The following is a 144,179-nucleotide window of genomic DNA, read 5'->3' on the forward strand; positions in this document are numbered from 1 at the left end:
TTCCCATAGTAACACACTTACAGACCATAGAAACATATAGAACAGCATACTGATCTAGACAAGAGAAATAATGAAATAAAAGAAGACGTGGCTGTCTGATTCACATGGTCACTGGTGTAAATATGCACTGTGTCAGCGTCCCTATACCTATTTAATGTCATTTAAAGACGGAAATGCCACAACGTCCTCTGAGAAGAGCCGTGCGTGTTTAGAGAATGCAAAATGATTCCCAAAGCATGTTGAGATGTTATTCATTTGCTCTCTTGTGCCATGAGACGTCATGGTTTTGAACCCGCCATCTCAAGGGTGCATCGCACAAAGGAACAAAAGATAAACCTCAAGTTCCCCAAGAAACGAATACTTCTTTAGCAATCATCAATGCTTCTTTTCAAGGTAAGCTTCTTCAAGTTACCTTGAATTTAGAGAGAAAAAACTGCACCATATTGTTGTGAGTCAGTTGATTTGGACAGTCACTGGGTGAAATAGAAATGTCTGGATTGTATTTCACACCAAATGTAAAAGAAGGGTATTCTGATTACAGTAGCACACAAAATATCATTCTCACTACTATAAGGTCAGATTTATTAAACAGGGCAAATTAGCGTGAGAGCACAATCCGTGAGAGCACAAAAGTTCTGCGTGTGATTTACTAATGCCGCTAACAATCCATCAAGAGGACGCAACTAACCGTCTGGTTTAAGACATGCTTTTTTTGGGGTGGTAAATAATGGCGCAAACACCAGTAAATTAATGAGCGTAAATCTTAGTAAATCACCTTGCCCGATTCATTGAAAAACTCTCCTCCCATAAATGTTGAGTCTGAAAGGGAAACTCCTAAATTGCATATGCAATAAGATCAGCCTCAAAAATAACCCTGTCCGCGCCCTTTCAGCGCTAATTTCAGTGTCTTTAGTAAATCCTGACAGTAGTTTAACTCAACTCGCCATAAGAGTTTTCCTAGCCCTCCACCTTCCCCAGCACCACTTGCATTGATCTGCTCCTACTGGTTCTCCCTACTGGTAACGCGGTTACTCCAACTAGCCACTTTGGCAGGTTGAATTTTATATATAATATATATAAATTTTTCAATTGTAGTTAATCATTTGTAATAATAATAATAATAATAATTTGTTACATGTATATACCGCTTTTCTAGGCACTCAAAGTGCTTTACACATAGAAGGGGGGAATCTCCTCAACCACCACCAATGTGCAGCATCCACATGGATTATGCGACGGCAGCCATATTGCGCCAGAACGCTCACCACACACCAGCTGATTGGTGGAGAGGAGACAGAGTGATGAAGCCAATGGGGATGAATAGGAGGCCAGGATGGACAGGGGCCAATGGGCAAATTTGGACAGGATGCCGGGGTTACACCCCTACTCTTTATCGAAGGACATCCTAGGATTTTTAATGACCACAGAGAGTCAGGACCTCGGTTTAACGTCTCATCTGAAGGACGGTGCTTGTTCCAGTATAGTGTCTCCATCACTATACTGGGGCGTTAGGACCCACACAGACCACAGGGTGAGCACCCCCTGCTGGCCTCACTAACACCTCTCCCAGCAGCAACCTAGTTTTCCCAGTTGGTCTCCCATCCAGGTACTGACCAGGCTCAGCCCTGCTTAGCTTCAGTGGTAAACCAGTCTTGGGCTACAGGGTGATATGGCTGCTGGTTAAATTAATAGATAAATAGGTAAACCCTTAAAGACAGAGACAGCCGCCCGCGGCTAAAAATAACTATCGTTCTAAAATGTTTAATAACTTTTAAACCGCTAATCCAATCTGTATGCTGTAAAATGCACCGTAAAGAGGAGAATCTCAGCTTTTTAGAAGCATTTCTCGCGATTGATCATTCAAAGGCTCCGTAGTGAGTGTGGATGCGTCATCAAAATCTTCAGCATCGATTCGTCAAGGAAACATATGTGGGTTGTTCCCTTGAGGCAAACAAAAAACAATTGTTGATCATTAGCAACCCCCCCACCCCAACCCCTAACATTTTTGCTGACGTTTTTCTTAAAATTCTATTAATTTAATCCATTCTCAGACTAAATAAATGTAAAATTGGGACTTCAAATGAGCTAGATGGAAACGCCAGGTTCTCCTGTTTAAAATGATATATGACACTTGATGCTAACTGCTAGAATGGGTGAGAAAAACAAAGAAAAGTAGAGGCGCCCCAAAAATGTTCTAGGTCTTTAAGGGTTAAGGCATCTGGAAAAATATAGATTTTGAGATACATATCGATATACTGAAATGCTTCCAAATACTCATTTACTGCATAATAGATACACGATACCAGCTGCACTTTCCTGCTTTCTCATCTCCCTGACAGCGAGTGATACACAAACCCGCCTCCCCTCACTCGTTTCATTTGCTTCAGATGAATATTGTTGGTGTTACAGGGCTTGAATTTCGATGTGGGATTGCGCGTATTGCGCATAATTTTATTGATTTTCACAGATTTTGTGCTCACACCCAAAGTGCGCTTATAAAGCCGCCTCTCAGTGCTAAATTTAGTTATTTTTTGCTGCTTATTGCGCTTAAACACACACAAAATAATGTCAAAATGCCCGTCTTGGCGAGTATTCACGTAAACACAGTCAATAATGTTTTAAGTGAATGTAAACAGTTGAGAAAGAAAACGCATGTGTAACTTTATAATGGATCTGTGTGTCCGGTCTTAAAGTGACAGCAGAAAATTATGCCAGATAATATAAAAATATCTATATGGCAGTTTTTCCCCATGGTATCGATGTCAAAATTGTGGCCAGTGAAAATCCTGAGCGGCTAGTAACTTGCCAAAGTGGCTGGTGAGCAAAAAAGTTAATTTCAAGTTAATGTATGCACAAAATATCTAAATATAATATTATTTTCATTATGGTAATGATAATTTGGGGGTCATAATAATAATAATAATAATAATGCAAAAAATCTTAGTGATCCAAAAATAAGGCCTTGTTTCCTTTATGCAAAATATTAATTCATCTTTCCTTTTGATAAAATCCAACAGAATAATATTACAATAACGTGAGGCAAGGAGCAAGAAGGCAGTTTTAAAGTTTTAAACAAACTGCATGAACTGCAATTAGTCAATGGTCTTACTTTTTTTCTCTCTGTTGAGTTGTTGGGAAATTAACAAATGGAAAGCAAAGGAAATAGCTTCTATCACATTAATAACTTCATTTCTTATTCAGTGATTGCTCATTTCCCTCTGATGCCTTTACACAAAGGCACAGGGACTAATTCCCGGCATCCTTCTATGATAGCAGTAAAGATCACAGCACAGAGCGGCGGCTTAATTACTCCAGCAACAGATACTCATCTCTACTAATGCTAAAGACGCAGTGCTGAAAATGTCCTATTACTGAAATCCAGACACTGAAGTCTCAACAGTACAGAAGCCGGAGCTGGTTCCACAGTTAATTCTGGCCATCAGGCTTAGTGAAATCTCAAAATGCTGGCTTACTCTCTTTTAATCCTGTCTTTTTTTCTCACCCAGCTCAATGTCAGAGCAGTCACATCCCATAATAAGCTACTTTACACATATAGATACTGTAGAATTATTGCCATGGAAACTGTATATGTGATGAACCTCGGCGCACGAGAGAATCTGCAGGCTGTCAGGAAACCTATAGGCCATATATATGGCGAATTCAGGGTAAGTGGGACACTTTTTCCAAGTCATCTCAATGGCAAAAAGTGTCCCACAATTTTTTTTTTTGTGAACGATGACCTGAACATGTTCTTTGTGAGATTCCCCCGACAATGCTCACAGAAACCCCCTGATTTTGTGCATCTCGAGCACATCACAGCTTGACATTTGTTTTTCTGATGGGCGGCAATGATTGATTCTCAGTACTCCGCTCTCTGAGTGTGTGACGGAGGCCTTGGACGGGCCATCGGATACATGAAGACAACAGGTGTTGCCATGGAGACTACATACTGCAAACATTCCTAACATATTCACAGAGTAATCTGTGCAAAGACTCATGCATGCTTATGTTATAAAAACAAAATAAAATAAAATGCCCCGTGCCATAATAGCACTAAAAACACCCAATATCATTGTACTCACCCACAACAGCCAAGTTGTGTTCAGATCCGCATGCAATCTGCAAAAAAACAAAAGGTACATTTGTGAGAAAACACCCATTACATCCCAGTCCAAACACAATAATCACTGACAGATGACCAACAGACCTCGGTTTGACTCACGTCTCACACACACTGTAGAATCACTCTCTCTCTCTCTGTGCATGTAATGGGATGCCTGAATCGAACATTCCCTGCTGGGAAGCGGGTACGAGGACTCGGGGTGAGGAGGGGTGATTACACAAACACAAACACACAACCGGCCCCGATGCTGGAGTCATATGTCCGTTACCATGACGACCAGTGAGGATGTGAGTGGGTGACCGGGCGTTTCTGGTTGGTTTATTAATGTTAGGTGATCAGAGCTCGTTATTTAGAGGAAATGGGCTGCTGGTGGATAAAAACACATCGCTAATGCTGTCTGCCAGAGCTGGGAGGATGCTGTCCACACAAACACGCTCGGATTAGTGGAAATTATACCAGTGCATTATGGGAAATGGCAGCAGAGCTGCTGGGCCTGAAAGAATCTTGAAACCTCTCTTGTTTAATGGCCGATAAAATAGTCACTTAACAGCTGTTTACATAAGGGAACACATTAAGAATCATTTATAATTAATTTTGAATATAATATATATATTTTAATGTATTTATTAATTGAGAATAATTTGTTAAATGTATTAAAGTATTTTTATATTATATATTGTATCGTATTAGAATACATCCATTTATTTATTAATTTACAGAATATTATGTAAATTGAGCATTATATTAATTTCAGTATTGATTTAAATGGATATACATACAATTAGAAACAAATTTAGAATAAACAGATATATTTCTTTATAAATGTTGAATAATATATAGAATATTTCCATTTGTATTTGTTTATTTAAAATGATTTCTTAAATATTTTATGTATTTCTCTTTTTATGTATTATATATATTTTTAATATGTATTATATTTAAAATTGTCTCTATTTTTGCTTTTATTGCCATTTTTATTTCTTGTGCATCTGTTTTGTGTTTATTTTATATTATTTATGATTATTTAAAAATATATATGTAAAGCACTCATTGAATATAATATGAACTAATGTGTTATTAAAAAAGATATATATATTTTTTTTAATAATTGTTTAAATGGACATAAATATAGTAAGAAACAAAACAACTACACTGTAAAAAAAAATCAGGTCTCCAATTCAAAATGTTCTAGTGACTGATCACATCTAAATTTTTTTAGTTGGCCAAATTCAATTTCTGTGAATTGATGCAATTTAATTCACAGAAATTCAATTTGGCCAACTAAAAAATTTAGATGTGATCAGTCACTAGAACATTTTCAATTGGAGACCTGATTTTTTTTTTTACAGTGTATCTGTATTCATTTAGAATTATCTATGAAAATTTAACTATGCATTATTATATATATATAATACTTAGAATAAGTTACAGAACATTTCTTGAATTAAATTAAAGTAATATTGCTTCAAATGGATATATATATATATATATGCTACACACACACAGTTATAAACAAAATATCTGAATGAGTAGATGATATGCTTGTACAAACCATACAAAATATGTGATGGTGATGTAATGGTCATTTAAACACATAATGAATATCACAGGAATCAAATTGCAATGATGACTGCTATGGGAACAATTTAGTTTTGATGCACTAGGACATTCTGCTCGCATCCGCTGTGGACTTTGTGTCAACTAATATTGATAGTACAAAGCAAGGTCTTTTGCAGATACAAACAAAAGCAGGAGTCTCCTGTCAGACTCCACAACGATGATCTGTCCTGATCTGTCCGTTTCCCTCGCCATCACCAACAAAACAACCCCACATCCACCCAGCAGTCCCCAGCTGACCCCACACCACACAAAAACAACACACAGCCAGTCAAAACAGCTTTTGGACAGAGGACAGGGACTGTCCAATCCATTGAGGACTGCTGTCAGATCAGTAGCGAGGAATGCTACGACATGCAGACTAAACACAGTCTTGCATAGCTAGGCTTATGACTATCAGCATAAATCGGTATGATCTGGCAGAGACTACTACAGACTGTAAATCGACTATCAACACCCTCTTAGACACAATTCAACCATCTGACTGACATGTGAAACAACCAACCAAAAGCACAATTATTGCAATTCAAAGCATCTTAATACTATGAAATAATACAATATATTTTTTATAAATAATGAACAAAGAATATTAAGCAAAAACAATGATATACATATAAATACAAATAGTATAAATTAAATGAAGTAACATAATTTGTGCTTAGAATGACATGAAGATAAATAAATAATTTTTTTAATAATTTTTAATAACAATATTAGTGATAATTCATTCATAATTTACATTTCTGTCAAAACCATTCCTTCAAATGAACTTTCACCAATCTGCTTGAGAAACAAAAAACCTGCCATTATTATACCTCTCTCTCTCTCTCTCTCTCTCTCTCTCTCTCTCTCTCTCTCTCATATATATATACGCACACACACACACACACACACACCACTGTATTTAATTAATTAATTTAATTTAATTAATAATTAATTAATACCATATATAATACATTTATATTATTTATAATTAATACAACATTTAAAGTAAAATATAAAGTAAATGCAATTTGTTATTACATTTTGTTCAATTTTAAAATACATAAACACACACGCACATATATGCACAATTAATATTATGTAATATATAATTAACTATATATTTAATTTATTTAATACCATATATACATAATTTATATAATTATTTAATATTTATAATTAATATTATAAAATATAAAGTCAAATATGAAAATAAAATAAATACAAGTTCTATGTATTTAATTAATAATTACCTATTATATACTGTGTATATACACTGCAGTTCAAAAGTTTTTGAGCTGTAAGATTTTTGATGTTTTTAGAAGTCTCTTCTGCTCACCAAGGCTGCATTTATTTTATTAAAAATACAACAAAACTGTAATATTGTGAAATATTATTAAAACGTAAAATAACTGTTTTCTATTTGAATATATTTTAAAATGTAATTTATTCCTGTGATCAAAGCTGAATATCATCATTACTCCAGACTTCAGTGTCACATGACCCTTCAGAAATCATTCTAATATGATTTGCTGCTCATCAAAATCTTATAATAACATTATAAAATGAATAATAAAATATATTGTATATAATTGATATTTTCTAAATATCGGATATTGAACACTGAGATCCTAGTCAGTGCCTACAGCTGTTTATTTAGATACAGTTGTTCCCATGTGCCTTTGATAATGAAGTGCAGAACGAGGCGTCCCACAGCAGACATGTTCAGGCGCTGTGATGAAGCCTCAGGTACAGCACTGCACTGTGGGAGCTCCGACACAGACAGCGAGACTCCAGCGCTCTGGGCGTATGTGTGAAACAGACCGTCGGCTGCACTTTCATGTGTGAACAAACTCATTTTAAGAAATTACACTACCCATTACTGGGAGTTCAGCTCCGTATCCAGGAAGGAACACAGTCATTTTTAGAGCACAGTATTATGTTTCATCTACTGATAGGAAATCTTACAGTCTGGAGCTAGTGAAGATGCCAACTTCCCCATGATTGGCCAACATGCTTTTAGGGGGTGGGAACAATTGATTTGAAGTCTAAACAGCAGCTTCTCCTGACGATAGATTGAGGTCGAAATGAAGCTAAACGATCGATCTGTGCAAGAAACTGAAGATTATTACCTCGCGCTCCCGACTGCTGTGAACGCGCAGGACCATTTGCCAAGGCTGAGGTAATTGTAAATAGTGTTCAGTTTCTTGCACAGACCGATCATTTCACTTCATAAGACCTCAATGTATCATCACGAGCCACAGGTATTAATTTTGTTTTGCCTGTATATGATTTTTTAATTCTCAAAGTGACGGTAGCAGCTGACTTGTATTATATGAATCACCAAGGGCAACAGTTTCAACTAAAAAGCTTCAATACCGAAGAAAAAAAGACACCTACATGCATCTTGGATAAACGGAGGGTGAGTAAATTAACAGCAAATTTTCATTTTTGGGTGAACTATCCCTTTAAGTGCATCATCCAGGTATTGAAAGTGTACTTTGTTACACTACTCGCACTATTTAAACTACACAACATCATAGAATAGTGCATAAGTACATGAATTGGAACGCACCTTGAGACTACTAAGATTCAAAAAGGACATAAAAGTAACATAAAAGTCACACATTTGACTCATACAATACACTCACCTAAAGGATTATTAGGAACACCATACTAATACTGTGTTTGACCCCCTTTCGCCTTCAGAACTGCCTTAATTCTACGTGGCATTGATTCAACAAGGTGCTGAAAGCATTCTTTAAAAATGTTGGCATATATTGATAGGATAGCATCTTGCAGTTGATGGAGATTTGTGGGATGCACATCCAGGGCACGAAGCTCCCGTTCCACCACATCCCAAAGATGCTCTATTGGGTTGAGATCTGGTGACTGTGGGGGCCATTTTAGTACAGTGAACTCATTGTCATGTTCAAGAAACCATTTTGAAATGATTCGAGCTTTGTGACATGGTGCATTATCCTGCTGGAAGTAGCCATCAGAGGATGGGTACATGGTGGTCATAAAGGGATGGACATGGTCAGAAACAATGCTCAGGTAGGCCGTGGCATTTAAACGATGCCCAATTGGCACTAAGGGGCCTAAAGTGTGCCAAGAAAACATCCCCCACACCATTACACCACCACCACCAGCCTGCACAGTGGTAACAAGGCATGATGGATCCATGTTCTCATTCTGTTTACGCCAAATTCTGACTCTACCATCTGAATGTCTCAACAGAAATCGAGACTCATCAGACCAGGCAACATTTTTCCAGTCTTCAACTGTCCAACTTTGGTGAGCTCGTGCAAATTGTAGCCTCTTTTTCCTATTTGTAGTGGAGATGAGTAGTACCCGGTGGGGTCTTCTGCTGTTGTAGCCCATCCGCCTCAAGGTTGTGCGTGTTGTGGCTTCACAAATGCTTTGCTGCATACCTCGGTTGTAACGAGTGGTTATTTCAGTCAAAGTTGCTCTTCTATCAGCTTGAATCAGTCGGCCCATTCTCCTCTGACCTCTAGCATTTTTGCCCACAGGACTGCCGCATACTGGATGTTTTTCCCTTTTCACACCATTCTTTGTAAACCCTAGAAATGGTTGTGCGTGAAAATCCCAGTAACTGATCAGACCGGCCCGTCTGGCACCAACAACCATGCCACACTCAAAATTGCTTATATCACCTTTCTTTCCCATTCTGACATTCAGTTTGGAGTTCAGGAGATTGTCTTGACCAGGACCACACCCCTAAATGCATTGAAGCAACTGCCATGTGATTGGTTGATTAGATAATTGCATTAATGAGAAATTGAACAGGTGTTCCTAATAATCCTTTAGGTGAGTGTACACTCTAAAAAAAAAGGCTCGTAATCATAGGGGAACCTTTTTTAGTGCTATATAGCACCAATTTTGGTGCTTCAGTGGTTCTTCAGAGGTGCTATATAGCACCTTAGTCAAAGAACCGGTGAAGAACCTCTGAAGAACCGCTGAAGAACCTCTGAAGCACCAAAATTGGTGCTATATAGCACTAAAAAAGGTTCCCCTATGATTATGAGCCAAGAACCATTTTTGGTGCAATATAGAACCTTTTTTTTTTTAGAGTGTATATTCCACTATAATATAAGGCTAGCCTGGATGCCAGCTGAATTTAGCCCCGCCCACAACATTTGAGGCTGGGAAGTTCGGTCTGGACTTAATCTGTTGTGGAGCAACTATGCTGGAACCAGAGCTGTTCGGACCAATCAAATTGTCTTTGCTTTGGTAAATCATAATTATGACATGATTCATAATCATAATCATAATTATTGGATAAAAATCTAAATTATGACGTACTAAGTAAAGGGTGAGTAAATTAACAGCAAATTTCCCTTTAAGTGCATCATCCGGGTATTTAAAGTGTACTTTTACACTTTTACACGTACTAAGTAAAGATTCAAAAAGGAAAAAAAAGCAGCATTAAAGTATCATAAAACTTGCCCGTATTGCCCGATACAATACACCAATCAAGACATGGACCCGTCAAGACATGGACTCCACTAGAACCCTGAAAGTGTGTTGTGGTATCTGGAACCAAGATGTTTGTTTTGACTGCACAGGCCAGCCTTCGCTCCCCATGTAAAATCAGTGTCCCGGTGCTCTTTGGGTAGGGACAATCCGACTCACTAAAGGTATCAAGCCAAGGCACTTGGGTTTATGAAAAGTATAAAAATCCTTTATTTAATTGTGGCTTAAGCATTTAAAAGCAATTAGAAACTTGTTTTTAAACTAGACTCCCTGATGAAGGCTTGCCATTGGCTTGTGGGCTGACATTGGTGTGTGTGTGGGTTTCTACTTGTTTTTAAATGCTTAAGTCATAATGAAATAAAAGCTTTTTATACTTTTCATAAATCCGAGTGCCTTGGCTTGACACTTTTGATAGATACTGACCACTGCAGACCGGGAACACCCCATAAGAGCTGCAGTTTTGGAGATGCTCTGACCCAGTCGTCTAGCCATCACAATTTGGCCCTCGTCAAACTCGCTCAAATCCTTACTCTTGCCCATTTTTCCTGCTTCTAACACATCGACTTTGAGGACAAAATGTTCACTTGCTGCCTAATATATCCCACCCACTAACAAGTGCCGTGATGAAGAGATAATCAGTGTTATTCACTTCACCTGGTCATAATGTTATGCCAGATCAGTGTATATTCCACTAAAATTTAAGGTATCATTAATTAAAAATGTTAATATCAGTCCTAGCTCTCTTTAGACTGTTCATTCGAGTTCATTGGCTAAGCAGCGATGTCCAATTTGTCATTAAATCGCTCTTTTGAGTCAGATATTTTTAAGATCCGGTTAACGAAAGTGGTCTAACTGATTTATTCACAAATCGAACTGATTCATATCTCGGGTTCAACTCCTTGCATGAATGAGCAGCTTACAGGAATGTATCAGTAAATAATGACCTTATTTTAGTATTATATATATTTTATAGTTTAAATTTTAGTGAAGTTTAGAACGACACAAGGGCGAGTCAATGACATCAGAACTGTTCCTTTAAGCCTCAGGCAAGGTCTTTCCGTCAACCACAATTCAGCTCTTAAAACTTTATATTCCGTTAGTCACTGAAGGCTAAATGTGTCCCCAGACCCTTCTACACTTCCTCCCTCCCTCCTGAGGTGTTATAGAGGATATCGTCCTCGTTTCCTTCATCAACATACGCCGTGCGGACGGGTCGCCGGTGCCAGGACATTGTAGCATAAGCAACTTTTGAGGATTAAAAATGACATGAGGCCCATCGACCTGGCAGAGAGTAGCGAGAGTGCAAAACAAAGTCACGCAAGGAGATCTGACATAGAGAAATATGTTTAGCAGCCATGACAGTGTCTAGACCGTGTTCTGGACAACGTGTCCCTCTTGTGCACCAACTTGAACTTGACAAAAACAATGCAAAAAGACGTAAATGCCAAATGTCTCGTTTCACTCGCATCTGAAGGATGTTCTTTCATTTCAAGGTTCGGTGACTCACCAAACACGTAAAACCTGAGATTGAGTATAAAACACGGTGTCATTGAGTCTTCTCTTCCATAAGTATGCGCACAGATGCTGCATTCTCTAAGGTATAAGTGATGACCTTCAATTCAAATCAACACGGTGTCTCTGGGCAGGATGCGAGAAAGAATTGTGGGAGTGGACAGTGTTTTCACCCCCTACTGGAAGACATTACATACTGCATTCTCTTGCCTATGAGTTAAGAACATTTGTTTGGAAGCTCATTTCCACAGCATAAGAAAAAAAAAATCATGCTTTGGTAACTCATAATTATGACATGATTCATTACAATAATTATTATATTAAAAAGTAAAAATTATTACATACCAAGTCAAAATTATGACATCAATATTTGATCATAATTTAAATTTTTTAAGACTCAGGAATTTTTTAATATCATAATGAATCAAAATTGATTTATATCATTTACATTTTTTATCTCGCAGTTTCGATTTATAATATAACTTAGTATATCATAACTTAAACTCTCATAATTTTGACATTTTTAATCTCATAATTATTTATTTTTAATCTCGTAATATTATTTAGTATATCATAATTTTGATTAATCTCATTATTTAAATTTTTATCATAATTTTGACCATCATAATATTGACTTTCTCATAATTTAGATTTTTGTTATTTCATAACTTTAATTTATCTCATAATTATGATTTAGTTTGCCATCATTTTGACATTTCTAATCTCATAATTATTTATTTTTAATCTCGTAATATTATTTAGTATATCATAATTTTGATTAATCTCATTATTTAAATTTTTATAATAATTTTGACCATCATAATATTGACTTTCTCATAATTTAGATTTTTGTTTTCTCATAACTTTAATTTATCTCATTATTATGATTTAGTTTATCATCATTTTGACATTTTTTATCATAATTACATTTTTTTAATCTTGTAATATGACTTAGTATATCATAATATTGACTTTATCTCAAAATTTTGACATCTCATAATTTCAATTTTTAATTTCATAATTGTCTCAATTAAATTTTTTTTATCTCATTATGTGACGTAGCATATCATAAATTTGATCTCAAATATTACAATATCAAAATCTCAATATGACAGTGTATCATAATTTTGATCTCATAATTTCAACTTTTTAATCATAATTATGATTTATTAAGTCATCATTTTGACTTTTTAAATCATATAATTTCAATTTTTATTTAATAATTAGGACTTTTTATCTAATAATATCAATTTATGTCATCATTTTAATTATTCATCTTAAAATTATGAGTTACCAAAGCATGACTCTTTATGTGACTTTTTAAATGGGCTTCCATATTTATTTGATAAGTATTACTATTTATTGAATGTTGATATATTTGATCATACTGTATTTATTGCCATTTCACGATAAGTGATTTTACCTCAGTTAACAGGGTTTTAGTCAATTTACTTCGATATATCCATGGTAAAATCACTACTAAACAGTTTATGGCTACTTTTAGAGTATATGAATACTTTGACCACAGTATATGGCTGATATCATACCTGTGTTGCTCCAAATAAAGCTTTAACCTCGATGGGGCGGCTTGTGGTTTGGCCAGAAACATCAGGCTCTTTTTCCGTACCCTGATTGGTCCGTCCTAGCTGTCCGTAATTGGATCTGCCCCATGTGAAGACCCGGCCACTCTCTGCAAATAGATATTACATCGTAAACAGTATCACCAGAAAAAAGCAATAATAAAGATTTGTGTGAGATTGTGTGTAGTATGACTCACCTGTTTTTGCGACAAGGTGCGTCCAGCCGCTGTGAACATCGGTCACTCTCTCGCCCCGCAGCAGAGATCGATCCAAAGCCACAGGAAGGGGCAGGAAGAGACTCTCGCTGACCAGCTGACCATGTTTATTGCTGCCCCAGAGGAACACGTCACCTTTGACTGTAGACATGTGGGATTTAAACTGTACAATCTTTTGTCTCCATCCTGACCAATCAGAAGATCTGATTTGTTTGATAAATACTCACCTGTCAAACAAATGCAGTGGGTGGAGCCTGCAACTACCTTCTGTGGGGTCACATGATCTAACCCTGCAGATCAGAAAGTGCTATAAATAACTGCTAAATTAAATATATCATTTAACAGATATTAATGAGGTAAACTAATAAATAGGATTAAGATGCATTTCGTAAGATTTAATATATATTGTGTATTTTGTGTAGTGAGTTGATTTAGCTTTAAGAGCAACTGTGTGTGTGTGTGTGTGTGTGTGTGTGTGTGTGAATGTTACCCGGGACGAGGCAGGGCTCCTTAGAGGATAGATGCGCAGGAACAGGTTGGGGACTCAACATTCTCTTAGCGTGACTCGACAGGCCAGTTCCCCACTGATAAACACAACCTGATGCTTTAGACACACACACACACACACACACACACACACACACACACACACACACACACACACACACACACACACACACACACACACACACACACACACACACACACACACACACACACACACACACACACACACACACACACACACACACACACACACACACACACACACACACACACACACACACACACACACACACACACACACACACAATTAAATGTCAGTTATACTGTTAAAATATATTTAATATCTAATTTAAATTTTTTTTATAATTGTTTGTTTTATATATTTAAAATGCTATTAAAATATATGTCATATGTAATTAGAATTTTTCAATGTTTAATATTCAAAACAAATATACATATATACCAACCAAGACGAATAATTGATTATCATGATATTTAAATGAATTATAATTATAAAATTATATGAAATATACAATTATTTAATCCATTTGATATAAAACTTTCAATATTTAAATCAAATATACATATTAACATTATAATCATTACAAAAAATATCTTATTAAATATAAAGTATTAAACAAATGTATATTTCTTGTACATATTCATATGGAATACCTGTATATATAATTAAATAGTATTAAAATATTAAATTAAAATATTGCAATATATTTTAGAATTATTCAATATATACATTTATATTTTTTTTCTTCCAATATTTAAAACAAATAATAATATTAAATTATAATTCATATAAAATGTTTAATATATTTAAAATAATAATATTAAAAATATTTAATATGTAATTAGAATTTTAAATGTAAATGTAAAATAAAATGCAATCCATTTAAATGTAATATTCAAAACAAATATAGGCCTACATATTTGTTTTAAGTACTGAACAAATTAAAATGCTTAATTTTATATTTAATATTCTAATTATATATTAATTACACTTTAATATTATTGTTTGTTTTAAATGTTGAAAAAAAACTAATATAAAATACATTTTATTATACATTTAATATTACAATTGAATATTTAATTATATGTACAGGTATGTAAAATATAAAATATGTTAAATTATTTGCATGAATATGTATATATTTATATTTGCTTTAAATCTTGGTATATCATATATTTGCTCTAAAAAATAGGTAAAAATCTATTTATATTAAATAAATAATAAAATTATACTATTAAATTTAAAATTATTTCTTATATTTAATATAAAAATCTATATTGATTTTCAGAATTTAAAATAAATGTACATATATACTCATTTAAAGACATATTATAACATTTAAATTATAATAATTAGAAAAAGATCATGTTAATTATAAAATGTAACCTAAAACTAATTTATAGATTTTATATTTATTATATATAGTCACAAGTAATACCTGTACTTGCTAATGCGTGTCTGAGCCCAGCAGCCACACTAGTTACAGGTTCATTCAGTGTCTGCAAGCAGAACATAAGCATAACTTTACTACAATCCTCACACACACACAAACTATTATGCAAGCAAGAGTCTCATTATGGTCTCCCACCTTCACGTGTAAAGGTTCTGCTGAGTGTGATATCCTTGGTGAGACACCAAGCTGTCCAAAAGCATTAGAGCCGCACACCAAGACCTGAGCGTCACCTGACAGACACAGATCAGATGTCAGTTATTCAGCACTGAATCTAGTCTAAGCGCACTTGATCTAATCAAACTCTAGACAGAACCACTCAAATAAAAAATATAATCGATGTCTGCAATATCCCCAAGCGCTTTTATTTTTCAATCGCTGGTCTCGTGACACTGAGACCAGAATATTTGATGCCACTCACCTGTCAGGATAATAGAGAAGTCCCAACCACAGGACACCTGCTGAACTCTTCTGCACCCAGACAAAGGGCAGGGTTGAAAGGTTATGACCTCTGAAGTGTGACTGAGCCCTAACTGACCTTTGTGGTTGTGTCCACACATCAGCAGGTCACCTGAGTCTGGGTGGAGAAATGTTGTTGTCATACTTCAACGTGTCCACTAGAGCGCGGCATTGATCCATAAATAAAGGTAAGCAAATACAGAAATAGTTTGAGGATTATTTGACTAATTCAAACGACGTGTCCTTTCAGATTGCTAGCATTAATATCCATTATTTTTAATAGTGTTATAGGCCAGCTAACCAGTGATGACAGCCGAGTGACCGCCTCCTCCGGTTATCCAGCGGACCTGCTCTGGCTGCAGTCCGGCGTCTGCACGCCGCGGCCCGGCTCGGTCTTCCGCGTGCCCCTGTCCCAGCTGCCCGTAGCTGTTGGCTCCCTGCGACACGAAATCACTCTTTATTGATCAGGAAGCGTTGTTTTTGTAGGCTGTAATTATTTGAGACTGCTTATGATAATTTATACTGTTACAAAATCTTAAAAACGTATTCTCGTGGATATGAGGAGTGTAGACTGGCACCATTACTGCACGTTTTGTGTAATGAGAAGTAGGCTAAATAAAGCTCACCCAGGTGTAAAGTACACATTCTGACAGCTGAGCTCCTTCCATCAGATTTAGACGCGAATTGATGACATCGCCTTAAAATCATGAAACGTCACAGGTTTCCTGAAATATTAGTGGGTAGAACGCAAATAATATGCATTCCAAAGTGGGCGGGGCTTAGCGGCTCGGGCGTTGCTTCTCATTATATTAAATACAAGACACACATTTTATTAAAATATTCTACTTAATATTAAATACAAGACACACATTTTATTAAAATATTCTAATTAATATTAAATACAAGACACACATTTTATTAAAATATTCTACTTAATATTAAATACAAGACACACATTTTATTAAAATATTCTAATTAATATTAAATACAAGACACACATTTTATAAAATATTCTACTTAATATTAAATACAAGACACACATTTTATTAAAATATTCTACTTGATATTAAATGCAAGACACATTTTATTAAAATATTCTACTTAATATTAAATACAAGACACATTTTATTAAAATATTCTACTTAATATTAAATGCAAGACACGCATTTTATTAAAATATTCTACTTAATATTAAATGCAAGACACACATTTTATTAAAATATTCTACTTAATATTAAATGCAAGACACATTTTATTAAAATATTCTACCTGATATTAAAATATATTTGTATCTATATTTGTTGAAACAAATGGTAATACTATTATATACATAATAGCTACAAATAACTATATATTATTATATTTATATTAAAAAATTTAATTACAATAGTAAATTAATTTATTACTTATCTATATTTGTTCAAACAAATTATAATACTATTATATGCATAATATATAGCTATTAAGACAAATACTATATATTGATATTTTAATAATAATAATCACAATAATGAATTAATTTATTATTAATTAATTGTATTATATAAAAATATAATAATGTTCTATATTTGATATAAAAAAAACTAAATTCATGGTCAATATTTAAAACAAATATACACATATGCCTACTAAGAAAAATAATTCAATATTGTCATGTTTAAATTAAAATAATTTATGAGATTAATATAATATGATTCTTTATAAAATTATGCTACTTTAAAATACATATTTCATATGCATATTAAGACATAATTATGCAATTTTAATTCTAAAACAATTTTTAAAAATACTTTATATTTATTTAATATATTCACATGTAAAATACAAGTCACAAACAATTAACAGAAAGGATGGTATTATTCAAAGGCAAGGAAATTAAGTACAATAATATAACAGAAGATCATAGACCATAAGAGAGTGCTAAAATGACATACTGTATAAAAACGAGATAATAACAGTGAACTGGGGAAGAGAACATATCTTACATGAATACCTTTAAAGAAATAAAATAAAAATAAAAACATGCAGTATACAAAAATAATTAATAAAAGGTCATAAATAAAAGCATATAACAATAACTTTGTGCATATATATTAATCTTGAAAATCTTTGTGGATAAAATCCAGTAAGCCATACAGTAAAAACATAGTGCAGACATAGTGGTCACGTGGTATCCGTTACTTTACTAGCTAGAAAGAAGAAACAGTACACTATTTTTACAGTAAAAAACAATGATTTATTTTGTATTATAAGCATATGAATAATAATCTTTAGCAATACATTTCTCTATACTTTAAACTTTTACTGATACTGACACGCTTCATTCTGAGTTTTGAATGACTTACATAGACGCTAAGCATTCTTGAAATTAATTTGTAAAAAATATTCTTTCATGTCCAATGCGACATTTACAGGCATTTTTAATAAACAAAGATTAACCTTCCAGGTCCCACTCCATGTAGACATCCATTTTAAATCAAGAGACATCATCTGTCAATAACACAGAGTGCATATTGAATATTTCTTAGACTATATAAGCAAATCAGTATACTAAAATATCTATCAGAGAGTATCTCTTAATAAATAAACATAAGGTGCCAATTTGAAATCAGCAGACATCAACTTTGCACAACAGACTAACGGTCAAATCATGTGTAGCCTGAATTTACCCATAACCTTTGTGGTCACCTTGCATAAATACCACCCTATCAAGCAGAAATCTCACATAAAATACAAGAAGTCCACTTGCAAGCATTTCGTCGAGCCACGTATTTAATCAAACAAGAGCCAAACCAATAATATAAATAGACACATGAGGATTTGACTTTGTTTGGTGGGTACATGACATATTAATCATGCCATACATTATTAGGAGAGTGATGTACTGTGACAAAACAAGTGAACTTGTGACTGGTACATGGCTGGGAAATGTCGTTTTTCAGACTCCTAACTGTTTGTTTAGCCTGCTTAGTGCATCTCCAATGATGTCCAACTCGTGTCTTAGTTCCTCCACCACGTTGTTGATGCTGGCCGTGTCCTTCAGGACGTCTACGCTCTGCGTGTACGGGTTGTAGCGTACCGAGAATGGCCGCTTGATGGTCTTTGCGAACTCTCTAAAAGATCAAATGCGCAGGGTTATGCACATTTATTGACCAAATTATTGTGCTAAATACTCGAATGATTGCCCACGCACCTCATTTTGACTTTTGCTTCCTCAAAGGTGTCCGAAATAAAATAGACATCCTGGAAGGTGGTGATGATACACTCCTGTTTGCTTGTCACGATGGGGTCAAAGGGCAATATCCTGGCGTTTCCTGACAGTGCATGCTGGAAGAAAAGGATATAGATCATCTCTCTATAAGGTGAAGATCATGCGCTTTACATCCAGCAGAGAACGCTTGGGTGTTTCATTACCTTCAGCTCGCTGATGGAGGACAGCAGACCGGCCCCATAAGCTCTCAGCTTCCCTTCCTGCTTACAGAGGCCAAACTCCACGGTGAAGAAATAACACTGAAACATAATATGGCAGTGATAATTACACATTTTGCATTATTAAATAAGTGTTCGTAGTATATTCACATCAAAACACCCCTCACCAAAAGGTCAAGGCCTGTTACTTACAGTAGCAAGTTTCTGTATGGAGTCATCCGATGCCCCCAGTGACGCGAGACCAATCTCCTGACTGAACTGAGCAAAGCTGGGCTCGGCCAAAAGAGGGACGTGTCCAAGCAGCTCGTGACATGTGTCTCTAAAACAGACAGACATATTCAACTATACTGTATTTCACGAGTTCACACTTACAAATAATCCGATTGTTTAAAGGGTTAGTTCACCCAAAAATGAAAATTCTGTCATTAACACGTCAGACCTCCGTTCGTCTTCGGAACACAAATGAAGATATTTTAGTTGTAATCTGATGGCTCTGAAAGGCCTCCATTGGCACAATGCACGGTTCACTCTCAAGACCCTTATAAGGTACTAAAGACGTCGTTACAAAATCTCACTACAGTGGTTCTAAAATAACTTTATGAATCGGCGAGAATAGTTTTTGTGCGCAAAAAACCCCTAAATATGACTTATATAGTGATGACGATTTCAAAACACGGCCTCATGAAGCTTCGAAGCGTTATGAATCAGTGAGTCGAATGAGCAGTTTGGATCGCCAAATTTCAGCAGTTTGGCGGTTTGACACGCGATCCGAATCATGATTCGACTCACTGATTCATAACGCTTCGAAGCTTCATGAGGCCGTGTTTTGAAATCGTCATCACTATATAAGTCGTTATTTAGGGTTTATTGCGCACAAAAACTATTCTCGCCGATTCATAAAGTTATTGTAGAACCACTGTAGTGAGATGGACTTTGTAACGACGTCTTTAGTACCTTTTAAGGGTCTTGAGAGTGAACCGTGCATTGTGCCAATGGAGGCCTTTCTGAGCCATCAGATTTCAACTAAAATATCTTCATTTCTGTTCCGAAGATTCTGTTCATGGACATGAGGGTAAGTAATTAATGACAGAATTTTCATTTTTGGGTGAACTAACCCTTTAATATATATAGTCAGAGTAAAGTAGTATGCGCGCTAGTTTTTGGCGTGCTGTCCGAGGAGAGGGCTCCGAGCTTGGTATTTTGGCCCGAACCCAGAGTACTCCCCCGTATTTCTGGTTTAGGACGGGGTGATGGAGGGATGCTGAAAACTGACGAGGAACATAGGTGAGTCGACTGCGTATATTTATATACAGTAGGCCTCCATTCATACTGATTGGGTAGACATGTGGATTACTGATTGCTGACTGCTGGTTGAAATGACGTGATGATCGGATCGTGTTCCTCCCAAACTTTATTAATAAAACATCATATATATGGTCACACTGTAGACCATATATAGGGTCCAATTCTCAATATCAACTAACTATGACCTTTGCCTCAAAAAACAGTAAACACCTTATTACTGCTTATTAATAGTTAGTAATGTAGTTGTTAAGTTTAGGTATTGGGTAGGAATAAAGGGATAGTTCACCCAAAAATGAAATTTAGCCCATGATTTACTCATCCTCAAGTCATCCTAGGTGTATATGACATTCTTCTTTCAGACGAATAAATCAGAGTTATATTACAAAAGTCCAGGCTAATCCAAGCTTTATAATAGCAGTAATAGTTGCTCTGTTTTTGAAGTCCATAAAAAATGCATCTGTCCGTCAAATAATGTGCTCCACGCGGCTCCAGGGTGTTAATAAAGGCCTTCTGAAGCGAATCGACGCTTTTGTGTAAGAAAAATATCCATTTTTAAAGCTTTATAAAGTAAAGTTTCGGCCGACCACCTTCCGTGTTCAATTTATGGAACATTTTTTGAAAGTTCCTCTGCCGATAGAAAGACTAACACGACCAGGTACGCTCGTCATGAAGTCACGTACGCATCTTGAGTTTCACTTTCAACTTTCAACACTTTTCCACGGAAGGCGATCGGCTGGAACTTTACTTGATAAAGTTTTAAATATGGATATTTTTCTTACACAAACACATCGATTCGCTTCAGAAGGCCTTTATTAACACCCCGGAGCTGTGTGGACCACGTTATTCGATGGACAGATGCATTTTTTATGGACTTCAAAAACAGAGCAACTATTACTGCAATTATAATGCTTGGATTAGCCTGGACTTTTGTAATATAACTCTGATTATATTTGTCTGAAAGAAGAATGTCATATACACCTAGGATGACTTGAGGGTGAGTAAATCATGGGCTAATTTTCAGTTTTTTTTTGGATTAACTATCCCTTTAAGGGATGGGTAGAATGTGGTCATGTGTAACAGACGTAGGCCAATACATTTGGTGCCATGACCCGGGAAGGGAGTCAGGTTTAGGGGAGTGAGTGTAACATAAGCCAGTAAGAGCTGTGCGTGTAAACCTCACTCCCTTGGCCTCAAGAGGCGCTAGCAACTGACGCTAGAGGCTGTGGTTTTAGCGTCCTTGTTAGCGCACGCAAAATTTATGGGAGGAGAATGAATCATGCAAGATGATTTACTAAGGTTTGTGCTCGTCAATTTACTGGTGTTTGCTCCATTATTTACCGCCCCAAAAAAGTATGTCTTAAACCAGATGCTAACTGGTAGATTGCGTTGGTCATTATGGAAATGTCATTATGATCCAGCTGCGTTTGTGTTCTTTAGTCAGTAGATCACGCACAGAACTTTCCACTCCCATCGGTGCTTTTTTGGAATTGCGCTCCCACGCTAATTTGCCCTGTTTAATAAATCTGGCCCTTGGTGCCATGAGGAGTGAGGTTTAAGGGCGTGAGTGTAACGTAGGCCTGTAATGGTGCATTCACACCGGACTGGAATGAATCGCTTCGCACAAGTTATTTACATGTTAAGTCAATGCAAAGACGCGAATAGACATTCTGCGGCGCGATTCACGCGAATGAGGCGGTGCGAATGACGCGATTCGCACAAATGGTTGTTGAAAAATCTGAACTTTGGCGGATATTCGTGCCACGTTTGCTCTAGTAGTGATAACAATGAGGAGAAAATCATATGGTTATCACTGTTATAACATTAAATGACATGAAACACAACCCAGTCTCTTTTTGTTAAATGCAAGTTTATGTATGATCAATAATACAAAAGTATAAGTAAAAGGTATAAATTAAAAGGTATAAACTATAAATTAAATAAAGCAAACAATTCAGTCAAACATTCAAAGTCAATGCTAGTCGGCTACAACGGTAACGTAAAGTTAAATAGCCTAAAAATAAAAAAGTAATGAAACTTCACTTTGCCCTCAGCCTAAACGATTTGCCAGGGAACGAATTATAGATCCATGAGACCAAAGATCGCCTGTTACATATATACAAGACGAATTATAGCTCGAGATACCACAGAGACATCAGAGCCAGCGGCAAATGTCTGAAGGACTAGCTGAGGAAAGGCTGCTCTCGCCGGGGTTAACAAGCGCGGAGCGCCGCTGATCCACTGGAGCTCACAACTCCAAAAACGGCAGATAAAATGTTCAAATAGGCGCTCTTTTTATAAATAAACCACAGATTTGAGCTTTAAACAACTACATTATCGCCTGAAAAAGTCTTAAAACTACGTTTTGTCACACATTAACAGTAGTATTTTTATAAAAAAGATGTCAAGTGTGAACCCATGTCAGCCATTTCTCAATGAGACAAGCCTGGCAGAAGCCCCTCCCATGACGCGAATTCGCGTCTCTTGTGAAGTGAATGTCAGGAGCGAATGAAGCGAGTAAACTCAAAATGTTCAAGCGTCCAACTACGCGCAAATAGCGCGATTCATTCGCGTCATTCACGTACGGTGTGAATGCACCATAAAAAGCTGTGTGTGTAAACCTCACTCCCCTGGCCTCAAGAGGCACGCGAACGACTGGTGCTAGAAGCCGTGGTCCGCTTACATTTGGTGCCGTGACCCGGATGGGAGTGAGGTTTAGGGGGGTGAGTGTAACAGATGTAGGCCGGTAAGAGCTGTGTGTGTAAACCTCACTCCCCTGGCCTTAAGAGGCACGCTAGCGACTGGCGCAAGAGGTCATGGTCTTTAACGCCCTTGTTAGTGCCTGTCACCCATGCCGGAGACCACGGTTTAAATCCCGCTCGGAGCAGGTCAAGTAGGATCGGTTACACATGCAGAATAAGGCATTCATATGTGCTTTATAAGTACTAATAAACAGCCAATATCCTAGTAATATGCCCTGCATGTATATAATTAATTTGCTAATATTTGATTGTACTCACGGCTCGGGTGTGTAGAGGGGGTCTGAGCTGTGTCGGACATATTGAGTGCAGTGAAACACACGGAAGGCAAGACCAGCCAGAAAGTCTCGTGGGGAGAGATACCCAGCCACAGGCCTGATGGTGAAGCCAGTACGCTCTGAAACATTTAATCAAGCAATGTTATAGAAATAGTAGGCTATAAATCCTGAACAAACTCAGCATGATGAACTGACATCCCTTTCTCTCACCTTTGAGGAAGCGCGACACATCCTCCAGCTGTGGGATGTTGTCCTCACGGAAGTCACAGAATTTGGTGAGCAAGGGCAGGTTCTTCAGGTACTCGCGGCAGGCGTGTGTGGGGTAGAGCTTATTCAGCTCCCTGAACACAACTCCCCATGTTTTCACCTCCTCCTCTGTGAACTCAATACGGGGAATGGGATCTCCACTGATGGAAGAGGAGACAAAACTTCCATTAGACTTCATGAGGAAACATTAGTATCTAATACAAATATATAGATAGATAATATTAATATTAAGTGTCAAAAGACATTTGGGATTGCAGAGTCATATATATTAAATTTATATAAATTAAATATATAATGTATATATTTAATGTGTGTGTGTGTGTGTGTATATATATATATATATATATATATATATATATATATATATACATATACACACACACATAAATATACATCACACAAATATACCATATATACTGCATATATATATATACACACACACACACACACACACACACACACATACGTCTGTCAAATCGATTAATCGCGATTAATTGCATCCAAAATAAAAGTTTGTGTTTACATATTATACTGTATGTTTTATAATATATAATTATTATGTATATATAAATACACACACGGATGTATATATTTAAGAATTTTTATTTATTTATTTAGCACATATATATATATATATACTGAGTGTGTGTATATATATATATATATATATATATATATATCGCATTTAACATAAAAGTAAATGTGTGAGTATGTATATATATACACACACACACGTACGTACATACATATACTGTGTGTGTGTGTGTGTATATATATATATATATATATATATATATATATATATATATATATATATACTGTATATTAGTGCTGTCAAATCGATTAATCACGATTAATTGCATCCAAAATAAAAGTTTGTGTTTACATAATGTGTTATAATATATAATATATCATTATTATGTATATATAAATACAAACACGTGGATGTATATATTTAAGAATTTTTATTTATTTATTTAGCACTAATATATATACTGAGTGTGTGTATATATATATATCGCATTTTACAAAAGTAAATGAGTGAGTATGTATATATATATATATATATATATATATATATATATATATATATATATATATATATATATATATATATATATATTATTAGATGTGATTAATTGTGATTAATCGATTAGACAGCACTATATAAATATAATAGGACATATATAATATGCATATACATTTGATATTAAAGTATATTTTAAGAAGTTACAGAAAACTCACTGTTTGTAGCTCATAGCCAAGTCTGCAAAGTACTTTCTCCTTTTTCGATAGACATTGTCCTTGAATCCCTGTTGAAACAGAAGCAAAACAGTAAGCGACGTGATTACATCATACTGATGACATCATTCAGATGAAAGTTGCCAAGCTAACCGGGTGATCCGCGTCCAGGTCTGATCCATACATCAGCACTCGATTCGCACACTTATCCAGATCGGAAATCTTCTTCGGGAACCACGGCACATTCTCCATCTCTGCAAAAAAAAATTAAGAGTACTTTTTATAGTAGGCATATAAAAAAAAAAAAAAAAAAAAGTCACATAAATGTCATCATTAATTATTCATGTACCGCTTTCTTCCGGCAGGCGGTTGTCAGGCGCGTCCATCTCGAGCACGTTCACGTGTTTCCTCAGCAGCTGGATGATCTCGTGCAGCTGCTCGCGGTTGCTGTCGCAGTCGACTAAGATTTCAAACTCCGAGTTGCGCCTTTTGGATTTCCTGGACTCAATGTGCACAAGGTTGACGTGGTTTTCCTGTTGATTTCAAAACGATAGTTAATTGCACTTCAGCATAACGTGTTTAATCAAATAAAGGAACTCAAGAAGATCCCAACAAAATCAATCTGCGCATCACCTGGAAAAGTTTTAGTGCCTTGACAAGCCCACCAACTTCATTTTTCAGAGAGAACACAACAGCAGCCCGACCCCTCTCTGTAGACGCAGTTTTGTTGTCTTTATTCTCGTCGATCTTTGGAAAAGCAGATTTGTTCATCTGTAAAACACGTGCACAAAATCAGATCAGGTAGAAATGGTCATCAAAATCATTTATTGCTTCACACGACTTGACATCAACAACACCCGCTCATTTTAAATCCACACCTGAGTCATGTGCTCACGGCTGGTCAGTCAGATCATGTGGATTAAAGAAAGAGTGTCGTAAACAACATTTAATCGCTTGAGGGCACACATACAACTTTCTTTGAATTCATTCAGGTATTTGAGCATTCCTATTAAGAGTGCAAACACTGTAAAATAATTTAATACATTTTTCCCATTCATTTTACTTATCAAAATATAGGATATTATCAGCAATGAAATTCAAAGTGGTCAAAAACTGCCATTAACTTATCACTGCATAATGACACTATTTAAAGGCAACAAATAAACATGGGGTTTTCATTTTATTCTTTTTTTACAGTGTATAATTTTATACATTTTATTATTATTATTATTTTTTTTTTGCTTTTTGTCTGCACCTGACAAGAGCATCGCGACGCGACAAAAGCAAACAGAACCCATTATAATAAGTGTTGCTGTCTACACTAGATAGGGCGCGACGCCACACCTAAAAGTAAACAGCTGTTGCGTTACTTCAGACGAAGAACAAACTGAAATTTCAACGGTCGCTTTGTCACATCCAGTGTAGACACGGTTTATTAAAGCCCAGTTCACACCAAGATTGATAACTATAAAGATAACTATATTAGTTACTACATCCACACCAGCGGATGATGTCGTTCTGTTCAAGCCGCGGTCACACTAGACTTCTACAAAGTCTATACTACAGTGGTTCAGTGACTAAACAAACAAAAAAGACAAATAGGGTGAATTCAGGGTGATTGGGACACTTTTCCCAAGTAATCTCAAAGGCAAAAAGTGTCCCAATCACCCTGAATTCACCTTCATTAAAACTAACGGCTAAAAACAAAGGCTTATTTCCTCAAAATATACACGTATGAATAGCCGACTAAATTTAGCTAAAAGAAGTAACGTTAGCAGAATAATTAAGTAATATTCTTTATGGTAAGATTTGTCAAAGGAGAAACCCCCAAATAAAATGTTTAAAGCACAGTTGAAAGGCAAGCGGACACTGCAACGGTCGTGATATGACGTCTCGCTCTGAAGCGTTTTCTTTTTATAAACATGAATTAAATATATAACAAATAGTAACACTCAAAATGTAAAATAGTACACTCAAAATGTAAAATAGTACACTCAAAATGTAAAAAAAACAACAACAACAACAACAACAAAAACATATCCTTCTTTCATGACCGCCAACAGGTCACGCCATGACATATCGATCTTCTACTGGTCACACGTCTTCACGTGATGCGAATTCGCAGGTCAGAGTTCACCAAACTTGAACTTTGGAAGCGAAATGCGAAGCTGTTTGGCGGTCTGACATCCGCACGCGTTTGAATCTTTTTTTACGGTCTGTGAATGAAAGTCAGTGGAACGAAAAGAGCAGCGTGACTCTGTGCGCGTGCTTGTAAGCTCGAGCTCTTAAAGCAGGGTGGATTCTGATTGGCTGTCAATGTTTTTATCGTTCACCGGCTGGATAAAATCGCTCTGAAAGTGATTCGTTTCTCTGTGCCGTGTGAACTCTGCTTTTCTTTCATATTAGAACTACATCTTTATCGTTATGTTTCATAGTTATCCTCCTTGGTGTGAACGGGACGTTACTCGGTCAACTGAGGGGTTTGTTTTTAATCCTACACTACAACAGTCCAGCTGGAAACAGGTCATCCGATTAAAGGTGCCGGTTCCTGCGTCAGTTCAGCACCGCGGACAGCGCCCGTCATCATGGCCTGCTTAACACCGCACGAGCCCTTCCCCAAGGTTGCAGACTTGGGATTAGGTTCAAGAAATCATAACGACAATTATGATAAGTGATACGTAAAAAAATATATGATGTAAGTGAAGTAGCCTACAATGGAGCGCCAACACCAGTCCGAGTGTCAACCGAACCCTCAATGTGCGTCAATCAAGATATGATGAAAGAAGGATCCAGAAACACCAAAAAGTAGGAAAACTTAATTTTATTTACTCGAGGTCATGAAGTACACGCATACACATTTTATTTGATTATTTATTTAGTTTGTTTCACATGTCATTTAAACACATTTAATTAAATGTAATGCCATGAGAGAGCAACTGTTATAATTACTAATGGTAAATTAATAGTATTAAACATGCATTGCTTTTTATTTAATACTAAGCCATATTAAGTTGTGTTATATGAGAATTATGCATTTAATTTAATATAATATCAATATATTTTCACATAATTATAATTTCATTGAATTGTATTTTTTTTTTAAATGCCAAAAAAGCAGTTTGAAGCGACCCCAAAGCTTGTCGTCTACTGACCATGTTTCTTTTATCACGCATGTGGCAGAGTAATCGTCCCTGTCCTCGTCTTCCCGACAGCAGGATCCCAGACAGCATTAGTGCATTGACCGTGGCAGGGCTTAGAGTCCTGCGATTCACCGTCTCGCTTCAGCAAAGACAGGCCAGTGTCTGTCGTCTTAAAACAATCTCATTTGGAGAGCGGGGAAGCCTATTATTAGCGCCCTCTTGTTTTAATCTAACACTGGGATTAGGCTGCAATTAATCACTCTTCCACGCACATCTCTGTTAAGAGCACTTCATTAGATTCGGTGCACGGAGGGTTGGGACATATCATTGATAGCAGCATCAAGCGAGGGTGTGTTGGACACTTGGACAGTACCGGTCACCTTCAGTTTCCTCTTCCTAGAAATCTAAATTTGGCTTCATAAGACTTAAATAATAAAAAAAATGTTTGCATAGAAACTCCAGTTTGAGAACTTAAATTCGCACCTAAGTAGATACTGCAAATTTGCCAAATGATAGATGTGATGGGGGGAAAGCGCTTACCTCATTGTTAAGTTGCTTCTCTTCCAAAGTCAGACCCAGGTTCATGGAGTCAAAAGATCTTCCTCTGCGGGGTCCCTCGCTTTTAGTTGAGTACATGCTGGTGTTTCTTATTATTTAAACAAGCTTGTCACTGACTCTTATGGGCTACGATTGTTGTACTCCAACCAGACTGTGCGATTTGCTATTTATGAGGAGCTGAAAGGGGGGAGGAGGGGTGGGGAGTTAATCTCCCTCCTGACAGCAAATGGAAAATGAGCAGCTTCTCACGTCATGGGGATATTCATACGAGAGATGTACCTTTTCATATTCTCTTTGACGTTCTGCACACACACAAAAAAGATGTGTGTGTGTGTGAGGAGAGCCGCTTCACTGGCAGGAGTTAGGAACATAAAACACCAAAAAGTCTTTCCTGAAATCTATCTGCAAATGAAAAACCAATAATGGACTAACCCAGCAATTGGGTTGTTTTAACCCAGCGGTTGGGTTAAATGTTTGCTTAAAACATCCCAATTGCATTTCTTAGAGTGTATACTTTTAACACCAGTCAACATGCTTTTCCAGAGATTATTCTTATACACTAACTCCAGATGCAACTGGTTCATATTCGTCACCATTTTTTAAAGTCTTGTTTTTGTTCAGCTGACTTAATTCTACACTCTAAAAAATGCTGGGTTAAAAATAACCCAAGTTGGGTTGAAAATGGACTAACCCAGCAATTGGGTTGTTTTAACCCAGTGGTTGGGTTAAATGTTTGCTTAAAACAACCCAATTGCTGGGTTAGTCCATTTTCAACCCAACTTGGGTTATTTTTTAGAGTGTATTATTTGGTGCTCCATATAATATTTGATATTGTTCATCCAAACAAAAATCCAATAAGCATTCCAGCAAAAATTACCATTCAAAAGTTTGGGGTTGGTAAGATATTTTATTTGAATGTTTTTTGAAAGAAGTCTCTCATGCTCACTAAGGCTGCATTTATTTAATCAGAAATACAGGAAGGAACACTAATATTGTAAAATATTATTACAGTATAAAATAACTATTTTCTAATTTAAATATGTTTTAAATGTAATGTATTCCTGTGATGCAAAGCTGAATTTCCAGCATCATTACTCCAGTCTTCAGTGATCTTCAGAAATCATTCTGATTTGCTGATTTAGCGCTCAAGAAACATTTATTAAACTGTAAAATCCTTATTGTCACTTTCAATCAATTTAATGCATTCTTGCTGAATACAACTATTAATTTCTTTAAAAAAAATCCTACTGACTCCAAACTTTTGAACAGTAGTGTACAATTAAAATTATTTGCTGGAAAACCAATGAATTAACATAAAGCCCTTTTGTTTTCTATATTGCAAACAACTAAATACTGTGACATTGTAACCACTTCATGAATGAGGGGCTCACGGGACGGGACTCCACGGGACTCCTTTTGGCGGATTAGACTTCTTTAAGACTGATTTACATTAAGTCAGTCACAAACAAATTTTGATTGGTCTGAAAAGTGAGTTGTGAGTAGTTTCTTAACATAGTGGCTGTGTTTATGCAACTGTCCTGTAGATCTACAGGATGTTTTTCTTCTCCTTGTCCCACCTCAGTGTACATGTGAGCTTTGTGCCACACCCAGGGGTCATGGTTAAATTACGGTAAAAGCCCTCAAGAGGATGATCTCTCCATCCAGGGCAGCAGATTTCATTAGGTTTGCTGGATGTTTTGATTTACTTAATACCAATTTGTCCAACTGGATTGCGCACCTTTTGGGCTTTGAGGTCTAAATTGCCCAGCCTTCCTCTGGGGGCTTGGGTCACATGTGACATGACGCACAAGCCTTCATCGGGTGGACTTTAAGTCAAGGTTCTCGTGACAGGGTCACATACTTTACACAAACCTGAGATAGTGGTGAGCAATTTTATAGTTCTGATCAAATATTTTAGTCTAAATGAATTTAAGATGTACAAAATTGCAAACAATGATATAAATATTGTCAAACCAACATTGTGATGTGCGTTCACACTAGGCTTTGTGTATGTGAAATAACTCTGGTTTCTGCGACAAATGTGGGCTATGTGATATGATGTCATGCTCTAGGACTTGTTTTTAATTAATTATGAATAGGAAATAATAACATTTATTTTTTTGTAAATCATAATATATTACATTTATACATGTAAATAAAATAAGTATAAAATGTACACATTTTGAAGCAAGTTAAAATATTTCACAATATTACTGTTTTTACTGAATTTTTGATTAAATAAACGCAGCTTAGGTGAGCATGAGAAACTTTTAAAGACTTAAAAAAATTACCCCAAACCTTCCAATAGTGATGGATGGATGGGACAATAGAGATGGATGGATGACAGAGCAATAGAGATGGTTGGTTGGATGGATTGATAGAGATAGATGGATGGATGATTGATAGAGATAGATGGATGGATGGATGAATGGATGGAACCATAGAGATGGATGTATGGATGGATGATGGAATGATAGAGATGGATGGAACCATAGAGATGGATGGATGGATGGATGGAACAATAGAGATGGATGGATGACAGAGCAATAGAGATGGTTGGTTGGATGGATTGATAGAGATAGATGGATGGATGGATGGATGATTGATAGAGATAGATGGATGGATGAATGGATGGAACCATAGAGATGGATGTATGGATGGATGATGGAACGATAGAGATGGATGGATGGAATGATAGGGATAGGTGGATGGAACTGTAGAGATGGATGGATGGATGATGGACCGATATAGATGGATGGGTGGATGGATGGATGGAATGATAGGGATAGGTGGATAGAACCATAGAGATGGATGGATGATGGAATGATAGAGATGGATGGAATGATAGGGATGGATGGATGGATGGAATGATAGATATAAATGGATGGATGCATGGAACGATATAGATGGATGGTTGGATGGATGATGGAACAATAGAGATGAATGGATGGATGAGACCATAGAGATGGATGGATGGAATGATAGAGATGGATGGATGGATGGATGGTATGATAGAGATAGATGGATGGATGGAATGATAGAGATAGTTGGATGGATAGAATCATAGAGATGGATGGATGGAGGGATGGAATGATAGAGATAGATGGATGGATGGAACCATAGAGATGGGTGGATGACAGAGCAAGAGAGATGGTTGTATGGATTGATAGATGGATGGATGGAACCGTATGTATGGATGATGGAACAATAGAGATGGATGGATGGAACAATAGGGATAGGTGGATAGAACTATAGAGATGGATGGATGGATGGATGGATGGATGATGGAACGATAGAGATGGATGGATGGAATGATAGAGATAAATGGATGGATGCATGGGATGATAGAGATGGATGGATGGAATGATAGAGATAAATGGATGGATGCATGGGATGATAGAGATATATGGATGGATGGGATGATAGAGATGGATGAATGGATGGAATGATAGAGATGGATGGATGGAATGATAGAGATAAATGGATGGATGCATGGGATGATAGAGATAGATGGATGGATGGAATGGTAGATATATGGATGGATGGATGCATGGGATGATAGAGATAGATGGATGGATGGAATGGTAGATATATGGATGGATGGATGCATGGGATGATAGAGATAGATGGATGGATGGAATGGTAGATATATGGATGGATGGATGCATGGGATGATAGAGATAGATGGATGGATGGAATGGTAGATATATGGATGGATGGATGCATGGGATGATAGAGATGGATGGATGGATGGAATGATAGATATATGGATGGATGGATGGATGGATAGTGTAACCGCACCTTCACACAAACATGTTTCTTTACATGTGTAAGTTAAAAATAATGATTACATAAATCACTCAGCGTTCTTACATCCAGAAGCTGAAGTGTCACATGTCAGAGTTTGAGGTGTAGACGGTGTGTAAACTGAGGGAAGCCCACCTGGCGGAAGGCAAACAAACTCCTATCATCAGCCCAGGGGCTGGAGCGGGTCGGGGAGGGAGCCGAGGGCCGCTGGCAGATCAAAGCCCGAGTTCCAGAGATGCTGTGCTGTCACGGCTGATGCTTACAATGTCAGAGCCCCAGGAGCCTTTGAACATCTTTTAGTCTGTTCGCTTTGACATTAGGGCAGATGAGTCAGAAAAGTGAACATTAGGCAACATAAAAGGGAACCTTTGTACTGTACACTTGCTTTTTTATTGGACACAAACTGCATTTCTGGTTCTAAAGTTATACAACCAAGTCATAAGGCTCTTCGCAATCTCAAATCCTTGTTTCAGTTCTCAATCCATAGTCAGGTGTAACAGCCACCCCCACCCAATGCATGAGAACATTAGGAAAGATCCCGTCTGATCAGGGCACGGTGTGGGACTCAAACATATGGAGAACTCATATAGGCTGAAACGGGACAGAAGATGTTCTGTCTGGGCTTATTGGTTTGGAGTAGATTAGTTAGATGAAGTGAATTCATGTATGAACTGATATTTAAACATGATGAGTCAGTCTCTCGCTCACTCACTCACTCTCCCCACACAAAGCGAGCTCAGTGTTAATTAAAGGAAGCGTTGGCTTACATTATGCAGCCTCAGGTTCTTTTGTGCTGTTTGTTCTGAAGAGGCTCTTAGCAGCAATGGAGAGCGAAGGCTCAACGGTACGCACTCATCTCATTACAGATCACTCAGAAACAACCATATACATGTAAGGAATAATTGATGATGGGCTGTTGAATTATTAGAAAATAATGCACACCCCGAGGTTTAACATTACCACCTGGGATGTGCTTTATTTTCCAATTATTCAAGGAGTCAATTATTCCACTTATACTATGGTTATCACACCTCAAAACATTGTTTAGATGATTTATTTTGATAGAGATGGATGGATGGATAGAATGATAGAGATAAATGGATAGATGGATGGGATGATAGATATAAATGGATTGATGGATGGGATGATAGAGATAAATGGATGGATTGATGGATAGAATGATAGAGATAGATGGATAGATGGATGGATGGAATGATAAAGATAAATGGATGGATGAATGGGATGATAGAGATAGATGGATGGATGGATGGATGGATGGGATGATAGAGATAAATGGATGGAATGATAAAGATAAATGGATGGATGGATGGGATGATAGAGATAGATGGATGGATGGATGGGATGATAGAGATAGATGGATGGATGGATGGGATGAAAGAGATAGATGGATGGATGGGATGATAGAGATAGATGGATGGATGGATGGGATGAAAGAGATAGATGGATGGATGGGATGATAGAGATAGATGGATGGATGGGATGAGATAGATGGATGGATGGATGATAGAGATAAATGGATGGAAGCATAGATGGATGGATGGATGGATGGATAGAATGATAGAGATAGATGGATGGATAGATAGAAATGGATGGATGGAATGATAGCGATAAATCGATGGATAGATAGAAATGGATGGATGGAATGATAGAGATAGATGGATGGATGGAATGATAAAGATAAATGGATCGATGCATGGATGGATGGATTGATAGAGATGGATGGATGGATGGGATGATAGCGATGGATGGATGGATGATAGAGAAAGATGGATGGATGGATGGGATGATAGACATAAATAGATAGATGGATGGGATGATAGAGATAAATGGATGGATGCATGGATGGATGGATAGAATGATATAGATAGATGGATGGATGCATGGATGGATAGAATGATAGAGATAGATGGATGGATGCATGGATGGATGTATAGAATGATAGAGAGATGGATGGATAGATAGAAATGGATGGATGGATGGAAATATAGAGATAGATGGATGGATGGAATGATAAGGATAAATGGATGGATGGATGGGATGATAGAGATAGATGGATGGATGGATGGATGGGATGATAGAGATAGATGGATGGATGGGATGATAGAGATAGATGGATGGATGGATGGGATGATAGAGATAGATGGATGGATGGATGGGATGATAGAGATAGATTGATGGATAGGATGATAGAGATAGATGAATGGATGGATGGAATGATAAGGATAAATGGATGGATGGATGGAATGCTGGAGATAGATGGATGGGATGATAGAGATAGATGGATGGATGGATTGGATGATAGAGATAGATGGATGGATGGGATGATAGAGATAGATGAATGGATGGATGGGATGATAGAGATAGATGGATGGATGGATTGGATGATAGAGATAGATGGATGGATGGGATGATAGAGATAGATGAATGGATGGATGGGATGATAGAGATAGATGGATGGATGGGATGATAGAGATAGATGAATGGATGGATGGAATGATAGGCCACTTTCTTCCACTGCTCTGTGGTCCAGTTCTGATGCTGTTGGCACTTTTGGCGATGGACAGGGGTCAGTATGTTCCCCCTGACTGGTCTGTGGCTATGCAGCCCCGTACGCAATAAACTGCGATGCTCTGTGTATTCTGACACCTTTCTATCAGAACCAGCATTAACTTCTAGAGCAATCTGAGCTACAGTAGCTCGTCTGTTTGATTGGACCACACGGGCCAGCCATCACTCCCCACAGCCATGAACCTGACACCGGGTTACAAGACTTAAAGGATCTGCTGCTAACATCTTGGTGCCAGTTACCGCAGCACACCTTCAGGGGTCTAGTGGAGTCCGTGCCTCGATGGGTCAGGGCTGTTTTGGCAGCAAAAGTGGCCATAATGTTATGCTTGATCGATATGCAGGGAAGGCAATTTCGGAGAGGCTTGCAATAGCAAGCTAGCTTTGAGACACGAGAGATGGTGTTCAATTACCTCATGTCTCAAAGCACATAACATTTCAATAATAACAAATGTAAACAACTTCTATTAACTATTCTAGATGTTTTTATATTTGGGAGTTGTGTATTACTAAATTATGCATTTACAATGTTTGCAGAAAATGAATTTCCTTGAAGAGGCAGATCATTAAAATACCAGTGTGTCAGAGAGAGAGAGAGAGGAGCTTGAGGCAAGGGAAAGTGTGTGAGTACTCTTAGCAGGTGGCACAGAGAACATGCCCATCCTAGACAGACCCCGCACTGATAACCTGGCCCAATTCTGTTCAATTCAATCAAGGGATTTACACTCACATAGTGTGATACCGGAGCTTGGCGATCCGCCTTAATCTTAATTATGATACCAACTCTACAGTGCACTTGAGGACACAAAGTAAACCAGTTACACACACAAACACATTACTGGAGTGTGACGACCAGTGGATTTCCCCTCACATTTCGTTTGTATTCTTAAAAAGGGGGTTTTGCAGTGATGCTATTGAAGAACCATAGTTGGTTCTCTAAAAAAGAATCTTTCAGTGAACAGTTCTTTAACCCCTTGCCTGTCACCCCCATTTTGGCAAGTGGGGCATTTTGACATACCCAAAATAAAAAGACTGCTAGCTACTCATAAGTCTTTCTGAATAGACGAATAACCAAGAAAGCCAACACTTGAGAGTTTACAGCTGAAGACTCAGAATTACTCAGACTGTTATTAATATAGAGATATATAGGCTCAAACATAAAAAAATAAATATTAATAATATATTTTTAAATGTATAAAATACTATGATAATGTAGTATAACAACTTCTAACCACAACTAAAGTGAAACCACAAGTGTGGTCATGCTTCATTTCAAATCTGAAGATGATATCTCTAAAATTATGCATTCTACGAATAATATTGTAAGACCTTGTCTGGGGAGTTTTTACAGAAGGTTGATGCTAATCAAATATGTTATTGCCCTGTAAAACACCAATTTGCAGTCTTTTGTCTAATGTCTGGCAAGGTGAACTTGCTCTATTTTTCTCAACTGTACGTTTCACACTTCTGGCGGTATGAGACTTAATCCTCATTATTCTTTTATCGTTATTCTTGTGTTTGTATTCAGCCATTATAGCCTTTATTCTGGCGATGGCTTGCCCATTAGTGATGCGCGGGTCGTCTCATAACCCGCGGGCCCCGCGGGTAACCTGCGGGTCGGGTTGGGGCGGGTTAAGAAATCTTCACTTATTTGCGGGGCGGGTCATTAAAAACAAAATAAAAAAATCTATGTATGTTGCCTGCAATTCCCTATAGCCTATATAAAATATTTGGGAGTATCTATTTTCATATTTTATTAGGTTTTTTTGATAAGGTTACAATATGAAAGCCGTAGCAACGTAACTTGCATGATGTCCCCAAGCCTTTGGCATCACGCGGCACGTCATGACAGCTGCGCGCCGAGCAGCTCCCACCACCGGCAGCCACGACAACAAAAACGGAGAGATAAAAGTGAAGATGGAAGACGAGGTGCTGGAGTCTAGCCGAAATAGATTAAACCCTGGTACAGTGGACGCCATTCTTTTTTTGCACAGCGAATGTAAACACGCTATGAACATTTCTGTGTGCTAAATAAAACAAAAGTTTAGTGGTTATGTAGCGTAGGCTATAAACTGCCTATACAAATCTGAAATAAAAAATGGTTAAGCCTTCAAGATCCAAACGCTACTTTGGTGAAAATTAAAGGTTGAAAATCTTTATCATTATCTTGTTATTAATATGACCTGATTTATGATTAATGGTCGCGGATGCGGGGCGGGGCGGGGCGGGTTTTAAAATTGATACACTGGTGCGGTGCGGGCTGGGGCGGGCCAAATAATTTCATAAAAGCAGGACCCGCGGGTTGGAAAAAAAGCCGACCCGCGCATCACTATTGCCCATTAACAACACTTTACAGTAATCCACACGTTATCTATAGTCTAGAAAACAAACAAAATAAAGCATATCCTTGGAACCGCATGTGAATTCTTGTAACAAAATAGATTGTGAAATAGATAAAGCTCCTGGCACAACAGGTGCATTAGAGCTACAGTTAGCATCAAGCTACATAACACAATTTAAAAGATTAAAATTACACTTTCACTCAAAATGTCACTTTAGACCACCATCGAGTGTTTGTATTAGCTTCCTGTCGCAATATAATGGGGAATTCATTCATATGATGATGTAAAAACATGTTATATTTAGCATTTTATATGGAGCTAATCGCTACAGCTGCTTAGCATTTATAATGTAAACATCCATTATTGATAAAAAAATAGCCAAAATCATCTGAAAATTACACAAAAAAACGTATGGCATAGTTATCGTGTGTTTATTAGCTTATTTCCCGTGAAGAAATGTAGAATTGTTTCGTTCTTCATTGAACACAGGACAAGGAAGTAAACAGAGGACAGCGTCATGCAGGAGGGCAGTTTTGAGTCACGTAAGATGGTTGACTTTGATATTTAAAACTTTATCAAGTAAACTTTCGGCCGACCGCCTTCCCTGTTCAATTTATGGAAAAATTGTTGAAAGTTCCTCTGCTGATCGAAAGACTAACGCGACCAGGTAGGCCCGTCATGACGTCACGTACGCATCTTGAGTTTCACTTTCAACATTCAACACTTTTCCACAGAAGGCGGTGGGCCGAAAGTTTACTTGATAAAGTTTTAAATATGAATATTTTTCTTACACAAACGCATTGATTCGCTTCAGAAGGCCTTTATTAACACCCCGGAGCCGCGTGGAGCAGTTATTTGACGGACAGATGCACTTTTTATGGACTTAAAAAACAGAGCAACTATGAATCCAATTCTAATGCTTGGATTAGCCTGGACTATTGTAATATAACTCCGATTTTATTCGTCTGAAAGAAGAATGTCATACACACCTAGGATGACTTGAGGGTGAGTAAATAATGGGCTTATTTTCATTTTTGGGTGAACTATCCCTTTAAGTGTGTGATGTTTTCACGAGCAGTGAATGTTGAACAAAAGTAATCCGTCGGCGATCCTTGACACTAAAGGGGTTAAAAAACCTTTTTCCACTATAAAAGTATTCTGTGTAATGAATGTGAAAGGTTCTTCATGGAACCATATAATTCTCACAAACAACTTTTTTTGACTTGGACTATTAAGCAACGACCCTGAAGCGTTTCTATCAAGAACTGGACGCACAGCATCTGTTCTATGCGAAAAGCTGCTTTGCATTATAAATGAGTTCAGCAGGCCGCTGTATGCCATCAACTATAACAACATGAGTTTGAATTGTAAAGCAACAATATTCAGGACATAATAAGGCATACATTTTACTGGTAGTGCGCATCACCTTCAGCATCAAATAATATTCCAATGACAAACAAAATTGTGTACTCAAGCAAGTTATATTTATATGTATGTTGACTCGTTTGTGCGTCATTGGTGTGGGAAGAGGATCTTTTTAAGAGCTCCACCTCTGACAGAACAAACACAAAACATATGCTATCGGCTGGCACAAGTTGTACATACAGTGCACTCGTACAAATACGCACACGCCCGCAAACAGCACAGCAAATCCAGTATGAGCTTGTTGTCATTTAAATGGCTGTCAGGTTCTGGCTGAGAAATCACTCAGCTCTGACATTTCAAAGGCCAAGAGGGTCGCTAGTTCACCAGACCCTGTTTCCGTTCTTGCGGATGGGCTGTCATTACTGATAGACATCAAAATGTTCCTGAATGCTTCCTAACACTGAAAAGACACTTCCTTCTTTACACTTCTTATCCTGTCAGGTACAAGATAAACAAGCTTAAACGCAAACAAAGAAAGAAATGGGGGGGCATTAGTTCACTTCAAACATGACAGTTGTGTCATTATTTACTTACCGTCATGTTGTTCAAAACCTGTTATTCGTCGGTGGAACTCAAAAGAAGAATTGGACCACTGCTCTTTTTCCCCTACACAAAAGGCAGTTTATATAAGAGTTTGATTTTATAAATATTAATATAATATATTAGTAAAAAGTAGTATCATTGTTCCCAATAATATGCACAAATATATTATATAATAAATATATTTAATTACAATATATATATATATATATATATATATATATATATATATATATATATATATATATATATATATATATATATATATATATATATATATATATATATATATGTATATATGTATATATATATATATATATATATATATATATATATATATATATATATATATATATATATATATATATATATATATATATATATATATATATAAATACGTTTTTTTTGTTGTCAAATCAACTTAGAAGTTTTTGTGGTTCAGATAACAATGTTTTGAGTTTCCAAAACCAATCTTCATTGTATTAACTAAAAATTTTTATTTCAATGAACTCAATTTTAAGGCAACCAGGTTACTTTAAGTTGAACTGATCTTTTTTTTTGTTTTTGTTTTTTACAATTTGTCTGTGTATATACACATACACAATAATACAAAAAATAATAATACGGATACAAATAATAAAAAGACCTTTTAAAATATAAAAGTGGTCCCTATATATATATATATATATATATATATATATATATATATATATATATATATATATATATATATATATATATATATATATATATATATATATATATATATATATATATATATATACGTATATTTCTTATATTTTTTCTAAAAATGAATATTTATTCACTCAATACTGTTAGCAGCTCCTCCCCTTTTTTAAAAAAGCCAATAGCGCTTCGTTATTATCACAGTTTTTGACTAGAGCCTTTCTGTTTGGTAAAGCCACAGTTTGAATGCTTATATCTCCTAAATGCGAATTTTGTCATTGTTTTGGAACATATACCAGCTAACCGTAAGGCTAACATAATCATACTAAAAGCTTCAATTTTGATTTCAGGGGGCCTTTAAAAGCATGCTAATTTCACTGAATCCATCCAAAAACAATGTAAAAACTTCAGTTATGTAATAATGGTGTTCAGTAAAGGACACTATTATGAACAACCTGATTCCTAAATTTCTTAATTCTCCTCCCTCCTTTTAATATTAAACATGTATCACCAATGTTCTTATATCATGTAGTTCTTATTTATCATGTAGATAAATTGAAAAAAGAATAATACACCTGACGGAGTAAAATACTGATGGGGTCAAATATACAGTATATGTAAATATTACAGCATTAGAAGAATTCCCCATATGCAAAAAACATTACATCACATTATACAGTATTTTTTAGAGTACTTGTTAACCATCATTCATAAAACATGGCGGAGTTAACGTCTGACGGAGTTGAGAAATTTAAAAAAAATTTCCACCTTAACCACGTGTTCTACAGAGGAGAAATTTCGTTTTTTCCCTCAGTTGTAGATCAAAATGGCATCAATATTGTTTGTTTAAAATATTTAAAAAATCTATGACGTACAGGACTATGTGTCCTACTGTGAGATCCACAATGAGCAGGAAATAGTGAATGCTCCTCAGAGTTAAAGCTGCCCATGACACTGCCTGATTTATTCAGAATTATAAAAAATCCTGATGGAGTTGACGCAAAGTGAGGACACAACTTTTATAGATATTTTTGAATGGAAATATAATTCAATATTTACTTTTTGTATTGTTTGATATCTTAAAGATCTTCGCCTTTTAATGTAACTGTGTTTTTTTTTATTTGTTGCATTTTTAAACACTTTGTTTGGTAGTTTTACATTGTGACCTCATGCTGAGGACAGGTTAAATTACATGTGTATCTAATTATAGTGACTGCTTTTAAAATAATACTAAAGAATATACACACTATCTATCTAATATATATATATATAGTGAAATAAATATTATAAAATAAAATATAAATGATTAAAAAACTAAAAGAGAGTTGGTTTAATTGAGTGTGTTTTAACCAAATAGTTATTACTCGGTCTTCAAGACATAATTTCTTAATCTGAATGCAAAAACAATTGACATCATTTAATTTCGTTTTCTGTTCTTCACACATAAATGGCTCAAATTATTTGGAATCTTTAATACGAGTTGACGATGGACTACAGTTATGATACGTTTAAATTGTTTTGTATTTCTTTTTTTAGTTTGAAGGCTGTGGTTGCTAAACTGTCCTTGTATGGAAAGATAGAAAAACTTTCCTCCATCACATAGATTTGGAACGACACGAGGTTGTGTAAATAATAACAGAATGCATCTTTAAGCAGTTGGGACCGACCATCACGTATGAGATGGCATCAGAGTTATTCTGGGAAATCCAGCGTGAACCGAAAGAAAGTTTCATTGTGTTGCTGTTGACAGGGGAGATAAACAGCAGCTGAAGGAGGCTCTGATGAGAGGCCGCCTCACGGCCTTTAATGAGCTCTGACTGCACAAGCAGCTGGGCGAACGAGTGAAAAAAGAGACGTACGTGCCAGAGTGCACAATGGCGACGTGTGGTCGCGTGTCACGTGACTACTAACTACTCCAAAGACCTTATTCATGTTTAATGACATGCATTGTCGAGTTCCTACCCGATCCAGTCTATTCATCAAATGGAATTTCTGAGGTAATCAATCGTAAAGATGCCACAGAATTTATATGAACCGTAATAAAGCGGCTACCACTATATAACGACAATGAGTCAGACAAAACTTTTAGGCCACACTTAAAGCTAACAACACCCACAGTAAATGTGAAAAAATATATAGAACTGGAACTGATTCATTAAGTGGATAGTAAAAAGAGGTTCCATACCAAAATGTGTGTAGGTGGTTGGAGAACTGGGGGCTTATGACAGCTGCCGAAAAGGAATGTTTTCAGATACACGCTTTGATGAAAGATTGCTAAGACAAAAATGTTTCCAGTGGAGTTACATGTGCCAATGAAGCAATACATTTGGATGTCTTGTTCACAGTAAAAAAGTCTACAATTAAATACAAATGTACACTACCATTCAAAAGTTCGGGGTCAGGAAGATTTTTTATGTATTTGAAGGATGTCTCATGCTCACCAAGGATGCATTTATTCGATCAAAAATGATGAAATATAATGACAATTTAAAATAACTATAATAATTTATTCCTGTGATGGCAACGCTGAATTTTCAATCTTCTAATATGCCGATTTGCTGCTAAAGAAACATTTCTTATTGTTATCAATGATAAAAACGGTTGTGCTGCTTAATATTTTTGTCGAAACCATGATGGTTCGATTTTTGATGTATAGAAAGTTTAAAAGAACAGTATTTATTTGAAATGGAAATCTTTTGTAACATTATAAATGTCTTTACTGTCACTTTGGATCAATTTAATGCATCCAAGTTGATTAAAAAAACAACAACTTTTGAGCGGTACTGTATGAATAAAATATCAATTAGCCATGATAAGTCACGCTAACATGGCTGGGAGCCTCAGACCAACTGCAACAATGAGCAATTAAAGACATATTGGGATCATTTCAGGCAAAATGGCTGAAAAATCATAAATACAGTCACTAGTAATTTGATTGAATGATTTATCACTTTCGACCAATAGGTGGCGCTGTGACCAAATTATGTGGTGTGGTTGGAGTAACTTGGTAACAATGACACATGCAAAGTTATGCAAAACGGTGGAGGAGATGTTGGAAAAAGTAGGTTTTTAAAAAAAAATCTAAATGGCGGACAGGAAGTTTGGCCGACTATAGCAAAATTTATATCCATGTTCTCAGCATGACCCAAGGAATCTACTAAGACCAGTTTCATTACAATAGGCTAATTTATTTTAAACGCTATTACATTTTTTGGGGGGAAATTTCATTATAACTTTATGTGCATCATGCACATCAATAGTCTATCGACACGAAATCCATAACTTTTTGTCAGCATGGTCTGAAGATGATACGATTAAATTTCTGTGAAAATCGGATCATCGGTATAAGAGGAGTTCGAAAAAGTAGATGACCCAAGGAATCTATTAAGACCAGTTTCATAACAATAAACTAATTGAATCAAAAGTTATTAGCATTTTTGGAAATTTCATTATAACTTTATGTGCATCATGCACATCAATAGTCTATCAACAAGAAATCCATAACTTTTTGTCAGCATGGTCTGAAGATGATACGATTAAATTTCTGTGAAAATCATTTTTGATTTTAGCATTTTTGGAAATTTAATTATAACTTTTGAACACAAGGTGGCACTGCCCCAAAACTTTGAGTACCTTCAGGGCATGGTACAAGTTCTGTAATGATATGGCAATGAGTTTGTAAAATGTAGCATTTTCCGACAAAATTCCAAATGGAAAACGCCCCAAAATGGCTGGTATGGGAAAATTACGCTTTGTTCGACTCCGCACCGAATCTAAAGAGACCAGAGAATTTTTTCATATCTCCTGAACACTAGATGGCACTGCACCAAAACTATGCAGGTGCTCTCAAGTCCTGCTTATCATAACACAAACCAAGTTTGGTCAGAATACGCTATAGTGCTGGAGAGATAAACCCTTACGTTCATTTTGGTGTGCTCTTCGTCGAATTCGTTTGCGCGTTATTCGAGTGTGCTTTGGCAAATTAAAGGCACAATATGTAGTTTTTCGCCACTAGAGGTCGCCTATTCAAAACAAAGGCGTAGCTTGATGACGCTGAGAGGACCGAGTGTTGTGGGAGCGCAACGTGGCCGCTGGAGCGACTGCTAAAGAGAGACGTGTGACACAGCTGGAGAGCAGCAGAGCTTTTATTATACCACAGTCGCCGCTTATGTGCATGTGGGGTAACGCATCGCTGTTTTATCATATTAGATACATTTGAGTGTGTTGAAAATGATGTTATAACGTTACTCTGTGCTCGGCGGCTGCCATAAGACACTTGTTGCACACTGAATATCATATTAATAAATGCTTGACGCTTGTGTTGCTAAATGGCATGCAATTCATTTTGAAATATAGGCTATTGTATGACGGAGAAAATGCTGTATTACTGTACAATAATTAGTTTTCCGTCTATGAATGTACATTTGATATCTATGGATTATGTGTACGTGTCTAACCAAACATACCTTAGCACGCTGTCACAGGCTGGAGAATCCTTTATTTGTGGTGTTCTTGGTTCATTACTGTCTTGATGTGTGTTGTTCACTCTCTTGACTCGAAGGGCGCCGGCGCCCGCACGTGTGTACGGTTCGCGGTTATATTCATCGATCGGGCAGGCCAAGTAACGTCAATAAAAATATATAATTCCAATCAATTGCGGGTGGATGAGAAATGAATCTGTGTTTGTTTGATAAAGACATTTTGCGAGCCCTGGCTGTGGGTTGGGCAATTCATTCTGGTTGCCTTTTGCCACACGCCGTCACTGACGGGGGAGCAGAAGCTCATTAAATATGCAAATCTTATCCAATCCTAGCCGTGGGCGTTTACTTCCAAGTCTTCAGTGCGGCACGCCCATCAAAACCGACCGTGCCCTGAGAGAGCCTCAAAACCAGGGCAGAAAATAGCCTATTACTTATTCATTATGACGTTTTTGAATGTAAAAAACACGCAAACGCAATAAGTTTACCTCAGACAACAGTATAAAAAAAGCCAGTTCATGACCCCTTTAATTAAAAAAATATTTTAAGTCGAATTACATAACTTTTTGTCGGCATGGTCTAAAGATGATCTGGTTAAATTTGTGAAAATTGGAGCAATGGCCTAGGAAGTTAGAAAAAGGGTTTTGGACCCCATTTACACCTGTATTTAGCATCGTCCACTTCAGATCCAATTGACGAAAAAGCATCTAAATACCAAGTGTAAACAGGGCCTTACATTCACACATACTAACAGACGAGTTAGTGCACAATGTGGAAGAGTGTTCACCATTTTATGTAATTTTGCACGTCATCAAAGCAGGAGTTCTGGGCATCAGCCAGTGAGAAAATGATTGACAGCTGCCAATCATCTGTTACGCTTTCACTTCTACACGAACAGCACTGCTTCCGTCTCAACCAGCCCCCCGTCAACTCGTATTAGTCTAGCGTTCACTCATACACGCAGCGTTCTGGATCTAACCAACACAAGTGCTTCCTCAGCCTGAGGTTTATCTGTCAGATCAGCCTCAGGTAAAGCTAAAAACAGACACGTCAATCAAAAGTCCTTGTATAGCAGAGCGTCTAGCCTTTTTAGGCAGAGCAAGATTTCCTCAAAAATTTAAATTAGCCCCCGTCTGCTTTCCATTCAGCCCATGTCGAGATCCCAGCTGAGTGTCTGCCCGTGTCTCTCTCAGGTCCTCCTCCTACACGCCACATTTCCATAAGAATGCAGCGCGCTCTGCATATCAATCCAAACTCTTAATTAAAGAGCTGCTATATTCCTGCTGGCGTCACATACGCGGGAAGTGCGCAGTAGTCCCTTTCTCCCCGTTCTGATGGCGCAGGCTATTTGGAAAGCAAATGAGGGAGGCGATCACAACCCAAACGTGGTGCGCACGTTTGAGGGGCACCTGATGGGGCTTTTGAGCAGCGAACATCAGTGAACACTCCAGTGTACGAAGCCGAGCGTGCGTAAAAAAAACGTCACGTTCGCAATCATGTGCTGGAAGTTACAACCCCAAATCAGAAAAAGTTGGGACAGTATGGAAAACGCAAAAAAAAAAAAAAAAAAAAAGTGATTTCTAAATTTACTTTGACTTGTATTTCATTGCAGACAAAATGAACACAAAATATTTCATGTTTTGTCTGGTCAACTTCATGTCATTTGTAAATATGCATCCTTTCCTGTCATCCAGACCTGCAACACATTTCAAAAAAAGTTGGGACAGGAGCAATTTAGGGCTAGTAATGAGGTAAAATGGTTAAATAATAATGTGATTTGAAACAGGTGATGTCAACAGGTGATTGTAATTATGATTTGGTGCAAAAGCAGCATCCAAGAAAGGTCTAATCCTTTAGGAGCAAAGATGGGCCGAGGATCGCCAGTTTGCCAACAAATACGTGAGAAAATTATTGAAATGTTTAAAAACAATGTTCCTCAAAGAAAGATAGGAAGAGATTTGGATATTTCACATTCAACAGTGCATAACATAATTAAAAGATTCAAGGAATCTGGAGGAATTTCAGTGCGTAAAGGACAAGGGCGCAAGCCTAAGCTAAACAACCGTTATCTCCGATCCCTCAGGCGGCACTGCATCAAGAATCGTCATTCATCTATAAGCGATATCACCACATGGGCTCAGGACTACTTTGGCAAACCTTTGTCAAGTACACCAACACGTAGTTACATCCACAAATGCCAGTTAGAACTGTACTGTGCCAAAAGGAAGCCTATGTTAACAGTGTCCAGAAGCGCCGTCGACTTCTCTGGGCTCAGAGGCATCTGGGATGGACCATCACACGGAAACGTGGAAACGTGTACTGTGGTCAGATGAATCAGTATTTCAGGTATTTTTGGGGAGGAATGGACGCTGTGTGCTCCGGACCAAAGAAGAAAAGGATCATCCAGACTGTTACCAGCAACAAGTCCAAAAGCCAGGGTCTGTCATGGTATGGGGTTGTGTCAGTGCCCTTGGCAAAGGTAACTTGCACTTAGAGATTTTGGAGCATAATATGCTGCCTTCAAGAAGACATCTTTTCCAGGGACGTCCATGCATATTTCAACAAGACAATGCAAAACCACATTCTGCACACAATACAAAGTCCTGGCTGCGGAGGAAGAGGGTACGGGTACTTGACTGGCCTGCCTGCAGTCCCGACCTGTCTCCAATAGAGAATGTGTGGCGCATTTTGAAGCGCAAAATGCGACAACGAAGACCCCGTACTGTTGCCCACTTTAAGACTTGTTTGCAGGAAGAATGGGACACAATTACACCTGAAACACTTCATCACTTGGTGTCTTCAGTCCCTAAACGTCTTTTAAGTGTTGTGAAAAGGAATGGCAACATTACAAAGTGGTAAATGCTTTACTGTCCCAACTTTTTTTTAAATATGTTGCAGGTCTGAATGACCGGAAAGGATGCATATTTACAAAATTACATGAAGTTGACCAGACAAAACATGAAATATTTTTTGTTCATATTGTCTGCAATGAAATACAAGTCAAAGTAAATTTAGAAATCACTTCTTTTTTTTTTTTTTTTTGCGTTTTCCATACGGTCCCAACTTTTTCTGATTTGGGGTTGTATTTTTAAAAGTTTTGAGTGACCTTTCGGTAATGTGTGAAATCTTTAAGTGTGAAGCATAATTGAAATTAAATGTAATTTTTGTGCACGTGGGGAGCGGGAATAAAATAAAAATGATTACTTTAGGAGAAGTACAAAACAGGTTATGTTTACTAAATAGAGATGTCTGTGTATACAAGCAGAACATTAATATACACAATTTAAACATTTTAAAGGCATAGCGTTTACTATGAAAGCTATTTTTTCGTATCTAAACCAAGGGCGAGTCAGTTCACAAGGAGATAAGAAACTCATCTCCAGTCTTTTGGGTCTGAGAACTTGGAGCTAAAGAACACTTTGGATTTGTCCAGCCGAGTTCAGCTTGACGCATTGGATGAAATGGAAAAGTCCTTTTTTATAATGTCTGCCAGTTTGGGCTCCACCTCTGACAACAAGCCAACCAGGTGCTGGACCTGTAGAATGAGAAGAACTGTGATTAATCAGAGCCTGTAGGGAGCAGTGGAAAGGACAAACAAGAAAAATGAAAGAGAAGAACGTACAGCTGTTATATGTTGAGGTACAAGGGTGCCAACAGCAGACACACAGCTTCTCTCTGTCAGATGCCCTTCCTTGACTACCAACGATAACAGATCCTGAAAATTAAAGGGAATTTTTTACTATTTAAATATTTTTATTTATATAATATAATGTCATTTTAGAATGTACTTCATACTTTTATAATACAGAATAATATAATGTAGTATATGCTGTTACATTAGAATTTAATAATTTAATATTTTGTAAACTTGATAGCTTTAACTTTATTTTTTGAATTGACTTTACAATATACACCGATCAGGCATAACATTATGACAGGTGAAGTGAATAACACTGATTATCTCTTCATAATATAATACATAAAACATACCCTAAAATAGAATGTAATAATTTCTTATTATTCTGTAAACTTAAATTTTGTATCTTTAATTTTTTTTTTAAACTTTATATTTTTTTATAATAAATATAATGTAATATAGTAACATAGAATAATATTTTTAAATTATATTTTTATTATATGATATAGTATATGATAAGATTATATAATATTTTAGCAATTTATTAATATTTTGTAAACTGGATAGCTGGCAATTTCACCTTAGTCAGTTCCATAAGGCTGACTGAGAGGAACTCAGCAGTGGTTTCGACTAAAGCTTTGAGCTGTACATCTTCTACTTGCTTCTCTTCTTCGTTCTGTCTCTCTTCTGATTCAGAGTTTCCAGCTGTCCGGCTCTGATGGTATTCAGCGTTGAACTGCAGAATGCGAATAAGACTTCCTAATAATTCTGCACCTGTAATGAATAAACATACATTGAACCCGAAACAGCGATATAAGAGCAAACCTTAAACAACAATGCCTCCCATAAATTTGAATTTGTGTTATTTAGTCAGGGTGTGTTTCGTACTGATATCCATTTGCAGACTGGAGTGTAACGCAGACAGCAGGGCAAGCGCCGGGGCCAGGAGAGCTTTCTGCTCCTGCAGGATGAGAGGAGGGTCGTCCGCTTGACAGAAATCCTCACATACGATCTTGCACACAAATGTCCACACCGCACGACCACACGCTCCATCTGATACTGTAGACAAAGGAAATATCTGAAAACATTGCTACATATTTCATTCGCCTTTTACATGGGCAGTCAAAAAATAGAAAAGCATTCATTTTTATCAATTTTATTACATTATATAATTTTTTTTAGCCTGGATGCCAGCTGAATTTAGCCCCGCCCACAACATTTGAGTTCGGGAAGTTCGGTCTGAACTTGATCCGTTGTGGAGCAACTATGCTGGAACCAGAGCTGTTCGGACCAATCAAATTGTCAGGGTGGGCTTTATACGATGATGGACAGATGATCAACAGTAACGTAATCATCCACGTCACCAAAGAGCACTTGGGTTGAATTCGTTCTAATCCTAAACGGAGAACTTGTTCGTATATGCATTCACCTTTACTATTTCTCTCAGAAATGATGATCGTGTTGGTAAGTACTCCATGTATCCTTAAATAATTTTTTACAACTCCAGCAAATATCGTTTAAACTAATCTTCGTCTTCTTCCAGCGTGCGTGCCGTTGAGTTCTGTTGACAACTATGTGTCGCTCCGTTGCTCTGATTGGTTGTAGGTCTATCCAATTGAGGTCTTTCCTGGTTCAGTTGAAACACACCCCATAATCACAGCCCAATGGAGCAGCATCAGCCTCATATTCTGACTAGAATTGAGTATGACAACGTCAGGCTATAATTTTTTATTAATCATGTTTAATTTCATACATTTTTTTAAGAAATTAAAACTTTCGGACACAGCCTAGTAATCCTAAAGACCTCTGATTAAGGTTGGATCAAAACTCTGAAGGAAAGTGGACCTTGAGAGCCAGAATTGAGAACTTTGCCCTAGACAATATCTGGGGTCGTAACATTTATTGGGGGCTCGTCCGGGATTTGAACCCGGGACCTTATGCATAGAAGAATCATACCCCTAGACCAAAACTAGCATATTAGAATGATTTCTGAAGGATCATGTGACACTGAAGACTGGAGTAATGATGCTGAAAATTCAGCTTTAACATCACAGGAATAGGTTACATTTTAAAATATATTCAAATAGAAATCAGTTATTTAAAATTGTAATATTTCAAATAGTACTGCTTTTACTGTATTTTTTATTAAACAAATTGAGCCTTAAAGGATTAGTTCACAATTTACTCACCCCCATCTCATCCAAGATGTTCATGTCTTTCTTTCTTCATTCGAAAATAAATTACGTTTTTTGAGGAAAACATTCCAGGATTTTTCTTCATATAATGGACTTCAATGGCAACCAACGGGTTGAAGGTCCAAATCAATGCAGTTTCAAAGGGCTTCAAAGGGGTCTACACGATCCCAGCCGAGGAATAGGGTCTTATCTAGCGAATTACCCTATTTCTCATCTTGGATCATACAGAGCCTCTGAAGCCCTTTGAAACTGCATTGATTTGGACCTTCAACCCGTTGGTTGCCATTGAAGTCCATTATATGGAGAAAAATCCTGGAATGTTTTACTAAAAAAAACTGACTTTCTTTTCGAATGAAGAAAGAAAGACACGAACATCTTGGATGAGATGGGGGTGAGTAAATTATCAGGAAATTTTCATTTTGGAGTGAACTAATCTTTTAAGGGCTATCAGAGAAGAAACATCTGAATTTATCTAAAATAAATACATGAACATCTGTATGATTATGTTATTGTCCCTAACAAAATATACATGCTGAATACAAATGAGTGTGTGGGTCTCACCCAGAGCCTGCATGCCCTCTTCTACTGTAGTCAGAAGCTGGAGCGAATGAAGATACACTTCAAGAGCCTCTGGACTCTCTGACCTACAACACAACAATTTGAATATCCCTAAATTCAAATTTCAAAATGAATACTGATGTGAATCAAGGTAGATCATCGTCTCTTAATCTAGCAGACAGGTTGGTAAACACCTCAGACAGACAGACAGACAGACAGACAGACGAGCAGAAGGTCTCATCACCTTAATTAATGTCTCACCTAAGCTGCGTGGCCGCCTCAAGCAGAGAGGACGCAATGTCCTGCTGTTTGTCCTTGTGTGGGTCACTCTCGCTGGGTGGGGCGGACACCCAACTCTTCATTATCTCCTCATCCTCATCAAAGAGCTTATCCACCAGCTCCCCAACCTTGACCAGCAAATCCACTGCAGAGAGACATTTGGACTTTGGTGTCACAATACTTAAGAGGTACACTATTTTTGATAAACTATTAGCTAATATTTAATTAAACTTGCATTAAAGGTTTTCAAGCACATCAAATATCTGTATTTTTGTCGGAAACCTGCAAACTTAATATAAAATATTACATTTAATATAACATTAAATTATGTTTATTGGTAAAAACAAGAAAAATATACATAAAAAAACGTAAGAAAGTTAATAATAATTTTAAATGTTTATTTAATGTTTATTTTTGACCACAAAAAAACGAATAAAATGAAAATAGATAAATGTGAAAAAGATAATACTACAAATAATAAAAATAAACATCAGATATCTATATTTAAAAATTTGGTTTTTATTTTGATATAAACTAATATTCAATTAATTTAATAAATTTTATGTTACATTTAAAATATTAAATTATGATTAAAACTAACTTTATTATATTTTATATGTTAAATATGAACATTTCAAAAAATGTATATATTTAGCTATTTTAAGTTATAGTAAAAAAACGAATCAAACAATTCCCTTTAATTTATAGAAAATATAAATTCATCAGCAACAACTACAAGCCAACATTCAGTCCCAAACAAGCTAGTGAAAAAAGTTAATACAAATTATAATAAATTATAATAATCTAATGTAAAAAACTAACAAAATAAAAACACACAAGAAAAATTTAAGTTAAAAATAACGTTAATAAAAAAACCTAATACATTTTTTTAATAATAATAATTATTATTATAAATGTTTATTGCTAATAAAACAAAACAAAAATCACAAGAAAATGTAAATAAATAAAGTTAATAATGATTTTAAATGTTTAATTAATGTTTATTGCTAAAAACAACACACACAATTTTTAATAAATAAATAATAATAATATTTTTTACATGTTTTAATGTTTATTTCTAATAAGCACCAAATTGAGCAGCAAATCAGCACATTCAAATTCTTTTTTAAAGGATCATGTGACACTCCAGTCTAGTAGTGGCTGCTGAACATTCATGAATAAATACAGTAAACTTTTTAAATTACATAAACAAACATAAATGTTTATTGCTAAAAACAAAACACACACACAAGAAAATGAAAATAAATATGAATACATTAATACGAATTAAAGTCGTTTTTTATTTCTTAAGAGTTTCAGGCACTTTATTGCCCTATTCATTGAAAGTAGCATTAGCAACATCTTTAAACATCACTGACCATTCGTGGAGCTGCTCATGATGAAACACAGACTGCCACACGCCGCGGGCTGCTGCCGTATCCTCTCTAGCCACAGAGGGGCGACATCAGGCTGAGACAAGCATGTTAGCAGGAGCCTAAGAAAGCCACACACACACACCGGCATTCAGAGAAAGTCAAATGTGTCATATATTGAGAAATAGTTTTGTAACAGGGCTTCATCAGAACTGACCTGCAAGTTTCCAAGAGTGTAGGTGGGTCATTGTCTCCGAGCAGCAGAAGTAACACAGCGCTGAGATATCCAGAGAACATGTCCGTTTAATTTAACAGAATTAATAGTACTGTATTTATAAAAGTATTGAATTAATCTGAAGAGAAACAGAAAAGGAGAAAGATGCTCTGTGTGTGTCCATCTCACCCCAAGTCAGAGTTCTGGCTGAGAAAGACACATGTGTCATGGAAACAGGCCATATTACCCAGAATACCGACACAGATTTCCTGTAACGTAACAAATGTATGAAGTCATAAGCAAGCAGCAAGGGAAATATGACATTTAATTCAGCCTTTCGAGCAACATGTAGGGAAGTTACAGTTGTGTAATGACTTACAGTGAGCCGCGGACTGCGCGACTTTGCGATCACACCCAGCAAAATGTCTGGAGCCTTGAACTCTTGAAGAAAGACCGCCACGTCCTGGAGAGAAAAAGCATGTAATGTGTGTATATGGATGATGATGATGGCCATGGAGGAGGGTGCTGAATGCAGTGCGTTTACCTTATCCATAGCCATGTCCCATACTTTACATAAGTCCTCTTCCAGATCATCCGTCAGTTCCATGGAAGAATCACTCGGTCCACTTTCTTGATCTGTCACCATCTGTAAATAATATACACATGTACATATTAAGAAAGAAATGGAGGAGCTGATGTCTTTTGCATTTTATGATATATATATATATGTGCTTTGGTTTTATTTTACATATAAAATAAAGAATAAAATGTATTTATATATTAAATTAAACATAAAAGGGGCTCAAATTATATTTAAATGTAATTAAAAATATAACCACAAAACATAAAACTAAAAAATACATAAAAAGCTACTTTTAAAGCAGCACTAGGTAGTTTTTGCTCTCGGGGTCCCCCTACAGTTGGGAATCTGCAAATTTGAAAAATCGATTTGCATTATAGCTTGAGGCAAGACAAATAAACCAATATCACAGACATGTTAGGTATCCTAAAATATTATTTTGTACGTCTTATCATATGTATTTACTTGCAAGAATGTAGCCCCTCCTCCTTCAGCTCACGCCCGCGAGCAAACGCTGGCCCAATGTTGATCCTCGTCCTGCCTTCAATCCGATCACTTTCTCGTTTCCTCTTTTTGCTTACCTCCGACAAAACCTTTACTTTCTTATTTTCCTGTGCTGCTTTGGCCATGACTATCACATTCGGCAAACAAATGATAGTTTGGCTCGCACGTCCGAATTTAAGGAAGTGGGGATGGTGGTGGAAGTGACGTATATGCTGTAAAGCAGTCGAATTTTGTAGTTCTTTTTTTTCTCGGGTTACTACCCGAAACCTGAAGTTTAAAAATACGATTAAAAACGATACAGACCCCGTCAGGCTATGGCAGACGTGTCATTCAACCTATTGTAAGTCGATGTATCATCACAAGAGGTTTGAAAATATATTATAAAGGTTGAAAAGTTACCTAGTGCTGCTTTAATGAAATACCAAAGACCTTGGCTTACCCACACACACACGCGCACTAACGGATGCACGTGCACACACACGCGTTAATTTTTTAGAATGAAGTCTCATGCTCATCAAGCCTGCATTTATATGATCAAAAATACAGAAAAAAATGTATATTGTGAAATATTATTACAATTTAAAATAATGGTTTTATATTTTAATTTATGCTTTAAAATATCATTTATTTCTATGATGCAAAGCTGAATTTTCAGCAGCATTACTCCAGTCTTCAATGTCACTTGATCGCTCAGAAATCATACTAATATGATGATTTATTATTATTGTTGGAAACAGTTGTGCTGCTTAATATTTTTTATAACCTGTGATACTTTTTTCAGGATTATTTGATGAATAAAAAGTTTAAAAGAACAGCATTTATTTAAAATAGAAATATTTTGTAACAATATACACTACTGCTCAAAAGTTTGGCGTCAATAATTTGAACGAAATTTGAAATGTGTTAAATTGATTTAAAAAAGTGAGAGTAAAGATTTATATTGTTAGAAAAGGTTTATATTTTAAATGCTGTTCTTTTTTACTTTTAATTAAAATATTAAGCAGCACAACAGTTTCCAACATTGATAATAAATCAGCATATTAGTATGATTTCTGAAGGATCATGTGACACTGAAGACTGGAGTAATGATGCTGAAAATTCAGCTTATTTTATTTTAAAAGTATATTAAAATAGAAAACCATTATTTTAAATTGCAATAACATTTCACAATATTACTGCTGTTTTTTTTTTTTTTTTTGATCAAATAAATGCTGCCTTGATTAGCATAAAAGACTAAAAATAGTAATGATACCAAACTTTTGACTAGTATTTAATAAAAATATATATATTTTAAACAAAAAAAATTGGAGGTCAATGACACACAAGTCTAGCATACATGGGATACCTGAATAAGGCGGGTCAGGGTGCTGAAGAGCCAGTGTTTGCTGTACACCGTCTCCCCGATGGCGTCCGCCTCCTCACCGGCCTCAGTCTCATCTTCCTCAGGTGGAGGCGAAGGGTTGCGGTCCAACTCTGGCGAACCTGTGGCTGAGGATCCACAACTGTCTCCGTCCTCCTGAGAGCATCTGTCACTGGGCTCTGATGAACAAATCAGTATATGACATAAATGCATGAACAAACCTCGAAGGGATGATGAGGTTAAAAACGCATGCATGCATATGCATAACCATCAGATAGTCATGTTCATATTCATAGGAGAAAAAAACAAACAGGTCAAAATAAATGTATGCACAAACCTCCAATGCATACCAAATGCATGCAAAACTAACTGTAGATGACTACATGTATGCATTCACTTATCGTGCATGACATAAATGCATGGATAACTCGATATCATAAAGCAAATGCGTACATGTTTACTGTAAATAACGCGTCAATAATCCTTTAACACGCGAGTCCACCACGCTTCAGCAAAATATGTGACATTCGTGCTTACAACAGTTGTGTATGTTTGCTCGAAAAGTTTTGCCGGTTTATTTTTGTAAAGATACACGTTAAACAACGTGGCAAATATTGATTTATTTAAATAAACATTGACTGCAGAGAGTAGCAACACTAGCTTAATAAGACGCACGCATCCGGGACTTACCCATTAATAATGACTTTACACAACCACAACGCTAAAAAGCTAAGAAATATCAATGCGAAAAATGAATTTTAAGCTTCATGGCTTGCTTAACGTTTTGAATAAGCGCACAAAAGTGAATACTTCCGCTCACAACTCCACAGAGCATGATGGGAAGGAATGGAGGAAATAAAAGTGGGTAGAGTGGCATTTGCACGAAAATGACAGAGAACTAAAAGAGTTTACTCTTAAATATACATTTTAAATTTAATGGCTTTTAAAGTGTTTCAGTGTAATTATTCAGCTGAAAATGACTGTCCAGAAACGGAACAGAAGCACTGTCAGATGGGTTACTTATCTGGTTAGGATGAGATGGGGCTTTAGATTGTTTTTAGTCGGAATTCAACTTGTATATCAGTCACCAGGCCTCTGCATTAATATATTTAAACGATTAAGTTACACTTTTTTGTTGTAAAAATGTCTATTTGGAGCTAAAAATTAGATTTGAATGCAGGTCAATGACGGTTTCTGAGCCTCCGTGCGCCCCCTGCTGGAAGAATTCTTGTTGGCTCTTTGTAAAGGTCTATGCTATTTATGTACAGCACTTTGGTCCATTATGGTTTTGAAAGGTCAGAGTTGAGTTTAACACACATTATTTTTTTGAAAATAGGCTCATTTTCCAACTCCCGTGGAGTTAAACAGTTGAGTTTTACCGTTTTCGAATCCATTCAGCCGATCTCCGGGTCTGGCGGTAGCACTTTTAGCATAGCTTAGCATAGATCATTGAATCTGATTAGACCATTAGCATCTCGCTCAAATTACCAAAGAGTTTCAATATTTTTCCTATTTAAAACTTGCCTCTTCTGTAATTACATTGTGTACTAAGACAGAAAATGAAAAGTAGTTATTTTCTAGACCAATATGGCTAGGAACTATGCTCTCATTCCTGCGCAATAATCAAGGAACTTTGCTGCTGTAACGTTACCATGAGTGCAGTGGCGCAATGATATTATGCAGCACCTAGAAAATTGCAACTTTTCATTTTCCGTTCCATCTACACGACAGAAGGGTCAAGTTTTAAATAGGAAAAATATCAAAAATCTTTGGTCATTTTTTGCGCGAGATGCGAAAACTGTAAAACTCTAGGGGAGTTGGAAAATGATATTTTCAATTTGATATTTTCAATTGATATTTTCAATCCTATTTTCAAAAAAAGTGGAATAGAAAAACAATTTACACAAGACAATGTTTTATCCGTTTAGTCTACCTCATTCTCCAAATCAGCAGCTAAATGGTTTATTATTCATGTGCAGGTTTTAGTGTTGAATGTTATTTTTTACTAATCCTCGCCATACATGTACAGAGAAGCTGTTAACACCATGCCATAAATATAAAACTGCATTTTGCGGAAGAACATTGTGTATTGGTTATGCTTCTGTTTTGCATGACTGTGCGGATTAAATGGTTATCACGGTGATGGTTTTTGATGTTCTGTCCTCAACACTAAAATTTTCAACTAAACATCGAAATAAATCTAATTAATAAACTAAATTAACCATTTAAACTAAATTACTGATCGAATTATTGATCTAAAGCCCACACTGTCACTGTATGATAATTGAAATGAACTGATGACATCAGCGTTTTTTCCAGAATGGCTATACAGCTGAATAAAATTATGCTGCATTATTTTCCTGTTTAACACTGTAAAGCTGCTTTGAAACAATCTACATTGTTAAAAGCGCTATATAAATAAAGTTGACTTGACTTGACTCGACTTGACTGGAGGGAACAACCCGCAAACACATAGGAGCAATCGTGTAGTGATTATTATTTTCACCACCAGATGGCGCTGCGAGCTACGCTGACTCTACTTGGTCGCGTGCGCTCTGCTTTTACTTCATGAAGAACGTACGAGAACATGGAGGAGAGCCATTATCGTCAAATATCAAAAGAAACATCGTTATCGCTTTCAAGGTAGTAACATACTAACTCTTCATGTTAAATTAAAGTAATACTGTTTGTATGTGCTTTATTACATGGCTTCAACAGTTGTTTGCACAATATTAAACGTCCCCAAAAGTTCTGCAGTCACATTAAGTAATTTCCACACATCTTAACTAAAAAAAAAAACTAAACAGAGATATAACTTACTATAAAAAACTAAACAATTGCACTTGCAACAATACATTTCCTGAATACACATGTATACAAATTTAATTCACACTAATTTACCTCGAGACATTTCATCAAACACCGTTCAGAGACAGAGGAACTGCCGCCCTCTAACACACACACACACACACACGCACGCACGCACACACACACACACACACACACACACACACACACACACACACATGTAGTGTTTTCATCTTTTATGGGGACTTTCCATAGGCGTAATGGTTTTTATACCGTACATACCGTATATTCTATCCCCCTACACTGCCCCTGCCCCTAAACCTAACCCTCACAGGAGACATTCTGCAATTTTACATTTTCAAAAAACATCACTTAGTCTGATTTATAAGATGTTTTCCTCATGGGGACCTAAAAATGTCCCCACAAGGATGAGGATTTCGGATATTGCTATCTTTGTGGGGACATTTTGTCCCCATAACGTGATGATTACCAGTCCACACACACACACACACACACACACACACACACACACACACACACACACACACACACACACACACACACACACACACACACACACACACACACACACACACACACACACACACACATATGTGGTTTATGGGGACTCCATAGGCGTAATGGTTTTTATACTGTACAAACTGTATATTCTATCCGCCTATACTAACCCTATCTCTAAACCTACCCATTACAGGAAACATTCTACATTTTTAATAAAACATTGTTTAGTTTGTTTTTAAAGCTATTTGGTTTTATGGGGACAAAAGAAGTGTCCTCATAAACCATGTTTACGTTGTAATACCCATGTCATTATACACATTTGTGTCATCATAAACCACATATTCCTGAACACACACACACACACACACACACACACACACACACACACACACACACACACACACACACACACACACACACACACACACACACACACACACACACACACACACACAACCACTGGACTTTTGTAATACCAGGTCAGCGTTTTCCCCTGTGACATATGAAGGCTGGCAGACCCTCCCTGCAGGGTGGGGAGAGAAAGGTGAATGAGAAATTATACAAAAGGGGATATGAAAAAGAAATCCAACAGTACTGAAGCTCTACCTGTAGACCTCTCTCACCTCCACATCATGGAGTGGAGAACATCTGCAGTCTGCGTACTACTTCTACTTCTTCTACTTCATCAAAATCCTACTTTGAAATGGTTCGTCTTTTAATTAGTGTATTTAATGGTTCTTCTTTTATGTACAATCAGTATACTAAGATTTTCAATATTTGAAATGTTATATGTATTAGAATTTGAGTATAAACATCACTTACTAATTAATAAAAAATACTCTAATTTATCAAAAAATGTGAGTAAAATTTGTCACATTTCTTTGAATTGCAAAACTTCCATGACATGTACTTCCAGTAACCATGTCAACAGTGTCTGCAGCATGTGGGGAAACGTCCACTTCAAGACATTCGATGGGGATGTTTATCAGTTCCCAGGCATGTGCGAGTATAACCTGGTGTCTGACTGCCAAAGCCTCATTCGGCAGTTCTCGGTTCACGTGAAGAGAACAGAAAACACCAACGGCCCGAAGATCAGCAGGGTGTCAGTTAGTATCAATGACATCGCCGTTGAGATGACCGAGAAACAAGTCATGATCAATGGAGAAAGGTAAGAATCTGGGGGACCCAACTGCTGTTTATTTGCTCCCACATCTTTAAAAGGGTTTAAATGTGTTCTGGTCAGTTTTTCATTTGAATCTTCTCTCATATTCAGAGTAACACTGCCCATGCATGTCTCAGGGATCCTTGTGGAAGAAAACACAATTTACACCAGGCTCTATTCCAAAATGGGCATCACAGTCACATGGAACAAAGAGGATGCAGACATGGTAAGAGAAAAGGCTATAGTGGCTCATCATGAGCTCAAAACAACTAATTTTTCATTGAGTTTTCATATGGATAATATCAGTTGATTTAAGTTTCACAAACCTAAAATACACCAAACTTGCTTCATTTCCAGATGGACAACAGTTGAGTTAGATGTTGATCTGCTCAGATGGAGATGTCATTCAGTGAAATGATTCGTCAGACTGATTCAAATCTGTAACTTGAGTGTATTTTGAACCATTCATACACTGCCTACGCTGAATATTTTTAATTCATTAAAAAGAGCCTGCTTAAAAGTATTATTTGTTTGTGAATTGGACCACACTGCTAGTGCTAGTTCTAAAAAGAACTGTTTTGTTCCGCATTAGTTGTGTAAAAATGTAACATCAATGTCCGGTGGTAAAACCATAGATATTCCCTGTCAGTACATGGGGGTCTGTTTTGAAAGCGCGTGGGAAAACGGCAACCGGAATGATTCGCTCACAGGGCTTGCAAAAGGTCTTTATCAAACAAACATAATGACTTATCTCTCATCCACCCGCGATTGATTGGAATGTTATTTTTTTATTACTTGGCCCGCCCGATCTGTGAATATAACCGCGAACCGTACACACAGACACACGTGCGTGCCCTTCAAATATCAAGTCAAGTCAAGTCAAGTCAAGTCAACTTTATTTATATAGCGCTTTTAACAATGTAGATTGTTTCAAAGCAGCTTTACAGTGTTAAACAGGAAAATAATGCAGCATAATTTTAATCAGCTGTATAGCTATTCTGGAAACATTTCAAGTATCATACAGTGACAGTGTGGGCGTTAGATCAATAATTCGATCAGTAATTTAGTTTAAATGGTTAATTTAGTTTAAATTTTTCAACTAAACATCGAAATAAATCTAAATAATAATGTCCCCAACTGAGCACGCCAAGCCAGAGGCAACAGTGGCAAGGAAACCAAAACCCCATTAGGTGACCTAATGGAGAAAAATAAACCTTGGGAGAAACCAGGCTCAGTCGGGGTGCCAGTTCTCCTCTGGCCAATTAACAAACAGCGTATTATTATTATTATTCTGGAAGCTTTACAGCTCGGAGGTCATAATAGATCAGAATATTCGAGGGACCGGGGGCAACATGCTGGAGACGGGTTTATTGAGGATGATGTTGAATAAATAATTATTAAAGTGCAATATTCGAATGATCGGAGGCAACACGCTGGAGACGGGTTTATTGAGGATGACATATCGATTTAAGTATTATTTAATTGTAATATTCGAACAATCTGAGTCAACACGCCGGAGACGGGTTTATTGAGATGCCGTGTCGATGTGGCAGTTGCAGGGGGCGTCTAATCACGGTCTCTCAGACACTTCGGGGGCCTGTGTTGGTCTTCTCTGGGCGCAGGTCCACCATCTGAACTGGATACGGCCTGGATCCGGCTGACTGCAGTAAACCTCGGGATAAAACAGAGAGACTATCATTAGCGTAGATGCCATTCTTCTGATGATGTCACGAGTACATCAGGTGTTATGGGAAGTGTTCCCGGTTCCGGCTGACCTAGTTAATGCAGCCTAACAATCATTTCATTGAAAAAGTGATTTTATGTGTATGCCACAGTAAAGAGATGTGTTTTTAGTCTAGATTTAAACTGACAGAGTGTGTCTGCTTCCCGAACAATGTTAGGAAGACTGTTCCAGAGTTTAGGTGCTAAATAGGAAAAGGATCGACCGCCTGCAGTTGATTTGGATATTCTCGGTATGATCAACTGGCCAGAGTTTTGAGACCGCAGTAGACGTGATGGAGTATAATATGTTAAGAGCTCGCTCAAGTATTGGGGAGCTAGACCATTTAGTGCTTTGTAAGTAATAAGTAAGATTTTAAAATGTATGCAATGTTTAATAGGCAGCCAGTGCAGTGTTGACAGAACTGGGCTAATATGGTCATACTTCCTGGTTCTAGTAAGAACTCGAGCTGCTGCGTTTTGGACCAGCTGGAGTTTATTTATTAAGCGAGCAGGGCAACCACCCAGTAGAGCATTACAATAATCTAACCTTGACGTCATGAACGCATGAACTAACTGTTCAGCATTTTGCATTGAGAGCATGTGCCGTAATTTAGATATATTTTTAAGATGGTAGAAAGCAGTTTTACAGATGCTAGAAACGTGGCTTTCAAACGAAAGCTTGGTATCAAAGAGCACACCCAGGTTCCTCACTGACGACGAGGACTTGACAGAACAGCCATCAAGTGTTAGACAGTATTCTAGGTTACTACTTGTGGAGCTTTTTTGTCCAATAATTAAAAATTCATTTTTTTCTGAATTGAGTTGCAAGAAATTACCGGTCATCCAATGTTTTATATCAGCTATGCATTCCGTTAATCTTGTGAATTGGTAAGTTTCTTCAGGGCGTGAAGAAATATAGAGCTGAGTATCTTCAGCATAACAATGAAAACTAACGCCATGCTTCCTAATGATATCTCCCAGTGGTAGCATGTACAGAGTGAAGAGTAGCGGTCCTAGCACTGAGCCTTGTGGTACTCCATACTGAACTTGCGATCGGTGTGACATATCTTCATTTACTACTACAAACTGATAACGGTCGCATAGGTATGATTTAAACCATGATAATGCAATTCCACTAATACCTACATAATTTTCGAGTCTATTCAAAGGAATGTTGTGGTCGATAGTATCAAATGCAGCGCTAAGATCGAGTAACACTAATAGAGAAATACAGCCACGATCGGATGATAAGAGTAAATCATTTGTAACTCTGATGAGAGCAGTCTCAGTGCTATGATACGGTCTAAATCCTGACTGGAAATCCTCACAGATACCATTTCTTTCTAAAAAGGAACATAATTGTGAAGACACTGCCTTTTCAAGTATTTTTGACAGAAAGGGTAGATTTGAGATTGGTCTATAATTGACTAAATCTGTAGGATCAAGTTGCGGTTTTTTAATAAGTGGTTTAATAATAGCCAACTTAAAAGTTTGAGACAAGAATCAAGAATCAATAGAATCAATAAAAGATCAAGTCAAGAGAGTGAACAACGCACATCAAGAAAGGAATGTTATTCCACTATTTAAGATAGCCCATCGGCAGGCCAGGCTTACGTTTTGGTTGCCCGTCTGGAAAGCACATAGCCCCAGGACGTTGGGCTTTGCCCTGGCCCATAACGTTACAAGTCCAGGTCTGATCACGAATGAACCAATAACACCTCAAATAAAGCCTGTGACAGCGTGCTAAGCTATGTTCAGTTAGACACGTACACATAATCAATACGATCTGTAACAATGCAATACTATCACATATAAAAACATGTTTTACTCACATAAGTGTGTTGCACCATTCCTGTCGGATCCAATATAGAAGGCACAGCATCGTGTTTTAAGCTCAATATGACTGCAAATCCAGTCTCGACCTGTGTGTTGTTTACAAACGATTCCGCGGTGAAATGAAGCGAACAAACGCGCAATGTTTTACGCACGAGAGCAGGAAACAAATTCAACCACACATTCCTAATATTATAATCCGAAGGAAGCTTATGCAGCGACTGTGTTCTTCCACAACCAGGCACAGCGCAATATATTACTCTCTTCGGCATGTTTATTGCTCGGTAGTGCAATCAGTTTAGCTTCACAAATCGGTGGGTGGGGCTATAGAATCAGGCGTACATATTTATCTGTTGAGGCGGTGCTTCACCACACAATGACGCCAAGGGTCGACATATTCTGAGATTGATCGTTTGACTAACAAGGGAGTTTTCAGCTCCGAAACTTACAGGATATTCTTATATCACGATGAACTTTCATATCAAAGGCTCAAGGGAAAGTTGATTTCTCAATTCATCATCCCTTTAAAGGCTCTATGCCGCAAACTTTACATACTTCTACATACTACTTTTGAAAATCCAGTGTTTAGTTGATCTTGATAAGCTCTCATTGTCAGTTGTCAGTAAACATGACAGCATTCTTTTTCCATGAGGGGCTTTGGCATAACAGCATCTTTGTTTCCAGGCGGACCATTAAGGAACGCAACACACACGTCTCCCGAAAATCCTGTAGAATTCAACCAGATGACGACTTCGAAACTCCTAAAGTGTTTCCACTTTAGTGTGCCATATGCATCAGACCTTTTTTTACAGTCTATGCATCAGACGTTCAGCCAATGATCCGTCCAGAGACTCCAGACCAATGTTCCCTCTAAGCTGCGCACGTGTGCGGCCGCGCAGAAAGAATAAAATGCAGCGTAGACGGCAGACGCAAAATGAGGGAAGAATCCATTTGATTGTAGTTTAAATGAGAAATAATTGCAGTGCTCTGTTCAACCGCTATAGAGTTAGTATCGCTACAGTGTTAGAACCGGTGAAGGCGGTTTACAGGTTTCATAGAGAGAATTATGTCACGTGTGAGCAGCAGTGAGTCGTGTTTGCGGTCCAAATCTCAATATGGGAGGCGACGTGAAAACGTGGAGGAAATAATGATGGGCACAGCACGGTAACAGAACAGACATTAACAGTTACACACCCACCACAAGTGTAGCGTGCAAACTCTAAACACCAAAGTAACACACGTCAGTTTAAATGTGTGTGTTTTGGGTTTCAGGGATGTTTAGATAAAAGAGTTCACATGTTCCCTTGAACATATTTAGCTATTAGATCTATTTTTTTTTTTAAATATCTACTTTTTTTTAAACAAATTGAAGCATTTAAACTGATATAATATATAAATTTAATTAGTTTGTATATTATATTATAGGCTGTTAATAATTATATTATATTGTAGTCTAAGCCTAATAAAGAATTGATCTCACAAGGGGATTGTTTATGGGATCCATGCCAATAAAAAAAAAAAAAAATGATGTTAAAAAAATTAAAAAGAAAATCTTGGAAATTCATAAGAAATAAACAAACATTTAAGTTTGATGGTTTAATGCTGCTTGTCGCCAATAAAAACAATCTCAGTGTAACTGCTTAATTTTTTTTTCATATTATATTAAGAATTTAACTGTTTTGGGGGAGATTTTTAATAGTATTTCTTGGTAAAGAAAACAGCAATGTAAAAAAAAACATCTCAGTCAAATTAAAATGTGCTTAATTTAGGGACTTCTGAATTAACTTAGTATATCACTAAGTTACATCAAGGGTTAAATACAATAGAAATGGCACATTCAAGTTAAAAGTTATAACTGCATGATGAAACCTCTTTTTGTGTGTGTTTATGTATGCTGTACAGGTCTGGTATAAATAATGTTTTTGCTCAGGTGACCAAAATGTCCGCCCAATAGAGAAAAGTTTTGATCAGCGAGAAAAGAAATTAGAGGGAACATTGCTCCAGACAGTTGACAGTATTAGCCATTGACTTCCATAGTTGGAGAAAAATAAACTACTATGGAAGTCAATGGCTACCGTCAACTGTCTGGTTACCAACATTTTGTTTAAAATATCTTCTTTTGTGTTCAACAGAAGAAAGAAACTCATACAGGTTTGGAACAACGAGTAAATTATGACATTTTCATTTTTGGGTGAACAGCCCTTTAAGATCCCAAAGCACATAAAACTTTGAGTGCACAATTAACCTTGCTGAAATGATCTAATGGTCCTATTTTGATTAGCCATGTGACAGTTTGTCCGCTAATACAAATTAATAGGTGTACAAATACTTTTTGTCATTACAGTAACAAAACAATTTTTGCTCTTTTAGTAAATAACAATAGTCTTCAGTACTGACAGGTCAGGAATGTAATTTGTTGGCATGTTGACTCTGTTTATCAGTAAATTAAAGACATTAATCATGAAAACAATTATTTATTTGTAACATATCAGGTCTGACAGGATTTCTTTAATGAATGCATCCTACAAGTCTGAAATTACAATTGCTCTCTAACAAACATGAACAGGTTGTCTTTTGGGTGGTGGACCACTTTGTGTATATGGTTGAATACTGTCTCTGTGTAAATACATTTAATGTAATATTTGTTACTGCCTTGAGACATCCAAGGTCTCTGGTAATAACACGCATCTCTTAAATACTGTTTCTTTGCACGCAATGCTTTGCAAACAATTCAATAGAAAAGCATTAGGACCATAGAGTGACGTAGGCCTGGGATCTCAGTTATAAATTACATATATGATCAAGTTTAGTAAATGGATTTGATTAAAAGTTACAAATAGTGTTGTAGGACTCAAGACTGGCCTTGGTCTCAAGACCTTTCTTTTTTGATTGTGCACTGTCTGATTGATTTGTTTCGATCATTGTGGTTGGATGTAAAACTTCCTGCTTCAAATGCAGTCAGTAACTTATTTCTAATTTCTAATCTCTTTTGTTACTGAGTATTGTGTCAAAAAATGTGTAGTTGTAATTGTACCAATTCAGATGCATCTTCTGTGCCGCCTCTGCAGTGCAAAGATGAATTTTGTTAAAGATTTAATTTAATTGGTAACAGCTGTATATAGTGTCTTGTTATTAGGGGTTCAAGCGCTTAGCCTAATAATCACTATATAGAGGAGTCTGATTGTCAATAGCTAGCAAAAAAAAGTTTGGTTCACGGTCCCTAAGGGCCGCCAAAACATTTAGGGAGCCTAAAAGGAGCCACTTTTACTGAACTCGCTAATTTGTGAACGGAATGAGATATTTTCACCAAACTCAACACACCTATGTAAGAGCTCATTCTGTGGTTGCGGGAAAAAGGACACAGTGACTAGTCACTTGGTGGCACTATGACAGGGGGAAAAAAACAGGAAAATGGCTATAACTACTTCACCGTTAGTCCGATTGACTTGAAAATTGGCGTGCAGTATCTTTGTCCAAGGTGCCATGGTTGTCTCTGTGGACAATGATGTATCTCAAAAAATGTGTCCGCCATCCGCCAATGAAGTTTGAGCAGCTATAAGACAAGGTTAACGGAGGCCGCGTAATGGATTGTGTATCTTGCAATTTTGCGCACACACCCACGACATTCATACCGCATGGTAGAACTCCTCATTCTGAACAACTTTGCCGCCGTCCATCGAATCGTTCATTAAATTTCCACATTTATGTAAATAATTTTTATGAATTAGTCCAAGGTTTTTCACTCAGTCTGAATAAAACTAATGCAGTACAATTCACTACAACTCTAAATCAATAATTATCAAAACAATTTTGAACTTTTGCATTTGGATGGGTATAATAGACCCTTTTCACATTTCCGGGTTTCTCAGAGCGGAAGTCGTCATAGTTGGGTTAACTTTTATAGCGGTGAATGAGAGTATACATTAAATATATTTTTTTTTGTGTCCCCATTTGCTCAAATAGCAAAAGAAAAACTCCACAATAGTGATTTCAGAACTTTCAAAAATAGGGAAAAAATAGAGTGAGATTGATAATGGCAGTCAAAAGAGAAAAATATGTAAATTTTTACCATCACTTACATAGACGCTGTATTAGAAACACCCTCACAGCAGCGGTAACTTGTTTTTTGTAATTTGATGCAAAAGTGATATAATACAAAGTATTATTGTTAGAAATGTATGTACATAAAAAAAAAAATGAAAATACAAAAAACGTTGCAGGATTTACGATATTGATGACTGTTAAAATGTGTCATCACAGTCTGTGAAAAGGATCTATAGACTAGTTTATAGAATGGGTGTGGCCATGTGCATAAAACAGCCTATAACTTCTAATCGAAATCTCGGAACTTCACGAAAAAAGGTGAGCACATGTGACATATGGTTCTGAAGAAGCATGCAATGGAGATTGGACCATAGGTAGTGCTATAGCTGTTAAAAAGCTTTAAAAACTATATATTTCCTTTATGATAACTTACTTGAATTGGCTGTAAATGGCCTTTTACTTCTATGATTTAAGTGGTCACATGCGTTCTAAATAAAACATAATATCTTTTTATGCATATGCACTTAAAGGCCTTAAACCGTTTGAACCCCGATAATTGCTGCGCGCAGCTATATTTCTAATTGTATTTATTGATCAAATATAAGATTTCTCAGGCAGTAAATGTAGATTTTTTAAATGAATTTGATGAGTGCTGGTCTTGTCATGTTTTGGTCTCAACCCCTCAAAGTCTTGGTCTTGGTTTAGGTGGTCTTGACTACAACACTGGTGTCCAACCAATATTTTTCAAAGCAGGAAATTCTGTATTTCTATGTGTGCGCCATTGGAAATGGCATTTAAGGTCATACATTATTGCTGATGCACTGTTTTAGACCAGTGCATGCTGACTTTATTTATTGTTAGACAACAGTTAGTTCCAGTCCTCTAATTTGATTGGCTGAACAGCATTGCAAGAGTCCAGCAGCGCTGGGGCATTTTTGTATCAAGATTCAAGATTCAAGATTCAAGAGTTTTATTTGTCACATACACAGTTATATACACAATATACAACTGGCAGTGAAATGTAAACAGGTCCGCTCCATGGACAGTGCAAATAACAAATAACAGTTACAATAGAATTGAAATAGAAATAGAATAAAATTAGAATAAAAAGTATTAACATACGTAGAATTATAAATAAATCAAGTAAAAGATAAAAATAGGAAATAAGATAAAAATAAAAATATAAAAATAAAAATATAAAAATATAAAATAAGTGGATGTGATTAGTGAGATAAACTGTAGACTTAAAAATAAGTGGTTAACATAAAATATATATATATAAATATATAAAGAAGTATATGGATCATTTCGCTTGCCTGTTTTTGTGGTGTTCCAGGCAGGATGCCAGTTTGTACGTTGTTCTGTGACATGCAATGGTTAATCCTGCTTTCGGCTTTATTTGGAACTATTTTCATTTGTGAAAGTCTTTACATTGTGTGTGAAAAAATACACAAAATAACTGTTGTTGTGTCATGTACTGTAAATGTAAATGCAAATAGACTGTGCAACTTTTCTAGAAAACTTGCATTCACATCCTTGTTTGGTTTGAGATTAATTCATGGAGTTCTCTGTGACAAAGTGAGTATCACCACCCAGGTTTGCATCTCAAACAAAGCTATAGGACCTTAAATATTTATTTGAGGGGTTCCACCTTCCGATCACAAACTACATTCTTCCAAAGAAAGCTAAAACTCACTATAAAAGGACAAGTGCTGACAGACAGCTCACTTTAGCTCTTGAGGATGGATGTTGTCTCTATGGGGACTGTGAGGATGTCCCAGATGTGGATGCTGAGATGGGTCATCCTACTGGTCGGGCTGCAGTCCATACAAGCAGGTTAGCTGACTCTAATCAATTTTATTCTCATTTTACAATGCACAATGTTAAATATGTATCTGTCTTTTAAGGTTTTATGGAAGATTATGCAGAAGCCATAACAGATTCAATGGACCAAACAGTAACTGGTAAATATTTCATTTCGTCATTTCATGTGTAATGTATTATATGCACTAAATAGAGGAATTTTTATGTACATTTTTAATTAAGTAATTGTAGTAGGGGAAATTAACGCATTAATTTCTGTTAATTAATTCATGGAGTTCTCTGTGACAAAGTGAGTATCACCACGCAGGTTTGCATCTCAAACAAAGCTATAGGACCTTAAATATTTATTTGAGGGGTTCCACCTTCCGATCACAAACTACATTCTTCCAAAGAAAGCTAAAACTCACTATAAAAGGACAAGTGCTGACAGACAGCTCAAAGTCAATTTTATTGTCATTTTACAATGCACAATGTTAAATATGTATCTGTCTTTTAAGGTTTTATGGAAGATTATGCAGAAGCCATAACAGATTCAATGGACCAAACAGTAACTGGTAAATATTTCATTTCGTCATTTCATGTGTAATGTATTATATGCACTAAATAGAGGAATTTTTATGTACATTTTTAATTAAGTAATTGTAGTAGGGGAAATTAACGCATTAATTTCTGTTAATTAATTCATGGAGTTAACGCATTAATTTCTGTTATCAAGAGAGACAATAAAAGAATATAAAAAAGTTACAAAACATCAAACAAATATTTAAAATATACTTCCTTTATGTTCATTCCACATTCATTTGATTCAATGTGTGTGTAAATAATAATAAAAATAATAATACATTTTATTTATGGGCGACTTTTAAGACAATCAAGGACACCTTACAAGTACAATAAAATACATAAGCAATATATTAAAAAACAATATAAAACTAAACGAACAAAAAAAGTTCTAAAAAGATGGGTTTTAAGAGAGGAAGGTGGTAGTGTTGAGTTATATAAGACAAATAGCTGGGTGTCATCAGCATAACAATGGAAATGTATATAGAATTTATGATAATATTATCTATAGGCATAAGTAATAATAATAGAAGAGGGCCCAAAACTGAGCCTTGAGGCACACTAGTATTAATCTGAGAGGTCCGTGATCTAAAACTTTCAGTTTTAACAAACTGAGTTTGACCTGATAGGTAGGATCTAAACCAGGAAAAGGGACTACCAGTGATTCCAAAATATACAATATTTATAAAGTTATAATTTATTAATTTCAACCAACATAATTAATCAAATAATTATTTTAGCCCCAGTACTGATTGCATTGATTTTACAATTAATTAAAATGATAAAATGTGTGTGTGTACAATTCAAACAGCTTAATGATGTTTCTCCGTGTCTTCTATTTTTAGCGTTCCCTGACCTGAGAATCGTAACTGAAGGTACAGTATGCAGTCCTTCTTCTTTTTTTCAAAATCACTGAAACGTCCTTTTCATTGTCGGTTTAGTATTCAGTATAGATCACACATTTATAAACTTTCTCTCCTGCTTCAGTTGAACCAAATCCTGATCATCAGTCCATGATCTGCAGCACATGGGGAAATTTCCACTTCAAAACATTTGATGGTTATTTCTTTCAAGTGCCAGACACGTGTGACTACATTCTGGCTGGGTTGGATAATTCTGACTTTTACATAAAAATGCAAAGAAAGATAAATGAATCAGTCACCTTCAACAAAATCAAAATAAATCTGCAGGGGACAGACATCGAACTCACCAACAACGACATCATCATGGACAACAAAGTGTGAGTTTTTGTTTAGTTTTTTACTACTAAACTTAAGACCGCATCTAAACATCTTGTATTATAAGCATTGGCGGCTGTTTTGTTTTTCTAACAGCTTTAAAATAGCTTTTTTTGGTCACTATTAGACAGTAAATTTTAAGAAAACAACATATATATAGCAAGACAATATAAATATAATTTCACTCACCTAGCCTTTTACTTCATCCTTAATACAAAAATTCATCCTTCTGTCTTTTTAAGGGTCAGTGTTAAAAGAGCACGTTCAGCCGTTTAGTGAAGCTGATTGCTGTAGCCAGTTCAAACTAATATAATGTAATTTACGTCTCTTTGATGATTGGTTGATATACCAAGGAAGACTGGCCTTGTCTTCCATGTTTCTTTTCTACTAGGCTGTGTTCCACTCCACTTTTAGACAAGTACTTGCGAACTTCCCTAAGCACTTCCCCTCAGGGCAATCCCTGCCGCCATTTTGAAGTGCGTTCCACTTCGTGAAGTGGACGAGGGAAGTTTATATGGACAGACCCTCGCTCTCTCGATTTTGACAGAGGGAGCGAGTCTACTTCATGTGTATACTTCAGGCAGCTTCATATACCACAATGCAACACGAATGTGACGTCACCGCATATCGCGTTTAATTTACCCCACCACAAACAATTCTATGATATTTTCATTATATTTAAAAATATTTAAAACAACCCAAACACCTATATACATATAGAATGCTGCATTAAACTCTTTCGTAAAGGTTTAAATAAAATAAAAAATCAACTCCATAGTGGATTCCAAGTGATCAAGCACTTAGAACATAGATTTAATTTTTTTGATGAATGATTTTTTGTTCTTACTGTAACAGGGTGTATAATTCAACCTATGAGAATGGAATTTCAGTCGAGCTGAGCACATCAAATGTTAAGATTTCTAACAAACATGGAGTGACTGTCTTTTGGGAGAAGGACCAATCTTTATTGGTATGCTATTTCTCTGTTCATATGGCTCCGGGTACTGTATTTAGTATTATATTTGGGTTACACTTCATTTCCATATTCCACTTTAGACATTCTACTAACTAATAAAATAAGAAACTTTACAACTGCATGTCAACTAGCTCTCATTAGAGTATTAGTAGACTTTTATGATTAGGGTTAGTAGAATAAGTTGACATGTACTTGAAATGTATAAGTCAATGTCTGTTGGGGGAGCAACAAAATAAAGTGTTAGCATCTAATGTATGGTAAGCCGTTTTGACTTTTATTCATTCACAGGATTTGAATTCTTGATATCAGTAATTGTATTTTCATAAATGAAATGTCACCATAGACTTCCATCAAGAATTCAATTCTTGATATCAACACTTGAATTTCTACTAGTAAAAATTGTCATTTTTGATGATACTTGTGACACATTAAGACAAATAAGGCCTGACCTCATTCATCTAGAGTGTAAATGATCTTTGCCGGTGTTTTAAAAATAATTTAAGGATACATGGAGTACTTACTAACACAATCATCATTTTTGAGAGAAATAGTAAAGGTGAATGCATACACAAACAAGTTCTCCGTTTAGGATTAGAACGAATTCAACCCAAGCGCTCTTTGGTGACGTGGATGTTTACGTTACTGTTGATCATCTGTCCATCATCGTATAAAGCCCGCCCTGACAATTTGATTGGTCCGAACAGCTCAGGTTCCAGCATAGTTGCTCCGCAACGGATCAAGTCCAGACCGAACTTCCCGGCCTCAAATGTTGTGGGCGGGGCTAAGTTCGACTGGCATCCAGGCTAGCTTCAAGTATTACATCAGCTGCAAATAGAGCTAAAAGGGATAGTTCAACCATCATCATTTACTCACCCTCAAGTTGTTCCAAACATGTATGAGTTTCTTCTACTGAACACAAAAGAAGATATTTTGATATTTTAAGCTTCAATGACTTCCATAGTATGGAAAAAAATAATAGCAAAAACTCAAATTCTTGATATCAGTAATTGTATTTTCACTAGTGAAATGTCACCATAGGCTACCATTCAAATTCAATTCTTGATATCAAAAATTTAATTCCTACTAGTAAAAATTTTCATTTTTTGGGATCAAGAATTCAATTGCCACTAGTGACAATGTTAATTTCTGATATTATGAATATGATTGTTACTAGTAAGAAAGCTTTTTAGATAATTTAGATAAAAGAATTTTAGATATCGTTAGCCTCATAGCATAATTGCCTAAGTCTTTTTTGGCCAAATATGATCTGGGCAATTATGCTATGAGGCTAACAATATCTGAAATTATATTGATATCGGGAATTGAATTCTTGATATCAGACATGCTAATTGTTGTCAAGAATTGACTTGAATTGAATTTGAATGGCAGCCTATATATGGTGACATTTCACCAGTGAAAATACAATTACTGATATCAAGAATTAGAGTTTTTACTATTTGAAATTAAATTGTTGATATCAAGAATTAAAATCCTGTGAATCAATAAAAGTCAAACAGCTTTCCATACTAATGACTGAGAGTTGACCAAACATGTAGTTGCAAAGTAGTTGAATGTCTAAAGTGGACTATCGAAATAAAGTGTTATCTATACTTGTGCCACAGTAGGACAAAAAAGGCCTGGCCTCATTCATCTACTAATTGTATTTGATGATGTTCCCCAGATTGAACTTCCGGAAAAGTACCGAGGCCAGACCCGTGGACTTTGTGGAAACTTCAACGGCAACACGATGGATGATTCATTTGAGAATGGTAAACCTCATTTTGATGAAATCAAAAGTAATTACGGTAAGCTAATCATATTTTAATATATGATATCTAAACATTTGATTTGTATAGGTTTTAATGTGGCCGCATGGAAAGTCCTTCCATCTGAATTGTGTGAGGACATCATGATTAATCCTAATGATCAGTGCGAAAACCAGGTATTGTGATACAAAATTAAAGTTATTATATAGTTATAATTTTAACAGATTTTGGAGCTGTGCCTGAGTTTCATGACATAAAGTGTAAACATTAAATATTTAATTTTTTATTGTTTTATATCAGTTACTAATTGGAACACTGATACTGATATAATCAATGGAAAAGATGGAAAAGAGATGTTATTCTAAAGAGTGTTTTTTTTTTTATGTCCCAGGCAAGCGTTTGCCAGCAATATCTCAGCAGTCCAGGGTTTAGTGATTGTTACAATGTGATGGACATGGGCTCATTTGAAAAAGCCTGTGTGGACGACCTGTGTCGATGTAACGGCAGTCACGACTGTCTCTGCAACACGCTGACGGAGATTTCACGACAGTGCACACATGCTGGAGGAAAACCAGGAACATGGAGGACAGAACAGCTCTGTCGTGAGTATCATAGACGGCTATAAACAAATACAAAATAATTATGTTTAATGACAGTTAATTGTAATTTTGCAAAGCAGCAATGAAGATACATTTTGTGATATACTATTTCATTTGTTCTGTGGTGCAGCAAAGACATGTCCTCTAAACATGCAATACCTGGAGTGTGGAAATCCGTGCAAGAACACCTGCTCAGTTCCGGACGCAGGTCTACTGTGTAAAGAACACTGTGTGGACGGCTGTTTCTGCCCTAATGGTGAGAACCTTGTGAAATTATAGGATTTCGGTACATAGATTAAGCATTTCCACTAGATATATCTATTTTCAAAAGAAGCTCCTCCTTGCAAGAATATGTTTATCATGCTTCAGGTATTACATCAGCTGCAAATAGAGCTAAAAGGGACAGCTCACCCAAAAATGAAAAATCTGTCATCATTAAGTCACCCTCAAGTTGTTCCAAAAATATAACAGAATTTTTGAATTTTTGGGTGAACAATCTCTTTAAAAATTTGACCTGTTTAATTTATTAAGTTCCTAATAAAAATGGTACACCATTTTACCCAATATTTGTAAAGGTACGGTTGAGGATGACATTGGTCACCATGGTTGTGTTCCTGTGAACGAGTGCCAATGCAAGCACAATGACAAGATATACTCATCGGGAGAGTCATACAAACAAGCTTGTAAAACATGGTGAGTCAGTTATAACAGAACACACAAACATCCGCCATTTGACAGAATCTCCCCATGTTAACACTGCTGCTTTCTGTGTCAGTGTGTGTGCCGCGGGACACTGGAACTGTACATACGTGGATTGTCCCGGAATCTGCTCTGTTGTGGGAGGATCTCATGTCACCACTTATGATGGAAAGAGCTTCACCTTCAGCGGAAACTGTGAATACATCCTCACTAAGGTCTGTCAGGATATCAGATGATCCACAGAGGTTTTCTGTCAGGGTTAAATTCACATGGTTTATATAAAAATCAGGAAAGTGGGTTGCCAAGCCCCTGTATATAATACACACTATATAAGGTTGCCAAGCCCCAGTATATAATACACACTTTTTAAGTTTGCCAAGCCCCTGTATATAATACACACTATATAAGGTTGCCAAGCCCCTGTATATAATGCACACTATATAATTTAAAGGTACTTACTGTCCTTTTTTATTCCAGCACTCTAATGACAGTGATATTGCTGTCGTGGGAAATCTGGCAAAGTGTGATCCGGCAAATCCAGCCCGAACCGACACATGTCTACATTCAGTTACACTTGTCGTCCCATGGGCCACTGTAAGAACTGGGTTTAACTTTCTTATTTTTAATGTCTGCTGAATGTTTCCTTCATTAAATTATAATTTTTTCTAAGAGAACCATCTAAAAGCACCAGCGGATATTGTTCAGAATGACACACTTGCTTTCAGCATATAGTACATCCAGCATACTTCACTATTTTACTAAAAATTGCATAATCCTTCAAGATGCAATTACAAAACATATTTTGTTTTCATTTTGTTGTTTTACGTATAAAACAGATTCGTTTTTCCTCAAATGGAGATGTGATACGGAATGAAAACAGCCCATTTAAGCTTCCTGCTACCGAAGGTGGGTTTCCCAAAATGAAGGATCGCTCTATATTATGATTGTTAAACATAAAATTAAACATAATTAAATGCATTTTTTTTTCAGAAAATGCTAGGTTTTTCCTTGCTTTTACAAATGTAGATATCCTGTTAGTATATATCAGCATTAAAGGATTAGTTCACTTCAAAATGAACATTTTGGAGATGGTGGTCCAGTGGGTTTAACCACTGAACTGATACGCAGAAGGTTGCTGGTTCTATCCCAGCGGTCACCATCAGTGTGTCCTTGAGCAAGGCACTTTACTCCACGTTGCTCCAGGGGGATTGTCCCTGTAATAAGTGCACTGTAAGTCGCTTTGGATAAAAGCGTCTGCCAAATGCATAAAAAAAAAAAAAAAAAAAAATTTTTTTTACTGATATTTTACTCACCCCATCTCATCCAAGGTGTTTGTGTCTTTCTTTCTTCAGTCGAAAAGAAATTAAGTTTTTTGAGGAAAATATTCCAGGATTTTTCTCCCCATCATAGACTTCAATGGCAACCAAAACGTTGAAGGTCCAAATCAAAGCAGTTTCAAAGGGCTTTGACGGGCTTCAGAGGCTCTGTATGATCCTAGACGAGGAATAGGGTCTTATCTAGCGAAACGATCAGCCATTAAAAAATATGGCCCACCACGGATTGCGCAATCACATCGGAAAGGTCACGGTTCCTTTAAAAAACGTTTTATCTTTTCGACTAAAAAAAGAATGGGGGTCAGGACATTTTCATTTTGAAGTGAACTAATCCTTTAACAAAAGGCACAGTTGCCTAGATGTTCTGTTTTGTACCCTAACCACTTATTTCATTGTCCCAGGTCCTGTGAGCATCTTTCAGCCCTCTTCCTCCTTCATTATTGCTGATATGAAGAGTCTTCGTCTAGAGATCCAGTTGGCTCCAGTCATGCAGTTGTATATTGTAGCCAGCATTGAAGAGAAAGGGAAAATTAGTGGTTAGTAAAGCAGACAGCAAATCATTCTGTCATTTTGCTTGTAATGACCCCACCTGCTGCAACCATATTTTAAGAAATTACTTGTTAAAAAACATGTATCATATAGACACAGTTAATAAGTGTAATTTATGAGGTGTCTGTCTAACTATTTTTTAATTCTACATCTTGTTTTTTTCAGGTCTGTGTGGAAACTATAATGACATCCAAAAAGATGATTTTAAAACAGAATCAGGCATTACAGAGGGCACGCCAACAACTTTTGTCAACTTTTGGAAGAAAAACTCATACAGCTGTCTAGATCTTGAAAACACATTTGACAACCCCTGTAGCATGCATTCGGAGACAGGTAATGTCTGTTTTATAAACATTAATACAACATGCATGCATTGATAAAAGGAATTACCGGTAAACATTTTAAAAGAGAATATAAGAATAATCATAGGATGAAGGCTGTGTTGTAGTATACACCAAAACATTTTTTGGGTGGGATAGTAGAGGACAATGACATATTAATTTTTGTCAGGGTTAAAATCTAGTGTTCTTATTGTTTTCATTCACCAGAGAAAACAGCTATAGACTGGTGTTCCCGTCTCACGAACCCAAACGGAATCTTTTCCCAATGTCATTCAAAAATATGTCCTGAGATTTACTACAAAGTGAGTCTTTTTGCATAAAATGAAATGACACATGTATAAGATATATACATTTAAAGAGCCCTCTTTCTTAATTTGTGCTTAATCCTCTGCAGTGGTGCGTTGATGACACGTGTAAGTGTGCAGATATTGAGAAGTGTATGTGTGCGGCTGTGTCCAACTATGTACATGCATGTGCTGCCAAAGGAGTCATTCTCCAGGGCTGGATGGATTCAGATCCCTGTGGTGAGAATCTCAGAAGTATTTATTTTATTTGTTTATATATATGGCATGAAATCTAATGTATGGCTTGAAATCTATATTAAAATGCCTCTATTTTAAAGGCTCGTCTGGTGAATATTTCAAATTTATTGCAGTGCACATGTGGGAACTGTATCAATAACGGGGCATATGTTAGCTGAGCACAAACGTGAATGACTGATGTAACATAAATGTTTGTAAAACAAATCTCGCTCCATCCTTTATCTTTACTCAAAGTAGTAAGAACGACTGACAATCTGCATTAATAGACACATTTTTAGGTAATAGTGGCCCACAGCTGATTAGCAGCAGAATTTCAGTAAGACCGTAGTAACGCGAGTTACACAATATAAAACACAAAACTAAACTGAACTATAAACGCAACACTTTTGTTTTTGCCCCCATTTTTCATGAGCTGAACTCAAAGATCTAAGACTTTTTCTATGCACACAAAAGGCATATTTCTCTCAAATATTGTTCACAAAGCTGGCCTTTTATTGTGGCCAGCCTAAGACACACCTGTGCAATAATCATGCTGTATAATCAGCATCTTGAGATGCCACACCTGTGAGGTGGATGGATTATCTCGGCAAAGGAGAAGTGCTCACTAACACAGATTTAGACAGTTTTGTGAACAATATTTGAGAGAAATAGGCTCATGAAAAATGGGGGCAAAAACAAAAGTGTTGCGTCTATAATTTTGTTCAGTGTATGTATTTTGAACACCCTGTAGAAAATATATACATCAATAATTATTCATACTTACAGGTTGTGATTCTGAGGAGCAAGCTGGTCCAAACAAACTGCGTACTGACCCATCTTTCCAGAACGAATGTTTTGCAAATCCCGAGTTGAACTCAGAGATTTGAGAAGCAGTATATTATGCAAATGTGTTTTCTAGTGACACGGAACCGTCACGCAGTGGGATATGCGGTTCAGAGACGATTCTTTCTTTTGGGAGACAATAACTATTTATCGTGCACTTTTGACTTTACAACTTTGCAGAAGGTTTACATACACAAGCAGCTACTGTATATTACACACTGCATGAAAGGGAATATTCGAAAAATCATAATAGGGGAACTTTAGCGTGTTTGAATCACCTTCTGAAAAGAGACGTCAAAAGTGTGTTTGTCTGTGTGCACAGTGACAAAGTGTCCAGGCAACATGAAGTACTCCTACAACGTGACAAGCTGTAGCAGCACCTGCCGCTCTCTCAGTGTACCAGATAACACCTGCCAAGGGTCCTTCACACCTGTAGACGGCTGTGTCTGTTCTGAGGGAACATACCTCAACGAAGCCGACATCTGTGTTCCTGCTGACCAGTGTCCTTGTTACTATAAGAACCAAGTCGTAGACCCATCCGGAATAATCTACAATAATGGTGTTAAATGGTAAAAATGGTAGTTCAACATAAATTATTATTGACACATAATTCATTATTGATGATAACGCTACAGTAACTCTTGATGTTTCTTTCATATTACAGCATCTGTAACCTTGGTGAATTACAGTGCTCCAGAAAAGGTGAGCCACACACGTCTTCTGCAGTACTACCTGCCAGATTAAAGAGGTCTGAGAGGTCACTGAGATACAGCAACACTGATATGATGTGTGCAAGTTTTCTAATCCTTGTCAATGTGCCTGTTGTTTTAGACTGCGTGGCTCCGATGGTCTTCTTCAACTGCTCAAATTATGAACAAGGGCAAAAAGGGGTGGAGTGTCAGAGGACATGTGAGAAACAAGACCCCAACAATTGTGTGAGTTAGGATGGAGGGCTGGATGAGAATACATGAATAACATGATGAAAATAATAATATATATATTTGTATTTTTATGGTGCATTTATAACATTAAATAACAAATATTGCAGGGAACATAATATTGTACTAATGCTGGTCCTTCTTGATTTGTTTTGGCTGTAGGTGAGCACAGGGTGTGAATCAGGGTGTATGTGTCCAGATGACCTTCTAGCTGATGGAAATGATGGGTGTGTGGAGAGGAAAAACTGCCCCTGTGTCCATAATGGTGTCAAATACTCACCTGGGGAGTCAGCTAAAGAGGACTGTAACACCTGGTGAGCCAGACACCCAATCATCATATAGATAACCCATTTTTATAGTGTATTATTAAAGGGTCATGAAGCACTGAACTGCATTTTCTAAGAAGTTAACAGAGATGTTTATCAGGGCTCGACATTAAAGGGATAGTTAGCCCAAAAATGAAAATTAGCCCATGATTTACTCACCCTCAAGTCATCCTAGGTGTACATGACATTCTTCTTTCAGACGAATACAATCGGAGTTATATTAAAAAAGTCCTGGCTCTTCCAAGCTTTATAATGGCACTGAATTGTTGCTTTGTTTTTGAAGTCCATAAAAGTGCATCTATCCATCATATAACTGCCCCATAATCTTCGGGGGATTAATAAAGGTCTTCTGAAGCAAAGTGGTGCGTTTGTGTAAGAAAAATATCCATATTTAAAACTTTATAGACTAAAATAACTAACTTCCGGCGGATTGCCGTACGCATCGATTTAAGGCGAAAGAATAACCCTTGACCCTTGAACCCTTGATGCATTCGTATTAATGAACGCAGAAGCGCAGAGTATAGAGCAAAACAAAACACCGTTCATGAATTAGAGTCTAAAACAAGAGAAATGGCTGAGGATTTCAATTTAAGAGAAGAGGGGCTTGAGTTTGTTGCCCAGCCCTATCTGCGAGAGGCGTCAAAGCTTGCAATGCTCCTATACATCGCGTCAGTAGTTACTCTTTTGCCGTAAGTCGAATTGTGTGCGGCTTTCCACCGGAAGTTAGTTATTTTAGTCTATAAAGTTTTAAATATGGATATTTTTCTTACACAAACGCATCGCTTCGCTTCAGAAGGCCTTTATTAACCCCCTGTGTGGCGCAGTTATGGATAGATGCAACTGACAAATGAGCACTGTCACTGTCAGGACCAGATCAGGACACGGGAAAACCCCTTTACTGTTAAAAGGACAAGAGGTAGAAATAATATTAATTAACTACATGTACTTGCTATAGTAATAACAGTAAATCATGCATAATTACAAGTAACTAACCCTAAACCAAACCCTACCATAACTTTATATTAAGTACATGTAGTTAATTAATATTACTCAGTATTTATTTGAGTAAGTACAATGTAACTACCTCACCTTAAAATAAAGTGTGGACTTTAGTGGACAGACGGCCATAGGGGCCGTTTACACAGAACGCATTTTTCCGTTCTACTGCGCTACTTTTTCATAGTTTTTCTATGTAAACGCTAGACCTGTTTTACAGTTGCTCTCACGTCTTTTATGACAAAAACTAAAAACTGATAATGATGATAGTTTGGGAATAATTTGTATATGTTCTATATTTCAGCACATGCACAAACGGGATGTGGATTTGTACTGAAAAGAAATGCTACGGCACCTGTACCATCTACGGTGAAGGGCATTTCAAGACTTTTGATGGCAAGATATACTCCTTCCACAGAGACTGCGAACACATCATAGCCCAAGTATGTTTTTCCTTCTCTGTGTCACTCAGTGGTGGACAGTAACTACGTTTTTCCTTTGTCAAGTATCTATATTTTTAATTTGTGAAACTCTTACATTTACTTCACTACATTCAAATCATTTGTTCATACTTTTGCCCCACTTTATATTAGGTGACCTTAAGTACTATGTACTTACATCAAAAAATAAGTACAATGTACTTACTGTGTTCAAATTGTATTGCAAAACACTTTTGCTGATATTAAGGTGGGATACGGGTAGGGTTATGGACAGGTGTGGTGGTATGGGTAAGTTTAAGGGTAGGGTTAGGTGTAAGGGAAGTGTCAACTGTGTAATTACATATGTAACTACAGAAATTAATTACAGATGTAATTACATGCAGGTCATTTTTTAAAATTTAAGTACAATGTAAAAACATGTATGTACGCAATAAGTGCATTGTATCAAATTATTAATTAAAATGTTAGTACATAGTAGTTAAGGCCACCTAATTTAAAGTGGGTCCCATACTTTTTATTAAACTACATTTTATGAAACCATACTGTTCCTGGTTATTTTTTATTATCAATATCGATTCTAAGACAAGCATTTTTTTTAAGTATTTCCTTATTTTCTTAGAAAAAGATAAATTAAAAAAGTCAAACAATGCAGTGAACATGTATTTCAATTTGTAAAAGTATCGCAACTGCTTAGTGAAGTCACCCATCTGTGTCAACCTGACATGTTACTGTCTGTAACCCCTTTAGGATAATTGCAATATGGACCAGACTCTCTCCTTCCGCCTTGTTGCCGAGAACAAAGTCTGTGAGACCACCAACACTATCTGCAAGTCAATCAGTCTCTTGTTTGGGGTAAGGTTATTTCATACATCAAACTGAGCATGAATGTAGTAAAAGAGTGCAACATTCAGCAGTAGTAACACTATTGTAATGTAATAATCTGTGATCTTGCAATAATGTCATAAGAGACATCCAATTACATACATTGGAGTTGTGGAGAATGTATTGCAGTATGTCTGTCAAGTTATACAGGGTTGCTCAGCCTCAATCAGCCCAAACTTGAAAAAGGCTTCAATCAACTATGGAGAGCGCATGAAATAACTCAAACATTCGATTCTTGATCAATGATGCAGTTTATTGAAGATCTTCTGACAACCACTTAATCTTCTTTATTCATTTGGCTAATCTTCAGTCCTTGGTTCAGATATGTTTATCTTAAAGGATTAGTTCGCTTCAAAATGAAAATTTCTTGATAATTTACTCACCCCAATCTCATCCAAGATGTTCATGTCTTTCTTTCTTCAGTCGAAAAGAAATTCAGTTTTTTTGAGTAAAACATTCCAGGATTTTTCTCCCCATCATAGACTTCAATGGCAACCAACGGGTTGAAGGTTCAAATCAATGAAGGTTCAAATCAATGCAGTTTCAAAAGGCTTAGAAGGGCTTCAGAGGCTCTGCGCGATCCCAGCTGAGAAATAGGGTCTTATCTAGTGAAACGATAGGCCATTTAAACAAACAAAAAAAAAGTATATACTTTTTAACGTAAATTGATCATCTGGCGCTGCTCTGTATGAGCCAGTAATTACGCATTCACGTCGGTATAGGCAGAAGGACCGCCTCCCTGTTTACAAAACGCTCGTACGAAGACTTAATACAAACATCCTTTAGCAAAAAAAAAAAAAAAGTTAAAACAACGATGTCGAACGATTTTGAAGTTGAAGATGCTGTGTTTTTGGTAAAGAGCATTTGTATTAGTCCTCGCACGTTCTCTTGGGGCGGTACTTCCACCTACGTCTAGCGTGACCAGCGCAAGTTTTCCAGGAATGCGGTTGTGAGTCCTGAAAATGTATGGGTGTGATTGTTGTAAGGACTCAAACACAGGACAGACAACCGTATTCTGCTGCTGTGGGCCAAAGTTGAACACGTTTCTCAGCTGACCTTAAACAAGCTACGCATATAGTTTACTCTAAGCTCGTGGCATACATCTCTGCAGATTTTTGCACTCTTTCTCCTTTGGTTTTATATATAGCAACACCAGCTTGGGTAGGAACAGTGTATAAACCTCGCAAACAAAGATCCCTCTGGTTCACACTGGTACTCACACACCTGCAGCTATGACATGCATGGTTTCAATGGCCAATCAGCTTCTTCACTTCTCAAATTTTTCTTATTTTAACAATGATGAATGTAATATTTCTTTTTTTTTTTTTGCAATTCCACATTTAGCTCAATGAGATACATTTATCTGAGGATGGAGTCAAAATTATTAAAGGCAATGGCACTGATTACGAATATCAAATCCATTCTGCGGGGATATATATTGTCACAGAGGTCAAAGGTCTTTTGAACCTAATCTGGGACAATAAAACAAGTGTGATGCTCCAGCTCCATCCCGACTTAAAGGTATGTATTTCTTAAAGGTACACCCAAACACACACAACCACTTTACCTTTTGTTCAACTACTCACCTTAACATCTATGTGATTTCTGTGGCAGAGAAAGGTGTGTGGACTGTGTGGAAACTTTGATGGTAATGCAAACAATGACTTTATGAAGCTCAATGGAGAAGTGGTGACGGATGCAGAGGAATTTGGGAATAGCTGGAAGGTGTATCCCAGCTGTCCAGATGTGACAAACGTGATAGACCTTTGTAAAGAGCATTCACATCGGAATGCCTGGGCTGAAAAACGATGTAGCATCATAAGAAATGATGTCTTTAAAGATTGCCATGCACTTGTAAGTAATTTGTACATGTGTTACATGTGATGTGTACTTTTTTGATGTTTGTTCACATATTTTGAATTGACTAATGGGAAACAGTAATTGGGCAACCTGTTTATAATGCATAATTTATTTTTACAATACTGTTTGGTGACACTAGTGGCACAGAAATTACACTTCACCTTCAAAAGCCAAAAGTTTGGCCTTCTACTTTTATCTTTTTGTTTATACTTGAGAGATTCTTTGAAATGTTCAGCCATTCTTGGTTTCGTATTGTCTGGCTATCACCAGACCAAGCTCAATCTTTTAAGATTGAACATTGGTCTGGAGAGTCTGCTCTGTATTTTTTACTGCACAAGAGGCGTGATCAACAGGCATATTTCAAATGACTCTGTATGCAATTGGATAGTCCTTCAACCAATCAGAAAAACGATCCATCGCTTCTCTGTCCGTCATTGTGTTAAACCCGCCAATATCGCACCAGGTGGATAAGCCGGTTTGTGATTGGTCCCCGCAAATTTGTAACAGAAGCAGGATAGAAATATGTACAGGTTTCCAGCCTGAACTGCAGGGCAAAATAAATCGCTGGCAGATTGGGCTGGGTTTACCAAATCTAGGTTTCATAAATATATAAATGGAAATTAAAAAAAAATGGAAATTAAAAAAAAATTTATAATTTAAAGTTTAAAGTGATAGTTTTCCCAAAAAGGAAAATTGCATCATTTCTTCTGTGGAACACAATTTTTGTATGTGTGTGTGTGTTTTCATACATTGAAAGTCAGTGGAGTAATGTAGTTGTGGATCCCACTGACTTTCTTGTTATGCACAAAAACAGTTGAAACCTTGTTAAAAAAAATCTTGTGTTCTGCAGAAGAAAGAAAGTCATACAGGTTGGAAATGGCATGAGGGTAGTAAATGATGACAGAATGTGTCTTTTGGGGTAAACTATCCCTTTAATATTTTATATTTATTATATTTACCTTATTAAAACGTAATATATCTACTAACAGTAATCATTGGGAAGAAAATCAAGCAAAACATTTTTAAACTTCCGACACTGAGGAACATGAAAGAAGCTGTTAAATGTTCTGTCTCTCTGTTCCTAGGTGGACTCAAACCAATATTATGAAAACTGCAAAACAGACACCTGTGCATGTGACAGCGGGGGGGACTGTGATTGTTTCTGTACTGCAGTGGCAGCTTACGCTGCTGAATGCCGTAGAAAAGGAGTTTGTGTGGCATGGAGGACCCCAAACATTTGCCGTAAGTTCTGATATTTCTAAAATGTCAGCAAATATTTTACTTTTGCCTCTAAACCTACACAACATATTATATGTATGTGTTTGTTTATTGTACTGTTCTACAATTTTAAATAAACTTGTATGATTTCTCTTCTACTATAAATGTTTTCATTGAACTGACCAAAGTGGTTGTTCTTGCAGCTTTATTCTGTGATTACTACGACCCTCCGGGAAGGTGTGACTGGAGGTATGACTCCTGTGGACCACCCTGCCAGATAACCTGCAGAAACCCCACAGCAACTTGCTCTGATCAAATTCCTCGCCTTGAAGGTTAGGCGTAATCTTTTTTTTTTAATATTCTAGACATGTTTTATACACTGTCCCAAAGCTTGTAGACTTCATGAAGGTTGAAAAGGATGAATTTGTTGGCAACACTGGTGTGGTGGCAACCCTATAGCCAGACTCTCGTACATTTCATTTGTACTGAGAGTCTGGCCACTCTCCATTGACAAGCGTTTACTTCTTTGAAGGCCTTGAAGGCGGGTACTCTGTTGAAGTTTAAAACTATTGGATCTGCCCAGAGCCACTCTGGATCTGCCGTAACCAATCGCTAACATTTGGTCGTGACGTATGTCATGCGCTGTTCGCCTTTATTTCTCACATGGAAGTCTGTAAAAATAACTGTGCACGCCACCTCAGTGATAAAATCTTGTGCTTTCGGACTGTGATTTATTCACGGTGGAGGGGAGAGTTTTGTGATCGGGAGCGCGCTGCTCACGTGGTCCATAACATGATTGTATGCTGTAAATAAAATATCATATGCTTGGTATGATAAGAATAAATCCTGCCGTAAATAACGGCCCAATTCAAATATTCACGTTCTTTTCTTCCTTTTATTTTCCGAGCGTGATGAAATATATTGCTCTTGAAAATACTTGCCAGCATTTAAAGAAATACAAGTCTAGAAATGCATCCAAATGATAGCGAAGTGCGGCCGGATGGTGCAGTGGTCAAAAAGGATATAAACAGTGAATTTTAAAGTGATATATTCTTGAAAACTCAGAGATGTGGATTCGAACAGCAATTAAATGTTTGTCTAAAACAGTCGGTAATTCGGCCGGGGATTTTTACGCGGGTGGTGGGAGACGGACGGCAATAAAATCACTGACTAGCCCCAGTAAATGATGACAACCGCACGAGAAACAATTACCACCGGGGCTTCAGCAACTCCTTCACCCCTAACGGAGCGAGCTGGAAAATCGAACTTTTCCCGGGACACAACATCATGGCCACCAAAAAAAGACCTTCTCCATTACTCGCCATTACTGAACTACAACTCAAACTAGCGCACGACATCAACGTCATCGTTCTCAGCCACTCCCTCTGTTCGCTGATTGGACCGGTAAAAATTTGTTCGGAGAAAACCTAAGACTATACCGGAGTCCCAGACGGAGTACTGATGGAAAATGACAATTGAGTGGAAGTACGTAGGAGGGCGGAGCCAGGCTAGCAACCCTAAAGGCTGAAACGCTAACGTTAGCATCATTGTTCACTTGTTGTGCCTGCTCCAAAGTGACTTTCTGGCTCTTTGAAAAAATTCGACCACTTTTAAATTCTGCGGTGATCTACCCGGTATAATCATTCATCATTTCTTTGTAGCATTTGTTCCAGCTGGCACAATTTTATTAGCAAATATAAAATATCTATACACAATATGAGTACTGTTACAGAATTATGATAAACATCAAAGCGTGAGATATAGCATGCAGTGGAAATGTATCTAAAATTCTCTATTTTTTGAAAATAGTAGCCTAATCTTCAAAGCCTTGTTTCCCTTGATTTTAATTTCTGTGTAAATACGTTTATACCGCTTCAGAGAAGAATTAAACAGTTAAAATGTTTGTGATTTTATGCCGCTTCAGATTTGGTTTCTGTGCCGCCTTTGCTGTGTAAAGATGCCTGTACTAAATTAAAATGGCTATTCTTACCTATTTGCACTGGTGATGCACAGAGAAGGCTAATAATAACCATTTTCTTTGTCTCTTCCTTCTGTATTTTAATTATTTGCCCAGGATGTTTTCCTCAGTGCCCTCCAGACACTCCATATCTATTGGAGGAAACCATGACTTGTGTTAAAGAATGTACAACAACAACAACATTTACTACTCCCTCTACAACTACTACAGTCACAACCACAACCCCTAAAATCTCTTCTACCCCTACTACTGTAACACCACCATCTACAACAACAGAAACTACTACTGCTACCTATACAACTACTACAGTCAAAACCACAACTCCTACAATATCCACTACCCCTATTACTGTAACACCACCATCTACAACAACAGAAACATCTACTACCCCTACTACTGTAACACCACCATCTACAACAACAGAAACATCTACTACTCCTACTACTGTAACACCACCATCTACACCACCTCTTTGTAAATGGTCAGTGTGGTTTGACAACAGCCAAGCCGGCACAGATGTCAAAGGACAGGAAATAGAATCAATCAGTACCTTGTGGAAACAGGGTAAAATATCCTGCGAGAAGCCAGACTTGATTGAATGCATGACAAATTATAACAAAGAAAACTTCACAGGCGAGAACTGGAAACATCATCAAGTAGTGTCGTGCAATACATCTTTTGGACTGTTCTGTTCCAACAAAGACAATAAACCTAAAAACTGCAATAATCATCTAATACGTGTGTATTGCTGCAAACCATATACAACACCAGAAACATCTACTGCTACCTATACAACAACTACAGTCAAAACCACAACTCCTACAATATCTACTACCCCTACTACTGTAACACCACCATCTACAACAACAGTAACATCTACTACCCCTACTACTGTAACACCACCATCTACAACAACAGTAACATCTACTACACCTACTACTGTAACACCACCATCTACAACAACAGAAACATCTACTACCCCTACTACTGTAACACCACCATCTACAACAACAGAAACTACTACCCCTACTACTGTAACACCACCATCTACAACAACAGAAACATCTACTACCCCTACTACTGTAACACCACCATCTACAACAACAGAAACATCTACTACCCCTACTACTGTAACACCACCATCTACAACAACAGAAACATCTACTACCCCTACTACTGTAACACCACCATCTACAACAACAGAAACATCTACTACCCCTACTACTGTAACACCGCCATCTACAACAACAGAAACATCTACTACCCCTACTACTGTAACACCACCATCTACAACAACAGAAACATCTACTACCCCTACTACTGTAACACCACCATCTACAACAACAGAAACATCTACTACTCCTACTACTGTAACACCACCGTCCACAACAACAGAAACTACTACCCCTACTACTGTAACACCACCATCTACAACAACAGAAACATCTACTACCCCTACTACTGTAACACCACCATCTACAACAACAGAAACTACTACCCCTACTACTGTAACACCACCATCTACAACAACAGAAACATCTACTACTCCTACTACTGTAACACCACCATCTACAACAACAGAAACATCTACTACACCTACTACTGTAACACCACCATCTACAACAACAGAAACTACTACCCCTACTACTGTAACACCACCATCTACAACAACAGAAACATCTACTACTCCTACTACTGTAACACCACCATCTACAACAACAGAAACTACTCCCCCTACTACTGTAACACCACCATCTACAACAACAGAAACATCTACTACCCCTACTACTGTAACACCACCATCTACAACAACAGAAACATCTACTACCCCTACTACTGTAACACCACCATCTACAACAACAGAAACATCTACTACCCCTACTACTGTAACACCACCATCTACAACAACAGAAACATCTACTACCCCTACTACTGTAACACCACCATCTACAACAACAGAAACATCTACTACTCCTACTACTGTAACACCACCGTCCACAACAACAGAAACTACTACCCCTACTACTGTAACACCACCATCTACAACAACAGAAACATCTACTACCCCTACTACTGTAACACCACCATCTACAACAACAGAAACTACTACCCCTACTACTGTAACACCACCATCTACAACAACAGAAACATCTACTACTCCTACTACTGTAACACCACCATCTACAACAACAGAAACATCTACTACACCTACTACTGTAACACCACCATCTACAACAACAGAAACTACTACCCCTACTACTGTAACACCACCATCTACAACAACAGAAACATCTACTACTCCTACTACTGTAACACCACCATCTACAACAACAGAAACTACTACCCCTACTACTGTAACACCACCATCTACAACAACAGAAACATCTACTACCCCTACTACTGTAACACCACCATCTACAACAACAGAAACATCTACTACTCCTACTACTGTAACACCACCATCTACAACAACAGAAACTACTACCCCTACTACTGTAACACCACCATCTAAAACAACAGACACATCTACTACCCCTACTACTGTAACACCACCATCTACAACAACAGAAACATCTACTACTCCTACTACTGTAACACCACCATCTACAACAACAGAAACATCTACTACACCTACTACTGTAACACCACCATCTACAACAACAGAAACTACTACCCCTACTACTGTCACACCACCATCTACAACAACAGAAACATCTACTACCCCTACTACTGTAACACAACCATCTACAACAACAGAAACATCTACTACCCCTACTACGGTAACACCACCATCTACAACAACAGAAACTACTACCCCTACTACTGTAACACCACCATCTACAACAACAGAAACATCTACTACTCCTACTACTGTAACACCACCATCTACAACAACAGAAACTACCACCCCTATTACTGTCACACCACCATCTACAACAACAGAAACATCGAATACTCCTACTACTGTAACACCACCATCTACAACAACAGAAACATCTACTACTCCTACTACTGTAACACCACCATCTACAACAACAGAAACTACTACCCCTACTACTGTAACACCACCATCTACAACAACCGAAACTACTACCCCTACTACTGTAACACCACCATCTACAACATCAGAAACATCTACATCCCCTACTACTGTAACACCACCATCTACAACAACAGAAACATCTACTACTCCTACTACTGTAACACCACCATCTACAACAACAGAAACATCTACTACCCCTACTACTGTAACACCACCATCTACAACAACAGAAACATCTACTACTCCTACTACTGTAACACCACCATCTACAACAACAGAAACATCTACTACTCCTATTACTGTAACACCGCCATCTACAACAACAGAAATATCTACTACTCCTACTACTGTAACACCACCATCTACAACAACAGAAACATCTACCACCCCTACTACTGTAACACCACCATCTACAACAACAGAAACATCTACTACCCCTACTACTGTAACACCGTCATCTACAACAACAGAAACATCTACTACTCCTACTACTGTAACACCACCATCTACAACAACAGAAACCTCTACTACCCCTACTACTATAACATCACCATCTACAACAACAGAAACATCTACTACCCCTACTACTGTAACACCACCATCTACAACAACAGAAACTACTACCCCTACTACTGTAACACCACCATATACAACAACAGAAACATCTACTACCCCTACTACTGTAACACCACCATCTACAACAACAGAAACATCTACTACCCCTACTACTGTAACACCACCATCTACAACAACAGAAACATCTACTACCCCTACTACTGTAACATCACCATCTACAATAACAGTAACATCTACTACCCCTACTACTGTAACGCCACCATCTACAACAACAGAAACATCTACTACCCCTACTACTGTAACACCACCATCTACAACAACAGAAACTACTACCCCTACTACTGTAACACCACCATCTACAACAACAGAAACATCTACTACCCCTACTACTGTAACACCACCATCTACAACAACAGAAACATCTACTACCCCTACTACTGTAACACCACCATCTACAACAACAGAAACTACTACCCCTACTACTGTCACACCACCATCTACAACAACAGAAACATCTACTACCCCTACTACTGTAACACCACCATCTACAACAACAGAAACATCTACTACCCCTACTACTGTAACACCACCATCTACAACAACAGAAACTACTACCCCTACTACTTTCACACCACCATCTACAACAACAGAAACATCTACTACCCCTACTACTGTAACACCACCATCTACAACAACAGAAACATCTACTACCCCTACTACTGTAACACCACCATCTACAACAACAGAAACATCTACTACCCCTACTACTGTCACACCACCATCTACAACAACAGAAACATCTACTACCCCTACTACTGTAACACCACCATCTACAACAACAGAAACATCTACTACCCCTACTACTGTAACACCACCATCTACAACAACAGAAACATCTACTACCCCTACTACTGTCACACCACCATCTACAACAACAGAAACATCTACTACCCCTACTACTGTAACACAACCATCTACAACAACAGAAACATCTACTACCCCTACTACGGTAACACCACCATCTACAACAACAGAAACTACTACCCCTACTACTGTAACACCACCATCTACAACAACAGAAACATCTACTACCCCTACTACTATAACATCACCATCTACAACAACAGAAACATCTACTACCCCTACTACTGTAACACCACCATCTACAACAACAGAAACATCTACTACCCCTACTACTGTAACACCACCATCTACAACAACAGAAACATCTACTACCCCTACTACTGTAACACCACCATCTACAACAACAGAAACTACTACCCCTACTACTGTAACACCACCATCTACAACAACAGAAACATCTACTACCCCTACTACTGTAACACCACCATCTACAACAACAGAAACTACTACCCCTACTACTGTCACACCACCATCTAAAACAACAGAAACATCTACTACCCCTACTACTGTAACACCACCATCTACAACAACAGAAACTACTACCCCTACTACTGTAACACCACCATCTACAACAACAGAAACTACTACCCCTACTACTGTAACACCACCATCTACAACAACAGAAACTACTACCCCTACTACTGTCACACCACCAACTAAAACAACAGAAACATCTACTACCCCAACTACTGTAACACCACCATCTACAACAACAGAAACTACTACCCCTACTACAGTAACACCACCATCTACAACAACAGAAACTACTACCCCTACTACTGTAACACCACCATCTACAACAACAGAAACTACTACCCCTACTACTGTAACACCACCATCTACAACAACAGAAACATCTACTACCCCTACTACTGTAACACCACCATCTACAACAACAGAAATATCTACTACCCCTACTACTGTAACACCACCATCTACAACAACAGAAACTACTACCCGTACTACTGTAACACCACCATCTATAACAACAGAAACACCTACTACTCCTACTACTGTAACACCACCATCTACCACAACAGAAACTACTACCCATACTACTGTAACATCTACTACCCCTACTACTCTAACACCACCATCTACAACAACAGAGACATCTACTACCCCTACTACTGTAACACCACCATCTACAACAACAGAAACTACTACTACCCCTACTACTGTAACACCACCATCTACAACAACAGAAACATCTACTACCCCTACTACTGTAACACCACCATCTACAACAACAGAAACATCTACTACCCCTACTACTGTAACACCACCATCTACAACAACAGAAATATCTACTACCCCTACTACTGTAACACCATCATCTACAACAACAGAAGCATCTACTATCCCTACTACTGTAACACCACCATCTACAACAACAGAAACATCTACTACCCCTACTACTGTAACACCACCATCTACATCAACAGAAACATCTACTACGTCTACAACTGTGACACCATCATCTACAACTGAAACATATATTACCACTACTACTGTAACACCACCATCTACAACAGAAACATCTATTACCACTACCACTGTAACACCACCATCTACAACAACAGAAACTACTACCCCTACTACTGTCACACCACCATCTAAAACAACAGAAACATCTACTACCCCAACTACTGTAACACCACCATCTACAACAACAGAAACTACTACCCCTACTACAGTAACACCACCATCTACAACAACAGAAACTACTACCCCTACTACTGTAACACCACCATCTACAACAACAGAAACTACTACCCCTACTACTGTAACACCACCATCTACAACAACAGAAACATCTACTACCCCTACTACTGTAACACCACCATCTACAACAACAGAAATATCTACTACCCCTACTACTGTAACACCACCATCTACAACAACAGAAACTACTACCCGTACTACTGTAACACCACCATCTATAACAACAGAAACACCTACTACTCCTACTACTGTAACACCACCATCTACCACAACAGAAACTACTACCCATACTACTGTAACATCTACTACCCCTACTACTCTAACACCACCATCTACAACAACAGAGACATCTACTACCCCTACTACTGTAACACCACCATCTACAACAACAGAAACTACTACTACCCCTACTACTGTAACACCACCATCTACAACAACAGAAACATCTACTACCCCTACTACTGTAACACCACCATCTACAACAACAGAAACATCTACTACCCCTACTACTGTAACACCACCATCTACAACAACAGAAATATCTACTACCCCTACTACTGTAACACCATCATCTACAACAACAGAAGCATCTACTATCCCTACTACTGTAACACCACCATCTACAACAACAGAAACATCTACTACCCCTACTACTGTAACACCACCATCTACATCAACAGAAACATCTACTACGTCTACAACTGTGACACCATCATCTACAACTGAAACATATATTACCACTACTACTGTAACACCACCATCTACAACAACAGAAACATCTACTACCATTACTACTGTCACACCACCATCTACATCAACAGAAACATCTACTACCATTACTACTGTAACACCACCATCTACAACAACAGAAACAACTAACACATGTAACTGCACATATGAAAATGCAAATTATCCAGCAGGCAAGTACTGCTTTTATGGCACTTTTTATTTTTTTTATTTTGTCTGTGTAGTCCATTTAACGATTAATTTATAATTTTTTTGCCTCCTCTGCAAATCTTTTATTGTAATTATAGGGTCAACAATCCACCATCTACAGGATGAGTGCTATACTGTTTATTGCAACTCCTCTTGCCATATTGTAAAAGAGATTAAATTCGACAACCGCACGGTAATAAGAGAGACTAAAAACTGTCCTCACATACTATTTCTGTTTATTTTTTCTGTGTACAACTAGTGTAAATAACATATTAAAAATAATGGTTACACTGTACTCTTTTGCAGGGAAAAAAGACCTGAAATTAATTAGGACCCGGTTTCATTAACCTTTGTTCATCAATATTTTTTAACTCTTTTATTTCTAACAGATAGACACATGCACTATCAAAACGTGCAAAGGTGGAAAAGTCGTCTCAGAACCTGTATATTGTGAGCCAATAATTGCTGTACCCGAATGTGTTAACGGACTTGATCCTGTGAAGGTGTATTATAACAATGGCTGCTGTTTTAAGTACGAGTGTGAATGTGAGTTTAAATTTATTTGATCAAATTGATCTTAAAGGTGCTATCAAAAATGATATTGTTTTTAGCATTGCATCATATTTTACTCTGTTTTCTGATCCAACAGGTTTATGCGCTTCCTGGGGTGACCCTCATTACAGAACATTTGATGGACAATATTATGCTTTTCAAGGAAACTGCACTTATGTTTTGTTCGAAGAAATCATCCCAAGATACAATATCAGTGTCCATGCTAAAAATTATTATTGTGATACTACAAATAATCTTGCTTGCCCTGAGTACGTGCTTGTGTATTACAAATCCTACAAAATCAAGCTGACAAGTAACAATGATAAAGTGGTCGATGTAAGTTTATTCAAACACTTTTCTTTTTTTACAAATACTCAGTCTCTTGAAAAAAGAAAAATGCAATGCATTAAAAACTAGGTCTGCACAGGATTGTTTAATCTCACTCCCACCCACTCCTGCAAGATTCTAGTATCCCCTCACACTGAATTTCACTTGTACACCTGCTCTCTTTTCACAATGATTTTCTTTCCTACCGTTACCCTTAATTTAGATCATACTGATGTTTTTCCCTCACAAAATTAGCTTTTACCCACAAGTCACAGAAGTACCGCCCACTCCTATCTTCAACTCAGAAATGTAAACATGTACTGCAAGAAATCAAAAGTCCTGCAGTTACTGAGGGAATGCTGACCTCGATTTAAAAACCTCCCTAAAACATAACCCTCACAATCACAAAGAAAGACATTTTCCCATGCTGATATGAGTTTATGCTGCAATACTGCTCAGTCCTACACAGTATTACAACTTTCATCTTAAATATTTCCCTTAGGTCTATGTTAATGATGTAAAGGAGAAGCCAACATACGCAGTCGATAGCATCATCATCACCACTACTGGCATTGAAGTGACTCTGAACATCTCTGAAATCCAAACTTTAATTACAGTCAGTTATCTGAGCGTCCAAATAAAACTCCCATTCTCCTACTTCCATCATAATACTCGGGGACAATGTGGTGAGTACAGATCTCTTGTAGTTGTTGAATGACAGACTTTAATTATCTTCGAAGCTCAACATGTCTCAAGTGAAGCATAATGTTGATAGAACTAATTTTAATTAGAAGACCACCATCAGCGAGAACAATACAATACTTATTTTTGCTTTCTTAAAAGAGTTTAGGGTCTACCTGTATATATTGTGGTTATTGTTGAATTGGTCGAATTTATTGCAGCTGAAAATTTCCCCATCATGGTACACAGTTTGGCTTGTGCTTCTGTTCATTAACTCTTTGAAATTTTGTTGCTGTTCTGTAGGGTTTTGTGACAACAGCACCACAGACGATTGCAGACTTCCTAATGGAACAATTGACAAATCTTGTGAGCACGCGGCACAGTTTTGGATGGTCCCCCCAGGATGTAATTTACCTCCACCTACTCTTACTCTACCTCCTCCTTCTGAAGGACAAGATTCACCTCCTCCTACTACTACTCCTCCTCCTCCTCCTCCTCCTCCTGTCTGTGGAATCATCAACAGCATGTAAGGACAAATAGAGTTGTTCATAACAGAGAGTGATACCATCAAAAGCATTATTAAACAGAATTAAATCATGATGTTTATACAATTCACATGTTTTTTAGTTATTCTCTACTTAGATAAATGAAATTGAATTTTATTTAGGGCTCACAATTTTGCATTTTGTTCACAGTGTGTTTGAAAGCTGCCATGACTCCGTTCCCTATCGGGACTATTATGAGGCATGTAAATATGATGTATTAAAAATGAACAATGAGTCTGCCGCCTGCAGCAGTGTGGAGGCCTATGCACAGCTATGTGGAGAGAAGTCTATCTGTGTGGACTGGAGAAGCTCCCCTATCCTCAAAGGGCTATGTGGTACACTCACAAATGCACTCACGATTGTAGTAACATTAAAGTGTATAATGTGTGTGTCTTTTTTTACTGTTGTAATTCATGATACTACAATATTGTATTTGAAAGAGTCATGAATCTTGTCATTGATTTCTGTAACAGAATACAAGTGCCCCAGTAACAAAGTCTACAAGGCATGCGGACCTAAAGTGGAAAAATCCTGCAGTACATCGTAATTAATCCTTATCCATATCCATAATAATTGTATTTGTATTATACTATTATTGTTGTATTAGAATTATAATACCAAATGCTCTGAAATCGACTGCATTTTAACAGTCTTTATCACTGATAAATTTCTACTTCTATTGTACTTTTCAACTAGGTACAACACAAGATATGGTGAGAAGGAATGCAAAGATTGTAACCAAACTGTAAATGAAGGTTGTTACTGTCCTGATGGCCAATATCGGGTTAATATGACATCAAAGCTGTGTACAGCTTACTGCGGTAAGAAGTGTTTCTTCATTTTCTCTGTTTGCTAGTTTAATGCATCTTTATGTCATATTTTTTATATTGTTCTTGTTTTTCTCCCTCTTTGTAGATTGCATTGGCCCTGATGGATTACCTAGTCAGGTATGTCATGTGTGCCTTGCACAAAGAAACAGTGATACTATGGTCTTAGAAACCTATAGCTGTCAGGTCATTGCTAGAGTTTCCAGGGTCCTGGTAAAGTTTATTGCAGGGCTCTCATTCCCCCCTTACCAACAGCCCTGTTAGCTGTTGCCTACCCCTACCAACGTATGACCAAACTTAACTCATTTTAGTCAGAGAAGTCACACATTTTAACAATTATTTGTAATCATAACTAACTAAAATTACCAAAACTAACTATCAAGTATCTTCTCCTGCAGCCTGGGGACACATGGACAATTCAGTGTGACACGTATAATTGCAGTGCTTCTGGCGTGCCTTCGAAAGAGCCTATAAAGTGTCCAACTCAGGGGCCCTGTGGTGACGGATACAAAAGCAAAGTTATAAACTGCTGTCCAACTTGTGGTGAGTCATCAAGGATTTATCAATATTTAAAGACGGCTGATATAGGGTTTCCTCTTGATTCAAGATTTGAAAATGTGTTTGACAGACTTATAAATGTACATTGAAATTGCTATAATTGCTAACATGGTGATGGGCATGAGCAACAAGGAATTTAAAACACACAAGCACTTAAAAGACATTTAATTAAAAAATAAAAATTATTTGCTCATCTGCAAGTTATGCAGTTAATACTGTAAATTGTTTGATAACTTTATTCGATTTCTGTATATGTCCATATAAGGCCAAAGGTAGGTTGTTTTAAGTCACTTAAATTAAAAGTAAAAATTTTTAAAGCCTAATAAATGTTGAAATTGATAGCTTTCAATTACAATTATAATCACTGTAATGTTGAATGTCTATAATTATTTTTTTTAATCTATTTCATAAAGAGTATTAGTATTAGTATCAGTGATACTGGCCTCCATAAAAAGATGCCATTATAAAAAAATATTTGAAATATAATGTCTTTAAGTTGTTTCTACATTAATTTGGAGAGTAACTGTGAAATTATTACAATATAAAAATATTAAAAACTCAAATGTTTTTAATCGCTATTAATTACAGGAAAATTTAATTAATTCTACTTTTTTAATCAATTGACAGCACTAATTTAAATATTCTGCACCCATTCAGTTTGTGATTTCGAGCTGTGTCTTCAGAAGAAATGTGATGTGGGATTTGAGTTGGCATCACATAAAACTGGAGACAGTTGCTGTCCACCCTGTGGTAAGTCTCGAATTTTCTCACTGATTCCTACTCAAATGTCATCGCCATTTGCCAAAAGACATTCTTTTTTCCAAGAAAGCAACTTTTCCAAAGAGATTAGGTGAATCTGCAACTTTTAAAAAAAATAGCTCACATCAAAAACTTATTTCTCTCATCGTTTACTTTTCCTCATATTATTCCAAACCCATATGACTGTGAGTTTGAAAACAGGAAGAGAAATGGATCAGTTTGTACTGGTCAGTTTTGATCATGCAATTGAAAAAAAAGTGGACTGGGTTTTTTTTATTGTTTGCTTCCAAAAGGATACAAAAGCACTATGATTGTGTCACAAATGTAGTCCAAATGGCTTGTACCAATTGGACGTATTAGAATGTCTTCAAAGGTGTCAAATGACTTCTCGAGTCTACATTTATGCTACACTCATGGTGTTTTTGCGTTGTTTCTGAAGCTTTAAAGCATCAATGCCTATTGATTGCAAACGTTTGGAAGGGCATTCTTTCTCCTTTTGTGTTACATGAAAGAAATTTTAGGTCATATGTGTTTTGGTATGACATTAGTGTGTAGAAAAATGAAGACAGAATTTTCCTTTTTGTGTAAATTGTCTCTATAAGCAATTCACAAAATTGTTTGTTTTTCTCTGTTCAGTGCCCAAAGACGTCTGTGTGTACAATAACACTGAGTACAAGGTGAGCTGATGGGTTCATGCAATATTAATGAACTATTATGGATGGAAGATTAAGCAAAGGCATTAAAATGATCGGCTTCTAGCAAGTTTTTGTTTTTGTTATGATTTTCTTCACTTGATCACTTCTTCAATGGAGTCTGTCTGTCTGTCTGTCTTTTGTCAGGTTGGAGAAGTCCACAGTTACGGATGTGAAACTTTTACTTGCCATAGTATTAATGGCTTGTTTGTGATCAAGAACATCACAGAATGCGCTTCAAGTGACTGTAAACCTGTAAGTAGAATCTCTAAATCCACACTTGTTCTGTTTTTAATCCAAGGTGCCATTGCATTATTGAAACTACTTTATAAATTGTGTTTTTCACTCCAAGGGGTTTGAATATGTGAAAAAAGATGGAGAGTGCTGTGGAACATGTACACAAGTGGCCTGTGTTTATGTTGCACCAGACGACACCACACATACTCTCAAGGTACATTTGAAAACATTCTCAAACTTTTCTTCATTCTTTCAGTTCAGCAGAAAATTAATGTACTCTTGATCTTCAATCCTCATGGAGTCTGTCTGTCTGTCTTTTGTTAGGTTGGAGAAGTCCAGAGTTACAAATGTGAAAATGTTACCTGTCGTGAAATCAATGGCTCGCTTACAACTGACAGGAGCTCTGAGAAGTGCTCTTACTTGAGTTCAAGTGACTGTAACCTTGTAAGTAAAATCTCTAACCCCACACTTGTTCTGTTTGTACTTTGGCTGTCGCTACAATTTTTTCTGATATTTATCTTGTTTTCATAGATGATCGTCTTCTTTTTAACATCACCTCTTACTCCTCTCTAATTAAACAAATCCAGTAAAAGCTGTCATTGGATTATTGAAACTACTGTATAAACTTGTTTGTTTTCACTCCAAGGGGTTTAAATATGAGAAAAAAGATGGAGAGTGCTGTGGAACATGTACACAAGTGGCCTGTGTTTATGTTGCACCAGACAACACCACACATACTCTCCAGGTACAGTGTAAAACATTCTCAATGTTTTCTTCATTCTTTCAGTTCAGCAGCCAATTAATGTACTCTTGGGGGCCTATCATACACCCGGCGCAATGCGACGTATGGTGCGACAAATGTTTTTTGCTGGTTTCAGCCCAACGCAGTTAACATTTTCACATCCAGCAGTACGTTTAAATAGCAAATGCACTCGCGCCCCATGGGCATGCTGGTCTGAAAACGCGGTGTGTTCAGGTGCATTGTTGGCGCGTTGCTAATTTGAGACGACTGAAAACGACTGCATAATTGACCAACAAAAACCTGATCTAAAGTCAATAGCGCATTATTTTTTGTGTTATTTAAAGGCTGTGTTAGTAATATACGCCAATAGGCAGGTGCACAATGCACATATACTCTGTTTATTACACACACAAGGATGCGCAGCAGCACACAAACATTTTTAAATATAAAAAATAAAAGGATTCCTCTCTGGAAAAGCGTTCAGACTTTCCGCTTGCAAATTCCACCATGTAAATAGCGAATCCGCCATGGTGCGAGTGCAACTGGCTTTTAAAGGGAATGGGAGATGAGACTCTGATTGGTTAATTGCACGTAGACATGTGCCGGTAAACAGTAATACGATATACCGCAATAATGAACATGCACAATATTGTTATCGTGGGCACTTCAAAATACCGTGAATAATTATTTATTACGAATTATTCCGATTTTTAGAATGAATTTTAAGAATACTTTACCCATCAACCATTTAAAATGAACAACACGTCAAAGAGGAACGCGCACTGATGTAAATAGACCGTGCATGAGCCGAGCACATGGCGGAATGAGGAGAAGCGATGAAGTGCACATTCATTCTTTGACACCAGAGGGCGCTGACGGAACAGCAGAAATGCAGCCGTTTCCCCAGTAATCACGTAACCTAATACATAATACTTAAAGACTTAAGGCTATTCATTTTCAAACTTGCATTTTATATTTTAATCTGGACTAAATTACATGCCCTAGATATTGTTTGAATATGTTCTGACTGTTGTTCAATCACACACTTTACAAGGCTCCAGTATTTAACATTAGTTCATTCATTAACAAACTGACAATGAAAAATACTTCTAAAGCATGTATTAATCTTAGTTAAATGTACATTTCAGCATACCTATTGTTCTTTATAATTCTTTTGCACTTTAATCTGTTTGAAATATTTGTTTACTTTAGACATTTTTGTGTACTGCTTTATTGTATTTAAATGTTTGGTTCTTTTGTTATAAGAAAGTGATTTAACCTGTTATAGTATGACAACACTTTTTTTGCAACTTATTTCAATATCGAGATAATACCGTATACCGTGATAAAAGCTTCAGCAATTAATCGCAACATGAAAATTTAATACCGGCACATGCCTAATTGCACGTTACGGCCAAAACACACACATGATCATTAAGAGACTAAGTACAACCCTTTTGGATCACGTGCCTGGCACGCAGACTGTTTTTTCCATCATTAAACTAGCAAAAGTGGATTCGGACACACCCTAAGTGCACCTCTGCCGTGCTCTTCAGACCATGCACTCAGATCATTAAAATAGGCCCCCTAATCTTCAATCCTCATGGAGTCTGTCTGTCTGTCTTTTGTTAGGTTGGAGAAGTCCACAGTCACAAATGTGAAAATGTTACCTGTCGTGAAATCAATGGCTCGCTTACAACTGACACGAGCTCTGAGAAGTGCTCTTACTTGAGTTCAAGTGACTGTAAACTTGTAAGTAAAATCTCTAACCCCACACTTGTTCTGTTTGTACTTTGGCCGTTGCTACAATTTTTTGCTGATGTTTCTTGTTTTCTTATCTGATCATCTTCTTTTTAACATCACCTCTTACTCCTCAGTGCTTAAAATGCCTCTAATTTGAAAATCCAGTAAAAGGTGTTATTGGATCATTGAAACTACTGTATAAACTTGTTTGTTTTTCACTCCAAGGGGTTTAAATATGAGAGAAAAGATGGAGAGTGCTGTGGATCATGTACACAAGTGGCCTGTGTTTATGTTGCACCAGACGACACCACACATACTCTTGAGGTACATTTAAAAACATTCTCAAACTTTTCTTCATTCTTTCAGTTTGCCCATGGGCATGCTGGTCTGAAAACGAGGTGTTTTCAGGCGCATTGTTGGCATGTTGCTATTTTGAGTCAACTTGAAACGACTGCGCCATTGACCAATAAAAACCTGATCTAAAGTCAATAGTGCAGTTTTTTTGTGTTATTTAAAGGGCGCGTTAGTAATGTGCACCTATAGGTGGGTACAGAACGCTTGAATACTCTGCTTATTACACACAAGGACACGCAGCAGCACACAAACATTTTTAAATATTAAAAATAAAAGGATTCCTCTCTGGAGAAGCGTTCAGTCTTTCTGCCAGGTAAATAACGAATCCGCAATGGTGCGAGCGCAACTGGCTTTTAAAGGGAATGGGAGATGAGACTCTGATTGGTTTATTGCACGTTATGGCCAAAAACACACCCATGACTTTAAGAGTCTAGGTACAACCCTTTTAGACAATGCGCCTGGCGCGCAGACTGTTGGATTCGGACATGCCCTAAGTGCACCTGCGCCATGCTCTTCAGACCATGTGCTCAGATCATTAAAATAGGCCCCTTAATCTTCAATCCTCATGGAGTCTGTCTGTCTGTCTGTCTTTTGTTAGGTTGGAGAATTCCAGAGTCACAAATGTGAAAATGTTACCTGTCGTGAAATCGATGGCTCGCTTACAACTGACAGGAGCTTTGAGAAGTGCTCTTACTTGAGTTCAAGTGACTGTAACCTTGTAAGTAAAATCTCTAACCCCACACTTGTTCTGTTTGTACTTTGGCTGTTGCTAAAAAAATGTCTGATATTTCTCGTTTTCTTATCTGATCGTCTTCTTTTTAACATCACCTCTTACTCCTCAGTAATGCTTAAAAAGTCTCTAATTAAACAAATCCAGTAAAAGGTGCCATTTGAGTTTTGAAACTACTGTATAAACTTGTTTGTTTTCACTCCAAGGGGTTTAAATATGAGAAAAAAGATGGAGAGTGCTGTGGATCATGTACACAAGTGGCCTGTGTTTATGTTGCACCAGACGACACCACACACACTCTCAAGGTACATTTGAAAACATTCTCAAACTTTTCTTCATTCGTTCAATTCAGCAGAACTTTTGGCCCTGTTTACACCTGATCACTTCATGCGTTTTTAAAGATCAGATAACTATCTTATTTATCAAAACGATGCCATTTACACTTGGTCACATAAAAGTGTCTCCGCAAAACGGATATAAATCCGATCTTCAATACCTGCGCTAGTATATGCAGATTTAATGGAGTTCACGTCCCCGAAAACAACAGATATGAGCTGCTTTTTGTTAATCATCAGCTAATGTCAAAATCAAAGACTGCAATAGGAGAGAGCACGGCAACAGCACTGGTAAGATCATTCAGTTTCTTTACTTTTAATGAAGATGATTGTGTATGGAGCTTCTGCGACTTCCTTTCAGTTTTATTTGCAGTAGTTTATGCTTTGGCTTGATGAAGAGATACTCAGCTGATCGTCTGCGGTGATGCGTGTAATAGTGATGTCATATAGCCTATAACGCTCTCACACGTTTATTTTTTAAGCATTGTTGGGAGTACAATTTACATATATGCTTTCAACAACCAGATTAATTTAGACTTGTTCAGTTTTGACTAGAATGCGGCCCAGATCACCTCCTAAAATGGTTTGAGTAATCGGATTTCAATCGAATCGAATCATCTCGAATGCGTTTACACCTGTCCTTTTCTCAATCGGATAGCTATCCAGAAAACACATGAAGTGACCAGTTGTAAACAGGCCCTTAATGTACTCTTGATCTTCAGTCCTCATGGAGTCTGTCTGTCTTTTGTTAGGTTGGAGAAGTCCACAGTCACAAATGTGAAAATGTTACCTGTCGTGAAATCGATGGCTCGCTTACAACTGACAGGAGCTCTGAGAAGTGCTCTTACTTGAGTTCAAGTGACTGTAAACCTGTAAGTAAAATCTCTAACTCCACACTTGTTCTGTTTGTACTTTGGCTGTTGCTAAAAAAATGTCTGATAGTTCTTGTTTTCTTATCTGATCGTCTTCTTTTTAACATCACCTCTTACTCCTCAGTAATGCTTAAAACGTCTCTAATTTGAAAAAAGGTGCCGTTGGATTATTGAAACTACTGTATAAACTTGTTTGTTTTTCACTCCAAGGGGTTTAAATATGAGAAAAAAGATGGAGAGTGCTGTGGAACATGTACACAAGTGGCCTGTGTTTATGTTGCCCCAGACAACACTACACACACTCTCAAGGTACAGTGTAAAACATTCTCAATGTTTTCTTCATTCTTTCAGTTCAGCAGCGTCATATAACCAATCTGTCTTTTTGTTCAGGATCGAGAGGGGTACAAGTTCAAATGTACGACTGGTACCTGCAATAAAGTGAATGGCTCGTTTGTGATGGTGGAGAGCACTAAAGAATGCCCTAGCTTTAATCCAGAGGACTGTAAGCCTGTAAGTTTGCACGATGTATTGCGGTTGCTTTCTGCTACTGCTTACGTTTGGATGTGTTGCTTTGACGTACAGTATCACTGTTTTTTTTCTCTCACATTTCTCCAGTCTAAGGTCAATGCTCTTAAAACTATTAACAGCCAAAGAAACACTCCTAATTTAGCAAAACAAAAGTTGAGGTTGGGTTTATTTAGTTTATTAATCAATCAATCAACATTTATTATTTGAGCACATTGAGTCAGAGGGTCTAATATGCAGAGGAAAACTATTCCAAAGATGTGGGGCTGCCACAGAGAAGGCACAATCTCCTTTAGTTTTCAACCATGATTTGGCAAACTCTGGGATCTAGAGGAACTAGGGGTCTAGCAGAACAATGATGCTGTAACATACATGATATGTACTCCGGAGAAAGACCATGCAAACCTTTAAAAACCATGATCAATATTTTTTTAAAAACTGACTCAGCGCCTCACTGATATTTGAAAAATAAATCTTACAGTTTCCTTCAAATACAATGGTATTGAGAAGACAACGAAAATGGTAATCATTAGGCTACTGTCTGTCTGTGGACGACACCAACAGCACATCTGCATGCAGCAGAGGTTGTACAGTGAGACTTATTCAAACCGGCCAATGGACTGTTCGATCACCGAGCTGTAATGATTTGGTGATGTAAACAGCATTCAACAGAAGGAGTGAGGATCCGAATGCAGCTTATTTACAAGTATAATCCAAAAGTCATAGTCCATGCCAGGTAGAGGGTCAAGCGCATATATAATAAGTCCAAATACAAATAATAATAATAATTACCAGACAGCTCAGGAATGCTGAATGTAACATGCAAACCAATACAAACAAACAAGACTTCATACTGATTACAGGGCAAAAGGCATTTAAATAGACAGGGTAAATGATATGAACAACAAGACAGAGCTGAAACCAGTAAACTTATAATGAGCAGTGGGTTCTGGGAAGTGGAGTCCGGGAGAAACAGTCTCAGGAGACTTAAGGGTACCGCAGCTGACAGATGTCACACAAGCGAGTCCTCCTGTCATACCATATATTGCCAAGCCATCGGCTTAGACTGAGTCAAGTGCGCATCATTGGTCATCATTCGTGCAAAAAATACTTTCTCAGAACATGAGGTCTGCTATTTCTGCTATAAATAATCTGCTAAAATGGCATAATCTGCATAAATAACTTTTGTGTTTCATACAAGAAAGAAAGAAAAACAGGGTAATGACAAAATAAGATGAAAATTTTTTTTAATACTCTAGATGAAAGTGTTAACTGTATGAACCTTAGATTCGATTTGGTGTATTGTTTCAAGAAAATAAACCATACTTTTTAGTATGAAAATGTGTAGCATGTTTTGTTTAAATAACGTTTTCTATTCTATTATTTGTGTCTTTACAGGAAACAATACAATTTGACACAGATGGATGTTGCAGGACCTGTAAGATATTCTTTATACTAAACACCCTGACACAAACAATGTTTTTTTATGTTAAAATGATTTTGGCCACCTTACTGTGTTTATGCAGATCATTTAACAGATGTTACTTAAATAGAAAAACAACAGCAATGACCCTACATAACGTACAGTGCATGTATTGTTCATGAGTCTAAAGCTTACCTGCCTCTATTATCTCTCAGGTGAACCCAGAGACTGTGTTCTTGAGAAGAACTTCACCCGTCTGCATGTCAATAATTGCATTTCCATTGAGGATGTAGAAATGACTTCCTGCACTGGCCATTGTGTAACCAAATCAATGTAAGAGCATTGCACATCACAAAACTGTTCATTTTTTTCTTTCGAATTCTCAGATGAACTGTAAAGTCAGGAGATGTAGAGTAACTATACTGACATACTGTATTTTGCATAATATTATATAAGACTTAGCAATTAACATGATATAATTGTCAGTACTATAACATTTAAAATGTTAAAGTTATGAAAAATAAGAAAAACCTTTATGCCAAAATGAATAACAGTGTTGAAGATTAAGACCAATTTAAGCTGTCGCTCAGTGCACTCTAAAAAGTCATTCAGGGGACCTTTCCCCAACTTAAATAAAAGCATGGCTGCAAGTTAAAAATTCAAATGTATTGTTTTAGTTAAACCTTTTAAGTTGCGAACATTATTTTGCATAGTTATGTTGACATAATTATGTTGATCATTACAGCAACAATATCGTCTGTAATTGAAACAAAATTTCTGCGTTAATTGGCTCAGGAATAATTGTAGTAATTTAATGAAATTATCTTGATAACTTCGAAATTAGGAAATTATGCTTTGCATATGATTGGATAAGGAGAATAAATGTTGTTTAGTGTTGTGCAGGGAAAGACCTGGGGCCTGTACCATGATGGTAGTTTAACAAACTCAGGGTTACAGGATTAGTTTCGAGTTGACAAAACCGAAAGCTTTGTTGGTCCCATGATGTTGATCATCAGCTTTCTCTGTCAACTCATGCTTTGATCCTGAGTTTAGGAGTTTAGCTGTGACATCAGTAGTGAACAGCCAATCACACGCTGTGGATCAGTGAAACTGAGATTAACTTCTCATGAGAGAAGCAGCGAGATTAATTTCTCTCTTCTGCAGAATATTACATGATATTAAGAATTTAAACAGATTTACACAGCAAGAAGAAAAGAGCTGTCTATGAAAGAGAACAACTTAAAGAAAATCTTACTACGTCAAAGCAAGTAAAAGTTATGAAGTTAGTTTAATTGATAGCTTTCCTTGCTAGCTTTAATTGATAGCTTTATTGATTTTAAAGCTTCTTTGTATGACCTTTATATAGGCTATTTATATTAATTTGAACTAAGTGCCTATTAATGATTGATTAACTAAAATGATATGTGTAATTGATTAAGGGTATAATTACATAAATTATATCTAAATAATTCAAAATTATTATTATTATAAATAAGCATTGTTAAAAAGCCAGACGCTTTAGTCTTTAAAAACCATTTGCTACGTAGTGACCTTTAATGTGGAGTAGAAACAGAGGGAGTGACTTTATTGCATCAGAGGTGTGTCACTTTGCTCACAGCTGATTACTATGGAGAGGAACACTGCTAAAAGCCAAACCATCTTTAATGGTACCTAAAACCCAGGATTGGCACAATCTGGCTAGCCAGCTAAACCGGCTTCATGGTACAGGCCCCTGTTGCTGTTATGTTGGACATTTAAAAGAGTTTTTGTAATGTTGAAGTTTTTGTGGTTACCATTGTGCTGAAGAGTAGATACATGTAAACACTACATTGACTCTATAAGCAATGACTGCGCTAATGCCAGTGACAAGTAATATCACACTTGTTCATTAAATATACATGTAAAATAAGTTATGTTAGCATGTGCTATGATAGCTGTTGATTTGAACTGAAATAGATACGATTAAATGGTTCCAGGGCTTCAACTCTGGTAGTTGGAGCAACTTTTTTTTTTATTATATTAAGTTCCTCTAACTCATTTTATCTTGTTGGATGAATGTAAATTCACTAAAAGTTGTCATAACTCAAAAATATATATATTTTGTTTGTTAAGCCAGCACATTATTGTGCAGGAGCTAGCTAGTTTGGGACCAAATGTTGATTTTGATAGACTTATATTTTCATAAATTAAATATTTTTTGGGCAACAGGATTAAGAGATATCAATGTCTTTGCTAATTAAAACCAGTTTATTTTTTTTTTCTGAAATTAATTAAATATCAATTCAACAAACTGTTAAAATGATCATGTTTTAAAAAACAAAAATAGGTCAGAAAAGTAAAGGTAGCTCTGGGAAAATCTCCAACATTTGTTTGATATTTTGTCAGGTATCCAGTGAAATTCATGTTTTTAAGTATGCTTAAGCATCCAAACCTTTGTTTAATGTACAGTATATTAGGATAAACTCCCATCCAGCTGTGCTACACTCACCTGACTGATGTTTTCTTGGAAACCTGCACAGGTATTCAATGGAAAATAACATAATGAAGCACAGCTGTTCTTGCTGCCAGGAGGAGAAATTCAGCAAGCGGAATGCGACGCTGAAGTGTGCCGATGGTAGAGAGATCACTCATGACTACATGTATGTAGAGAGCTGCACATGCACTCCTACCAAATGCGAAGAAGAAGATTTCAAGAAAATTTCCAGGCTATTAAATGAAGAAGACTTGAAACGGTTCTTGAACCAAGATCCCGAGTACTTTAGAAAACTCCAATATGGTAGAAAAGAACTCCCATATTCAGATCCCAGATATGGTAGAAATGGAGAATAACAGTTTTAGAAGACCGCACTCATGGTAAAAATCTGTGCATTTCATTAACTGATACAATGTTAATATTCCATCTGAAGTAGCAAAATCTAATTTGTACCTGTATAATATACTGATAACCAGTGTAATAATACAGGTGGTTAAAGAGGTAAATTATGAATTTCAGGCAAATACTAATATCTAGAAGTTGCACACAGTTTTATGCACCCAAATAAAAAACACCACCATATAATTCAAGAAACATTAAACAACAAAATATATAACATAAAAGGTACAAAGGTTCCAACATCTTTACATTTAACAGTATTTTACTGTAACATTACATTTGTCCTGTTGGATCCATTGCAGTTTTTCACCATATAAAGTACGGGAAGTTGCCATTAACCAATGAACAGGTTATCATCGTAGCACTTACAGTCTTTTACTGTTAAAATAAATTACAAACATTTCCTGCTTGACTTCTGCTGATCTGTCCACACTAAGAAGGCATCAATTTTAAAATATATAACTGAAAATTACAAAATAACAATGATTTAAGCTGATTCTTGTAGTGCATTAATGGCTAAAATTATTTTGGCAAATATTGCACCACTTAATTTTGCCTTTGTGGTTTGATCTAGTCTAATCTATTTAGTTATTACTTGAAGGGGGTATTTTAAAAATAAATCTTTAAACTATTATTTTTGGTAATGCATGATATAATTATGTACTTTTCCTTCCAATGAAATGAATTATAATCATAATAAAGAGCATTAATTACAGTCTCCTGGATTTTTTTTCTTCAAAAAAGTGCCAGCCTGCATGCATTGCACTCCAATGCTTTATACAAATTCTGAGCTGAAAGTAATTTTGCCTGTACATATTTTATCAGTATCTTAATTTATAATTTTATGCTATTTAGCATTATAGCCTACACTTAAATGTAATCTCCAGTACATAGTTTCATATTTACAGTGAAAAAGGCTCCTAAAACTTTTCTATATCCATGTATTTAGATTTTGAATCCCAGTAACTACTAGCCTGCCTCCGCCCTCCTCCGTACTTCCGCTCAATTTTCGTTTTCCTTCAATACTCCGTCTGGGATTGCGGTATATTCTCTGGTTTTCTCCGATCAAATTTTAACCAGGTCTAATCAGCGAACAGAGGGAGTGGCTGAGAACAATGACGTTGATGTTGTGCGCTAGTTTGAGATGACATACATCACGACAAAACGTTAGCGATTGGTTATGGCAGATCCAGAGTGGATAGTTTTAAACCTCAACAGAGTACCTGCCTTTAAGGAAGTTAACGCTTGTCAATGGAGAGTGGCCAGACTCTCTGTACAAATGACATGTACGAGAGTCTGGTAGAACCAGGCGAGCATCTTACCATAAGAGGTTACTGTAGTTTGTTGACATCAATGCTCTCGAAACCAATATCCATACATGTTCTTAATTTAGAAAACAAGATTTTGACTAAGCGGTTAAATAATTGTGATTTAATAATGACCGTCAACCTTAAAGGTGCACTATGTAACTTTTCCGTCCGCTAGAGGTCGTCTATTCAAAACAAAGGCTCGTGTGGAAACTTTTTATTTTTGTCAGTCGTGGGGCGGGACTTTACTTATTTCATTGTAACCTGAAATGTCATTGGTCAATCCCGTTTTTCCGGAAGTCAGTTGTGAATGGACGCCTTTTGTAAAACATGCAAAAGACATGGCTTCATCGACGGACCAGATGCAAGAGAGTTGAACTTTATTTACTGACTTATTGCATTATTAATATAATATGTCCTTACCAGATACTATATTAACTTTATTTATTATTTTTATGGAGCTGTAGCTACTGGGGAAAATGAGAATACATATTGCTGTAGTTCACCGCTACATTACCACTATACTTCCACTAAATCTATGTTGTTTACCCAGCTACAATTATATCACTTCAGAAATGTGAAAAGTGTCCATTAAATAGTTGTAACTATGATTCTAAATTCAAAATTGCTTCATGTGGCTTTGGATGAAAGATGAATCACTTGTTCATATCAGTAAGCAAGAGTTGTTGTGTAAGCTTTTTGTTATCATTCTTTCTCAGTTTTGAGTGGTTAATATATTTTCCATTAAATAAAGTATAAAAGGGTTTCAGCACTTTACCCCATTGAAAGGTTGCAGTTACAGTACAAAGCATGAATGATCATACCCCTTTTTTATTAATAATAATAAGAAAAAATATTAAAAAAAATAAGAATCATATTTACAGCTATTTAATAACTTTCCACATTTCTGAAGTTCTCAGAACCAGTAATTAACGGACCCCGGTGTAGCCACAAATATCATTACTATCTATAATAGGCCTACTGTAATTAAGACATATATTCAACAAATGTATTAAAAACAGAAAGACGCTATAGTTTCAGCCTTATGGCTACTCAAAGGCCGCGGAAACAAGGCCAGTGGGTTTGTTACGCACGTCAATTCATTCCCGGCGTTCCTGGTTTGCTTCTTATTTATTAAATAAACAGGCAATTAGTTGATGAAACCGAAAATTCACGAAATTCACTTTGAAGAAAGCCTTTCTTTAACACAAAATCATGTTTGACCCCAGGCTGTAGGTTGATGATGTATAACCAATTTGTTCTATTTAGAAAAAAATCATACCTCTACATAGTGCTTTAAAATTGTGTGTGTGTGTGTGTGTGTGTCTATAGTATATACTGTATATACAAAGCGTCATATTATATATCGCGAATCATATCCTTTCCATCAACGATACATATCGTAACATTTAAAATCGCGATATATCGTTTAACGATATACCGTTACACCCCTAATTATTACAAAAGTGTAATAATAACTTTTTTTTTGTTCTCACTATTCAGCCTCTTCTTAGTGTCATGGCAGTTTTCAGCCTCCACTTTGATTTGTAGTTGAGATTAAACGCCCGTCGATGTATCCCAAGGGACCGCGATAGTACGCCTTTTTACCAGCGCTTCTGGCTTCCTGGATGAGCGGCCAAAGAGCTGCACGAGCACTCCGGTCCTCCGCTGACCGATCTTCCACGAACCTAATCTTCCAATATTGGTCTCGGCGGTATACGCATCTCGAACTGAACAATCATTTGACAGTGTCTTCCACTCTCCTTTTTATAGACCCATGTAAATCTCTGTGTAAATACATTGAATGTAATATTTGTAATGGCCATGTGACATCCAAGTTCTTTGGTAATAACAGGCATCTCTTAAACACGCAATGCAAAAGAAACAAGGAACATTAGGCATGAAACATGATATGGTTTTGACTAAATTCAATAGAAAAGCATTGCATAAATAAATAAGTGTGAATCGGCTAGTTATTCCTGTTATCTTACATTTTATTCTATTAGAAATTTTTGAATATTGACTTTCGGTGGAACCATGGACCATAGAGTGACTATGTGGCATAGGCCTGGGATCTCAGTTATAAATTACATATATGATCAAGTTTGGTAAATGGATTTGATCTCTTTTGTTACTGTTGTGCTGCATCAGAAATTAATGGAGTATTGTGTTAAAAATATCACCAAAATCAAATTCCACAAATTCCCATAAACTTCAAGATATGATTGCAAAAAAGTACTTGTGAGATCTTGTTTGAAATGGTATACGATATACTTAAGCATTATCACTAAAGGCCGTCAAAATGTTCAAAGTGGGAATGAGATATTTTCACCAAACTCATCACACCTATGTAAGAGCTCATTCTGTGGTTGCGGGAAAAAGGACACAGTGACTAGTCAGTTGGTGGCACTATGACAGGGGAAAAAACAGGGAAATGGCTATAACTACTTCACCTTTAGTCTGATTGACTTGAAAATTGGCATGCAGTGTCTTTGTCCGAGGTGCCATGATTGTCTCTGCGGACAATGATGTATCTCAAAGAATGTGTCCACCATCGGCCAATAAAGTTTGAGCAGCTATAAGACAAGGTTAACGGAGGCCTGTGAGAAAGAAAACGGCCCGCTTCACGTTTTCGCGTCTGTAACGGATTGTGTATCGTACGATTTTCCGCACACGCCCACGGCATTCATACCGCATGGTAGAACTTTGCCTCTAGGACCGCCGCTGTCAATTGTATCGTTCATTACATTTTCACAATTATGTAAAAAATTTGTCCTAGGTTCTTCACTCAATGATTGAGTCAATCTGAATACAACTAATGCGGTACAATTCTCTAGACTCTAGAGCCGCGTTTCCACCGCAGGAACTTTCCCCAGGAACTAAGAACTTTGGGGTGGTACTTGGTGTGTTTCGACCGCAGGAACCAGGGTCTAAATAAAGTTCCGGGTAAATATTTCCCCCTCCAAACGGCCCTGCTCCCGAGGTAGTACTTTTTCAAAGTTCAGGAACTTTCGGGGGTGGGACTTGGGCGCTGAACATGCTGATTGGTTGACTCTACGCAGCATTTTATCTCAACCGGCATTTTTAAAAGTCTCTTGCGAGGTTCATTTGGCGTTCAGTAAATATCAGTCTTCCTCTTTCTGTCTGATGGCGCGCGTTGTCTCAGCAATCGCATGGTCAATGTCCGTAATAGCTGATAATAACATACGTTGTCTTATTTTAAATCTAGCTTCACGAGCTTTCAGAATACGCTTTAGTATCAGTGCTCGTCTCTTTTCTGCAGTTTTGTTAATGACTTCTTTAGTAAACCAATACATAACCAGCAAAAGCAGCGCTGCTTGCATCTCCTCCATACTTGGTTGCAGACAGTGTCGCGCAAAAATTATTACTGTCCGTTGGTGACTGGGAGGAACAGCCGCGCGTAGTCCTACATCACCGGACTAATTTGCCTAATCTTCACGGTACTTTGGACCGCAGTGGAAACACAGAGAGTAGCAGGTCTGGGGGGAAAAAAGTTCCTGTAAAAAAAGTTCAAATGGTACAAAATCTGGTACAAATTGTTCCAGGTAATTTCGGTGGAAACGGGGCTTAGATCAATAATTATCAAACTTTTTGTGAACGTTTGCATTTGGATGGTGTTGTGAACTTCTTTTGTTCCTTGAAGCAGAGACTGGAGAACTGGATAGGTTCTTCAGCAGGGATTCTTTATTGAGAACACGTGCTGTCTTTTGGCTGAGGTCATCAAGTCCAACTTAGGGAGCTGTACATTGTATTTTATAGGCATTCAGTGGTCAGTCCTTAAAGGTGTTCACACAGTAGGGGAGGAGACAATTCTAAACAAAGCAATGACCAATCTCTAGTTCTAATCCAATCAGTATAACAGTGCCATTCAAATGCATAGATGATAATTCAATCACTCATTGGCTCCAAGAGCCATTAAAAGACAAATGGTGCTCATTTTACTTACAATGAAGAGAACAGGAACTGGCCTGGTAACTTTGCATAGCAGACTAATTCATCTGATATCATCATCTTTACCTTAAATGCTAAATACAATGTACTTTAAGCTGCATGAGGACGTGACCGGGTTGACGCGCTATTTTTAGCACGAGTGTAATGTTTGTTAATAGATTTAACGTAAAAAAACATCATTAATCTTGACAAACTATATATCATTCTAAAGGTCTAAACCTCAAGCATCGAGGACAGACCACTGTTTTTCAATGAAAAGCTTATAACGGCTGTATTTTTGCATGAATGTAAGCAATACACATCAAATCAAGCATAAATAAAAACAGAGCACATACCAGTAGTGTCCTAATTACGAGCCACACACGCATCCACTGCTAAAAGTTCCAGAATGAATGGAAAGGTGAGGGTCCACTGAATAACATCCCATAGAGCATTTTAATCTAACGAAACAATAACGGTGTAATATTGATGGTTAATCCTTTGTTTACATCGCATTTCTGCGGAGCGAAGTATCATACTAGACTGTTATGCAATAAAATAATGCACCAAAAACAGTCTCCATGTAGCATAAAGTGGCATGGGTTTATAGCTTAGAATGTTACGAACATAATAAATCCACTCGAACTCAAAAACATGCAAAGATAGCCGGGATCTAGTCAAAAGTGTCCAACCATAGCACTCGGTTTAGCTGATGTCATGATGTGCTCATCCAATGATAATGTCTGTTTATCTGGAGCCAATAAAAGCATTGAATCGTCATGACTGACAGAAAATGTAGCCAATGAGCACACGATTCCAACGACACCTGGCATGTGTATATTTGTCACATGGGCGTGAATATTTATTCATTTGAATCTGCCGCGCTCTCCCCACGAGAAGCTGCGAGTTAGTCTGACACACCCCCTGCCATCTGACAACAGCTAACGGGCTAGTAAACAGACGGTCTCTTTGTAGTAACTGTTTGCTAATCTTACTAACTGGACGGAATTTATTATCCAATGGATCGTCAAAAGAAGTTTTTTTCTGCTGAGGATGTTTTATTTGAGCTCACTCGAAGCAGCGATGTGGAAAACATTGAGGAGAGTGAAGACAGCGATGACGGTGATATGCTTGTTGATGGAGCTGATCCAATAATATACCGGTGAGTTGCTATGTGTAGTTGTTTATGTATATTGAGAATGTGTGTGAGAATGTATTTATTTTATTGTTTCTGTGTGCTAGAAAAAATGCAATATACCAGTATGCATTATACATATTCTGATATTTTGCATTTTTCCAGGCACACATGGGGAAAAATTATATATATTTTTTCCCCATGTGTGTGTAAATAAAACATATATATATATAACACATGTAATTGTTTTTATATATATATATATATATATATATATATATATATATATATATATTGAGACTGTATTTATTTTATGTTTTTCTGTGTGCTAGAAAAATTGCAATATACCAGTATAGATTATACATATACTGATATTTAGCATTTTTTCTAGCACACACAGGAAAAAAAAAAAAAAAAAAAAAAAAAAAAATATATATATATATATATATATATATATATATATATATAAAATATATAAAATGCATTTTTTCCCCTGTGCTACAAAAAACAAATTGACGAAAAAAGAAAAGTTCTGGACGGCCGACCATCTGTGTGATTGTTGATTTTATGTCTGGCCATCAATATGAATGCTCACTGTATCACCGGCCATTATATTGATTGTAGGACTGTGTGTGAATGTATGGGCCTCCGTCAATATGAATGCTCACTGTATAGCCGGCCGTTAGATTGATGCTTGGGCTGTGTGAGAATGTATAGGTGGCCGTCAATATGAATGCTGTCTAACCGACTGCCCATTAGGGCTGAACGATTAATTGCATTTGCGATAATATCGCGATATGATAAAACACGATTTCCTAACCGCAAAGGCTGTGATTACAGTCTGGTCACGTGACACGCGAGAGTAAAGTCTGCAGAAGAAGTAACTTGGCACGTTACACATGCCTGGCCTAAAAGGGGGAAAAAACTGTTTGTGTTTGATCTATCTATTGTGTTGTTCATACTATAGGCTACAATAGAGGTGGGAGAAAAGATTCTTCTCCAATGATTCTGGATCGATTCTGAGCTTAGATTTTAACTGCAGGTGCGCGTTGGCGCTGCGTGTGTTTTAGAAACACCCGTATTCTGATTGCTTCCATTATCTCTCTCTTTCTCTCTCTCTCACACATACACACACACACAATCACACACGAACCATAAAATAATATTTCATAACGTCCGGAACGGTTGACGGCGCGAATCGCAATGACATTCGCAGGCTTCTTTCCACTGTGAGAAACTTAGCTTTGATGTCGCGCTTACAGAGTGTGTTCTCGCCCGCCGGTATTTTCCTTACAAACGCTCAACGAAGGCTTCATTCATGTCGTTAGGAATGCAGTGTGCTTGTATATTAAAAAATAAGAAACTCACTGACAGAAGGTTTTCCATTTCAAATGCTTACGCGGCGCTTTGTGAAGAGTGCTCGCGAGCACGCGTCTGTGTGAGTCTCAAAATGCTTTTATGACGCAAAATTAATGTAAACACCGTCAGTAATGTCTTAATGAATTAATCAGACAGGGCAAAAACATCTTATATTTCAAAAGAGATCTGTGCATTAGTGTGAATGCAGGTCTCCCGCTGTCTATGATATCATGATTAATAATCAAACAACAGTAAAGCTGAGAAAGAGAAAAATCACTCACAGTTCAGACACTCTTAAATACTGAAAGCACTCTTTGTTCATTGCTTGTAATATGTTTTTTGTTCCTCTTTATGATTTACTAGCTTATGTTTTGCAGCTATATTAGTTTATATATTTAAAATTATTAACATGCAATTGTTTTAATTAAAATGTTATAATGCCCTAGTTATTTTAAAAAGCTTATAATTACATATATCATAATAAAAAACATTTTAAGTTTTTAATAAATTAATAAGATTAATTAATAAGGAAAAAGTTCAAGAATTGTTTTGGAATCGGATCGTGACTCCCAGAATCGGAATCGGATCGTGAGGTACCAATTAAAGATTTCCACCATTACTAAACAATGATGTATTGTTGAATAATACAGAAGATAAAGAGTTTAAAAAATAATCGCATATTAAATCGCAATCGCAATATTGGTTAAAAAAATCGCAATTAGATTTTTTTCCAAAATCGTTCAGCCCTACTGCCCATCAGTTTCATTGTTCATGGGATGGCCTGTAATTAGAGTGAATGATGACAGTGTGATTGTTGATTGAATGGGCAAACTATACAGAAATATTACATGCAGTGCTAATTCTCTTTCCTTTCCTTGCCATTCTACAGGCATCAGGTTGAGTCTTCAGATGAGCTATGGCATCCAAGCACCAGCCAACCAGCAGAAAAGAGAAGAAAGCTTTCAGATTCTTCATGATCTGCACTTGCTGTTGTAGACCTGAATCGGCCAGTAAAAGTAAAATGTTTTTTTTTACATTTGCAAATTGTGTGTTTTTATAGCTATATATTTATATTATATTTTTATTTATATTACTAGTTATATTTATAGTTAGTATACTTATATTACTTGTTGTATTTTCAGTTGCAAAGAAGTTTAGCTCTTTTTTATTAATATTTCATTTTTATTATATTTTTATAAGTTCTGTTGTACAAATAAATCACTTATACAAAGTCTTATGGTTCTGCCTATTAAATATAGTTGAAAAAGCATTCAAGCATCATATATGATGGCTAAAACAGCTTGCAGTATACTTCATAACATTAGGTTATCAAGTCTCCTGTAGGTTTCTTGGCACCTGGACATATTCTTAGAAAAAAGCATGCAGGAACCGTCTAAGGTTACGTTTGTAACCTCTGTTCCCTGAGAACAGGGAACGAGCGCTGCGTCTAGCTGACGCTATGGGGAACGCCCTCGGCGTGACTGGTGTCTGAAGCTACTATCGAATCACGGCAAAGTCTTTGACCGACGTCAGCCCATGACGTCATCAACGTGCGACCCGGAAGTATAAAAGGGCGCCGTGCCAACACATACACATCTTCTCGTCTGAAGGGACTGTATGGCAGATAGGCCCTGAAGCATGGCAACGCGACGCAGCGCTCGTTCCCTGTTCTCAGGGAACAGAGGTTACATACGTAACCTTAGACGTTCCCTTTCGAAAGGGAACTCTCGCTGCGTCTAGCTGACGCTATGGGGAACGATATACCAACGCCGCCATGCTGAGGGGAGTGTCTGCCCATTGGCAGTGACAACTGTCAACTCAAGTAATTCATAGAAAAACCTGATCGATTCCCCCTCAGGTCCTGGGCTGACAGTGACAGCACTCCCTACGGTCATAGCCCAAGCTATACAACTAAACGGAACCCTAACGTACTGCGTGGAGTTCCATCTAGACAGCTTGAAGGCCCGGGACCACTACTTCCAAAGAAGGGGTCCCTTCAAGGGAATGTGGCTAGGGGACCCGAAGGAACCCCAGCCAGTCACTACTCGGGAAATGTTCTCCCGAGTGCCACCAGGGAGGCCTGACCTGGTGCCCTAAGTGTTATGGACACTTCGGTTTAGCCAACCCTGTCTGTTCAAACAGAGCCTCTGGATGGTGCCCAAGGGGCGTCCAAGCTAAGGGACTGAAACACAGGCAGTCTTACTTAGCCCGGAACTCAGAGACGGGTTATCCAAGAGAGCAACACTCAGCGTAGTGCTTTTCAACCCTTGCTATCGAGGGGAGTCTGCCTGCTCAAATCAAGGATCTACCAGGTGCTTGTGTTTCAAAGCAGTAGGGAGGCCGAAAGGGCCTTAATGACTGATCTAACAGGGAGGCCTCATGAGAGGCCTACGACCGTCTGACCAGGCTCAGGCGGCTGAGCACTCATAGACGACCCTCATAGAGGGGAGCAGCTGAGCCTGCCTGGCGAGTAACCTCCAGCTGTAAGCCCAACTACCACAATTTCTCACAGAGAACTGGTAATCAAAGTGCCTAGCTCAGGAACTTCAACTTCAAGGAGGCCCTGTGGGCCTACTACTTGATAGCGGGTATTCCAGGGAGGCCTATAGAGGCCTACTACCTAACCGCAAGCCATGCTGGAAACCCAAGCATCCAGGCTCGGGACTCCGTCCTCAGGGAGGCCTTAGTGAGGCCTACTACCTGACAGCAATACCGCCTGCTGAGGTTACCCTTGTTTTCTCAAGGAGGCCTATGGAGGCCTACTACTTGACAGTCAAGCTACGCAGGCTAGTCGGGCATCCTGTTTAAGGAACCCGTCCTCAAGGGAGGCCTATTTAAGGCCTACTACCTGATAACCAGCCTTTAGGGAGGCCTGGAGAGGCCTACTACCTGATTGCAATACGTGCTAAATGACTGGGTCCCAGGAACACCTCAGGGAGGCCTGATGGGGCCTACTACCTCGTTCGAGTGACCACCATCTGGGACTCGACAGTCAAGCTACGCAGGCTTTTCGAGCATCCTGATTAAGGAACTCGCCCTCAAGGGAGGCCTATTAAGGCCTACTACCTGATAAGCAGCCTTCAGGGAGGCCTGGAGAGGCCAACTACCTGTTTGCAATACGTGCTAACTGTTTCAAATGACTGGGTCCCAGGAACACATTAGGGAGGCCTGATGGGGCCTACTACCTTGTTCGAGTGACCACAATCTGGGAGCTCACCCTCCGGGAGGCCTATTGAGGCCTACTACCCGACAGTCAAGCTACGCAGGCTTTTCGAGCATCCTGATTAAGGAACTCGCCCTCAAGGGAGGCCTATTAAGGCCTACTACCTGATAACCAGCCTTCAGGGAGGCCTGGAGAGGCCTGCTACCTGTTTGCAATGCGTGCTAACTGTATCAAATGACTGGATCCCAGGAACGCCTTAGGGAGGCCTGATGGGGCCTACTACCTCGTTCGAGTGACCACAACCTGGGAGCTCACCCTCAGGGAGGCCTATTGAGGCCTACTAGTCGACAGTCAAGCTACGCAGGCTATCCGAGCATCCTGATTAAGGAACTCGCTCTCAAGGGAGGCCTATTGAGGCCTACTACCAGATAATCAGCCTTTAGGGAGGCCTGGAGAGGCCTGCTACCTGTTTGCAATTCGTGCTTAACTGTTTTAGATGACTGGATCCCAGGAACACCTTAGGGAGGCCTGATGGGGCCTACTACCTTAGAATTTAACAGCAGGTCTTCAGGGAGGCCTGATGAGGCCTACAACCTGCCTCTGGGAGTGACCACAATCTGGGAGCTCACCCTCAGAAAGGCCTAGTAAGGTCTTAGAGTTAACAGCAGGCCTTCAGGGAGGCCTGATGAGGCCTACAACCTGCCTCTGGTAGTGATCACAACCTGAGAGCTCACCCTCAGGGAGGCCTAATAAGGCCTTACAACTAACAGCGGGCCTTCAGGGAGGCCTGATGAGGCCTACAACCTGATAGCCGCCAGGCTAGCTGTCCCGATGCGCACATCGGTACATACCTCCAGTGAGGCCTGGTTGAGGCCTTCCAACTGAAAACACGCCTTGTTCAAGAGGCCTACTGAGGCCTACAATTGACAGCCGACCTTCAGGAGAGCGTTTTTGCCCCTCTTTAACCTGATAGCCAGCTAGGCTAGCAGTACCTTGATGCCTCAGCATTGGCACCTGCCTTACTAGAGCCTCCGATCTAAGTGGTACATATTACCAACGGTGGCGGTGCCTCAGCAACGCGCCTCCTTCATCCACATCCCAACTGACGCCTCAGCGTTCAGTCGTTGATGAATACCCAACTCTATACAGGAAACCTGGGGTCTGTAAGAAATACATATTTTTAGTGTAATACACAAAAATGACCACTCTCACCTGCGGCATGCTGAGCGAAGACTCATTGTGCGGTTCTCACCACCATGTTCTACCGCCCTTGAATGCCTGAAAGGGGCGTTCTCACTGAGCAGGTCCGGGCGGGCCGTCAGAACATAGTTCTACTCATCATGGGCCCGCCTCAGGCCTGATGTAAGAAGTGGCTGGGTAAAAAATCATTAAAAGACATTAAAAAGGAAAAAGGAGAGGGCTAGGATGTAACCGCCCTCAAGGGAAGTGATCCATCACCAACGCCGAGAGCGTTGGTCCTGGATCACCTCCCTCAGATCCTTTTTCCCCCCGGGAATCCCATCTCCTCTGTGCCCTGCTCCTCCACGGAGGGGGGGCACGAGAGGAGACGCTAGCTCTCTGGTCCTGCCTACGGTCCTCAGACCGTGAAGGACCAGGTCCCGCCTGCCTGGGTGGGGGCGCGGATCTCAGCGGTATGCATGTCTTAAATGCCGCTGAACGCGCCTTCGCCTCCCTGAACTTTCCAACCCCCGCCTCAACGGAGGTGCCGAAAAGTTCAGTCGGCGAAACCGGCGAATCGAGGAGAAAGCCTTTCTCTTTCTCCCCGATATCAGCCAGGCTCAGCCACAGATGCCTCTCCGTGACCACCATAGCCGCCATAGAGCGGCCGATGGCAGCAGCAGTCTGCTTGGTGGCCCGGAGAGCAAGATCTGTGGTGCGGCGCAGCTCAGCAACCGCCTCAGGGGACAGCCCGGCCCCCTGGTCGAGATCCTCCAGCAGGTCCGCCTGGTACGCCTGAAACACCGCCATGGTGTGAAAAGCAGCACCAGCCTGACCCGCTGCCGTGTATGCCCCTGCCATTAAAGCACAGTTTGAGCTCTCAGTGTTGATGCCCACGAAATGCGAGAAAAGTCTGCAAACTTTCCTCGCCAGTCGGTAGCCTCAACACATATCCATATTCCCCTATCCCCTCGACATCAGCGAAGTTAAACGCTGATGCTGATGAATATTGGGTCGAATATGGATTCTTCCATGCCCTCTCGATCTCTGTAAGAAGATCAAGAAGGAATGGAAGGCTCATCTGAGCTGATGGTTTATGGCCAAGGAGAAAACGATTGTGCAATCTACCACGAGCGATCTCTCCTCTAACGCGCCAACATGGCAGCCGCAGCCTGCCTGCAGTACGTTCCATAACATTCATCAGCTCAGCATACACGGTCAGGGTGGCTGAGAGGATTCATACCACTCTCACCAGCCATATCTAAGAGCACTTGCTGTTTAGTCTCGTTAACCGCCAGATCGTCGCGACGATCGGCGAGCTGCATCTGAGAACCCATGATGTATGCCAACGCTCAGCCTCAGCTTGAACGGGACAGCATCATCCAGTCCCAGATGCCAAACTTTCTTCCCGCAGGAAAAAAGCCAGACTAGAGTGGAGCGATCTCAGATTGAAAACCGCTCACACTCACACACAAACAACTTCAAATGAACTTGACTGTGCATGCTCTTGATCCCAGGCAGTAAATACACACTCGTGTGTATTTAATAATTGAATTTGTTTTACCTTAACTCGTATAGCAGTTCAAACAGACAGTCCCTGAAGACGAGAAAGATGTGTATGTGTTGGCACGGCGCCCTTTTATACTTCCGGGTCGCACGTTGATGACGTCATGGGCTGACGTCGGTCAAAGACTTTGCCGTGATTCGATATTAGCTTCAGACACCAGTCACGCCGAGGGCGTTCCCCATAGCGTCAGCTAGACGCAGCGAGAATTCCCTTTCGAAAGGGAACCCATTTTTCATGATATCTTCGTCAAATTTTAAATATAAACTGATGAGACTTGTGCCTTTCAATTCATTAACTAACTGGATTCCTCCAGGCTTATTTTCATATATTTTTACATCAAATAATAAAGTGTTCATTGTAGCACAGTTTTTTTCTACTTTAATGTTTGGGTAATAAACTCTAAAGTGTCTTCTTTTTAAAGATGTCTAAATTGTGCATGTAGTGCAAATTGTTCAGCAACTGCAATTGTTTTAGTTGGGAGATGTCATTTTTGGGGATGTGCCTCAAGCAGGCGGAGGGAGAAATGGAACAGACACAGTCTTGGAAAAAAGCTTGCAGGAACCACATTTTTCATTATATCTTCCTCAAACTTGAACTATAAACTGATAAGTCGTGTGGCTTTCAATCCATAACTGAACTGGATTCCTCCAGGTCTATTTTCATATATTTTTACATGAAATAATAAAACATTCTATGTAGTGCAAATAATTTTTGAGGCATTTCAACTATTATAATTTTTTATCTGTTTGACAATTATCAACTCTGATTGCTTTTTAGTAGAGTCCAAAGTGTCTTCTTTCCAAAGATACCTTAATTGTGCCTGTAGCACACTGTTCTCAGGAGCTATAATTGTTTTAATTCAGGTAGGTCGTTTTCAGCTGTGAGCCCCAAAGTGGGGGTGCAGCTTAACAGGTTAAACATATTTATACATTTGTAATCTCACAATAGTTATAATAGACTAGTTTATAGAATGGGTGTGGCCATTTGCATGAAAAAGTCTATAACTCCTAATCGAAAACTCGTAACTTCACGAAACAAGGTGAGCACATGTGACATATGATTCTGAAGAAGCATGCAAACTTTGATGGAGATTGGACCATAGGAAGTGCTATAGCTGTTAAAAAGCTTTAAAAACGATTTTTTTCCTATGTTAACGTACTTGTATTGACTGTAAATTGTCTTTTAGCTCTATGATTTAAGTGGTCACATGCTTTCTAAATAAAGCGTAATATCTTTCTATGCATATCTTCTTAAAGGCCTTAAACCCGTTTGAACCCAGATAATTGCTGCGTGCAGCTATATTTCTATTTGTATTTATTGATCAAATAAAAGATTTCTCAGGCAGTAAATGTAGATTTTTTAAATGAATTTGATGAGTGCTGGTCTTGTCATGTCTTGGTCTCAACCCCTCAAAGTCTTGGTCTTGGTTTAGGTGGTCTTGTCTACAACACTGGTGTCAAACCAATATTTTTCAAAGCAGGAAATTCTGTATTTCTATGTGTGTGCCAATGGAAATTTTTCTTTAAGGTCATGCATTATTACTGATGCACTGTTTTAGACCAGTGCATGCTAACTTTATTTATTGTTATACAACAGTTAGTTAGTTTTGTATCATTTCGCTTGCCTGTTTTTGTGGTGTTCCAGGCAGGATGCCAGTTTGTACGTTGTTCTGTGACATGCAATGGTTGATCCTGCTTTGGCTTTATTTGGAACTACAGCTTTGAAAAAATTAAGAGACCACTTAACATTGATTAAGTGGCCTCTTAATTTTTTCCAGAGCTGTATTTTCATTTGTGAAAGTCTTTACATTGTGTGTGAAAAAATACACAAAAGAACTCTTGTTGTGTCATGTACTGTAAATGTAAATGCAAATAGACTGTGCAACTTCTCTAGAAAACTATTGCATTCACATCCTTGTTTAGTTTAAGATTTTTGTTCGATATTAGTTAATGGAGATAATTTGAAATGGAAATACAGTTCTCTGTGACTAGGTAATTCTCACCACCAAGGTTTGCATCTCAAACAAAGCTATAGGACATTAAACATTTATTTGATTAAAAGATAGAATTCCATGGTATTGCATACGGTGGGTTCCACCTTCTTATCACTACTTACATTCTTCCAAAGAAAGCTAAAACTCACTATAAAAGGACAAGTGCTGACAGACAGCTCACTTTAGCTCTTGAGGATGGATGTTGTCTCTATGGGGACTGTGAGGATGCTGAGATGGGTCATCCTACTGGTCGGGCTGCAGTCCATACAAGCAGGTTAGCTGACTCTAATCAATTTTGTTCTCATTTTACAATGCACAATGTTAAATATGTTAAATATGTATCTGTCTTTTAAGGTTTTATGAAAGATTATGCAGAAGCCATAACAGATTCAATGGACCAAACAGTAACTGGTAAATATTTCATTTCGTCATTTCATGTGTAATGTATATTTTTAATTAAGTAATTGTAGGGGAAATTAACGCATTAATTTCCGTTATCAAGAGACACAATAATAAAAGAATATAAAAAAGTTGTAAAACATCAAACAAATATTTAAAATATACTTCCTTTATGTTCATTCCACATTCATTTGATTCAATGTGTGTATAAATAATAATAAAAAGAATAATACATTTTATTTATGGGCGACTTTTAAGACACTCAAAGACACCTTACAATAATATACATAAGCAATATATTACAAAAAACAATATACAAGGGAAAAAAAAGTTGATGGGGTTTAAGAGAGTAAGGTGGTAGTTAAATAAGACAAATACTAGAGCTGGGTGTCATCAGCATAACAATGGAAATTTATATAGAATTTACGATAATATTATCTATAGGCATAAATAATAATAATAGAAGAGGGCCCAAAACTGAGCCTTGAGGCACACTAGAATTAATCTGAGAGGTCCGTGATCTAAAAATTTTAATTTTAACAAACTGAGTTTGACCTGATAGATAGGATCTAAACCAGGAAAAGGGACTACCAGTGATTCCAAAATATACAATATACAATATTTTTAATTGATTACTTTCACCTAACATAATTAATCAAATAATTATTTTAGCCTCAGTACTGATTGCATTGATTTACAATTAATTAAAATGTGTGTGTGTGTGTGTGTGTGTGTGTGTGTGTGTGTGTGTGTGTGTGTGTGTGTGTGTGTGTGTGTGTGTGTGTGTGTGTGTGTGTGTGTGTGTGTGTGTGTGTGTGTGTGTGTGTGTGTGTGTGTGTGTGTGTGTGTGTGTGTGTGTGTGTACACACACATTGTATATATAAACAGAATTTTTTATATAATTCAAACAGCTTAAAGGGCATATTGCAGGTTAGAGACTGCAGTGAGTCAATGTATAGAAAAATTATGTAGGAATTAGATTCTCTATAAAATATACTTTAAAATACGCTATTAAGGCTTTTGGGGTCGTTTTTGTGAGAAAGTTTTACTTCCGCATCTAAAAATGCCAAAACTATACAATATACAATAATTGATTAATTTCACCTAACATAATTCATCAAATAATTATTTTAGCCCCAGTACTGATTGCATTGATTTTACAATTAATTAAAATTATAAAATGTGTGTGTGTGTGTGTGTGTGTGTGTGTGTGTGTGTGTGTGTGTGTGTGTGTGTGTGTGTGTGTGTGTGTGTGTGTGTGTGTGTGTGTGTGTGTGTGGACTGGTAATCATCACGTTATGGGGACAAAATGTCCCCACAAAGATAGCAATATCCGAAATCCTCATCCTTGTGGGGACATTTTTAGGTCCCCATGAGGAAAACATCTTATAAATCAGACTAAGTGATGTTTTTTGAAAATGTAAAATTGCAGAATATCTCCTGTGAGGGTTAGGTTTAGGGGCAGGGGCAGTGTAGGGGGATAGAATATACGGTATGTACGGTATAAAAACCATTACGCCTATGGAAAGTCCCCATAAAAGATGAAAACACTACATGTGTGTGTGTGTGTGTGTGTGTGTGTGTGTGTGTGTGTGTGTGTGTGTGTGTGTGTGTGTGTGTGTGTGTGTGTGTGTGTGTGTGTGTGTGTGTGTGTGTGTGTGTGTGTGTGTGTGTGTGTGTGCAATTCAAACAGCTTAATGATGTTTCTCCGTGTCTTCTATTTTTAGCGTTCCCTGACCTGAGAATCGTAACTGAAGGTACAGTATGCAGTCCTTCTTCTTTTTTTTTTAAATCATTGAAACTTCCTTTTCATTGTCGGTTTAGTATTCAGTACAGATCACACATTTATAAACTTTCTCTCTTGCTTCAGTTAAACCGAATCCTGGTCATCAGTCCATGATCTGCAGCACATGGGGAAATTTCCACTTCAAAACATTTGATGGTTATTTCTTTCAAGTGCCAAACATGTGCGACTACATTCTGGCTGGGTTGGATAATTCTGACTTTTACATAGAAATGCAAAGAAAGATGGTAAATGAATCAGTCACCTTCAGCAAAATCAAAATAAATATGCAGGGGACAGACATCGAACTCACCAACAACGACATCATCATGGACAACGAAGTGTGAGTTTTTAAAAAAAAATTGTGGTTATTTCACCCAAAAATGAAAATCAGCCCATGATTTACTCACCCTCAAGCCATCCTAGGGTGTATATGACTTTCTTCTTTCAGACGAACACAATCAGAGTAAATATTAAAAAATGTCCTGGCTCTTCCAAGCTTTATAATGGCAGTGAATGTTGCTCTGTTTTAAAAGTCCATAAAAATCCATCTATCCATCTTAACTGCTCCACACGGCTCTGGGATGTTAACAAAGGCACTCTGAAGTGAAACGATGCATTTGTGTAAGGAAAATATCTATATTTAAAACTTTATCAAGTAAAAATTCTAACTTCCGGCAGACTGTCTTCTGTATTCAATTTATGGAAAAAGTGTAATGCCTAACGCAGTTCAAAATGCTTACGCTATCAGGACATATTTTAATCGTCTGAAAGAAGAATGTCATATACACCTAAGATGGCTTGAGGGTGAGTAAATCATGGGCTAATTTTCATTTTTGGGTGAACTAACCCTTCAAGACCACATCTAAACATCTTGAATTATAAGCATTGGTGGCTGTTTTGTTTTTCTAACAGCTTTAAATTAGCTTTTTTGGTCACTTTTAGACAGTACATTTTAAAACAATACATATATAGCAAGACAACATGAATATAATTTCACTCACCTAGCCTTTTACTTCATCCTTCATTCAAAAATTCATCCTTCTGTCCTTTTAAGTGTTCGTGTTAAAAGAGCATGTTCAGCCGTTTAGTGAAGCTGATTGCTGTAGCCAGTTCAAACTAATATAATGTAATTTATGTCTCTTCGATGATCGGTTGATATACCAAGGAAGGCTAGCCTCGTCTTCCATGTTTTTTTTCTCAACACTCCTAATCGCTGAAAGGGAAATACTCAATGGTGATTGGCTGATTTTCTTCTTTTTTTTTTACCAATGAAGGCACAAGTCTATATGGATTTGCCTTCCCCTACCCTTCTCTATCCCCTCACTCACTCGCCTTAAACCCTAAAACCTTAAAATTGTGCGTAAGCAATAATTATAATCTCTAAAAACATAGATTTCGGTTTCTTTTGATGAATGATTTTTTGTTCTTGCTGTAACAGGGTGAATACATCAATAATCAGTAAGGATGGAATTTCAGTCCAGCTGAGCGCATCAAATGTTAAGATTTCTAACACACATGGAGTGACTGTCTTTTGGGAGAAGGACCAATCTTTATTGGTATGCTATATCTCTGTTCATATGGCTCCGGCTACTGTATTAAGTATTATATTTGGGTTACACTTCATTTCCATATTCCACTTTAGACATTCTACTAACTAATAAAATAAGAAACTTTACAACTGCATGTCAACTAACTCTCATTAGAGTATTATTAGACATGTACTTCAAAGTTACTAGTCAATGTCTTTTGGGGGAGCATCAAAATAAAGTGTTAGCAGATATTAAACAGACAGTCTACTAATACTCTAGTGACTGGTAGTTGACCAAATATGTAGTTGCAAAGTAGTTGGACTATCAAATAAAGTGTTATCTATACTTGTGCCACAGTAGGACAAAAAAGGCCTGGCCTCATTCATCTACTAATTGTGTATTTGATGATGTTCCCCAGATTGAACTTCCGGAAAAGTACCGAGGCCAGACCCGTGGACTTTGTGGAAACTTCAATGGCAACAAGATGGATGATTCATTTGATAATGGTAAACCTCATTTTGATGAAATCAAAAGTAATTAAGCTAATCATATTTTAATATATGATATCTAAACATTTGATTTGTTTAGGTTTTAATGTGGCCGCATGGAAAGTCCTTCCATCTGGATCGTGTGAGGACATCATGATTAATCCTAATGATCAGTGCGAAAACCAGGTATTATGATACAAAATTAAAATTATTATATAGTTATTATTTTAACACATTTTGGAGCTGTGCCTGAGTTTCATGACATAAAATGTAAATATTGAATATTTCATTTTTAATTGTTTTATATTAGTGACTGATTGGAACATGGCACTGATATTTTCTGATATAATCAATGGAAAAGATGGAAAAGAGATGTTATTCTAAAGAGTGTTTTTTTTTATGTCCCAGGCAAGCGTTTGCCAGCAGTATATCAGCAGTCCAGGGTTTAGTGATTGTTACAAAGTGATGGACATGGGATCATTTAAAAAAGCCTGTGTGGACGACCTGTGTCAATGTAACGGCAGTCACGACTGTCTCTGCAACACGCTGACGGAGATTTCACGACAGTGCACACATGCTGGAGAAAAACCAGGAACATGGAGGACAGAACAGCTCTGTCGTGAGTATCATAGACGGCTATAAACAAATACAAAATAATTATGTTTAATGACAGTTAATTGTAATTTTACAAAGCAGCAATGAAGATACATTTTGTGATATACTATTTCATTTGTTCTGTGGTGCAGCAAAGACATGTCCTCTAAACATGCAATACCTGGAGTGTGGAAATCCGTGCAAGAACACCTGCTCAGTTCCAGACGCAGGTCTACAGTGTAAAGAACACTGTGTGGACGGCTGTTTCTGCCCTGATGGTGAGAACCTTGTGAAATTATAGGATTTCGGTACATAGATTAAGAAGCATTTCCACTAGATATATCTATTTTCAAAAGAAGCTTCTCCTTGCAAGAATATGTTTATCATGCTTCAGGTATTACATCAGCTGCAAATAGAGCTAAAAGGGACAGCTCACCCAAAAATTTAAATTCTGTCATCACCACCCTCAATTTGTTCCAAACATGTATTCGTTTCTTCTGCTGAACACAAAAGAAGATATTTTGATATTTTAAGTTCCTGGTCCTCATTGACTTCCATAGTATGGGGGAAAAAATACTATGGAAGTCATTGGGGACCAGGGACTGTTTGGTCACCCACATTCTTCAAAATATCTTCTTGTGTTTAGCAGAAGAAAGAAACTCATACATGTTTGAAACAACTTGAGGCTTAGTAAATTACTACAGAATTTTCATTTTTGGCAGAATCATCTCTTTAAAATTAGAACTGATTATTTTATTATGGTCTTAATAAAAATGGTACACCATTTTACCTACTATTTGTAAAGGTACGGTTGAGGATGACATTGGTCAACGTGGTTGTGTTCCTGTGAACAAGTGCCAATGCAAGCACAATGACAAGATATACTCATCGGGAGAGTCATACAAACAAGCTTGTAAAACATGGTGAGTCAGTTTTAACAGAACACACAAACATCCGCCATTTGACAGAATCTCCCCATGCTAACACTGCTGCTTTCTGTGTCAGTGTGTGTGCCGCGGGACACTGGAACTGTACATTACCGGATTGTCCCGGAATCTGCTCTGTTGTGGGAGGGTCTCATGTCACCACTTATGATGGAAAGAGCTTCACCTTCAGCGGAAACTGTGACTACATCCTCACTAAGGTCTGTCAGGATATCAGATGATCCACAGATGTTTTCTGTCATGGTTAAATTCACATGGTTTATATAACTATCAGGAAAGTGGGTACATTATCATTTTTATTGAATCATTATATATAATTTAAAGGTACTTACTGTCCTTTTTTATTCCAGCACTCTAATGACAGTGATATTGCTGTCGTGGGAAATCTGGCAAAGTGTGATCCGGCAAATCCAGCCCGAACCGACACATGTCTACATTCAGTTACACTTGTCGTCCCATGGGCCACTGTAAGAACTGGGTTTAACTTTCTTATTTTTAATGTCTGCTGAATGTTTCCTTCATTAAATCATAATTTTTTCTAAGAGAACCATCTAAAAGCACCAGCGGATATTGTTCAGAATGACACACTTGCTTTCAGCATATAGTACATCCAGCATACTTCACTATTTTACTAAAAATTGCATAATCCTTCAAGATGCAATTACAAAACATATTTTGTTTTCATTTTGTTTTTTTTACGTATAAAACAGATTCGTTTTTCCTCAAATGGAGATGTGATACGGAATGAAAACAGCCCATTTAAGCTTCCTGCTACTGAAGGTGGGTTTCCCAAAATGAAGGATCGCTCTATATTATGATTGTTAAACATAATTAAATGCTTTTTTTTTCAGAAAATGCTAGGTTTTTCCTTTCTTTTACAAATGTAGATATCCTGTAAGTATATATAAGCATTAAAGGATTAGTTCACTTCAAAATGAAAATTTACTGATATTTTACTCACCCCATCTCATCCAAGGTGTTCGTGTCTTTCTTTCTTCAGTCGAAAATAAGTTAAGTTTTCTGAGGAAAATATTCCAGGATTTTTCTCCACATCATAGACTTCAATGGCAACCAAAATGCTGAAGGTCCAAGTCAATGCAGTTTCAAAGGGCTTTGATGGGCTTCAGAGGCTCTGCGCTATCCCAGACGAGGAATAGGGTCTTATCAAGCTAAACGATCAGCCATTAAAAAAAAATTAAAAAAAATGATATACTTTTTTAACCTAAATTTTTCATCTTGCGCTGCTCTGTGGCGCACCGCAGATTGTGTAATCACGTCGGAAAGGTCACGGTAGACGTAGGCGGTAGTACTGCCCCAAGAGAACATGCGAGGACTAATACAAACACCCTTTACAACATCGTTGTTTTACCTTTTTTTTGCTAAAGGATGTTTGTATTAGTCTTCACACAAGCGCTTTGTAAACACGGGGGCGGTACTTCTGCCTACGTCTAGCGTGACCTTTCCGACGTTATTGCGCAATCCTCTGCAGCGCAAGATGAGCAATTTGGGTTAAAACGTATATAAATGTTTATTTTTTCTTGAAAATGACGGGTGGTTTAACTAGATAAAAAAAAGCCTCTGAAGCCCTTCGAAAGCCCTTTGAAACTGCATTGATTTGAACTTTAAACCCCTTGGTTGCAATTGAAATGCATTATGTGGAGAAAAATCCTGGAATGTTTTCCTTTAAAAAACGTTTTGTCTTTTCGACTGAAAAAAGAAAGACATCTTGGATGAGATGGGGGTCAGGACATTTTCATTTTGAAGTGAACTAATCCTTTAACAAAAGGCACAGTTGCCTAGATGTTCTGTTTTGTACCCTAACCACTTATTTCATTGTCCCAGGTCCTGTGAGCATCTTTCAGCCCTCTTCCTCCTTCATTATTGCTGATATGAAGAGTCTTCGTCTAGAGATCCAGTTGGCTCCAGTCATGCAGTTGTATATTGTAGCCAGCATTGAAGAGAAAGGAAAAATGAGTGGTTAGTAAAGCAGACAGCAAATCATTCTGTCATTTTGCTTGTAATGACCCCACCCACTGCACCCTTATTTTAAGAAATTACTTGTTAAAAAAACATGTATCATATAGACACAGTTAATAAGTGTAATTTATGAGGTGTCTGTCTAACTATTTTTTAATTCTACATCTTGTTTTTTTCAGGTCTGTGTGGAAACTATAATGACATCCAAAAAGATGATTTTAAAATTGAATCAGGCATTACAGAGGGCACATCACCAACTTTTGTCAACTTTTGGAAGAAAAACTCATACAGCTGTCTAGATCTTGAAAACACATTTGTCAAGCCCTGTAGCATGCATTCGGAGACAGGTAATGTCTGTTTTATAAACATTAATACAACATGCATGCATTGATAAAAGGAATTTAAGAGAATAAAGGCTGTGTTGTAGTATTCAACAAAAAATTTTTGTTTGGGAGGTAGAAGAGGACAATGACCTATTCATTTTTGTCAGGGTTAAAATCTAGTGTTCTTATTGTTTTCATTCACCAGAGAAAACAGCTATAGACTGGTGTTCCCGTCTCACGAACCCGAAAGAAATTTTTGCCCAATGTCATTCAGAAATATGTCCTGAGATTTACTACGAAGTGAGTCTTTTTGCATAAAATGATATGACACATGTATAAGATATATACATTTAAAGAGCCCTCTTTCTTAATTTGTGCTTAATCCTCTGCAGTGGTGCATCTATGACACGTGTAAGTGTGCAGATATTGAGAAGTGTATGTGTGCGGCTGTGTCCAACTATGTACATGCGTGTGCTGCCAAAGGAGTCATTCTCCAGGGCTGGATGGATTCAGATCCCTGTGGTGAGAATCTCAGAAGTATTTATTTTATTTGTTTATACTGTATATGGCATGAAATGTAATGTAATGTACAGCTTGAAATCTATATTAAAGTGGCCCTATTATGCTATTTTAAAGGCTCCTAATTTTATTTTGGAGGTCTCCTACAACAGGCTTACGTGCATGAAAGGTCAGAAAAGGTTTCATTTTCTTATGCACATTAGCCTGACGTCGTCATACTCAGATTCTAGTCAGAATATGAGTCTGATACTACTCCATTGGGCTGTGTTTATGGGGTGTGTTTCAACCGAACCAGGAAAGAAAATGCCTCTGCACTCAACTGAGTAGGTGACGTATGTTGAGCGACGCATAATTGTCAACAGAACTCAACTGCACGCACGCTGGAAGAAGTAGAAGAAGAAAATTAGTTTAAATGATCTTTGCCGGTGTTGTAAAAAGAATGCTCCACAACGGATAATGTCCAGACCGAACTTCCCGACCTCAAATGTTGTGGGCGGCACTAAGTTTGACTGGCATCCAGGCTATATGTACATTGCACATCACCACATTTTTCAATGATTTTCAAACGACTCGTCGGGTGAATCAGTCTCTCTAAATCCCTCCTTTCCGCGAGCCTACTTTGCTCTGAATCCGTAAGATTCCTAAAGCGATTGTACACACTGTAAAGACAGTAATGATGATGTCAATTTTACCATATCCATCCGAGCACGAGTCCGATGATAACATTTGGAAGAAATAATTATTCAACCTGACCTCCATCACAAGGACGACTTAAAGGGATAGTTCACCCGAAACTAAAAATTAGCCCATGATTTACTCATCCTCAAGTCATCCTAGGTGTATATGACATTCTTCTTTCAGACAAATAAAATCGTGTTATATTAAAAATGTCCTGGCTCTTCCAAGCTTTATAATGGCAGTGACTTTTTTGTATAAAATAGGCTTGAGTTTGTTGCCCACCCCTATCCGCAAGAGGCGTCAAAGCTTGCAATGCTCCTGTACATCGCGTCAGGGGTTACTCTTTTAGCGCAACTCAACTTGTGTACCGCTGATTCTTTATTTGGGAGACAAAAACTTTATGTCACATGTCTGTCTTGTCTTGTTTAGCACATGTTGTTTTTGTTATTTTCTGTGCACGTGCTTGTGTTTTGTCATGTTTGGTGGGTGTGCTCTCCTGTCTATTGTCTTGACCCCACCCCTCTTTTTATCTGATTATTGGTTCATTTGCCCCACCTGTTCTTCCCCATTACCCGCCTTGTTTGTCCCCATTTAATCTCCTTGTGTCTTCAGTCCTGTGCTGGTTCGTTATCTTTGGTATGTCGTCGTCAGTTCCTGTTTGGTTGCTCCCTGCATCACGTTTGTTTTCTCCTGGTCACTAGTATGTATTACCTTCTGTTTGATTTCCCCCTCATGGGTATTTTGCTTGTGTTTATTTTATTTTGTATTTAATAAAACCCAATTTGTATTGCACTTGAGTCCTCGCTCCGTTTTATTACCCAACCGTGACACTTTATTTATCGTGCACTTTCGACTTTACAACTTTGCAGAACGTTTACATTCACAAACAGCTACTATATATTACACACTGCATGAAAGGCAATATTCGAAAAAAAACATAATAGGGGAACTTTAATGTGTTTGAATCACCTTCTGAAAAGAAACGTCAAAGGTGTGTTTGTCTGTGTGCACAGTGACAAAGTGTCCAGGCAACATGAAGTACTCCTACAACGTGACAAGCTGTAGCAGCACCTGCCGCTCTCTCAGTGTACCAGATAACACCTGCCAAGGGTCCTTCACACCTGTAGACGGCTGTGTCTGTTCTGAGGGAACATACCTCAACGAAGTCGACATCTGTGTTCCTGCTGACCAGTGTCCTTGTTACTATAATAACAGAGTCATAGAGCCATCAGGAATAATCTACAATAATGGTGTTAAATGGTAAAAATGGTAGTTCAACATAAATTATTATTGACACATAATTCATTATTGATGATAACGCTACAGTAACTCTTGATGTTTCTTTCATATTACAGCATCTGTAACCTTGGTGAATTACAGTGCTCCAGAAAAGGTGAGCCACACACGTCTTCTGCAGTACTACCTGCCAGATTAAAGAGGTCTGAGAGGTCACTGAGATACAGCAACACTGATATGATGTGTGCAAGTTTTCTAATCCTTGTCAATGTGCCTGTTGTTTTAGACTGCGTGGCTCCGATGGTCTTCTTCAACTGCTCAAATTACGAACAAGGGCAAAAAGGGGTGGAGTGTCAGAGGACATGTGAGAAACAAGACCCCAACAATTGTGTGAGTTAGAATGGAGGGCTGGATGAGAATACATGAATAACAGGATGAATTAAAAAAAAAAAAAAAAATGTATAGTGCATTGGTTAAATTAAATAACAAATATTGAACTACATAATATTGTACTAATGCTGGTCCTTCTTGATTTGTTTTGGCTGTAGGTGAGCACAGGGTGTGAATCAGGGTGTATGTGTCCAGATGACCTTCTAGCTGATGGAAATGGTGGGTGTGTGGAGAGGAAAAACTGCCCCTGTGTCCATAATGGTTTCACCTATTCACCTGGGAAGTCAGCTCTAGAGGACTGTAACACCTGGTGAGCCAGACACCCAATCATCATATAGATAACCAATTTTTATAGCGTATTATTAAAGGGTCATGAAGCACTGAACTGCATTTTGTTAACAGAGATTTTTATGTTGAATATCATAAAAATGAGAGCAAAATTTTAATTTGAGGATAAAAGTGGTTAATTTGGGGAATTTTTAGAGCTATATTCGTCTTTCCATTTTAAAATCTGCATTGTGTCAAAACACTATAGGATTGTTTGAGATGCACCTCACCTCGCCTTGAAAGTATTCAAAAATTAAAAGCAGTCAAGACAGACACCAGGCATTTGTAGATGGGGGTTCTTTTGGGGGCTCGAGTCGATGAGTCTGCCCTTCAAAATGTGGGTTATTCGCAACAAACTTCCATATCAGTTTAAATAATCGCTTATTACCTTAAATCCATAGATATTGGCATCCGTTAATAGGCAATAGGCATAGATAATAGGCTTTCATGACTAAAAGGAAAAACATTACAACTTATACATAACTAAAAATACACCTTATTATACAATGTCTTTGTATATTCCTATACAATTTATTCACTTTTTTTGTTGTTTTTTTTACATTTGCACAGAGAATGACACATTCTTAATTCTTTGTCATGGTTACTCCACACATTCACCCCTTTTACAGTTACATATTTGTCCTTGTCCTTAACATGTACATTTCCCTGTTTATTGGTCAATGACATGACATGTATTTTTTGTCCGAATTCATTATTTTCCCAAAAATAAATAAATAAATAAATACATGTCACATATCAAATTGATCTACAATATTTCCTTTATAAGGTACTCTTTTAATTTTTTTGAAATTCAATTGATTTTTTGAGGTGTTTCAAAGACCTAAAATTACAAGTTGTGCGACCAGCAAATTTATATTTAAAAGTATCAATTTCCACTGCAATTGCAAAATGAAGTAAGAGATATAAATGTAAACCATTATATAATGTAGAATTTAAAGAATTCAATTCAATATATTCGGATTCAATATATATATTTTGTTATTAGTACTGCAAATATTACATTATTAATGTGATTTACAGCGTTTTATTTATGAACAGTCATTACAACCAAAATGTTATTTTCATATACTCTTTCTATTTCTTCACTTTTAATTCTAATTTTTGTATGATCAACAGTTTGTCGATTACTAATATTATAAACTTTGTTTTACTTAAATGCAATGTTAACTTGTTCTTTAAAATGACCAGTTCCCTTTCTACTGCATTTTGAAGTTTGTTAAAGTACGTCTGGAAAGGGCAAAAACTGCAAAACAATTTGCAAAAATATATCAAATTTCACTTCCTATGGTTTTCAGATTTTGCTCCCTGGGACTTTTTCGTAGGTATTGGGCTGTTAAATGCCCCTACTGAATTTCATACTTGTATGTGAAACGTAGCACAAATGGTGCTTAATTGAAATTTTGTAGGTGGTGCTATCGAGCCATTTTGCCTAGCCTAATTCTGAAACCCATATCAGACATAAATTTTAACAACTTCTGACGCGTGTGCAAAATTTCATGAGTTTGAGAGCATGTTTAGACCCTCAAAAATGCAATTCCTTTCGGAGAATAATAATAAACTGAGCAATTACAATAGGGTCCTCACACCATCGGTGCTCTGGTCCTAAAAATACATTAGCCGTAGAAAGAAAGGTAACACTAGTTACACAATTACTACATGTACTTGCTATAGTAATACCAGTAAATTATGCATAATTACAAGTAACTAACCCTAAACCAAACCCTAACCATAATTCTATAGTAAGTACATGTAGTTAATTAATATTACTCAGTATTTATTTGAGTAAGTACAATGTAACTACCTCACCTTAAAATAAAGTGTCACCGGAGAAAGCACTTTAGTGGACAGTACACAGAACACATTTTTCCATTCTGCTGCGCTACTTTTCCATAGTTTTTCCATGTAAACGCGTGCTAGATGGACCTGTTTGACAGTTGCGCTTACGTCTCTTGTCTTTCATGACAAAAAATAAAATGATAATAATAGTAAGGATGATAGTTTGGTAATAATTTGTATATGTTCTATATTTCAGCACATGCATAAACGGGATGTGGATTTGTACTGAAAAGAAATGCTACGGCACCTGTACCATCTACGGTGAAGGGCATTTCAAGACTTTTGATGGCAAGAGATACTCCTTCCACAGAGACTGCGAACTCATCATAGCCGATGTATGTTTTTCCTTCTCTGTGTCACTCAGTGGTGGACAGTAACTACATTTTTCCTTTTATACTGGACTTAAATGGATAGTTCACCCAAAAATGAAAATTATGTCATCATTTACTTGCCCTCAAGTTGTTCCAAACCTGTTTGAATATCTGCTCCCTCTTTATATTAGGTGACCTTAAGTACTAAGTACTTACATCAAAACATAAGTACAATGTTGTGTTCAAATTGTATTGCAAAACACTTTTGCTGATATTGAGGTGGCATACGGGTAAAGTTAGGGACAGGTGTGGTGGTATGGGTAAGTTTAAGGGTAGGGTTAGGTGTAAGGGAAGTGTCAACTGTGTAATTATAAATGTAGCTACAGAAATTAATAACAGATGTAATTACATGCAGGTCATTTTTTAATGTAAGTATAATGTAAAAACATGTATGTACACAGTAAGTGCATTGGATCAAATGATTAGTTTCAATGTTGGTACATAGTAGTTAGGGCCACCTAATATAAAGTGGGTCCACATTTTATGAAGCCATACTGTTCTTTGTTATTTTGAACTGAAGAAATCGGACAAGCATTTTTTAAAAGTATTTCCTTATTTTCTTAGAAAAAGATAAATGGAAATAAATCAAACAATGCAGTGAACATGTATCAACTCAAAAGTATCGCAACTATTTAGTGAAGTCACCCATCTTCTTCACTGCCTGATATGTTACTGTCTGTAACCCCTCTAGGATAAATGCAATATGGACCAGACTCGCTCCTTCCGCCTTGTTGCCGAGAACAAAGTCTGTGAGACCACCAACACCATCTGCAAGTCAATCAGTCTCTTGTTTGGGGTAAGGTTATTTCATAAGTCAAACTGAGCATGAATGTAGTAAAAAAGTGTGCAACATTCAGCAGTAGTAACACTAATGTAAACCTTTAAATTCAGTGATAATCTGTGATCTTGCAATAATGTCACAAGAGAAAGATATCCAATTACATATACTGGAGTTATGGAGAATGTTTTGATAGTCGTTATTCAAATCCTGCAGTTACACAGGGATTCTGTGACCAAACGAATATCAAAGATGGTGATGTCAAACCTGCGTCTCTGGCATGGGAGACAGGCACGCTAACAAGGATGCTAAAGACCGCGGGATGCTAAAGACTCGCAGCGTCAGTCTCTAACGTGCCTCTTGAGATCAGGGGAGTGAGGTTTACCTGCTTAGGTTTAACTAACCCCTACGGGCCTACTCGCCCTGCTATGAGCAGGATTCAAACCTGTGTCTCTGGCATGGGAGGTGGGCACGCTAACAAGGTTGCTAAAGACCGCAGTCTCTAGCATCAGTCACTAGTGCGTCTCTTGAGGCCAGGGGAGTGAGGTTTACCTGCACAGCTCTTTACTAACTGGCCTCCGTTACACTCACCTCCCTAAACCTCACTCACATCCGGGTCATGGCACTAATGTAACCCCTCCTGTCCTCCCTCACCCTGCTCCGAGCGGGATTCGAACCTGCGTCTCTGGCATGCTAGGCGGAGCATGCTAACAAGGATGCTAAAGACCGCAGTCTCTACCGTCTCATTACATTATCACTTTTGACATGACAAGGGTCCAATTGAGGACTCTGAAACAGGACAGACAACCGTATTCTGCTGCTGTGTGAACATGGCCAAAGTTGAAAACATTGTGGCTTTTCTCAGCTGTCCTTAAACTTAGCATACAATTTCCTTCAAGCTCGTTGGAAACATCTCTGCAGATTTTAGCGATCTTTCTCCTTTGGTTTTATAATTAGCAACACCAACTTGGGTAGGAACAGCGCATTCACCTCGAACCTCAAACAAAGATCCCTCTGGTTCACACTCGTTCTCACACACATGCAGCTATGACATGCGTGGTGTCAGTGGCCAATCAGCCTCTTCACTTCTCAAATTTTTCTTATTCTAACAATGATGAACGTAATATTTCTTTTTTTTTGTTGCAATTCCACATTTAGCTCAATGAGATACATTTATCTGACGATGGAGTCAAAATTATTAACGACAGTGGCACTGATTATGAATATCAAATCCATTCTGCGGGGATATATATTGTCACAGAGGTCAAAGGTCTTTTGAACTTAATCTGGGACAATAAAACAAGTGTGATGCTCCAGCTCCATCACGATTTAAAGGTATGCATTCCTTAAGGTACACCCATTCAGACACAAACACACACAACCATTTTACCTTTTGTTCAACTACTCACCTTAACATCCACATGATCTCTATGGCAGGGCAAGGTGTGTGGACTGTGTGGAAACTTTGATGGTAATGCGAATAATGACTTTATGAAGCTCAATGGAGAAGTGGTGACGGATGCAGAGGAATTTGGGAGTAGCTGGAGGGTTAATCCCAACTTTGCAGATGTGACAAACGTGATAGACCTTTGTAAAGAGCATTCACATCGGAGTGTTTGGGCTGAAAAACGATGTAGCATCATAAGAAGTGATGTCTTTAAAGATTGCCATGCACTTGTAAGTAGTTTTTACAGTTGTTACATGTGATGTGTACTTTTTTAATGTTCACATATTTTGAATTGGCCAATGATAAACCGTATTTGGGGAACCTGTTTAAAATGCATCATTATTTTTTCACCCTCAATAGTTTGGAACAAAACCAAGCCCAATTTTAGCCTTCTACTTTTATCTTTTTGTTTATTCATGAAAGATTCTTTGAAATGGTCAGGTTTCATACATATATAAACATACAGGTTTCATATTATTTTTATTTCTGTTAATATAAGTGATAGTTTACCCAAAAATGAAAATTGCATAATTTACTGCAATTCTTTCTTCTGTGAAACACAAAAGAATGTTGTTGTGTATCCCACTGACTTTCTTGTTATGCACAAAAACAGTTGAAACCTTTTTCAAAAAAATCTTGTGTTCTGCAGAAGAAAGAAAGGGTAAAAAATTATGACGGAATGGGTGTTTCGGGGTGAACTATGCCTAATATTTATATCCCTATATATACAGTACATACCCTTATCCACTAATATTTTATATTACTTTTAACTTTATTAATTATAAGTTAATTAAACTTAATATCTACTAACGGTAACCATGGGGAAGAAAATCAAGCAAAATATTTTAAACTTCTGACACTGAGGAACATGAAAGAAGCTGTTAAATGTTCTGTCTCTCTGTTCCTAGGTGGACTCAAACCAATATTATGAAAACTGCAAAACAGACACCTGTGCATGTGAGAGCGGGGGGGACTGTGATTGTTTCTGTACTGCAGTGGCAGCTTACGCTGCTGAATGCCGTAAAAAAGGAGTTTGTGTGGCATGGAGGACCCCAAACATTTGCCGTAAGTTCTGATATTTCTAAAATGTCAGCAAATATTTTACTTTTGCCTCTAAACCTACACAACATATTATATGAACATTTACATTTACATTTATGCATTTGGCAGACGCTTTTATCCAAAGCGACTTACATTGCATTCAAGGTACAATTTTACATAAGAAAGAAGAAACAATTTTACATGTAAGAAGAAAGAACCGATTTGAAACTAGGCTCTGGCTCCGAACTAGCACCAGCACTGCCTTGGTGGAAAAGGGGTATAAGTGTTTGTTTATTTTACTACTCTACCAATTTCACAAGTTCACACTTGCATCAAATTAAATAGAGTAAAGATTATGCGTATTTGTCGTGCTGTCCGGGGCAGGGCTCCGGGCTCTGAATTTTGGCCCGAACCCAGAGTACACAATCCCCGTGATAGAGATAGTCTAGAACTAGACTGTATTGTATTATGGATTGTGTTGACGTCTAATAAGAATTTAATAAAATCAAAGTGAGGAGATGGGGTGGTGGAGGGATGCTAAAATAAAGCAGCATCTGCTGTATATATATATATACACCTCTTATCGTTGATGAATTGATTAGCTTAATAGCTTTGGGGCGGCAGTGGCTCAGTGGTTCATGTAGGTTGTCTGCAAACCGGAAGGTTGGTGGTTCAATCCCCGGTTCCACCTGACCAAGTGTCGAGGTGTCCATGAGCAAGACACCTAACCCCAGCTGCTCCCGACGAGCTGGATGGCGCCTTGCATGGCTGACACTGCCGTCTGTGTATGAATGGGTGAATGTGAGGCAATATGTAAAGCACTTTGGATGGCCATGGGTCTGTTGAAAGCGCTATATAAATGCATTTAATGTGCTTTTAATTTTAATTAGGTTTAATTATTTGAACGTGCTCCTCCCGAAATGTGTTAATAAAACATCACTTAAATAAACTTGTATGATTTCTCTTCTACTATAAATGTTTTCATTGTACTGACCAAAGTGGTTGTTCTTGCAGCTTTATTCTGTGATTACTACAACCCTCCGGGAGAGTGTGAGTGGCACTATGACTCCTGTGGACCACCCTGCCAGAAAACCTGCAGAAACCCCACAGGAAACTGCTCTGATCAAATTCCTCTCCTTGAAGGTTAGGCGCAATCTTTTTTTAATACATCAAATTGTATTTAAAGGACCCTTTTTGTGTGTTTATTACTAGGGGTGTAACGGTACACGTATTTGTACCAAACCGTATCAGTACAGGACTCCCAGTACTGTGCACGTGTGTACCAAACGGTACCGAATGAAATCTTTAACAGTTAACAGTAGTTAACAGTTTTACACGTAGAACATAATTAAATCCGAGTTCCCACACAAACATATTAAGTATTCTGTACAGTTTACCATGAAATTCAAACGATAAATGCTCCCCAGGGCTCCCTATATAGTTTACACATTACAGCATTAGCAGAAATAAAAAATGTTATCTTTAAGAAACTTTTAGTTATAATTTAATTAATTTAAGGACAGACACAATTTGTTCAGTAAACCTCTATAAAAATATATATATATCTCGTTTTCTCTACCCTGCCGTACCAAACCCGTACCGAACCGCCAGTTTTGTGTTACTCCCCTATTATTTACATTTACCATTTGCCGTAACTCTTAAGCAGAAGTGGTTGGCCTTTGTTTCATGAGAAAAATGTTATACCAATCATATTTCCATTATTTGTACCTTACACACCGAAACAAATTAAATTAAAATGAAATTTCTAGTAATATGAACATTTTGGCCGATACGATAATTCTTTATATTTGAAAGTCGATATATGGGCCGATAAATCTAAATACATATACTTTAGAGACTGATTACAAAAAAAAAAGTATCACCATGTAGCGGGGTTTGTTGTTATGGAAAGAAGGAGGCGGGAACCGGCGAACATTTAAACAACTTTAATAAATAAACAAACTGAAAATAAAAGCGGCAGCCCCTCACGGACGACTGCCATGCACACACGTTACAAAACGTAAACAAAACACACCATAAAATCCAGGCCTGGTCCGCTCTCGTCCTTCACTGGTGTTGCTCGTCTTTATATGCCTCCGGGCTCCCTTATGAGGGGACTCAAGACATTCACAATCACGCACCGGTCTTGCTCGCTCCTCCCGCGTCTCTCGCTCAACCACCTCGCCACACACCATTAAAAGCCATGTCCCAAACACTTCAACATAAATCAAACATATACATTACAACAGCCTGGTTTTAACCACTGTAAGATTCCTTAATTTTTTCAAAACTCATTTTACACACCTATGGCCAACATTCTTTCCTTAAAAAATGGTAACACTTTACAATAGCAACATGCACATGTTAGCAACATGAACC

The 144,179-nt window shown here is 37.5% G+C and overlaps 4 protein-coding genes across 8 annotated transcripts in view; 1 reads left to right on the forward strand and 3 right to left on the reverse strand.

Moving 5' to 3' along the window:
• Positions 1-16,672, reverse strand: part of sergef (secretion regulating guanine nucleotide exchange factor) — a 19,930-nt gene extending 3,258 nt beyond the window's left edge. The window contains exons 1-10 of the mRNA XM_079810399.1: positions 16,591-16,672; positions 16,266-16,401; positions 15,927-16,082; positions 15,644-15,738; positions 15,494-15,554; positions 14,017-14,130; positions 13,754-13,816; positions 13,509-13,667; positions 13,279-13,421; positions 4,083-4,119 (exon numbers count right to left, since the gene is read on the reverse strand). Of these exons, the coding sequence (XP_079666525.1) occupies positions 4,083-4,119; positions 13,279-13,421; positions 13,509-13,667; positions 13,754-13,816; positions 14,017-14,130; positions 15,494-15,554; positions 15,644-15,738; positions 15,927-16,082; positions 16,266-16,401; positions 16,591-16,632 (1,006 nt within the window). The 5' untranslated portion in view covers positions 16,633-16,672. The remainder of the gene's footprint in view (positions 1-4,082; positions 4,120-13,278; positions 13,422-13,508; positions 13,668-13,753; positions 13,817-14,016; positions 14,131-15,493; positions 15,555-15,643; positions 15,739-15,926; positions 16,083-16,265; positions 16,402-16,590) is intronic.
• A 1,067-nt stretch (positions 16,673-17,739) lies between these two features.
• Positions 17,740-29,083, reverse strand: tph1a (tryptophan hydroxylase 1 (tryptophan 5-monooxygenase) a). Of its 4 annotated transcripts, XM_079809482.1 has the most exons (12): positions 28,922-29,083; positions 26,120-26,138; positions 25,875-26,012; positions 25,591-25,774; positions 25,395-25,495; positions 25,245-25,312; positions 23,943-24,139; positions 23,716-23,851; positions 19,586-19,712; positions 19,379-19,474; positions 19,158-19,291; positions 17,740-19,077 (listed from the first exon to the last, which is right to left on the reverse strand). In XM_079809482.1, the coding sequence occupies exons 1-12, from the start codon at positions 28,924-28,926 to the stop codon at positions 18,903-18,905; spliced, it is 1,380 nt and encodes a 459-aa protein (XP_079665608.1). In that variant the 5' UTR covers positions 28,927-29,083; the 3' UTR covers positions 17,740-18,902. The 4 variants fall into 4 exon arrangements, with proteins under 4 accessions (XP_079665608.1, XP_079665607.1, XP_079665605.1 ...); XM_079809481.1 differs by lacking the exon at positions 26,120-26,138 and having other exon boundaries at positions 25,875-25,988; XM_079809479.1 differs by lacking the exon at positions 26,120-26,138.
• An 18,763-nt stretch (positions 29,084-47,846) lies between these two features.
• On the reverse strand, positions 47,847-56,345 carry saal1 (serum amyloid A-like 1). 2 transcript variants are annotated; one of them, XM_079808700.1, is made up of 13 exons: positions 56,195-56,345; positions 55,490-55,683; positions 53,605-53,706; positions 53,440-53,523; positions 53,250-53,329; positions 53,064-53,123; positions 52,853-52,968; positions 51,456-51,618; positions 51,198-51,280; positions 49,330-49,500; positions 49,022-49,215; positions 48,427-48,519; positions 47,847-48,339 (listed from the first exon to the last, which is right to left on the reverse strand). In XM_079808700.1, the coding sequence occupies exons 1-13, from the start codon at positions 56,196-56,198 to the stop codon at positions 48,244-48,246; spliced, it is 1,440 nt and encodes a 479-aa protein (XP_079664826.1). In that variant the 5' UTR covers positions 56,199-56,345; the 3' UTR covers positions 47,847-48,243. The 2 variants fall into 2 exon arrangements, with proteins under 2 accessions (XP_079664826.1, XP_079664825.1); XM_079808699.1 differs by having other exon boundaries at positions 48,011-48,339; positions 55,842-56,332.
• A 3,388-nt stretch (positions 56,346-59,733) lies between these two features.
• LOC307121811 (mucin-5B-like) lies at positions 59,734-106,927 on the forward strand (the record flags this gene model as incomplete). The annotated part of the gene is made up of 46 exons (XM_079809570.1): positions 59,734-60,002; positions 60,108-60,222; positions 68,932-68,971; positions 70,826-70,855; positions 70,968-71,220; positions 72,074-72,188; positions 73,876-73,963; positions 74,051-74,136; positions 74,352-74,562; positions 74,690-74,815; positions 75,135-75,252; positions 75,335-75,473; positions 76,095-76,164; positions 76,994-77,128; positions 77,307-77,474; positions 79,169-79,415; positions 79,511-79,548; positions 79,678-79,781; positions 79,947-80,098; positions 81,411-81,549; positions 82,294-82,398; positions 84,043-84,183; positions 85,374-85,530; positions 85,710-85,838; positions 94,787-94,881; positions 95,078-95,234; positions 95,338-95,576; positions 96,070-96,253; positions 96,552-96,774; positions 96,944-97,128; positions 97,267-97,336; positions 97,490-97,614; positions 97,709-97,740; positions 98,862-98,928; positions 99,574-99,614; positions 99,777-99,884; positions 99,982-100,080; positions 100,191-100,310; positions 100,513-100,611; positions 102,577-102,675; positions 103,304-103,423; positions 103,642-103,740; positions 104,523-104,642; positions 104,853-104,951; positions 105,033-105,144; positions 106,806-106,927. The coding sequence occupies 46 exons, from the start codon at positions 59,734-59,736 to the stop codon at positions 106,925-106,927; spliced, it is 5,790 nt and encodes a 1,929-aa protein (XP_079665696.1).
• Between the last annotated feature and the right edge of the window lie 37,252 nt (positions 106,928-144,179).

Source organism: Gobio gobio (assembly GCF_949357685.1).
Source record: "Gobio gobio genome assembly, chromosome: 25".
NCBI classification, from domain to species: Eukaryota; Metazoa; Chordata; class Actinopteri; order Cypriniformes; family Gobionidae; genus Gobio; species Gobio gobio.

What these genes read in the sequence shown, in the direction of transcription:
- tph1a (XM_079809479.1), bottom strand. Translation starts at nt 29,017, where the DNA reads ATGTACTCAACTAAAAGCGAGGGACCCCGCAGAGGAAGATCTTTTGAC. An exon ending in AGGCACTAAAACTTTTCCAG is followed by an intron (nt 25,775 to 25,874) that starts GTGATGCGCAGA and finishes TGAAATCAACAG; the next exon opens with GAAAACCACGTCAACCTTGT. An exon ending in ACCTGGACGCGGATCACCCG is followed by an intron (nt 25,313 to 25,394) that starts GTTAGCTTGGCA and finishes CTGTTTCAACAG; the next exon opens with GGATTCAAGGACAATGTCTA.
- saal1 (XM_079808699.1), bottom strand. Translation starts at nt 55,863, where the DNA reads ATGCATTTGGTATGCATTGGAG. An exon ending in GGGACATGGCTATGGATAAG is followed by an intron (nt 53,524 to 53,604) that starts GTAAACGCACTG and finishes TTTTCTCTCCAG; the next exon opens with GACGTGGCGGTCTTTCTTCA. An exon ending in CGCGCAGTCCGCGGCTCACT is followed by an intron (nt 53,330 to 53,439) that starts GTAAGTCATTAC and finishes GTTACGTTACAG; the next exon opens with GAAATCTGTGTCGGTATTCT.